We start from the raw sequence: 105905 nt of genomic DNA on the forward strand, positions 1-105905 counted from the left end.
TTTTGCGAAAGTAATCGCAGGAATATTTCTGTACAATCGATAGTTGTCTTTCCGCCCTGTATTTCTGTCTGTTCAGCTTTAGAAAAAACACCTTGATGTACTAATGAAGGTAATATTAAGGATACATCAAGTTCATTCAACAGAGTGGCTTTGTGCTTATTTATTAATCTTGAAGCAAAATTAGCTTCAGCCATATTGTACGTTTACGTACGAATGCGATACTACATACAGGGGGCGCCCTACATATTTTCCAAACCAACCCTCTCAAGTTTCGCCGTTTCAATAATACAAACTTGAAATTTTACCATTAGCCGTAAATAAACCAGAATCTCTTTCAATATGAATGAAAGAATCATAAAATATCACCAGTTCTCGATTTTAGGCGGAATGTGCACATTCTTTTTATTCTAGGCATATTAGACGGGGTCTAATGAATAGAGAATAATAAAAGAGTTTTATTTGAGACATTTTATTGTATACATCCATGATCTAAATTACAATTAATCTTATTTGTTATATCACAGTTCAACTAATTATTTACCCGAAAAAATTGAAGACAAAAATTACATCCGGAAAACGTAGGCCTACATACATACTAAATAATCTATTTCTATAATCTATTTTCTACTTTTTCGCAACGTCTATTTTTATTATCCGTTAGCCCTGTTATGGTCTTGCATGCCGGCAAACAATGAACCTGTAATAAGAACAGAATCAATGTATTCACTTGGCAGTCCAGTATGTTACAGATACATTTTTCTACAAGAAATTCAATCTATTATCACAAATCACCAACTCCATGCCACTCAGGTTGCTAAACAGGGCTATTTTATGCAGAACCTCTATTAAGGAGACTTCGGGACTAAAAAAAAAATGCTCCTTTAATGAGGAATGTCCCCTGAATTGTGGTTGGTCGTGTTAGTGTTTTGTGAAATAACAACCATAAAGTGTCCCTTTTCTCCTTAATAGAGGTGTTTAAAAGAGAGGTTCTTTATGATGGTTAAAATCAATGAAACAAAATTATTGAGTCCGTGATGATTGCCTAAATCTATATCTCAGTCATATGAACAACTTACTTCCATGTGACTCAATACAGATATAAAATCCATCTTCGGAAATACATGGGTGATGCCCACATGGGTCGCCCTCACATGGATCTCCTATGAAAAAAAAGTTGGCATCAATGAAGCTAGAACTATCGAAAAAATATCAACGTTATATAAGAATACGACAATTTGTGTTTCCTGTCATTGATAGGGGACTATTGATGGTGGCTATATTATTATATAGACCTATTCATTACCATTGTAACGACTTACTTCGCATAATCGATTTACATCCAATACTATTATATATGAACATACATTCTGTGCCACTAAATGCCAAACACTTGTCCCCTTCATCACATGGATTGACTAATAAGAATAAAAACATAGATACAAATCATAATAACAGAACTTTTATTATCAAGATAATAAAAGATATGATTAATGCTGGTCCATCCTTTATTAGGCCCCTACATGATTAGCGAAAAGCAAGGTTTGCTCCCATCAAGGTCGAAAAAGAAAAATTGACGTAGTGCGTCGACGGCCGTGGATGGGTTACACAATATGACAACACGATTAATCATTGTAAAAACTTACTACATTTAACTTTTCCGTCTTCCACATGTACCGTAATCACATGGATTGGCTAGCGATACAAAGGTAACATTTTAAATGTGAAATATTAATCGATCCAACTACAAATTAATATTATTATTATTATTAATATACTAAACAGTAGTTGGACCAGGTAGGCCAAATACTTATATAGGTATAATAATATCAGTAAAATCAGCTTTTGGTAGGTTTTGTCTAAATTGCCAGAATACGATTTAACTCTCACTAACCTGCACTAGACAAATCGACGGTTACATACAAAAACATGAATATAAGAATAATTGACAATCGAAACATCTTGCAGAAAGAAGTCTATATTAAGAGGAGTAAGTGAAGAAAACCAAATATTTTAAAAGTTAAGAATGATGACAATATGGATCACAAATACAACAATATTGAAAACATGGAATAATGTAAAAATGTAAACTGTTAATTAGATCTGAATAGAATGTTTACTCACCTTAATCGTTAATACAGGTAATTTGTATCGTTACGCAAGCTCTCCGTAGACTAAAAGGTGTGGACATGTAAACTGGTATTTTATTATCTCATCACGCATAAGTTTACATATATTAACACTAACGCTTATAATAGAAATATTAGCAATACAAAAATATAGGCCTACATACATCTGTTTTACAATTTGAATAATAAAACGCTAAATAAATTACAAACCAGTTCTTCTTTTTTTTTTATTTATTTTTTATTTAACCTTCTTAACTATAAACAGCATATGCTGACAATAAAAATAAAGTGGTTTAAAAGAATGCATGATGAGTAATAAATACAATATACGTCAAATACTTTATTTGTTTATAATAGTTAAAATTATTCCGAAGTAAGTACGTACTTACCTGAACAATCTACCACGAATTCCGTTAGGATGTGAGGATAATGTGTTTCGAGGGACGAACAATTAACATTTTTTTTTTTTAGAATACCTGTGATTTTTTGCGAAAGTAATCGCAGGAATATTTCTGTACAATTGATAGTTGTCTTTCCATCCTGTAATTTCAGTCTGTTCAGCTTTCGAAAAAACACCTTGATGTACTAATGAAGGTATTATTAGGATACATCAGGCTTTGTGCTTATTTATTAATCTCCCAGCAAACACATAACGTTATGACAACATTCGCGAACGTTATAGTTTGGTTTCCGATAATAACGTTACAAAAGTACATTGTCACAACGTCATTAAAACGTTACATAATGTGAATAAAATTACGTTAATACAAAAACGTTTTCACAACGTTTTATTTACGTAATTGAGAAGCGTTTGATTATTGTTGTATAGTAACGTAACATATTAACGTTTTAATAACGTTTACATGTGACAATTATATTACGTTCAGACCTAACGTTTGAAAAATACGTTAAAAAAACGTAAAATACAAACTATAAAATAACGTTAATTTAAGATGTAATAATAATGTTATAAAAACGTATTATAATAACGTAGTTTTTATGTTATTCATTTACGTAACATTCTGACGTCTTGACAACGTACCAATATAACATTTATACAACGTTCAAGACAAACGTTCAGAAATACGTTATACAAACGTAAAATACAAACTATAAACTAACGTTAATTTAAGATGTAATAATAATGTTATAAAAACGTATTATAATAACGTAGTTTTTATGTTATTCATTTACGTAACATTCTGACGTCTTGACAACGTACCAATATAACATTTATACAACGTTCAAGACAAACGTTCAGAAATACGTTATACAAACGTAAAATACAAATTATAAACTAACGTTAATTTAAGATGTAATAATAATGTTATAAAAACGTATTATAATAACGTAGTTTTTATGTTATTCAATAACGTAACATTTTGACGTCTTGACAACGTACCAATATAACATTTATACAACGTTCAAGACAAACGTTCAGAAATACGTTATACAAACGTAAAATACAAACTATAAACTAACGTTAATTTAACATGTAATAATAATGTTATAAAAACGTATTATAATAACGTAGTTTATATGTTATTCAATAACGTAACATTTTGACGTCTTGATAACGTACCAATATAACATTTATACAACGTTCAAGACAAACGTTCAGAAATACTTTATACAAACGTAAAATACAAACTATAAACTAACGTTAATTTAAGATGTAATAATAATGTTATAAAAACGTATTATAATAACGTAGTTTATATGTTATTCATTAACGTAATATTTTGACGTCTTGATAACGTACCAATATAACATTTATACAACGTTCAAGACAAACGTTCAGAAATACGTTATACAAACGCAAAATACAAACTATAAACTAACGTTAATTTAAGATGTAATAACAATGTTATAAAAACGTATTATAATAACGTAGTTTATGTGTTATTCAATAATGTAACATGTTGACGTCTTGATAACGTACCAATATAACATTTATACAACGTTCAAGACAAACTTTCAGAAATACGTTATACAAACGTAAAATACAAACTATAAACTAACGTTAATTTAAGATGTAATAATAATGTTATAAAAACGTATTATAATAACGTAGTTTAGATGTGATTTTTTAATGTAACATTTTGACGTCTTGATAACGTACCAATATAACATTTATACAACGTTCAAGACAAACGTTCAGAAATACGTTATACAAACGTAAAATACAAACTATAAACTAACGTTAATTTAAGATGTAATAATAATGTTATAGAAACGTTTTTTAATAACTTAGTTTTTATGTTATTTATTAATGTAACATTTTAACGTCTTGATAACGTACCAAAGTAACATTTATAAAACGTTCAAGACAAACGTTCAGATAATTTTAGATGTAGCCTAATGCAAATGTATAATATTATCATCACATAGTGTTTATGTTATTTAGTAACGTAACATATTATGTTTTGATGACGTACATAACATTTAAAAACGTTCAAAAATAATGAAAATATTTAAAGGCTGGTGTCGTTTTAAAATAATGGTTCATTAAATACAGTCACATTTATTTTATATTTTCAACGTACAGTACTGTAGATCAATGTTATCGCAGTTAAAAAAAGTGAATTATATTCATTATTTTGATCACTGATTATTAACATATAAACACAAATTATCATTCTGTCTAATTATAATGTATATATGACAATATTATTGTGGTCGTTGGCCGGAATGTAGTAGGGGCAACTGTCCATGGAAAATCCGATACGGTACACGGTAATTCCACCCGATTCTCTTGTACGGTTCATGTCTAACAACAAGAAACGGCTGTTCTGTATCTGGCAAGATATGTCCTTTTTCAGATAACACGCATATATTTATTGAAAGATCATGAAGTTGCTGCCCATATCTATGCTATCCATTTGAAATAATGTGATACTCATTTGAAAGAATGTGCTACCCGATAATCCGCATCATAATCCATATAGAATAATGTACAGTTACTATCCATTTGATTGTGCTACCCAATGTGCTATCCATTTCAAATAATGTGCTACCGGAAATAATGTGCTACCCAATGTGCTATCCATTTGATTGTGCTACCCAATCCATGCTATCCATTTGAAAGAATGTGCTACCCGATAATCCGCATCATAATCCATAGAATAATGTACATACTATATCCATTTGATAAATCATTTAATACAAATAAAAAAAGTAGAACCACCAGAACTTTTCCCGCTATAGTAGGCCTAAATGGACTGGTCTAACTTAACCTTCTACCTACTAGGGAACGTAGGTTGGCCGAGGCACTCTGCTTGACTTGCTAGGCCCCCACACTACAACTTCCTAGGCCTACCAGTTAGGCCAACTTCTCTCGCGGAGTGGTAATAAAGATACGCAGCTAAAGTGAATTTCCTCCGCTACACTGAACCACGAGCAAGCCTACATATTTACCGAGACTCGTCAATTTATTTTTTATGGCATCAATGCTACATATTTTGCCCATTGATAATACATTTTCTCGTACTAAAAGTACTTATTAATTTAATTCATGATGTCTATACTTTATTTATTTAGATATTTAATTTCCGTTTCTTGTTGAATAAACTGCAAATAAATAAAGCTATTGTATTTCTAAAGGTTCCTTTAGCAAAATGGATTCACCTTTCCTATAGTATAAGAATACAAAAATATTTAGGATCTCGCTATCTGGACGATGTAGTCTGTTGGGGTTAAAGAATATTCGAGCGGAAGAATAGAACACACAATAACCATATCTATTACCAGTAAAACAGCGTCCTCTCATATTATTTCGCGTAGGTTTCAAATAACGGGGAAAAAAGTCAAATAATATCTAATTTATGACTAATAATTACATTACATTTAATATTTAATATCGTAAGTGTGTTCCACTCATAAAATAGTATTTAATTCCAAAATTGTAATACAGTATATCGGAAAGTTAGATTTTTATTAGTAATAGAAATTTAGTATGATTTGGATAAAATAAAACTGTAAAAACATCATTCAAAAACCATCGCGGAAAAATACTTAACCAACTTCAATTTTGTTCAAATTTGGTACAATAATTGTATATGTATTTATTTATCTTTAGTATAAAAATTGGGTAATTTACTAGAATTTTAGATGATCTGGACATTTTTAATTTTTCAAAATATGATGCCTATGGTTCTAGAATACAATTACAACACTTTTTTACTAAAAGTGCGCCTAAGTTAATTTTAAAAAAACTTGACACTAGTATTTTTCTTTTACATTATAACATTTGTGTAGTAAATACAAATTTAAAAAAGTAGGCGCGCCTATGATATTTTCTTGGGTTTGACAGTAATTTTCATTGGTGAAACGTTGGCTGCTAATTAAATTCTCTTAATCAAGAGATCAATTATTGTTCATTTTGGTATATTAGGGGAGAGTGAGATCAAAGCAGATCAAAGATTAAAGGAATTAATTGTAATTCCCCCATGCCTTTGGCAATTCGCATTAATGAATACAACAACAGGAAACAACATATCATTGCATATTTACTTATATGTATCTAATGTCTAATGAAGGAAATAATATTGATCAAAGTATTTAAATCTACACTCAATAAACAATCGGATTCTATAAAGCAAAATTGTTTATCTAAATTAGGATTACATTACAATTACATAATTTGTCATCAGTGTAGCTCATTTCCTTTAACCAACGTTGGTTCTTACAGTGTATTTTTACTTTTTCATTAAATTGTGTATTCAAAATAAGTATAATTATAAAATAAAACATAGTCATAGTCATACACTCATTAAAGAGCGTTATTAAACACAAACGATTGTATTGTATTTAAAAATTTGAATGTTAACATTTAAAAAGTATACGGCCGAAGTACATTGTCATTATAATATTTAACCCGAGTTCTCTGAAACTTGTACTATATCCTATTACAAGAGGGTACGTCGTTAATTACCATGGTAACTTATATAAATCAACCTTGTTGTAGGATGGAATTTAAGATATAGGTCAACATTAACGCATTGGCGACCAGATCTTAAAATACCATTTAAAACAGTATTGACCGATATATATGTTTGTTTTTTTTCCTTCTGATTACATTTTTATTCACCAACTATCATACTTTTCTGCTTAACTGTGTTTTTATATTATATAGCTACATTTATTCATTCATATTTTGTATTTCACCTTATAATGTGACTTGTATGACACATATGTCACATATCAAATTTAATTCCGTTCTTTAAATAAAAAGTTTGCAAATGTAACGAGGTTGAAATGAATATCACTTTGTTTGAGTATGTCCAAACTACAAAGAAATTAGTCACTCCTTTTTGAAAAATGAAAAAAGTTTATATTTTTATTAATGAATAACAAAAATAAAAAAGTAATCAATAACCTGGTATAATTTGCCTTTTTCGCATATAAAAAGAGAACTAATTATTATGCTTTTACTGCTACTTAAATTTAATTTTATGTAGGCCTATTATTTTCTATTTTTGTACTTGGGCCATGAGTGCCCTTACATACTGTTGAATAATGTATAGTTAACATGTTGATTAGCTTATTGCTAATTTCTGTAACTTGATCATACATTACAAGAATGTAAGGTCGTTAATTTCCAGGGTAACTGGTCTAAAACCAACAATTACAGAATTACAGAATAAAGTATATGGTCAACATTATTAACTTGTATAAGTAAATCTAAAGGTAAAATCTCTTTATGTGATGTTCTATCCAATAAATAAATAAATTTAAATTTACGAATAAAAAGAAATTCAATTATTAGGCTCTAGGAATCTAAAAGCAGTATTATTATCTTATTGTATTTAAGTTCATATTTACTAGTAGCGTGTATATCCTCAATGATCATATCTTAGTTTGATTTTACACATTCCACACTCTGAATTAATTAAGACTGTACCTCCTTTATCTAGGTTTCCATAACAACTGGTCCATTTTGTGGGTTTTGTGGTGGGGAATAAGAAAGTTTTATAGCCTGTGTTATCATGGAGGAAAAATTCCTCCATGGTGTTATCTAGGAATATTGTGAAATTGGATAGATGAGTCAGATCTGTGTAGTTAGTATTGAGTTTTAAAAGTAAGCAGTTCTGTGTTATAATTAATAAAAGCATTTTCTATTGGAATTCTGTGTTTCATCGATTTTGTAGCTGAAATTGAGAACCTGGGTATAAGTTATTATTGTTATTATTTTGTGAAGAGCTACATATTCAGTATAGACTAAAGTTTCACATATAAAATCTACTAACAAAGGGTTGTATATGATAGTCATAAATGAAGCGCAATAATGCTAAATAGGGAATCATGCTAAATAGGGCTACAATAATAGTCTACAATAATACTGGGTTGATCAAACCATGGATGTTTATGATCAAACTATGAAATTTGTTTTAGAGCTGCAAACATTATTCGTTCAAAATAAATAATTGTATTCGTGGAGGTGAAACGGTCGCCATTTAAAAAGCTTGCTTGAGTCATCGGCAACCAATCACAGGCGGAGCTCAGAATAATAAATTCGACACGGCGCGGGATTTAAATACATAGTGTCACTTGCGTTCTGCTGCGGAAAAAGAGAAGCTCGTTCAAAAGTCAAGTAAAGTATCCTAATTATTATCAACAACTTCTATCAAGCCAATATATTTGCGGTGAGTTATTGTTTCATTAGGCCTAATCCTTATATATTGAGGTTTTTTAATTTTTTGTTAATCGATGCTTTGTATCTTTTCCTACAGAAAACAATGCAATGTAGGTTGCTTATGTAATTAGTACAGTAATTGTTACTAGATATTAAAAAAGCCGTGAATATTTATTTAACATAACATGGTTTATTTATTGTTTGGAATACATTATCAAGTTGAATTTAGTTTCATTTAATACAAATAAATGTATTAATATTATTGTACTGTACGTATTATAATTGTGTATAATAATAAAATGTTGCGATGTTACATTTATACTGTACTACCTTTTTACAAAACCAAATCTAATTAGGCTTAATATTTCGTGTTACATAATTAATCTATTATTATGTGATGTACTGAGACTTTTTTGTACTATGTTCTTTAGTATTCCTTTACAATGTGTGTTATATACATATTAATAATCATTATTTATTATTTATACTCCAAAAAGGTAAATTATTTAAGCACCTTGACGGGACACAGGGCAGGTGATACTGTTCGTCGTATTATGAGGAAGGTGGCCACCAACAAGGTGCTGTCACTTACAGTTATAGGGCCGAAAAGGCAAAGCTGCATTTTGCAAGACGCAGCTGTGCAGTGTAATAATAAGTAAGTCTAGCATTAGCCTAATAGGTTTAGTCATTGGCTACATGTTGATTACTAGTCTTGTTGAAATTTCATAGCAGTTTTTATGGTTGTACTAAATGTTACTAGAGGCTTAAAACCAAATGTGCTCATGCACAATTTAGTACTTATGTGTTTGGCGCGCGCATAATGTAAAGTACTGAACTTTCTAAATTATAGGCCTAAGTCGTTTATTTACTAAAAACAAAAAAAAACATAATGGCATTAATGTTTACTGCTAATACAGGATTTTGAAGTTTTAAATGTGTACATTGTGACTAAACACTCCCATTCAAATTGTTCATCTTTAGAATCGTGTATGCGAGCTCACCCACAAACGAAGCAATGTGTTGTGGAGATAGATATTGCTGAAACACTGAAGCACGCTCCCAACAGACTAGGTGGCTCAAGATACAAGGTAAGAATAAATTAAATTTGATTTATCATTTATTTTTTACCATGGCGAAATAACTTAATCATCCATGCTTTTACGTATCACTCATATTGTAATGATGAAGTTTACTATAGTCCGCATCAGTTTAAGACTAAATAGTTTACAAACTAAAAGATACTAGTCATTGTTGTACAGTTTCACCAAGTGGTAAATAAAGCAATACAACACATTCGTACAATCGCACTCAAACGAATAATTAATGTAAAGTTACGGGATACAAATGTTGGAATAAAGTAAATTACAACTAACGTCTGGTACTGATAGGGCTTAGTATTTAGACCCAACAACACTATCCAATACGAAATAAACATAACAACTGCATACTGTTATGTAAATTTAATAGGGAATGGGCAACCACATAAAAAACACCAAATAGTCAATAGCCAAAATCATTTAGAAAAAAAATCCGATTAGAATGACAATAATTTAATTTTGTAAACTAATAACACTTAAAAAAAATTATTTAAGATTTACTGCTAAGAGATCATTTTATTTACCTAGTTTTACATTTTTTTTCTCTTTTCAGGAACGGGATGTGCCAGACAGCAGAGATGAGGACGACTTATAGGCAAATTTGCTCATTCTCGTTTAAAAGAACAATGTTTCTCATTATCGATCTCCGTATTATCAAGAATGGGTAATTACTGCTGGTTCTCGTTCCTGATCAAAATAGCGAAAGCTCTCTAATAATAATCAAGTTCCTTCATCTTAAGCTAATTGCAATAGTGTATGTCTTTTTTTAATCAGATAATAGAATAAAACAAAAACAATATTTCATTTTAAATTGCTTGTTTTTATATGTCTTATACTAACTACATGTTTTAACGAATAATGAGCTATGTAACACGTATATCTGCAGAACACATATAATATGTGGTAACGTTACCCAAATCGTTGTATATAACTAAGTATTAACTTTTCAAGACGTCAAATATGGACGTTATAAATTCGTCAGTGGTAAAAAGTTTATGATGTAACATTATCAAACTACGATTTGAAAATGTATCTGGTACGTTATAATGAACGTTACTAATTCGTATGTGCGAAAGTCATAATTACGCTTTACATACGTTATTTAAAAACATCATTGAGAACGTTAAAAACACGTAGCAAATACGTCATTTACAAACGTTGCTGTTAACGTAGAAGGCACGTTCCTAACACGTTATTTGTGAACATTTTTTAGGACGTTATAAAAACGCGTTGCATACGTTATGTTTGAATGTTATTTTGGACGTTAAAAACATGTTGCGAATACGTCATTTACAAACATTACATAAAACGTTAAAAAAACGTCTCGGACACGTTTTTTATCAACGTTATTGCAAAAAGTTGTAAATACGTTTTGAATACGTTATTTATGAACATTATTTAGGACGTTCAAAAGACGTTATAAACACGTTATTTTGAATGTTATTTTGGACGTTATAAAGTCGTATAAAAAGGTCGACATTTTCTCGTTCGTGCAACGTTATTGTAGAAGTTATAAATACGTATTTAACACGTTATTTCTGAACATTATTGAGGACGTTCAAAAAACGTTATAAACACGTTATTTTGAACGTTATTTTGAACGTTAAAAAGTCGTATAAAAAGGTCGACATTTTTGCGTTCGTGCAACGTTATTAGAAAACGTTTTTATAACCAAAAAATAACGTAATTATAACGTTACCAAAACGTAAAATTGTTTGCTGGGCTTGAAGCAAAATTAGCCTCAGCCAGAATTATTGTATGTTTACGAATGCGATACTACATACAGGGGGCGCCATACATATTTTCTAGACCAACCCTCTTAAGGTTCGCCGTTTCAATAATACAAACTTGAAATTTTACCATTAGCAGTAAATAAACCAGAATCTCTTTCAATATGAATAAAAGAATCATAAAATATCACCAGTTCTCGATTTTAGGCGGCATGTGCACATTCTTTTTATTCTTGGCATATTAGACGGGGTCTAATAAATAGAAAATAATAAAAGAGTTTTATTTGAGACATTTTTATTGTATACATCCATGATTTAAATTACAATTAATCTTATTTGTTATATCACAGTTCAACTAATTATTTGCCCGAACAAAATTGAAGACAAAATTACATCCGGAAAACGTAGGCATACATACTAAATAATCTATTTTTATAATCTATTTTATACTTCTTCGCATCGTCTCTTTTTATTATCCATTAGCCCTGTTATGGTCTTGCATGCCGGCAAAGAATGTATCTGTAACTAAGAACAGAATCAATGTATTTACTTGGCAGTCCATTATGTACAGATAACTATTTCTACAAGAAATTCAATCTATCATCACCAATCACCAACTCCATGCCACTCAGGTTGCTGGATTTACCTTTAAAAGCTTATTAGGTTATTTCAGTAGAGCCACTGTTAAGGAGACTTATCTTAGGGACTAAAAAAAACTGCCCCTCTTAATGAGGAATGTCCCCTGAATTGTGGGGGTTGGTCGTGTTAGTGTTTTGTGACATAACAACCATAAAGTGTCCCCTTTCTCCTAAATAGGGGTGTTCAAAAGAGGGGTTCCACTTTATGATGGTTAAAATCACACTTACTTCCACGTGACTCAATACAGATATAAAATCCATCTTCGGAATCACAATGGTGATGCCTACATGGGTCGCCCTCACATGGATGTTCTATGAAAAAAAAAGGCGGCATCAATGAAGCTAGAACTATCGAAAAAATATCAACGTTATATAAGAGTGTGACAATTTGTGTCTCCTGTCATTGATAGGGGACTATTGATGGTGGCTATATTATTATATAGGCCTATTCATTAACATTATAGCGACTTACCACCATCACTTCGTCGCCTAATCGATTGACATCCAATGCTACTAATACTATCTATGAACAGATATTCTGTGTCACTAAATTCCAAACATTCTTCACATTGATTGACTAATAAGAATAAAAACATAGATAGATTAAAATCATAATAACAGAACTTTAATTATCAAGATAATCAAAGATATGATTAATGCTGGTCCATCCTTTTTATAGGCCCCTACATTATTAGCGAAAAGTAATGTTTGCTCCCATCAAGGTCGAAAAAGAAAATTTGACGTAGTGCGTCGACGGCCGCGGATGGATTACAAAATATGACAACACGATTAGTCATTGTAAAAACTTACTACATTTAACTTTTCCATCTTCGAACAGACACATGTCATCTCCGCATGCACTGTTATCACATGGATTGGCTAGCGATACAAAGGTAAAATTATTATTATTATTTTGATGAAATAAAATAAAAATAAAATAAATAAATAAATAAATAAATAAAGTAACATTTTAAATGTGAAATATTAATCGATCCAAATACAAATTATTATTATTGTTATTGCTATTGTTGTTGTTATTGTTGTTGTTATTTTTATTGTTGTTGTTATATTTATTGTTGTTGTTATATTTATTGTTGTTATTATATTTTTATTGTTATTATCATCATCATGATCATCATCATGATCATCATCATGATCATCATCATGATCATCATGGTCATCATCATCATCATCATCATCATCATCAACATCATCATCATCATCATCATCATCATCATCATCATCATCATCATCATCATCATCATCATCATCATCATCATCATCATCATCTTTAAAAGCTTATTAGGCTATTTTATGCGGTAGAGCCACTGTTAAGGAGACTTATCTTCGGGAATAAAACAATCTGCTCCCTTATTGAGGAATGTCCCCTGAATTATGGTTGATCGTTTTATTGTTTTGTGACATAACAACCATAAACTGTCCCCTTCTTCCTTATTAGGGGTGTTCAAAAGAGAGGTTCCACTTTAGGATAGTTAAAATCAATTAAACAAAAGTATCGAGTCCGTGATGATTGTATAAATCTATATCACAGTCATATGAACAACTTACTTCCAAGTGACTCAATACAGATATAAAATCCATCTTCGGAAAGACATCGGTGTTGCCCACATGGGTTGTTCTCACATGGATCTTCTATGAAAAAAAAAAGTCGGCATCAATGAAGCTAGAACTATCGAAAAAATATCTATATTATTATATTGTCTCCTGTCATTGATAGGGGACTATTGATGGTGGCTATATTATTATATAGGCCTATTCATTACCATTATAACGACTTACCACCATCACTTCGTCGCCTAATCGATTGACATCCAATGCTACTAATACTATATATGAAAATACATTCCGTGTCACTAAATTTCAAACATTTGTCCCCTTCATCACATGGATTGACTAATAGAATAAAAACATAGATAAAAATCATAATAACAGAACTTTTATCATCAAGATAATCAAAGATACGATTAATGCTGGTCCATCCTTTATTAGGCACCTACATGATTGCGAAAAGCAATGTTTGCTCCCATCAAGGTCGAAAAAGAAAAATTGACGTAGTGCGTCGACGGCCGCGGATGGGTTACAAAATATGACTGCACGATTAATCATTGTAAAGACTTACTACATTTAACATTTCCATCTTCCTCATCACTGTAATCACATGGATTGGCTAGCGATACAAAGGTAACATTTTAAATTTGAAATATTAATCGATTTAACTACAAATTAATATTATTATTATTATACCAAACCTTCGGTTTATACAGTAGTTGGAACAGGTAGGCCAAATACGCATATAGGTATAATAATATTAGTAAATCATCGTGATTAAAGCTCAGCTTTTGGTAGGTTATGTCTAAATTGCCAGATTTAAATGTAACTCTAACTAACCTGCGCTAGACAACTCGACGGTTACATACAAAAACATGAATAGAATAACTGACAATCGAAACATCTTGCAGAAAGAAGTCTATATTAAGAGGAGTAAGTAAGTAAGAAAAACAAATATGAGGACAATATGGATCACAAATACAACAATATTGAAAACATGGAATAATGTAAATATGTAAACTGTTAATTAGATCTGAATAGAATGTTTACTCACCTTAGTCGGTAATCTGTATCGTTACGCGAGCTCTCCGTAGACTAAAAGGTGTGGACCATGTAAACTGGTATTTTATTATCTCATCACGCATAAGTTTAAATATATTAATATTAACTGTTATAATAGAAATATTAGCAATAAAAATATACATACATCTGTTTTACAATGAGAATAATGAAACGCCAAATAAATTACATCCCGTTCTTTTTTTTCTTTTATTTTTTGTTTAATCTTCTTTATAGAGGTTGACTCTAAACAGGATATGCTGACAATCAATTTATCGATGATGTTTGCGCTTCCCACTTTAATTCGATTGAGGTAATTTAAAAAAAAATATTTTTAAAAACAAGAGTGACTCTGTAGTACACAGTTCAAACTACAATTAAGTTGACTCAAGTCGTATTTTGTAATAAGTTTATGAATTTCTAATAGAAATATAAGAAAAAAAGCCACATATAGTTGTGATCTTTATTTATTAGATTTATTATATACAATTTATATGTCAGAGATTAGAATCAGTGAGTTCTGCCTGAAATCCCAACTCAATTTGCTACGGTACGGTAATAGTTCCTACATCCGGGAAATGCGAATGATGTTCAAAACTGACTATGTAGGCTTTATAGAATCTTTAAATTTCTGTTAATGTTTGTAAATTTTGAATTGAAAAATATTGTTTGTATTAAAATGAAATGAAATAAAAAAAAGGTAGCCTATAAGCAGCTAATTAACCCCAAAAAATCACACTCATAGGTATATCACTCTTCCCTGGGTATAATGAACAACGACTTACATGTAACATACTTCTGACGTCTCACATGTATTGGAATGGGGAGGACATCGCACTGTATTTAGTAATACAAATATACCACGTTTGTAACTTGTCTTCTGTCAGTAATTGTGATTATTATACTAATTGATTAGTAATTAACAGAATATGAAAAGTTGAAAACTCTTTAATACCTGTAAACACAGCATTTTTAAAGAAATTACGATATTCTTACCTGCTGCGCCAGAAAATTCGACGTTTTCATACAAAAACATGAATATTAGAATAGTTGACAATCGAAACATCGCAGAGAGAAATCTAAGAAATGTAATTATAAGACATTATACAAACGGAATTGTCTGTAGGCCTACTGTATAAAAACAGTTTATCTCCAACCGTTAAAAATAAGTTACAGGCAATATATTTCATGACTCAATATCATCTTCGAAAATTACCTCTCTAATTGTGTAATCCTTGATCAAAGTAACAAAAATGTGAACGCGCAAAAAACCCTTAGAATTTCAACGAAAATGTGTATACCATTCTCCAGATTTGCAATAAAGTCATAGATCCATATTCATTTACGGACCAAATATTTGGAACGCGCTCTATAAAACCAATAAATTAAAATCCCAATACGCTGTTAAAAAAAGAAACTAAAGAAATGATATTTAGTACATACTTAAAAAAAGGGAGATAATATATATATATCTTCATTATATTTAGTTATTTTAAACAATTATAAATATATTGTTTTCAAAAGAACACCATTTTTGTATTACTTTTTGTGTACATTATTTTGAACTTTTACATTTTGTTTTTCTTCACTTAGTGACTACTCATTATTAGTGTTAGATTTCTTTCTGCAAGATGTTTCGATTGTCAATTATTCCATTCATGTTTTTGTATGTAACCGTTGAGTTTTCTAGCGCGAGTTAGTGAGAGACCGATACCTAATTTACTCTAACTTTTCTTTCAAAACCATATTGGAGTGACCATCCAAAGAGTACCGTAACATATTGAAACGTTAATGTAGTCGTATATCAATATTGTAGTCGTAACCCACGATTAGTCTGCATGAGTAACAGAGAAATAAAGACACACGGGTTTTGATATTTCGATATTATGCTTTATTAATGCTGATTTTATCTTTTTTTATTCGTAGCCGATCCATGTGGTGATTCAAATTCATGTTAAGAAATCGAAAAATGTTATCCCTATGGTAAAAAGTTGCCGTTGTCACCATTAACAGGGAACAAAGTTGTCACACATTTACATTTAATATTCGATGGATATTTTTAATGTAAGCTTCTACATCGATTGACAGTGGTTTTGTTTTGTTTATTATTTATTTTCCACACACAAAATATATAACATAATATTGGTAATAAACATCATTTAGGTAAAAGAAAAAACAGACAAACTAGTTAAATGTCTTATAATAAACCAAGTCAAGTATAGTGTGTGTGGATGGAGACCAAAATAAGTTTGAAAACAAACTTTAAGGCATGGTCACCATTTAAAAAATCAGAGTCACAAAGAACAATATGTGATACAAATGATAATAATAATAAGCACCAAATAAGAAAAATAGAGAAATGCAAAGCAAATGTAGTCTGGTTTAAGCAATATAGATATAAATAAGTTGAAGGTAGATAATAAATTATCATCCAGGTAATTGGCTATACATGATTAAATTAGAAGAAAAAAAAAAAAAAAAAAGAAGAAGAACGGGAGACTTACCTGCCATACATTGAAACCAGAGAGTTTTTAAGATTTGATTTAAAAATGTTAACATTTGGTAGAGATTTAAGTGATGTATCTAAGGAATTCCATAAATTAGGGCCATTAAAAAAAATAGATTTTTTCCTAAGAAAAGATATATATTTTTCAGATGAAACATTACTTTTTGCAAATCTAGTTCTGTGATCATGAATCTCAGATGGTTGCTTAGGAAATAGTGAGGAAATATGTGCAGGTAATATGTTATTCTTAAAACGGTACATAAAAGTAAAAGTTTGTAATTTATTTATGTCAAAGACGTTAAGAACATTAAATTTATAAAATAATGGTTTGGTGTGGGCTATACGGGTTGATCCTGCACAGATCCTGAGAGCACGTTTTTGAAGTTTAAATATATTATCAATATGTGTTGTTTCAGGACCTGTCCAGGGACACAAGTATACAAATTTGTCAATTGTAGTAGCCCATGCGATATTGCAATAATTAATATAAGGTAAGACTAAAGTATTATATAACGATAAAAGAATATGTTGGGGAAAATAAAATTTTAATTTGTTCATAACGCCAATGTTTCTAGAAATAATATTAGACATTTTGTTAAGGTGAGGTTGCCATGTCAATTTAGAGTCTATCGTAACTCCTAGAAATTTAGTATTATTTACTTGATTAATAATGTTGTTATCAATTTCAATAACAAAAGAATCAGTATTTTTAATTTTATAATTGAAAAGAATAAAGTTAGTTTTGGAAGTATTAAGAGACAGTTTATTTGATTTGAACCAATTAGAGACCTTGATTAATTCAGTGTTAATAATTTGAAATAGATTATTTACGTTTTTATTTGAATAAAAAATGTTGGTATCATCTGCAAAAAGAACAAATTTTAACAAAAAAGAAGAGTTGGGAAGATCATTAACGTAAATTAAAAATAATAGAGGGCCGAGTATAGACCCCTGGGGGACGCCGCATTTAATTTGGGAGAAATGTGAATTATAAGAGTTAAATGAAATAAATTGATGTCTATTGGCAAGGTAGCTACTAAATAAATTTAGAGCAAGACCTCTGATACCGTATCGTTCAAGTTTGCTTAAGAGAATATCATGGTCAATAGTATCAAAGGCCTTGCTCAAATCAAGAAAGATGCCAGCCGTAAAGTGATTAGTGCTTATAGCTTTGGTGATTTGATCATATATATCGATAAGTGCAAAATCAGTAGAATAAGATTTTCTGAAACCATACTGACGATTATAAAGAATATTGTGTTTAGATAGATAATTAAATAACTTGTTATAGATGAGACGCTCAAGAATCTTGGAAAAACAGGTTAATAAAGAAATAGGCCTATAATTAGTAAACAAATGAGGGTCACCCTTTTTAAAAATAGGATCTACCTTAGCAATTTTAAGAAGATCAGGAAATATCCCATGTGAAAAGCATAGGTTGAAAATGTGGGATAGTGGTTTCGAAATTAGATTACAAATAGATTTGACAACATTATTTGAGATGTCATCACAGCCTGGACTCTTGTTGTTTTTTAGACCTTTAATAATGTTAATAATTTCATTTTCTGAGGTCGGAGAGAGAAAAAAAGAATTTATTAGAGGTTGCATTAAGATAAGATGAAAATTGGTTTAAGGGTTCATTAATAGTCTTTGCTAGATTAGGTCCGATGTTCACAAAATAATCATTAAAGTTGTTAGCAATGTCAAGTGGACTAGTAATTTTGGTTCCTTTGTGAAGAAAAAATGATGGGGGACATTTTCGTTTGTTACGACCTAAAACAGTATTAATAGTTTGCCAGGTCTTATGTATATTATCTCTATACAAGTTAAATTTATCATTGAAATGTTGTTTACGAGAAACTTTTAATAAATTAGTTAATTTGTTTCTATATTTAATGTATTTATCTTTGTCTAATTGCTTTTTGGATTTAATATACTTTTTGTAAAGTTTGTTTCTTATATCTATAGATTTAATAATACCTGAAGTTATCCATGGTTTATTTTCCTTACGAATGTTTCGTTTAGATCTAACGTGTTTAATGTGAGTATCATATATTTTAGAAAATTTGTTTTAAAATAAATTATATGCATCATTGGGATTATTGATGTTGTAAACATCAGACCAATCAGTGGAAAGAAGATTATTAGAAAGAGATGAAATAGTACGGTCATTAATTTAAAAAAAAAAATGTTTCAAATTATTATTTGGTTGAAAAAGAACAGAGGAATGAATAATAGAATAAACAGAAAAATGATCTGAAATATCGGAATACAATATTCCAGGTGAAATTTTGTCTTGAATATTATTAGTAAAAATGTTATCGATAAGGGTAGCGGTTTTGGTTGTTATTCTAGTGGGTCTGTGCACTAAAGGATACAAATTAAATTTAAACATATTACTTAAAAACTCGGAGGATTGTTTATGAGTGTTACATTTCAGCAAATCAATATTAAAGTCTCCAGCAACATAAGTCATTTTGTCTTCGTTGTTTATTGTATCTAGAAGTAATGTAATGGAATGATTGAAAGAAACTAAAGATAATTCAGGTAAACGATAAATTACACCTAAAATAATATTCTTAGGTTCAGAATTAATTTCAATGAAGAGAGATTCAGAATTAGGAGAAATAATACTAGAAAGGTCATTACGTAGGGTATACTGAAAACTCTGGTTCAAATATATGGCAACACCACCTCCCGCTCTGCTGGTTCTTGAGGAATGCAAAAGAGTATATCCTGCAATATCATAAAACATAAAATCAGTTTTGTTATTGTTAAAAAAAGTTTCAGTAAAACAAATTTAAAACACTTAATAGATCAGTAATGTCATTAAAGTGATTGGCAAGACTACGTGAATTCATGCTAAAAATGCTAAATGAAGGGGTTATATTGGTAATTTTAGAATTAAAAGTGGTTGAAATGATAAGCCACAGGCAATCAATTGTCAGGCAGAAGAAATTGTTCTTCATTGCTTTTATCTAAGCATTAAAATAGACACTAATACATAATATGATTTTTTTTTCGTTTTACAGCTAAATTTTATGCGAACAGAGCAGATGCTTGTAGGCTGAACAATAAACAGCTTGAAAAAGACGTTATGGAATATAAATAATACACACTAAGTAGTGCACAAATCACTCGCAGTTCCCGGGTGTAAAATTCCTTTTAAATCAGAATATTTGTTCTAATAGGCCCTAATAGTCTTTTATTTAAAAACAAATCAGACCTATATAAAAGTACCATCACGTGGAATAGCTTCCAAATTACATGTCAACTTACAAAATCGGCAAAACAGGAGGAGGAGGGTGGAGCACTGTCGTAAATAATGTAGAAACATCGAAGAGCTCAATATCAAATGGCATGGAACTACCGCAGCAAATCACGTTGGGATGTCAAACAGAATAAAATTCTAAAATGACATAATGGACTACGGTATGTAAAGGATGCGTCGCGTTGTTAATTTTATTTGATTGGATACCGGCGGCGGGCAAATAAACTTACTAGTTAAAACAGTTGATCAATTATTTTTAATTTATTCAGATAAGACCTATGTTGCCGTTTTGTTTGTTTGTTTTGCAATTTATATTGTTTTTTTTGCTTTGAATCATCATTTGTCTTTTGTGGAGTTGTCCCACTTTTTTATTTCATCCAAATTAATGAACACGGTACAAGACAATAAATGCATAGCAGACAGACGATAATAATGTACCGTATTGTACTGAAGCTTACAATTAATTTGGTTTAATTACATGATAATATACAGTGATGTTTCCCTCTGACGATCCTTAACATTTGTAAACTATTGGGTTATTTGTTTTCCGTTTTTCATTTTTTTTATGTTTTCTTGCAAGTGACTAAATCAAATAAAATCATATTTTACCATACGACACTACAGTCTTTTTAGATTTACAATACAATCTGACAATTCATGGTGGCTATAAAAATAACATTTTGTTTTCAATTACAGAAACGAATTAATAGTAATCATAGTCTAATTAACATTAAAATATGTTGACGATGATGATGATGATGATAACGATGATGACGTAGATCTTTAATTTTCTGAACGAAGGCTGGCATCCTAGTGATAATACCATGGATAGGCTATAACCTGTAGGCCTATTATTAATAAAATCTTTATTTAAAATAGCCAATAAAAATCAATAATTCACAGTTTGCAATATAAGTTTACTGAAGTTCACTTTACTTCATTCAGAAAATCATCGCGATATCATTATTCGAAATAATTTTGGTAAACTTTGGCAGTGTTATGACGTCATACGTCCACTCGTAATGCATTGAACAAGTGCTCGATTGCCAGTCGACACTTATATTCTTAAAATGTAATATAAAACAAGTAATTACTGAAAATGACAATGCTGTGGGTATCAGTAGCTGGAACTCAATGGAGATACAAATAAAATATGCAAAACACTAAATTGTATGTTAAAACAGTCAGAATGTACTAAGCTTGTGGATTAATTTATTTATGGTATTTAATGTTTCTATGAGAAATCTTTCATCAGATCAAATTATGTTAAATATGGTATAACCAATTATTATGTTTTTGATTAGTTAATTTTGATTATGACAAATGAATGTACCAATAGGCCTACTTTCTATCTACATGGTGTTATAGCATAAGCTAAAATATTAAATTTCTCTTTAGAACTTCAGGTAACTAAACTTGCATGCTGTTGACTACGGCAATGTACAATCTTGCAGTGAAAAGAAAATGTGTGATCCTATGTGTGATCCTTTTAACTAATATTATCTGACTCCTCGTTTTATGTAAATGTGGAGTGAACATAATTATGGGAGGGACATGAATGTGTATATTTTGCATTGGATAACTTTTCGAGCAAGTTAAACAGCCCAATGTCTTGACATCTAAGAGCAGTCTTTTATAATAATATTATAGTCATGGTATTCATATTTTTAACCTCAAAAGTGTACTTCTAATCTATGTTGTAAATTACTTACGAAGCACATTTTAAAAGGTATTCGTTTGTTCTTTGTTATGTTTTAAAGTTTTGCTTAACTCTTGGTACGATATAAATAATTACCGTATTTATTCGGATTAACGTTTGCAGAACAATCAGTAATAAATCTAGGTGTGGTCTACCATGGTCTATTAATAGGCCTATAATCGTTTTATGTATAAATCTAAATTATTTAATTATTGTATGTGCTGAAATTTTATTGATACCGTAAGCAAAAATTACAATACAAACAAAAATTGATTTAATGAGAAAATAACCATATAGGCCTAAGCATTAACAAAACTGAACATTGTTTTTCAAATTCATATATAGATAATAAAAAAACATTTAAACAGTTCACCATATGTCTATTTTGTAAATAAAACAGATGGCCATATTATTAACATATAGTACACTATTCAATATTTATGATAATTATTATGCACCTTTGACAAACTGTTTTTGAGCGCCGTAACAAATAAAAATATGATTATGAAATAAAGTTTAAACTGAATAACTCTGAATAATTAATTGTTTTAGAGTGTTTCATGACAACACTGCAACGACGCATCACTCGCAGTTAAAGACACATTTATTAAGATACACCTGTCATACACCTGTCCTTTTATCAGGTATGTAAAACTTTATATTTACTCTTTCATATTCAAATCATTTTTGTTAATGTAGACAACATCATAGGCCATATCTTCTACCAATTTATATATAGATGCTTACGGCACTGGACAAATTACGGCATTATGTGGAGATACAGTCCAGAGAATCGAGTAACGCGATGGTGACGGAGAAACGAAAAACTGTATTATGATATGATGATGACGACGACAGTCAAGGCGACAACGATTTGGAACAACCATTAAGTTGACTCAGGTTTTCAAGTCGTACCTTGTAATAATCGTTTATAATGATAATGATATAGCTAATAGAAATTTAAGAAAGAAAACCCACATATAGTGTTGATCTTGTTATTTTATTAGATTTATTATATATTATTTATATGTCAGAAATTAGAATCATTGAGTTTTGCTTAAAATCCCAACACGATTTGCTATACGGTAATAGTCCCTACTATCCGGGAAATGATGTTCACAACTATCTATGTAGGCCTACTAAATATCTTAAACTTATAAATAATTCACATCGTCTGTTTTATTATTCCTTAGCCCTGTTAACGTCGTGTATGTTGCGATTCAATGAAGCTGTAATAAGAACAAAATCAGTGTAATTCTTAAGATCAGTGCGTTATCATCAAATCAATGACAATGATTTTAATTTTTAAAACTTACATTACTCACTAAATATTATGTAATTACACATAACATTTAGGTTTATAGAATCTTTACATTTCTGTTAATAATTGAAGCACATTGTTTGTATTAAAATGAAATGAAATATAAAAAATGTACTAGCCTAGAAACAGCTCATTAATCCCCGAACAAGTTATCACACTCATGTATATCAGGGAAGAGTGAAATTCACTCTTACCTGTAAGCAATGACAACTTCTTCTGTTTGACAATTAATTATGACCTATGGCTTGTCATAATCATTTGAACCACTGTCAGTCGATGTAGAGGCTTACATTAAAAATATCCATCGAACGAACATGTGTTTTACACTGTAAAAAAATTGTACAGTACAGTTTTTCGACCGTGTAAAACAATACATCCAGCAACCGTTTTACTAAATATGCGCGACAACTATTATCTGCAGGCTGACTGTATGACCTAAATTGATCATTATTATAATAATTAATTATGAACTGTCAATTCTCGGTGCTTCTTCCGCCTCATAATATGGCACAGGTTCTGGTTCTGTGGTTAAAAAAAAGATGAAATCAACATCAATGAATCTTAGAACTAGATATTATCAACGTATGGTAAGTGTGGGACAACTTTGACGACTTACCAATCGGATTACGAATACATTTAACACTTTTACCATAGGGAAAACATGTTTCGTTTTCTTTACATGAATTTGAATCATCACATGGATCGGCTACGGATAAAAAAAGATAAAATCAGCATTAATAAAACATAATATTGAAATATCAAAATGTTTGTCTATATTTCTCTGTTACTGCATACTAATCATGGGTTACAATTGTAATTACAATGCATCATTGTAAAACGTCGCATTATTTGAGATATACGACTATATTAAAGTTTCAATACTGTAGGCCTATGTTATTCCATAGATGGTCACTCCAACATGGTTTTAAAAGAAAAGTTAGAGTAAATGTGAAATAAAATTTCATCAATCCAAATGCAATTGACAAAATATGGGTATTTAGTATAATGAATGGCTACAGAGCCACAAATTGTGATACGTCGTCGACTGTGTATAACATCTTGAGAATGTCATGAAATTAGTTGACATTTAGGATAGTGCACATATTCAATTTAAAAAACATTAAAATAGACACTAATATTCATTGGACTATAAGTAGGTATCGGTCTCACTAACCTGCGCTAGACAACTCGACAGTTACAAACAAAAACATGAATATAAGAATAATTGACAATCGAAACATCTTGCAGAAAGAAGTCTATATTAAGAGGAGTACGGTAAGTGAAGAAAAACAAATATTTTAAAAGTTAAGAATGATGACAATATAGATCACAAATACAACAATATTGAAAACATGAAATAATGTAAATATGTAAACTGTTAATTAGATCTGAATAGAATGTTTACTCACCTTAATCGTTAATACAGGTAATTTGTATCGTTACGCAAGCTCTCCGTAGACTAAAAGGTGTGGACATGTAAACTGGTATTTTATTATCTCATCACGCATAAGTTTAAATATATTAACACTAACGCTTATAATAGAAATATTAGCAATACAAATATACATACGCATACATATACATCTGTTTTACAATTAGAATAATAAAACGCTAAATAAGTTACATACCAGTTCTTCTCGACCTTTTTTACCTTTATAGAGAGGATTGCTCTAATCAGCATATGCTGACAATCAATTTATCGATGATGTTTGCGCTTCCCCCACTTTAATTCGATTGTAGGCAATTTAAAAAAAAATATATTTTAAAAAACAAGAGTGACTATGTAGTACACAGTTCAAACAATTAAGTTGACTTAAGTCGTATTTTTTAATATTCGTTTACGATGATGATGATGATAGAACTAACAGACATTGAAGAAATAAAAACGAAATATAGTTTTGATATCGTTATTTTATTAGATTTATTATATATTATTTATATGTCAGTAATTAAATCCCGATTTGCTACGGTATATTAGTCCCTACTATACGGGAAATGTGAGTGATGTGCACAAAGTAGTCTATGTAGGCCTACTAAATATCTTAAACTTATGAACTGTTTCCTAACTTCTTATTCACACCGTTATCCGTTAGCTCTGTTAGATTCAATGAATCTGTAATAAAAACAAAACCAGTGTAATACTTTGCGATTGCATTATCATCAACTCAATGACACTGATTTTCCTTTAAAAAAATTAAATTACTCACTAAATGTTCTGTAATTACACATAACATTTAGGTTTATAGAGTCTTTAAATTTCTGTTAATGTTTGTAAATTTTGAATTGAAACATATTGTTTGTATTAAAATGAAATTAAATATAAAAAAAGTAGCCTATAAACAGCTCATTAACCCCCCCAAAAGTTATCACATTCATAGGTATATCACTCTTCCCTGGGTATATGAACGATTTTGAGAAGACATTCAAAAACACTAATATACAAAATCAAATGTAAATTTGGTCTAACATATTTACTATCACTCGTCACTGGCACAGATACCGCGGGGGAGGTGTACCTCCTACTTTTTTAGATCATTATTAGATGATCCCCCTTAACCCATTCGGCGACAAACGCACACACTTATAACAACCATAGGTTTTTCTTAAAATCCTGGTACAGATCCCCAATAATCAAAACGGATCCGCGCCCTTGTCATCAGTATTCCTTAAATAATAAATTGTCTATTTTCTGTCATTGTCGTCATCATCATTGTCACCGTTTCGTCACTGAACTGGTAGCAATTACCGTATCGTAAACAAATTGCAAAGGGACTTGAATATCAATGACGTTTTATTCAACTGTGTATTAGCATTACACTAGCGCCGAGTAAATCAGTAAGTGAATGATGTATAGACGTATTGTAATTACGGTTATATTACTTACTAATAATTAATAACCAAGGTAAGTGTTTATAGTTATAATGTAGTCATTGTTACACGAAATATATTAATCCCTGACAACAAATTTAAAAATGGACATGCAAAAATGTCTCGGGCCATTTATTGTGGTTTCGCAGGGTCGCGGCGATTTCGTCAACCTTAACAATAATCCTCGCCAAGGACTTACCAATATACGTACTGGTAACACATACGGCACTTCCATTCAATAACATGTAGCATACTTCCGACGTCTCACATGTATTGGAATGGGAAGGACATCGCACTGTATATAGTAATACAAATATATCAAGGTATCGTTTGTAACTTTGTCTTATATCAGCAATGGTAAATATCAATACCTTAGTATCACATTAATCAGAACGACGACTTGGGACAAGAAATTCGATTAATCTAAGATAGCCTAATCATTGTAAATATATTCTTAATTGTAGTCGTACATTCAAATTGTCCATCTTTGAACTAACACATGTCATCATTCCAACATGGGTCGTAACAAGATTAAATGTGAAATACACTAATTTACATCGATCCAAATACAAATTAACTAAATATTTGTATAATTGGTAAGATTTGACAAATTTAATTTTCAAGAAAACCTAAAACGACGTTATCAAACCACTTTTTATTTCTATTTTCGACAGACTAATATTAGGCCTAGGCTATATATGCGCTCTACGTTTACAAACAATCTCTGGATCCGCCTCTGACGCACTGGTGCACCTTCAGTCAGACCATGTAGGAAAAATAATCTGTAATTTTATTCTGTAACTTTTCTTGTAATTTTTGCAAATTATCCCAAAATATAAGAAGTTGACAACTCTTTAATACCTGTAGGCCTAAATACAGTCATTTTAAAAGAAATTACGATATGCTTACTTATATACATGCGCCAGATAATTCGATGTTTACATGCAAAAACATGAATATTAGAATAGTTGACAATCGAAACATCGCAGAGAGAAATCTAAGAAATGTGAATATAAGACATTATTTTTAAAGTACACAAATGAAATTGTCTGTAGTGTATACAAACAGTTTATCTCCAACCGTTAACAATAAGTTACATGCAATATGTTTCATGACTCAATATCATCTTCGACAATTACCCCCTCCTTAATTGTGTGAAATCCTTGATCAAAGTAAAAAAAAGTGAACGCGCAAAAAAAACCCCTCAGAATTTCAACGAAAATGTGCATACCATTCTCCAGACTTGTAATAAAGTCATAGATCCATATTCATTTACGGACCAAATATTTGGAACGCGCTCTATAAAACCAATGAATTAAAATCCCAATACTCTGTTAAAAAAAGAAACTAAAGAAATGATATTGAGTACATACTAAAAAAAAGGTGGAAAAATAAACATAAATATTATGCATATTATAGGCCTACTGAGTCGCTCATAATCGGTATAGTGCCTCCGGGGAACAAACAGTCTCGTGTCCTTTTATGCCTAACCTGTGGTGGTCACTTAGATTGTGGTCGCGCTTATGTGCGTCACTATTAAAGTAGATGTGAATTTCCCTCTTTTCCCCACAGGGAGGTGCTAAACGGTCGTGGGCGACCTATGTTGTTTTTGTTTTTTTGTACATCATTTTTTTTAATGTTGGCAATGGCATGAATGTACCGTACATTTAAATGGTTACCAAACTGATACTATAAATATTGTAAATGTAATTGTGAATTGTGAATAAATGTGTAGCTTTAAAAAAAATGGAATAAAGTTATCTAAATATAGATATGAATTTTTAAAAAATTACTTACCTTGTCGACAATATATAGATTTGTTGTACCGTTATGCAACTCCACTAAAATGTGGCCCAATGTAATCTGTGTTTTAATATATCTCATTAAGCATACATTTTAATATATTAATACTAACGGTTATATGTTAGAAAGGTTAGAAAATAAAATATGCATGCATTTGTGTTAACATTTGAATGAATAAAACCTATCGAAAGACAATGAATTTGCATAATTGAAAAACGTTACGGTATTGCACTAATAATAAATTACATTAACGTTTCAATATGTCCCATGGAAAAATAAGTTATTTCTCCATTCCAACATGATTTTGATCAGAAGAAAAGTTAGAGTAGGTCTAAATGATTATTAAGTTCAGTTTTTCGACCGTAAAAAATTACATCCAGCAACCATTTTACTAAATATGCGCAACAACTATTATCTGCAGGCTTGTTTGGTACTGACTGTATGGCCTAAATTGATCATTATTATAACAATTAATTATGAACTAACTGTCAGTTATCTTTTCTTCTTCCGCCTCACGTATTGGCTCAGGTTCTTGTTCTGCGATTAACTAAAACATGAAATCAACATCAATGAATTATCGTAAGTTTGGGACAACTTTGTCCTCTATTAATAGTGATAACGATAACTTATCGACCGGAATACGAATACGTTTAGCCTTTTTACCATAGGGATAACATGTTTCGTTTTCTTTACATGAATTTGAATCAGCACATGGATCAAAAAAGATAAAATCAGCATTAATAAAGCATAATTTCGAAATATCTAAACCCGTGTGTATTTCTCTGTTACTCATGCAGACTAATCGTGAGTTACGACAACATTATAGATATACGACTACATTAACGTTTCGTTATGTTACGGTACTCCTTGGATGGTAACTCCAACAGGGTTTTGAAAGAAAAGTTAGATTAACGTAGGTATCGGTCTCTCACTAACCTGCGCTAGACAACTAGACGGTTACACTAAAAAACATGAATAGAATAATTGACAATCGAAGCATCTTGCAGAAAGAAATCTAACACTAATAATGAGTAGTCACTAAGTGAAGAAAAACAAAATGTAAAAGTTCAAAATAATGTACACAAAAAGTAATACAAAAATAGTGTTCTTTTGAAAACAATATATTTATAATTGTTTAAAAATAACTAAATATAATGAAGATCTCAACCGATTCTCTGTACTGTGTCTAGATTTGCCTATTATAGGAAAATTTGGTAATATTATACTGCGTTTCACATGTTTCTCCTTCTTAGTAACCTTACAAGATACAGGCACAACATGCAATACAAATGAGATGAAGTATTATCAAATATTCCCAATAGGGCAAATATTGATAGATTTTAGAAATTATTAGAATGATTACCTGAGAGAAGTGTACTGTTACGTACATAATCTCAAAACATATGTTTTATTGTCTCATTAGGCTGAATTTTTATCGGTTATGAGTAGAAATAAATATACATGCATTTGACCTTTCGAAAAACAATTAAAACATATAACAAAAGACATTGATTGGATAACGGTGGGTAAATAAAATAAAAACAATTCTCACTACTTGTCTTTTGTGGGTTTGTCCCACAAAAAGAAACTTCAGGTAACTAAACGTATATGCTATAGACATGTCAATGATTATATTCAAGACCATTAACTTTAAAATCAAGTATTCAAACAATTTGTTTCCAGACAAAACGAAACTTCAGGTAACTAAACTGATATGCTGTTGACTACGACAACGTATAATCTTGCAGTGAAAAGAAAATGTGTGATCCAACATAAAAGCCCTTTAACTAATATTAGCTGTCTCCTCGTTTTATGTAAATGTGGAGTGAACATAATTATGGGAGGGACGTGAATGTGCATATTTTGCATTGGGTAACTTTTCGAACAGCCCAATGTATAAACAAAAATTGATTTATAATGAGATAATAATCATATAAGCATTAGCAAAATTGAACATTGTTTTTCAAATTCATATATAGATAATAAAAAGAACTTTTAAACAGTTCACCATATGCCTATTTTGTCAATAAAACAGATGGTCATATTAACATATAACAAACTATTCAATATTTATGATAATTATAGGCCTTACATGATAATTATTATGCACCTTTGACAAACATGTTTATTTTTTGACTGTTTTTGAACGCCGTAACAAATACAAATGTGATTATGAAATAAAGTTTAAACTGAATAATTTTGAATAATTAATTGTTTTAGAGTGTTTCATGACAACACTGCAACGACGCATCAATCGCAGTTAAAGACACATTTATTAACATACACCTGTCATACACCTGTCCTTTTATCAGGTATGTAAAACTTTATATTTACTCTTTCATATTCAAATCATTTTTGTTAATGAAGACACCATCATAGGCCATATCTTCTACCAATTTATATATAGATGCTTACGATACTGGACAAATTAAAGCATTATGTGGAGATACAGTCCAGAGAATCGAGTAACGCGATGGTGACGGAGAAACGAAAAACTGTATTATGATATGATGATGACGACGACAGTCAAGGCGACAACGATTTGGAGGGAGTATTATTTGGAATGAATTATAATAGATTAGGATTGCCAGGCAGCGTATTATCCTTTTGGAATTTTATAGAACTACCCTCTATGAGCAAATTCATAGTCAGTCTACCATCCGATTATTTGACCTCTTTTAAACCATACATGAGTCAAGTAGGGTAGACAGAATTGGACAGTCAGTGGAGGATCCATCATTATAGATTAGGGGGAGGGAGGAGAGTTAAATATTTTATAAATGATAAAAATGATCTGTCAGGTTGCAGGATAAAAAAGTCATTAATTTATTTTAAAAAGACATTGCTGTTAAATTTTAGTGGGTGCTAAAGCCTGTTTAGCCCCCGCCTGACAGTAGTTTCATGTCATCAGTTTGTATACACCTCAATCAAGTCTTGTACATCTGACGTAATATTTACGGCACACACTAAAGTACTTGAAAACTTCAAATTTATCATTTACCACCCTGAACCTACGATCCTGTAGTAAAATCCCGAGTGAAATGGACATGGATGGAGTAGTCTGTCCAAAAGTGGACCGAAACTTCCTGATCTGACCGGAGATCTGACGAGGCCAAAACTTTGACCCTTTAGATTTATTGGGGTTGGTTACATCTATTACACTCTCACCTACTACTAACTAATCTAGGTGTAAAGCCTCAGCAGCGCCTTCCACTCTAGACTCTATAATAATGATCTATCTATACATTTTTATGAATAAGAATTGTTAAATAACACAAACATAACAAGGTTCTCAAATTGCTTATTCATTTTTCTTCAGCTGCTTCAATTTAAGCTCTTCAATACATTCAATCGATAATTGAAGAACTGTTTCTTTATTTCTTTAGGCCGCCTACTTTTTAAATCATACGCCACCCTTTACCAAATACTGATGAGAGTCGGGACTCTGAGATCAAGCAACTATGTGCTAGCCTCCTCCATTTGTTGTCAAAATAATCGTTTCGGTCTCTTCATCGAAAAAAGTTAATATTGATTCAAATAGGTGAATACGAAAAAAAGTGGTTTAAAAGATATGATGAGTAATAAATCAAATATACGTCAAATACTTATGTTCATAATAGTGATTCCGAAGTAAGTACTTACTTACCTGAACAATCTACCACGAATTCTGTTGTGAGGGTAATGTGTTTCGAGGGACGAACAAAATGTTTTTAGAACACCTGTGCTTTTTTTGCGAAAGTAATCGCAGGAATATGTCTGTACAATCGATAGTTGTCTTTCCACCCTGTATTTCTGTCTGTTCAGCTTTAGAAAAAACACCTTGATGTACTAATGAAGGTATTAGGATACATCAAGTTCATTCAACAGAGTGGCTTTGTGCTTATTTATTAATCTTGAAGCAAAATTAGCTTCAGCCATATTGTACGTTTAAGATACGAATGCGATACTTTACATACAGGGGGCGCCCTATATATTGTCCAAACCAACCCTCTCAACCAATCTCTTTCAATATGAATGAAAGAATTATAAAGTATCACCAGTTCTCGATTTTAGGCGGCATGTACACATTCTTTTTATTCTAGGCATATTAGACGGGGTCTAGTGAAAATAATAAAAGAGTTTTATTTGAGACATTTTTATTGTAGACATCCATGTATCTAAATTACATTTAATCAATGTTATAAAGCAAATTATTTGGCCAAAAATTGAAGCCAAAAATTACATCCGGAAAACTTAAGCCAACATGCTAAATAATAATCTATTTTCTACTTCTTAGCATCGTCTATTGTTATGATCCATCAGCCCTGTTATGGTCCGGCAAACACTGTAATAAGAACCGAATCAATGTATTCACTTGGCAGTCCATATGCTACAGATAACTCTTTCTACAAGTTTCAATCTATCATCCACCAATAAACTCGATGCCACTCAGGTTGCTGAACTTACCTTTAAAAGCTTATTAGACTATTTTATGCAGTCGCCACGGGTAAATAGACTTATCTTTGGGACTAAAAAACTGCACCCTTAATGAGGAATGTCCCCTGAATTGTTGTTGGTGTTAGTGTTTTGTGACATGACAACCATAAAATGTTCCCTGTCCCTTAATGGAGATGTTCCACTTTATGATGGCTAAAATCAATGAAACAAAATTATCGAGTCCGTGATGGTTGCCTAAATCAATATCTCAATCATATGAACAACTTACTTCCAAGTGCCCGACAGATATAAGATCTAGTAACTTCGTAATAACAACAATAACACATTTGCCCACATGGGTCTTTCTTACATGGAACTCCTATGAAAAAAAAGTCGGCACAATTAAGCTAGAACTATCCAAAAAATATCAACGTTATAAGAGTGCGACAATCTGTGTCTCCTGTCATTGACGAGGGGACTATTGATGGTGGCTATATTATTAGATAGGCCTATTCATTACCATTATAACGACTTACCATCAGGCATAATCGATTGACATCGAGTTCTATCATTTATGAACAGACATACTCCTGAGCCCCCTCTTAATTCAATACAACCGTCCCCATCACATGGATTGTCGACTAATAAGAATAAAACATAGATAAAAATCATAATAACAGAACTTTTATTAACAAGATAATCAAAGATATGATTAATGCTGGTTCATCCTTTATTAGGCCCCTACATGATTAGCGAAAAGCAATGTTTGCTCCCATCAAGGTCGAAAAAGAAAAATTGACGTAGTGCGTTTACGGCCGGCCGCGGATGGGTTACAAGATATGACTACACGATTAATCATTGTAAAGACTTACTACATTTAGCTTTTCCATCTTCAGACAGACACATGGTACCTCCACATGCACTGTAATCACATGGATTGGCTAGAGATACAAAGGTATAATTTAAAATGTGAAATATTACTTGATCCAAATACAAATTAATATTATTATTATTATACCAAACCTTCGGTTTATACAGTAGTTGGACCAGGTAGGCCAAATATATAGGTATAATAATATCAGTAAATCATCTTGACTGAAGCTCAGCTTTTGGTAGATTATGTCTAAATTGCCAGAATACGATTTAAATGTAACTCTCACTAACCTGCGCTAGACAACTCGACGGTTACATACAAAAACATGAATAGAATAATTGACAATCGAAACATCTTGCATAAAGAAGTCTATATTAAGAGGAGTAAGTGAAGAAAAACAAATATGATGACAATATGGATCACAAATACAACAATATTGAAAACATTAAGTAATGGAAATATGTATAGTGTTAATTAGATCTGAAAAGAATGTTTACTCACCTTAATCGTTAATGCAGGTAATTTGTATCGTTGTGTAAGCTCTACGTAGACTAAAAGGTGTGGAACATAAACTGGTATTTTATTATCTCATCACGCATAAGTTTAAATATATTAACACTAACTGTTATAATAGAAAGATTAGCAATACATACATGCATCTGTTTTACAATGAGAATATTACAACGCTTTTCAAATTAATTACACTAGTTCTTCTTGACTTTTTAAAAATGTATTTAGTATTTTGGCCTAAATTAAGCATTATCATAATAGTTAATTACGAACTGTAGGACACAGTTTAAACTGTTAAGTTGACTCAGGTTTTCAAAATGTATTATTTTGTAATAATCGTTTATGATGAATAATAGAGCTAATAGAAATTTAAAAAAGAAAAACCACATAGTATTGATCTTGTTATTGTATTAGACCAGGTCAATATGTCAGAAATTAGAATCAGTGATTTCTGCTTAAAATCCCAATCCGATTGGCTACGGTACGGTAATACTGTAGTTCCTACATCCGGGAAATGCGAGTGATGTTCACAACTGTCTATGTAGGCCTACTAAATATCTTAAACTTATGACATATTTCATAACTTCTTATTCACAACGTCTGTTTTATTATCCGTTAGCCCTGTTAACGTCGTGTATGTTGCGATTAAATGAAGCTGTAATAAAAAAAAAATCAGTGTAACACTTGATATCAGTGCGTTATCATCAAATCAATGACAATGGCCTAAATTGATCATTATCATAATAATTAATTACATACTAACGGGCAGTTCTCGGTTCTTCTTCCGCCTCACGTATTGGCTCAGGTTCTGGTTCTGCGATTAACAAAAAGATGAAATCAACATCAATGAATTTAGAACTAGAATATTCCATTAGCAACATATCGTAAATGTGGAACAACTTTGACAACTTACCGACCGGAAAATAAATACATGTAATATATCCAGCGAATGCACATATTCCGTTTTCTTTACATGGATTGGGATGACATGGATCGTCTGCGAATAAAAAAGATAAAATCAGCATTAATAAAGCATAATATTGAAATATCAAAACTGTGTGTCTTTATATCCTTGTTACTGTAGACTAATCGTGGGTTACAATTGTAATTAAAATGCATCATAAAACATCGCATTATTCGAGATCTACGACTATAGTAAAGTTTCAATACTGTATGTTATTCCATGGTCACTCCAAAATGGTTTTAAAAGAAAAGTAAATGTGAAATACAATTTCATCAATCCAAATGCAATTGGCAAAACTTAGGTATTTAGTATAATGAATGGCTACAGAGCCACTAATTGTGATACGTCGTCAACTGTGTATAACATCCTGAGAATGTCATGGAATTAGTAGACATTTAGGATAGTGCACATATTAAATTTAAAAAAGATAATAATATTCATTGGACTAAAATTAGGTATCGGTCTCACTAACCTGCGCTAGACAACTCGACGGTTACATACAAAAACATGAATAGAATAATTGACAATCGAAACATCTTGCAGAAAAAAGTCTATATTAAGAGGAGTAAGTGAAGAAAAACAAATATTTTAAAAGTTATGAATAATTGACAATCGAAACATCTTGCAGAAAGAAGTCTATATTAAGAGGAGTAAGTGAAGAAAAACAAATATTTTAAAAGTTAAGAATAATTGACAATCGAAACATCTTGAAGAAAGAAGTCTATATTAAGAGGAGTAAGTGAAGAAAAAAAAATATTTTAAAAGTTATGAATAATTGACAATCGAAACATCTTGCTGAAAAAAGTCTATATTAAGAGGAGTAAGTGAAGAAAAACAAATATTTTAAAAGTTAAAAATAATTGACAATCGAAATATCTTGCAGAAAGAAGTCTATATTAATAGGAGTAAGTAAAGAAAAACAAATATTTTAAAAGTTAAGTATGATGACAATATGGATCACAAATACAACAATATTGAAAACATGGAATAATGTAAATATGTAAACTGTTAATTAGATCTGAATAGAATGTTTACTCACCTTAGTCGGTAATCTGTATCGTTACGCGAGCTCTCCGTAGACTAAAAGGTGTGGACCATGTAAACTGGTATTTATTATCTCATCACGCATAAGTTTAAATATATTAATATTAACTGTTATAATAGAAATATTAGCAATAAAAATATACATACATCTGTTTTACAATGAGAATAATGAAACGCCAAATAAATTACATCCCGTTCTTTTTTTTTCTTTTACTTTTAGTTTAATCTTCTTTATAGAGGGTGACTCTAAACAGGATATGCTGACAATCAATTTCTCGATGATGTTTGCGCTTCCCACTTTAATTCGATTGTAGGTAATTAAAAAAACATATTTTAAAAAACAAGAGTGCCTCTGTAGTACGCAGTTCAAACAATTAAGTTGACTCAGGTTTTCAAGTCGTATTTTGTAATAATCGTTTATGATGATGATGATGATGAGAGCTAATAGAAATTTAAGAAAGAAAAACCATGACATATAGTTTTGATATTGTTATTTTATTAGATTTATTATATATTATTTATATGTCAGTAATTAAAATCAGTGAGTTCTGCTTGAAATCCCGATTTGCTACGGTATTAGTCCCTACTATCCGGGAAATGTGAGGGATGTGCACAACTTAGGCTATGTAGGCCTACTAAATATCTTAAACTTATGACATATTTCATAACTTCTTATTCACAACGTCTGTTTTATTATCCGTTAGCCCTGTTAACGTCGTGTATGTTGCGATTAAATGAATCTGTAATAAAAACAAAACCAGTGAAATACTCTGCGAGTGCATTATCATCAACTCAATGACAATTTTCAATTTTCCTTTTTAAAAATTACATTACTCACTAATTGTTATGTAATTACACATAGCATTTAGGTTAATAGAATCTTTCAATTTCTGTTAATGTTTGTAAATTTGGAATTGAAACATATTGTTTGTATTAAAATGAAATTAAATATGAAAAAGGTAGCTTATAAACAGCTCATTAACCCAAAAAGTTATCAAACTCATAGGTATATCACTCCTCCCTGGGTATATGAACGACGACTTACCAATATACACACTGGTAACAGGTTCACATACGACAATTCCATTCGACATGTAACATACTTCCGACGTCTCACATGTATTGGAATGGGGAGGACATGGCTCTGTATTACAAAAATATCAATGTATCGTTTGTAACTTGTCTTCTGTCAGCAATGGTGAATATTAATGGGGTAAGAGGCCTTAGTATCACATTAATCAGAACGACGACTTGAGACAAGAAATGCATACCAAACTTTAGACGATTAATCTAAGATAGCCTAATCATTGTAAATAAATTCTTACTTATAGCCGTACATTCAACTTGTCCATCTTTGAACTAACACATGTCATCATTCCAACATGGGTCGTAACAAAGATAAGATTAAATGTGAAATACACTAATTTACATCGATCCAAATACAAATTAACTAAATATTTGTATAATTGGTAAGATTTGACAAATTTAATTTTCAAGGAAACCTAAAACGACGTTATCAAACCACTTTTTATTTGTATTTTCGACAGACTATTATTAGGCCTAGGCTATATATGCGCTCTCCGTTTACAAAAAATCTTTGGATCCGCCTCTGACGCACTGGTGCACCTTCAGTCAGACCATGGAGGAAAAATAATCTGTAATTGTAATCTGTAACTTATCTTGAAATGTTTGCAAATTGTCCCTGAATATAAGAAGTTGACAGCTCTTTAATACCTGTAAATCATTTGTAAAGAAATTACGATATGCTTACGTGCGCCAGATAATTCGACGTTTACATACAAAAATATGAATATTAGAATAGTTGACAATCGAAACATCGCAGAGAGAAATCTAAGAAATGTGAATATAAGACATTATTTTTAAAGTACACAAATGAAATTTTCTGTACTGTATACAAACAGTTTATCTCCAACCGTTAAAAATAAGTTACATGCAATATGTTTCATGACTCAATATCATCTTCGACAATTACCCCCTCCCTAATTGTGTGAATTCCTTGATCAAAGTAAAAAAAAGTGAACGCGCAAAAACCCCTCAGAATTTCAACGAAAATGTGCATACCATTCTCCAGACTAGATCCATTCACGGACCAAATATTTGGAACGCGCTCTATAAAACCAATGAATTAAAATTCCAATACTCTGTTAAAAAAAGAAACTAAGGAAATGATATTGAGTACATACTAAAAAAAAGTGGGAAAATAAACATAAATATTATGCATATTATAGGCCTACTGAGTCGCTCATAATCAGTATAGTTCCTCCGAGGGACAAACAGTCTCATGTCCTTTTATACCTAACCTGTGGTGGTCACTTAGATTGTTGGTCGCGCTTATGTGCGTCACTATTAAAGTAGATCGGAATTTCCCTCTTTTCCCCAAACGAGAGTGCCCCACCGGAGGTGCTAAACGGTCGTGGGCGACGTTTTTTTGTACATAAATTTTTGTTGAATGTTGTCTGGCATGTATGTACATTACATTTAAATGCATTTAAATGGTTACCAAACTGACAAGCACTCGCTTGTTGGTATACTATTAAATATTGTAAATGTAATTATGAATTGTGAATAAAATGTGTAACTTTAAAAAAAAATGTAAATATAGATATGAATTTAAAAAAAAATTACTTACCTTGTCGACAATATATAGATATGTTGTACCGTTATGCAATTCCACTAAAATGTGACCCAATGTAATCTGTGTTTTAATATATCTCATTAAGCATACCTTTTAATATATTAACACTAACGGTTATAGGTTAGAAAGGTTAGAAAATAAAATATGTATGCATTTGTGTTAAAATTCGAATAAATAAAACCTATCGAAAACAATGAATTTGTATAATTGATCAGCGTCACCAATTGTAATCTCAAGTCTATGAAAAACGTACCGGTATTGCACTAACAATAAATTAAACCATGAACAACGCGACGCATCCTTTACATACCGTAGTCCAATGTACCATTTTATATCATTCTAGAAATTTAGAATTTTATTTGAGTTATGTTTGACATCCCAACGCGATTTGCTGCGGTAGTTCCATGCCATTTGATGTTGAGCTCCTCGATGTTTCTACCTTATTTACAGTGCTCCATCCTCATCCTCCTGTTTTGCCGCTTTTGTAAGTCGACATGTAATTTGGCAGCTATTCCACGTGATGGTACTTTTATATAGGTCTGATTTGTTTTTTTTTAAATAAAACACTATTAGGGCCTATTATAACAAATATTCTGATTTAAAAGGAATTTTACACCCGGAAAGTGCGAGTGATTTGTACACAACTTAGTGTGTATTATTTCCATACCGTCTTTTTCAAGCTGTTTATTGTTTAACCCTATAAGCATCTGCTCTGTTCGCATAAAATTTAGCTGTAAAACGAAAAAAATCAGTGTATTAGAGTCTATTTTAATACTTAGATAAAAGCAATGAAGAACAATTTCTTCTGCCTGTCTGACAATTGATTATGGCCTGTGGTTATCATAATCATTTCAACCACTGTCAATCGATGTAGAGGCTTACATGTAAAATATCCATTAAATATTAGGTTTACAGTTTTACCGTAAATAATTACATTCACCAACCGTTTTACAAAATATTGCGCGACAACTAATTGTCTGGCACTGACTGTATGGCCTAAATTGATTATTATTATAATAATAATTAATTACGAACTAACGGTCAGTTCTCGGTTTTTCTTCCACCTCATAACATCGCACAGGTTCTGGTTCTGCGATTAACAAAAAGATGAAATCAACATCAATTAATTTAGAACTAGAATATTCCATTACCAACGTATCGTAAATGTGGGACAACTTTGCCCCCTGTTAATGGTGACAACGACAACTTACCGACCGGAGTACATGGATTTAAATGACATGGATCGTCTACGAATAAAAAAAGATAAAACCAGCATTAATAAAGCATAATATCGAAATATCAAAACTGTGTGTCTTTATATCCCTGTTACTGTAGACTAATCGTGGGTTACAATTGTAATTAAAATGCATCATAAAACATCGCATTATTCGAGGTCTACGACTATAGTAAAGTTTCAATACTGTATGTTATTCCATGGATGGTCACTCCAACATGGTTTTAAAAGAAAAGTTAGAGTAAATGTGAAATACTAATTCCATCGATTCAAATGCAATTGACAAAATATGGGTATAGTAATGAATGGCTACAGAGCCACTAATTGTGATACGTCGTCGACTGTGTATAACATCCTGAGAATGTCATGAAATTAGTTGACAGAATAGTGACACATTTAATTTACACCAATATTCATTGACTATAGGCCTAAGTAGGTATCGGTAACTCTCACTAACCTGCGCTAGACAACTCGACGGTTACATACAAAAACATGAATTGAATAATTGACAATCGAATCATCTTGCAGAAAGAAATCTAACACTAATAATGAGTAGTCACTAAGTGAAGAAAAACAAAATGTAAAAGTTTAAAATAATGTACACAAAAAGTAATACAAACATAGTGTTCTTTTGAAAACAATATATTTATAATTGTTTAAAAATTACTAAATATAATAAAGATCTCAAACAATCCTCTGTACTGTGTCTAGATTTGCCTATTATAGGAATATTTGGTAATACGTTTCACATGTTTCTCCTTCCTAGTATCATATAACCTTACATGATACAGGCACCACATGTAATACAAATGAGATGCAGTATTACCAAATATTCCTAGGGCAAATATTGATAGATTTTAGGAATTATAAAAATGATTACCTGAGAGAAGCTGTATCGGTACGTAATCTCAAAACAAATGTGTTATTGTCTCATTATAGGTTGAAGTTTTATCGGTTATCAGTTAAAAATAAATATACATGCATTTGACCTTTCAAAAAAAAAATTAAAACAAATAACAAAAGACATTGATTGGATACCGGCGGCGGGCAAATAAAAAAAAAACAATTTTTACTAGTTAAAAAAGTTGATTTTCAATTATTTTTGTTGCCGTTTTGTTTGTTTTGAAATTTGTATTGTTTTTTTTGTTTTCAATCATCATTTGTCTTTTGTGGGTTTGTCCCACTTGTTTATTTCTTCCAAATTAATGAACATTACAAGAAAATAAATACATAGCAGACAGACGGTAACAATTACTGTATTGCACTGAAGCTTACAATTAATGTTGTTTAATTAAATGATAATATACAGTGATGTTTCCCTCTGACAATCCTTAACATATGTGAACTATTCGGTTATTTTTTTCCGTTTTTGATTTTTTTTATGTTCTCTTGTAAGTGAATAAGTCAAATAAAATCATATTTTACCATACGATACTCCGTCTTTTTAGATTTACAATCTGACATTTCATGTGGTAGCTATAAAAATAAAATTTTGTTTTCAATTACAGAAACTAATTAATAGTAATCATAGTCTAATTAATAACGATGATGACTTAGATCTTTAATTTTCTGAACGAAGGCTGGTATCCTACTGATAATACCATGGATAGGCCATAACCTGTATTATTAATAAATTCTTTATTTAAAATAGCCAATAAAAAAAGTTTACTGAAGTTCACTTTACTTCATTCAGAAAATCATCGCGATATCATTCTTCTTTTGGTAAACTTTTGCAGTGTTATGACGTCATGCGTTCAATCGTAATGCACTGAACAAGTGCTCAATTGCCAGTCGACACTGACAGTCGCCTATCGCACGTAATAGGAATGACGTTATAGGGTAGCAGTCGATTGTCGACGTAAAAATCTAAAAGTCCCTACAAACTTCCGCTAGACAATTCGACGTCGATAGTTACATACGAGAACATGAATAGAATAATTGACAATCGAGGGATTGTGCAGAAAGTTTATAAAGATAAGAATATTGACGGCAATAAGGAACACAATAGGCATATATAAATTGTCTTCTTATGAAAGAAGTTTATTTTTCGTTGAATATGTGAAATAAACTCATCTAGGCCTAAATTTATTTTAAACCAGATCTGAAATAAAAATGTACAGTACTTCGTAAATTTTACAACGGATATAAGTTTTTTATCAATTCGAAATTATTATGATGGACTAATAATAATACTAATTTTTGTTCTTTTATCTATAATTATCTTATATTGATAATTATCTTAATTATCCCTTGACATAGGCCTATCAATGGTTATATTCAAGTCCATTAACATTACAATCATGTATTCAAACACAGAAATCAATTATAGGTCTACGAAGAAATAAAACAATTTAATTCTATACATATGTATCTATGTATATGATGGTCTTATATTTAAGTAATAAAAATGGCAATGCTGTGCGTATCAGTAGCTGGATCTCAATTGAGATACAAATAAAATAAGCAAAACCCTAAATTGTATGTTATAACAGTCAGAATGTACTAAGCTTGTTGGATTAATTTATTGTTGGTATTTAATGTTTCTATGAGAAATGAAATATCCTCTTTCATCAGATAAAATTATGTTAAATATGTTATAACCAATTATGTTTCTGATTAGTTAATTTTGATAATGACAAATGAATGTACCAATACTTTCTATCTACATGGTGTTATAGCATAAGCTAAAATATTAAATTTCACTTCAAAACTTCAGGTAACTAAACTTATATGCTGCTAACTACGGCAACGTACACTCTTGCAGTGAAATAAGATCCACCATAAAAGCCCTTTAACTAAAATTAGCTGTCTCCTCGTTTTATGTAAATGTGGAGTGAACATAATTATGGGAGGGACGTGAATGTGCATATTTTGCATTGGGTGACTTTTCGACTCAGTTAAACAGCCCAATGTCTTGACATCTAAGATTAATCTTTTATAATAATATTATAGTCATGGTATTCATATTTTCAACCCAAAAAGTATGTTTCTAATCGATGTTGTAAATTACTTCCGAAATACATTTAATCGTTTGTTCTTTGTTATGTCTTACAGTTTTGCCTCACTCATGGTATGACATATATAATTACCGTATTTATTCGGATTAACGTTTGCAGAACAATCAGTAATAAATCTATGCATGCTGCAGCAGACACTGGGTGTGGGCTACCATGGTCTATTAATAGGCATATAATCATTTTATGTATAAATCTAAATTTTTAATTATTGTATGTGTTGAAATTTTATTGATACCGTAAGCAACAATTACAATACAAACAAACATTGATTTAATGAGATAATAATCATATAGGTCTAAACATTAGCAAAATTGTACATTGTTTTCCAAATTCATATATAGATAATAAAAAAACATTTAAACAGTTCACCATATGTCTATTTTGTCAATAAAATAGATGGCCATATTAACATATAACACACTATTCAATATTTATGATAATTAGGCCTTACATAATAATTATTATGCACCTTTGACAAACATGTTTTTTTTTTATGTAAACGCTTATTTTTAATGACTGTTGAGCGCCGTAACAAAGTGATTATGAAATAAAGTTTAAACTGAATAACTCTGAATAATTAATTGTTTTAATTGGCGTGTTACATGACAACACTGCAACGACGCATCACTCGCAGTTAAAGACACATTTATTAACATACACCTGTCATACACCTATCCTTTTATCAGGTATGTACAACTTTATATTTACTCTTTCATATTCAAATCATTTTTGTTAATGAAGACAACATCATAGGCCATATCTTCTACCAATTTATATATAGATGCTTACGATACTGGACAAATTAAGGCATTATGTGGAGATACAGTCCAGAGAATCGAGTAACGCGATGGTGACGGAGAAACGAAAAACTGTATTATGATATGATGATGACGACGACAGTCAAGGCGACAACGATTTGGAGGGAGTATTATTTGGAATGAATTATAATAGATTAGGATTGCCAGGCAGCGTATTATCCTTTTGGAATTTTATAGAACTACCCTCTATGAGCAAATTCATAGTCAGTCTACCATCCGATTATTTGACCTCTTTTAAACCATACATGAGTCAAGTAGGGTAGACAGAATTAGACAGTCAGTGGAGGATCCATCATTATAGATTAGGGGGAGGGGGGAGAGTTAAATATTTTATAAATGATAAAAATGATCTGTCAGGTTGCAGGATAAAAAAGTCATTAATTTATTTTAAAAAGACATTGCTGTTAAATTTTAGTGGGTGCTAAAGCCTGTTTAGCCCCCGCCTGACAGTAGGTTCATGTCATCAGTTTGTATACACCTCAATCAAGTCTTGTACATCTGACGTAATATTTACGGCACACACTAAAGTACTTGAAAACTTCAAATTTATCGTTTACCACCCTGAACCTACGATCCTGTAGTAAAATCCCGAGTGAAATGGACATGGATGGAGTAGTCTGTCCAAAAGTGGACCGAAACTTCCTGATCTGACCGGGGATCTGACGAGACCAAAACTTTGACCCTTTAGATTTATTGGGGTTGGTTACATCTATTACACTCTCACCTACTACTAACTAATCTAGGTGTAAAGCCTCAGCAGCGCCTTCCACTCTAGACTCTATAATAATGATCTATCTATACATTTTTATGAATAAGAATTGTTAAATAACACAAACATAACAAGGTTCTCAAATTGCTTATTCATTAATTTTCTTCAGCTGCTTCAATTTAAGCTCTTCAATACATTCAATCGATAATTGAAGAACTGTTTCTTTATTTCTTTAGGCCGCCTACTTTTTAAATCATACGCCACCCTTTACCAAACACTGATGAGAGTCGGGACTCTGAGATCAAGCAACTATGTGCTAGCCTCCTCCATTTGTTGTCAAAATAATCGTTTCGGTCTCTTCATCGAAAAAAGTTAATATTGATTCAAATAGGTGAATACGAAAAAAAGTGGTTTAAAAGATATGATGAGTAATAAATCAAATATACGTCAAATACTTATGTTCATAATAGTGATTCCGAAGTAAGTACTTACTTACCTGAACAATCTACCACGAATTCTGTTGTGAGGGTAATGTGTTTCGAGGGACGAACAAAATGTTTTTAGAACACCTGTGCTTTTTTTGCGAAAGTAATCGCAGGAATATGTCTGTACAATCGATAGTTGTCTTTCCACCCTGTATTTCTGTCTGTTCAGCTTTAGAAAAAACACCTTGATGTACTAATGAAGGTAATATTAAGGATACATCAAGTTCATTCAACAGAGTGGCTTTGTGCTTATTTATTAATCTTGAAGCAAAATTAGCTTCAGCCATATTGTACGTTTAAGATACGAATGCGATACTTTACATACAGGGGGCGCCCTATATATTGTCCAAACCAACCCTCTCAACCAATCTCTTTCAATATGAATGAAAGAATTATAAAGTATCACCAGTTCTCGATTTTAGGCGGCATGTACACATTCTTTTTATTCTAGGCATATTAGACGGGGTCTAGTGAAATTAATAAAAGAGTTTTATTTGAGACATTTTTATTGTAGACATCCATGTATCTAAATTACATTTAATCAATGTTATAAAGCAAATTATTTGGCCAAAAATTGAAGCCAAAAATTACATCCGGAAAACTTAAGCCTACATGCTAAATAATAATCTATTTTCTACTTCTTAGCATCGTCTATTGTTATGATCCATCAGCCCTGTTATGGTCCGGCAAGCACTGTAATAAGAACCGAATCAATGTATTCACTTGGCAGTCCATATGCTACAGATAACTCTTTCTACAAGTTTCAATCTATCATCCACCAATAAACTCCATGCCACTCAGGTTGCTGAACTTACCTTTAAAAGCTTATTAGACTATTTTATGCAGTCACCACGGGTAAATAGACTTATCTTTGGGACTAAAAAACTGCATCCTTAATGAGGAATGTCCCCTGAATTGTTGTTGGTGTTAGTGTTTTGTGACATGACAACCATAACATGTTCCCTGTCCCTTAATGGAGATGTTCCACTTTATGATGGCTAAAATCAATGAAACAAAATTATCGAGTCCGTGATGGTTGCCTAAATCAATATCTCAATCATATGAACAACTTACTTCCAAGTGCCCGACAAATATAAGATCTAGTAACTTCGTAATAACAACAATAACACATTTGCCCACATGGGTCTTTCTTACATGGAGCTCCTATGAAAAAAAAGTCGGCACAATTAAGCTAGAACTATCCAAAAAATATCAACGTTATAAGAGTGCGACAATCTGTGTCTCCTGTCATTGACGAGGGGACTATTGATGGTGGCTATATTATTAGATAGGCATATTCATTACCATTATAACGACTTACCATCAGGCATAATCGATTGACATCGAGTTCTATCATTTATGAACAGACATACTCTACTGAGCCCCCTCTTAATTCAATACAACCGTCCCCATCACATGGATTGTCGACTAATAAGAATAAAACATAGATAAAAATCATAATAACAGAACTTTTATTAACAAGATAATCAAAGATATGATTAATGCTGGTTCATCCTTTATTAGGCCCCTACATGATTAGCGAAAAGCAATGTTTGCTCCCATCAAGGTCGAAAAAGAAAAATTGACGTAGTGCGTTTACGGCCGGCCGCGGATGGGTTACAAGATATGACTACACGATTAATCATTGTAAAGACTTACTACATTTAGCTTTTCCATCTTCAGACAGACACACGGTACCTCCACATGCACTGTAATCACATGGATTGGCTAGAGATACAAAGGTATAATTTAAAATGTGAAATATTACTTGATCCAAATACAAATTAATATTATTATTATTATACCAAACCTTCGGTTTATACAGTAGTTGGACCAGGTAGGCCAAATATATAGGTATAATAATATCAGTAAATCATCTTGACTGAAGCTCAGCTTTTGGTAGATTATGTCTAAATTGCCAGAATACGATTTAAATGTAACTCTCACTAACCTGCGCTAGACAACTCGACGGTTACATACAAAAACATGAATAGAATAATTGACAATCGAAACATCTTGCATAAAGAAGTCTATATTAAGAGGAGTAAGTGAAGAAAAACAAATATGATGACAATATGGATCACAAATACAACAATATTGAAAACATTAAGTAATGGAAATATGTATACTGTTAATTAGATCTGAAAAGAATGTTTACTCACCTTAATCGTTAATGCAGGTAATTTGTATCGTTGTGTAAGCTCTACGTAGACTAAAAGGTGTGGAACATAAACTGGTATTTTATTATCTCATCACGCATAAGTTTAAATATATTAATATTAACTGTTATAATAGAAAGATTAGCAATACATACATGCATCTGTTTTACAATGAGAATATTACAGGTTCTGGTTCTGCGATTAACAAAAAGATGAAATCAACATCAATGAATTTAGAACTAGAATATTCCATTATCAACATATCGTAAATGTGGGACAACTTTGTCCCCTGTTAATGGTGACAACGACAACTTACCGACCGGAAAATAAATACATGTAATATTTCCAGCGAATACACACATTCCGTTTTCTTTACATGGATTGGGATGACATGGATCGTCTGCGAATAAAAAAGATAAAATCAGCATTAATAAAGCATAATATTGAAATATCAAAACTGTGTGTCTGTATATCCTTGTTACTGTAGACTAATCGTGGGTTACAATTGTAATTAAAATGCATCATAAAACATCGCATTATTCGAGATCTACGACTATAGTAAAGTTTCAATACTGTATGTTATTCCATGGTCACTCCAAAATGGTTTTAAAAGAAAAGTAAATGTGAAATACAATTTCATCAATCCAAATGCAATTGGCAAAACTTAGGTATTTAGTATAATGAATGGCTACAGAGCCACTAATTGTGATACGTCGTCAACTGTGTATAACATCCTGAGAATGTCATGGAATTAGTAGACATTTAGGATAGTGCACATATTAAATTTAAAAAAGATAATAATATTCATTGGACTATAATTAGGTATCGGTCTCACTAACCTGCGCTAGACAACTCGACGGTTACATACAAAAACATGAATAGAATAATTGACAATCGAAACATCTTGCAGAAAAAAGTCTATATTAAGAGGAGTAAGTGAAGAAAAACAAATATTTTAAAAGTTATGAATAATTGACAATCGAAACATCTTGCAGAAAGAAGTCTATATTAAGAGGAGTAAGTGAAGAAAAACAAATATTTTAAAAGTTAAGAATAATTGACAATCGAAACATCTTGAAGAAAGAAGTCTATATTAAGAGGAGTAAGTGAAGAAAAAAAAAATATTTTAAAAGTTATGAATAATTGACAATCGAAACATCTTGCTGAAAAAAGTCTATATTAAGAGGAGTAAGTGAAGAAAACAAATATTTTAAAAGTTAAAAATAATTGACAACGAAATATCTTGCAGAAAGAAGTCTATATTAAGAGGAGTAAGTGAAGAAAAACAAATATTTTAAAAGTTAAGAACGATGACAATATGGATCACAAATACAACAATATTGAAAACATGGAATAATGTAAATATGTAAACTGTTAATTAGATCTGAATAGAATGTTTACTCACCTTAGTCGGTAATTTGTATCGTTACGCAAGCTCTCCGTAGACTAAAAGGTGTGGACCATGTAAACTGATATTTATTATCTCATCACGCATAAGTTTAAATATATTAATATTAACTGTTATAATAGAAATATTAGCAACACATACATGCATCTGTTTTACAATGAGAATAATGAAACGCCAAATAAATTACATCCCGTTCTTTTTATTTCTTTTATTTTTTGTTTAATCTTCTTTATAGAGGTTGACTCTAAACAGGATATGCTGACAATCAATTTCTCGATGATGTTTGCGCTTCCCACTTTAATTCGATTGTAGGTAATTTAAAAAACATATTTTTAAAAACAAGAGTGCCTCTGTAGTACGCAGTTCAAACAATTAAGTTGACTCAGGTTTTCAAGTCGTACCTTGTAATAATCGTTTATAATGATAATGATATAGCTAATAGAAATTTAAGAAAGAAAAACCATGACATATAGTTTTGATATTGTTATTTTATTAGATTTATTATATATTATTTATATGTCAGTAATTAAAATCAGTGAGTTCTGCTTGAAATCCCGATTTGCTACGGTATTAGTCCCTACTATCCGGGAAATGTGAGTGATGTGCACAACTTAGTCTATGTAGGCCTACTAAATATCTTAAACTTATGACATATTTCATAACTTCTTATTCACAACGTCTGTTTTATTATCCGTTAGCCCTGTTAACGTCGTGTATGTTGCGATTAAATGAATCTGTAATAAAAACAAAACCAGTGAAATACTCTGCGAGTGCATTATCATCAACTCAATGACAATTTTCAATTTTCCTTTTTAAAAATTACATTACTCACTAATTGTTCTGTAATTACACATAGCATTTAGGTTAATAGAATCTTTTAATTTCTGTTAATGTTTGTAAATTTGGAATTGAAACATATTGTTTGTATTAAAATGAAATTAAATATGAAAATCACTCCTCCCTGGGTATATGAACGACGACTTACCAATATACATACTGGTAACAGGTTCACATACGACAATTCCATTCGACATGTAACATACTTCCGACGTCTCACATGTATTGGAATGGGGAGGACATGGCTCTGTATATAGTAATACAAAAATATCAATGTATCGTTTGTAACTTGTCTTCTGTCAGCAATGGTGAATATTAATGGGGTAAGAGGCCTTAGTATCACATTAATCAGAACGACGACTTGGGACAAGAAATGCATACCAAACTTTAGACGATTAATCTAAGGAAATAAATTCTTACTTATAGCCGTACATTCAACTTGAACTAACACATGTCATCATTCCAACATGGGTCGTAACAAAGATAAGATTAAATGTGAAATACACTAATTTACATCGATCCAAATAAAAATTAACTAAATATTTGTATAATTGGTAAGATTTGACAAATTTAATTTTCAAGGAAACCTAAAACTACGTTATCAAACCACTTTTTATTTCTATTTTCGACAGACTATTATTGGCCTAGGTAATATATGCGCTCTCCGTTTACAAAAAATCTCTGGATCCGCCTCTGACGCACTGGTGCACCTTCAGTCAGACCATAGAGGAAAAAATAATCTGTAATATTTGTAATCTGTAACTTATCTTGAAATGTTTGCAAATTGTCCCTTATTGCCAGAATATAAAAAGTTGACAACTCTTTAATACCTGTAAATCATTTGTAAAGAAATTACGATATGCTTACGTGCGCCAGATAATTCGACGTTTACATACAAAAACATTAATATTATAGTTGACAATCGAAACATCGCAGAGAGAAATCTAAGAAATATGAATATAAGACATTATTTTTAAAGTACACAAATGAAATTGTCTGTACTGTATAAAACAGTTTATCTCCAACCGTTAACAATAAGTTACATGCAATATGTTTCATGACTCAATATCATCTTCGACAATTACCCCCTCCCTAATTGTGTGAACTCCTTGATCAAAGTAAAAAAAAGTGAACGCGCAAAAAACCCTCAGAATTTCAACGAAAATGTGCATACCATTCTCCAGATTTGCAATAAAGTCATAGATCCATATTCATTAACAGACCAAATATTTGGAACGCGCTCTATAAAACCAATGAATTAAAATCCTAATACTCTGTTAAAAAAGAAACTAAAGAAATGATATTGAGTACATACTAAAAAAAGGGGTGGAAAATAAATAAATAAAATATTATGCATATTATAGGCCTACTGAGTCGCTCATAATCGGTATAGTTCCTCCGAGGGACAAACAGTCTCATGTCCTTTTATACCTAACCTGTGGTGGTCACTTAATAATAATAATAATAACTGGTACTTGATATAGCGCATTATGCTGAAAGCCTCAATGCGCCTTACAAAGACAGAAAATTTAGAAAAATTACAAATTAAAAAGGTGGGTTTTGAGGAGAGATTTGAAGACACTGGTGGAAGCAGCCTGACGGATTCCAATAGGCAACGCATTCCATAGAGAAACGGATGCCGAAGAAAATGAACGATTTCCATAAAACTTAGTGGAAGGATGAAATATATGGGCAAGAAGAGACTCAGATCTAGATCTCAGAGACCGCTTAGGAACATAAGGTTGAATAAGTTCAGAAATGAACTTAGATGAAGAATTATGAAGAGCTTTGAAAACAAATAGCAGGATCTTGAAGGTAATTCTTTGTGTTACCGGAAGCCAATGAAGCTGTCTCAGCACAGGTGTGATATGTTGCCTTATGGGGCTTTGAACGACCAATCGGGCAGCTGTGTTCTGGAGTCGCTGAATTTTAGAGATATCTTTTGCTGGTAAGATATAAAGTAATGAGTTACAACAGTCTAGCATTGATGTAACAAAGCCGTGAACAAGAATCTCAGTTGATCTTGAATCCAGGTACTTCTGAATGCTTCCAATTTTACGAATAGCGTGGAGCCCAGCTTTGTAGATGTTATGTACCTGATAGGACATGCTAAGCGTTGAATCCATGACAACTCCAAGGTTTCTACAGGATGACGAAGGTTGAATGAAAGAATTACCAATCTTAACAGAGGCAGTCCAACACGCAGGCTTAAAACGAGAAGAAAAATGAATAAGTTCTGTTTTAGCATCATTCATAACCAGGTTGTTAGATTGACACCATGCTCTGACTTCGGCAATACAGGATTCAAGTTTACTGACAGCAGAATCACGCTGATTAGGGTTGAAAGTGACATAAAGCTGAGTGTCATCAGTATACGCCATACACTTCACATTGTGAGATTCAATGAGGTCAAGTAGTGGGGCGGTAAATAAAATAAACAGAAGAGGACCAACCACAGACCCTTGTGGAACACCAACTGTAAGCAGAGTCGGGTTCGACAAAACATCCTTGATGACAATGGACCGGGACCTATCATTTAGATATGATGCAAACCAATTAAAACCAATTCCAGAGATACCGATGTAATAACTGCTTATGGTTGATGGTATCAAAAACAGCACTGAAGTCCAAAAGGACCATAAGAACCTCATTATGGTTGTCAAGTGCAATGCTAATATCATTATGCACAAGAAGAAGTGCAGATTCTACACTATGGTTTGCGTTGATCACATCCTAATACCTCATCTTTGTGATACTCCGTCTTGGCCTTGAAAAGATGTTCATTGTAGTTAGTGCACTGATTATGGTACAGTTGTTTGTCTACCATGAGACCAGATTTCAGCCACTTGCGCTCCAGACGTCAACGCTCCTGCTTCATTGAATGATGTTCACCTGTATACCAGGGTGCATGAGGGCGAAGCACAAGAGTGCGATGCATAGGTGGAGAATGAGAATCTAATATTTTCTGTAACGACACATTATACCCCTTCACCATAGAATCAATGTCAGAGGCCAGGGAACATTGTGAGAGAGAATCATGAACATCTGACTGGAATTTGACGATGTCTATGTTTTTGACATTTCGTGAAACTACTTGTGTTATGCTGGGCCCAGGACGATTGATGTCAACCTGACACTTAATGGCATGATGGTCCGAAGGCATACCATGTTGGATGGGTATTTTGCTAAGCAGGCCAGATTCTTTGCGGGAGATAAGTAAATCTAATGTATGGTTGGCGATGTGAGTTGGGTCATGGATGTGCTGATATAAATCGAATGTCTCAAGAGTGTTGAGGAACAATACGGCAACGCTCTTGCATTGTAAATAAATAAAATCCACCATAAAAGCCCTTTAACTAATATTAGCTGACTCCTCGTTTTATGTAAATGTGGTGTGAACATAATTATGGGAGGGACGTGAATGTGCATATTTTGCATTGGGTGACTTTTCGAGCAAGTTAAACAGCCCAATGTCTTGACATTTAAGATTAATCTTTTATAATAATATTATAGTCATGGTATTTATATTTTTAACCCCAAAAGTGTGCTTCTAATCTATGTTGTAAATTACTTACGAAGCACATTTTAAAAGATATTCGTTTGTTCTTTGTTATGTCTTAAAGTTTTGCTTAACTCATGGTATGACATATATAATTACCGTATTTATTCGGATTAACGTTTGCAAAACAATCAGTAATAAATCTATACATGCTGCAGCAGACACTGGGTGTGGGCTACCATGGTCTATTAATAGGCCTATTTCATTTCATTTATCTTTTTATTTCGGAATATCATGGTGACATAATATTATATCCATAGCAAAAAAGAGAAAAAAAAAATCTTAATCTAACAGCTCATAGAACAAAAACAAAGATATGTAAATATATAAAGTCAATGCAACAAAGCATTCCATTGTATGTGCATTCTTGACACATTAAGAACGTGGCGATTAATGGCCATGATCAAGGAATTACTACTTGCGTTCACACTAAAACTAAAAACAGATTTTCTAATGAACTCATCAAAGGATGGGACGTCATTTAAGACAAACATCATGCTTGCACTACAATGTCTAGGCTGCTTCAGCAGAAAACGTAAGGCATTGTTATAACATGCTTTCAGTGATCTCAGAGTGCTCTTATTATATCTACACCATAAGGTTGAACAGTACATGCTGACACAGTAACTCTTAAATAGATAACATTTAGTGTTAGTAGAACATTTTCCAAACTTTCTATTTAGAGAGTTGGCCCTAATGCAAATAGATCGATATTGACGTTTGATGTCACTTTCATCACTCAGATTATTACTGATCACATGACCAAGATAGGTTATTGAATTATCAACGATTAGAGGTGCCCCATTTAAGGTAATATGTGGAACACCTTTGAGGTTGCGGACTTTCGGGCAAAATAGCAAGCATTTGGATTTGTTTTCATTAAAAGTAATATCATGGTCACTAGCAAACCCTTCACAGAGTCCAATTAGGCTTTGTAAGCCAGTCACTGACGGAGCCAAAAGGACCAAGTCATCGGCAAAGCTTAGGCAATTCAGTTTAAGACTGTTAATTTCACAACCTTCTTTTGACTTAGTCAGTTCAACAGTTAACGGATCAGTGTACACATTGTAAAGTAGAGGGGACATAACGCCTCCCTGGCGAACCCCATTACGAACAGTGAAAGAATCGGAAACGGAACTACCCCACCTGACAACAAATTCCTGATTCCTATACCATGACCTCAGTATCTTAACTATAGGTGAAGGGGTACCCTGTCAATTAGGGTCTTGAAAAGTGTCCAGTGGTTCACTTTATCAAAGGCTTTGCTAGCGTCCAAGAAACAGCAATAAACTGGGCTACCATGATTGTTGTAATGCTCGATAATCTGTTTAAGAGCAAATATAAACAATTCGGTTGAGTGACCAGATTTGAAGGCAAACTGGTTGTCATGGGAGTCCAGTGAATTACCACAATGTTGTATCATTACAGATTCTAGAAGTTTAGAAGCTACACATGCCAAAGCTATTGGCCGATAATTCCCTTTATCAGTGATATTCCCTGATTTAGATTTAATTACCGGCACAAGCGTGACTTTTGTGAGATTACTTGGAACAAACCCGTGAACAAACATAGCCTTAAAACATACACCTAAAATAATACTAAGTCGCTCAGAAGCGAATTTGAAATGCTCATTGCATAGACCATCATATCCCGCTGCTTTAGCATTGGGCAATTTGTCAATTAATAGCTTAATATTATGGGGTGAAACATCAATTTCACCGTCTGTACAGTTTTCAAGAGTTTCATTAACAAAAGTCTTATGCTCAGATGAGTCAATACTAGTAAATAAATCGGAGAAATGTTGACGCCATAGGTCACAAATTTCATTTTCCCCTTTAGCACTACCAATAATGTTAGACTGGGAATTGGCGTAGTTGGCTTTCTTAACCTTACCCCAGAAACTATTATTTGTTTGTTTGTTTGTTTTGACCATATTTAATGAGGGTGATCCATCCAGCATTTGCTGATCATTACGGACCCTCAGAAGTTCACAAGACAAACATATACACAAGATGCTCTACATAAACAAAGTCTTATTACAAGTCTTTGGGAGTGGAGTTGTAATTTTGTCCTTAGAAAAATTCCTGACATGTGACAGGATTTGAACCCAGGACTCTTGGAGTGGTAGCCAAACATCATAACCACCAAGCCACAACTCCATTATAGTCCTTATCGTCAAAAGACTTGGCCATCGAGTCCGCCCTTAGCATTTCTTCGTTGGATTTACACTTTCTGAGGGCATTTTTGAAATTAGACCTAGTGATTTTCATGTGTTCATAGATGTGGCCATATCTGGGTTTACCCAACCCACGCCACTTCAAAAATGCTTCCCGGGCATGTTTATGAAATCCAGCTACTCGGTTATTCCACCCAGGGACAACATTGACTTTTTGATTTTTAGTCGACTTAAAACACCATTTAGAACTGACTTTCAGACACTCAATAATATTGTCATATAAATCACTAATATCATTGTAATGGCATTCATCTTTACATGAGGAATCATTACAAAGTAAACCATCGCAATTGAGAGTAAGGTTACTAAGTAAGGATTCAGTTATCTCATTAAAATTGTTTATATCCTCCCTCTTAACATTATTCCAGTTAACTTTGATAAATTTTGAGGATTCATGCGTATTTTCACCCTTGTCATTACAATCATCACAAATATCAATGCCTAAATAGTCAAACGAAATAGGAAAGTGATCAAAACACATAAAATCATAATTAACTATAAAATTACACAACAGAGAATGGGAACTATGAGTGCTCACAACATGGTCTAACCAACTTGTGGTACTGTGAGCATCACTAAAATAAGTAAACGTATCTGAGTAATGACCTAAGTATTCCAAATCAGAGATATAACCAAGTTGTGTTCTTTACAGCAGACACGAATGTGTTCATTGGATTAACAGGAATACAAGCTGATGATGCAGTTTGAACATCGCCTTCTTTAGTATTGGGATTCCCCTTACGAGGATTCCCTTCTATACTCTTGGAAATTTCACCAGCAATTGCTTCAGCGGACGGAATTTGAGAATTCTTACAATCATGTGGTTTATAATACGGTTCGTCAAGAATAACGATTTGCTTTGTAGGATAATTCTCAGGTTTACGGGTAATCAGTGCAGGAGAATGCTGTGTCTGCATAGCTTCTCTCACTATAATCATTTTATGTATAAATCTAAATTTTTAATTATTGTAGGTGTTGAAATTTTATTGATACCGTAAGCAACAATTACAATACAAACAAAAATTGATTTAATGAGATAATAATCATATAGGCCTAAGCATTAACAAAACTGAACATTGTTTTTCAAATTCATATATAGATAATAACAACACTTTAACAGTTCACCATATGCCTATTTTGTCAATAAAACAGATGGTCATATTAACATATAACAAACTATTCAATATTTATGATAATTATAGGCCTTACATGATAATTATTATGCACCTTTGACAAACATGTTTATTTTTTGACTGTTTTTGAACGCTGTAACAAATACAAATGTGATTATGAAATAAAGTTTAAACTGAATAAGAAAATTAATTGTTTTAGAGTGTTTCATGACAACACTGCAACGACGCATCAATCGCAGTTAAAGACACATTTATTAACATACACCTGTCATACACCTGTCCTTATCAGGTATGTACAACTTTATATTTACTCTTTCATATTCAAATCATTTTTGTTAATGAAGACAACATCATAGGCCATATCTTCTACCAATTTATATATAGATGCTTACGATACTGGACAAATTAAGGCATTATGTGGAGATACAGTCCAGAGAATCGAGTAACGCGATGGTGACGGAGAAACGAAAAACTGTATTATGATATGATGATGACGACGACAGTCAAGGCGACAACGATTTGGAGGGAGTATTATTTGGAATGAATTATAATAGATTAGGATTGCCAGGCAGCGTATTATCCTTTTGGAAATTTATAGAACTACCTCTATGAGCAAATTCATAGTCAGTCTACCATCCGATTATTTGACCTCTTTTAAACCATACATGAGTCAAGTAGGGTAGACAGAATTGGACAGTCAGTGGAGGATCCATCATTATAGATTAGGGGGAGGGGGGAGAGTTAAATATTTTATAAATGATAAAAATGATCTGTCAGGTTGCAGGATAAAAAAGTCATTAATTTATTTTAAAAAGACATTGCTGTTAAATTTTAGTGGGTGCTAAAGCCTGTTTAGCCCCCGCCTGACAGTAGGTTCATGTCATCAGTTTGTATACACCTCAATCAAGTCTTGTACATCTGACGTAATATTTACGGCACACACTAAAGTACTTGAAAACTTCAAATTTATCGTTTACCACCCTGAACCTACGATCCTGTAGTAAAATCCCGAGTGAAATGGACATGGATGGAGTAGTCTGTCCAAAAGTGGACCGAAACTTCCTGATCTGACCGGGGATCTGACGAGGCCAAAACTTTGACCCTTTAGATTTCTTGGGGTTGGTTACAATTACAATACAAACAAAAATTGATTTAATGAGATAATAATCATATAGGCCTAAGCATTAACAAAACTGAACATTGTTTTTCAAATTCATATATAGATAATAACAACACTTTAACAGTTCACCATAGGCCTATTTTGTCAATAAAACAGATGGTCATATTAACATATAACAAACTATTCAATATTTATGATAATTATAGGCCTTACATGATAATTATTATGCACCTTTGACAAACATGTTTATTTTTTGACTGTTTTTGAACGCTGTAACAAATACAAATGTGATTATGAAATAAAGTTTAAACTGAATAATTTTGAATAATTAATTGTTTTAGAGTGTTTCATGACAACACTGCAACGACGCATCAATCGCAGTTAAAGACACATTTATTAACATACACCTGTCATACACCTGTCCTTATCAGGTATGTACAACTTTATATTTACTCTTTCATATTCAAATCATTTTTGTTAATGAAGACAACATCATAGGCCATATCTTCTACCAATTTATATATAGATGCTTACGATACTGGACAAATTAAGGCATTATGTGGAGATACAGTCCAGAGAATCGAGTAACGCGATGGTGACGGAGAAACGAAAAACTGTATTATGATATGATGATGACGACGACAGTCAAGGCGACAACGATTTGGAGGGAGTATTATTTGGAATGAATTATAATAGATTAGGATTGCCAGGCAGCGTATTATCCTTTTGGAAATTTATAGAACTACCCTCTATGAGCAAATTCATAGTCAGTCTACCATCCGATTATTTGACCTCTTTTAAACCATACATGAGTCAAGTAGGGTAGACAGAATTGGACAGTCAGTGGAGGATCCATCATTATAGATTAGGGGGAGGGGGGAGAGTTAAATATTTTATAAATGATAAAAATGATCTGTCAGGTTGCAGGATAAAAAAGTCATTAATTTATTTTAAAAAGACATTGCTGTTAAATTTTAGTGGGTGCTAAAGCCTGTTTAGCCCCCGCCTGACAGTAGGTTCATGTCATCAGTTTGTATACACCTCAATCAAGTCTTGTACATCTGACGTAATATTTACGGCACACACTAAAGTACTTGAAAACTTCAAATTTATCGTTTACCACCCTGAACCTACGATCCTGTAGTAAAATCCCGAGTGAAATGGACATGGATGGAGTAGTCTGTCCAAAAGTGGACCGAAACTTCCTGATCTGACCGGGGATCTGACGAGGCCAAAACTTTGTCCCTTTAGATTTCTTGGGGTTGGTTACATCTATTACACTCTCACCTACTACTAACTAATCTAGGTGTAAAGCCTCAGCAGCGCCTTCCACTCTAGACTCTATAATAATGATCTATCTATACATTTTTATGAATAAGAATTGTTAAATAACACAAACATAACAAGGTTCTCAAATTGCTTATTCATTTTTCTTCAGCTGCTTCAATTTAAGCTCTTCAATACATTCAATCGATAATTGAAGAACTGTTTCTTTATTTCTTTAGGCCGCCTACTTTTTAAATCATACGCCACCCTTTACCAAATACTGATGAGAGTCGGGACTCTGAGATCAAGCAACTATGTGCTAGCCTCCTCCATTTGTTGTCAAAATAATCGTTTCGGTCTCTTCATCGAAAAAAGTTAATATTGATTCAAATAGGTGAATACGAAAAAAAGTGGTTTAAAAGATATGATGAGTAATAAATCAAATATACGTCAAATACTTCTACAATCTACCACGAATTCTGTTGTGAGGGTAATGTGAGGGACGAACAAAATGTTTTTAGAACACCTGTGCTTTTTTTGCGAAAGTAATCGCAGGAATATGTCTGTACAATCGATAGTTGTCTTTCCACCCTGTATTTCTGTCTGTTCAGCTTTAGAAAAAACACCTTGATGTACTAATGAAGGTAATATTAAGGATACATCAAGTTCATTCAACAGAGTGGCTTTGTGCTTATTTATTAATCTTGAAGCAAAATTAGCTTCAGCCATATTGTACGTTTAAGATACGAATGCGATACTTTACATACAGGGGGCGCCCTATATATTGTCCAAACCAACCCTCTCAACCAATCTCTTTCAATATGAATGAAAGAATTATAAAGTATCACCAGTTCTCGATTTTAGGCGGCATGTACACATTCTTTTTATTCTAGGCATATTAGACGGGGTCTAGTGAAAATAATAAAAGAGTTTTATTTGAGACACTTTTATTGTAGACATCCATGTCTCTAAATTACATTTAATCAATGTTATAAAGCAAATTATTTGGCCTAAAATTGAAGCCAAAAATTACATCCGGAAAACTTAAGCCTACATGCTAAATAATAATCTATTTTCTACTTCTTAGCATCGTCTATTGTTATGATCCATCAGCCCTGTTATGGTCCGGCAAACACTGTAATAAGAACCGAATCAATGTATTCACTTGGCAGTCCATATGCTACAGATAACTCTTTCTACAAGTTTCAATCTATCATCCACCAATAAACTCCATGCCACTCAGGTTGCTGAACTTACCTTTAAAAGCTTATTAGACTATTTTATGCAGTCGCCACGGGTAAATAGACTTATCTTTGGGACTAAAAAACTGCACCCTTAATGAGGAATGTCCCCTGAATTGTTGTTGGTGTTAGTGTTTTGTGACATGACAACCATAAAATGTTCCCTGTCCCTTAATGGAGATGTTCAAAAGAGACGTTCCAGAAAGATTAGCAATACATACATGCATCTGTTTTACAATGAGAATATTACAACGCTTTTCAAATTAATTACACTAGTTCTTCTTGACTTTTTAAAAATGTATTTAGTATTTTGGCCTAAATTAATTATTATCATAATAGTTAATTACGAACTGTAGGACACAGTTTAAACTGTTAAGTTGACTCAGGTTTTCAAAATGTATTATTTTGTAATAATCGTTTATGATGAATAATAGAGCTAATAGAAATTTAAAAAAGAAAAACCACATAGTATTGATCTTGTTATTGTATTAGACCAGGTCAATATGTCCGAAATTATAATCAGTGATTTCTGCTTAAAATCCCAATCCGATTGGCTACGGTACGGTAATACTGTAGTTCCTACATCCGGGAAAAACTGTCTATGTAGGCCTACTAAATATCTTAAATTTATGAAATATTTCATAACTTCTTATTCACAACGTCTGTTTTATTATCCGTTAGCCCTGTTAACGTCGTGTATGTTGCGATTAAATGAAGCTGTAATAAAAAAAAAATCAGTGTAACACTTGATATCAGTGCGTTATCATCAAATCAATGACAATGGCCTAAATTGATCATTATCATAATAATTAATTACATACTAACGGGCAGTTCTTGGTTCTTCTTCCGCCTCACGTATTGGCTCAGGTTCTGGTTCTGCGATTAACAAAAAGATGAAATCAACATCAATGAATTTAGAACTAGAATATTCCATTATCAACATATCGTAAACGTGGGACAACTTTGTCCCCTGTTAATGGTGACAACGACAACTTACCGACCGGAAAATAAATACATGTAATATTTCCAGCGAATGCACACATTCCGTTTTCTTTACATGGATTGGGATGACATGGATCGTCTAAGAATAAAAAAAGATAAAATCAGCATTAATAAAGCATAATATCGAAATATCAAAACTGTGTGTCTTTATATCCCTGTTACTGTAGACTAATCGTGGGTTACAATTGTAATTAAAATGCATCATAAAACATCGCATTATTCGAGATCTACGACTATAGTAAAGTTTCAATACTGTATGTTATTCCATGGTCACTCTAAAATGGTTTTAAAAGTAAAGTTAGAGTAAATGTGAAATACAGTTTCATCAATCCAAATGCAATTGGCAAAACTTAGGTATTTAGTATAATGAATGGCTACAGAGCCACTAATTGTGATACGTCGTCAACTGTGTATAACATCCTGAGAATGTCATGGAATTAGTAGACATTTAGGATAGTGCACATATTCAATTTAAAAAAAACTAATAATATTCATTGGACTATAAGTAGGTATCGGTCTCACTAACCTGCGCTAGACAACTCGACGGTTACATACAAAAACATGAATAGAATAATTGACAATCGAAACATCTTGCAGAAAAAGTCTATATTAAGAGGAGTAAGTGAAGAAAAACAAATATTTTAAAAGTTAAGAATAATTGACAATCAAAACATTTTGCAGAATGAAGTCTATATTAAGAGGAGTAAGTGAAGAAAAACAAATATTTTAAAAGTTAAGAATAATTGACAATCGAAACATCTTGAAGAAGAAGTCTATATTAAGAGGAGTAAGTGAAGAAAAAAAAATATTTTAAAAGTTATGAATAATTGACAATCGAAACATCTTGCTGAAAGAAGTCTATATTAAGAGGAGTAAGTGAAGAAAAACAAATATTTTAAAAGTTAAAAATAATTGACAATCGAAACATCTTGAAGAAAGAAGTCTATATTAAGAGGAGTACGTGAAGAAAAGCAAATATTTTAAAAGTTAAGTATGATGACAATATGGATCACAAATACAACAATATTGAAAACATGGAATAATGTAAATATGTAAACTGTTAATTAGATCTGAATAGAATGTTTACTCACCTTAGTCGGTAATTTGTATCGTTACGCAAGCTCTCCGTAGACTAAAAGGTGTGGACCATGTAAACTGGTATTTATTATCTCATCACGCATAAGTTTAAATATATTAATATTAACGATTATAATATTAGAAAAATTAGCAATAGAAATATACATACATCTGTTTTACAATTAGAATAATAAAACGCTGATTAGGCCCTACATACCAGTTTTTCTCGACTTTTTCTAGACTAAAAGGTGTGAACATGTAAACTGGTATTTTATTATCTCATCACGCATAAGTTTACATATATTAACACTAACGCTTATAATAGAAATATTAGCAATACAAATATACATACGCATACATATACATCTGTTTTACAATTAGAATGATAAAACGCTAAATAAATTTTATACCAGTTCTTTTTTTTCATTTATTTTTTATTTGACCTTCTTTATAGAGGGTGACTCTAAACAGCATATATGCTGACAATAAAAAAAGTGGTTTAAAAGATATGATGAGTAATGAATCAAATATACGTCAAATAATCATGTTCATAATAGTTATTCCGAAGTAAGTACTTACTTACCTGAACAATCTACCACGAATCCGTTAGGATATGAGGGTAATGGTAACACCTGTGCTTTTTTGCGAAAGTAATCGCAGGAATATTTCTGTACAATCGATAGTTGTCTTTCCACCCTGTATTTCTGTCTGTTCAGCTTTAGAAAAAACACCTTGATGTACTAATGAAGGTAATATTAAGGATACATCAAGTTCATTCAACAGAGTGGCTTTGTGCTTATTTATTAATCTTGAAGCAAAATTAGCTTCAGCCATATTGTACGTTTAAGATACGAATGCGATACTTTACATACAGGGGGCGCCCTATATATTGTCCAAACCAACCCTCTCAACCAATCTCTTTCAATATGAATGAAAGAATTATAAAGTATCACCAGTTCTCGATTTTAGGCGGCATGTACACATTCTTTTTATTCTAGGCATATTAGACGGGGTCTAGTGAAATTAATAAAAGAGTTTTATTTGAGACATTTTTATTGTAGACATCCATGTATCTAAATTACATTTAATCAATGTTATAAAGCAAATTATTTGGCCAAAAATTGAAGCCAAAAATTACATCCGGAAAACTTAAGCCTACATGCTAAATAATAATCTATTTTCTACTTCTTAGCATCGTCTATTGTTATGATCCATCAGCCCTGTTATGGTCCGGCAAACACTGTAATAAGAACCGAATCAATGTATTCACTTGGCAGTCCATATGCTACAGATAACTCTTTCTACAAGTTTCAATCTATCATCCACCAATAAACTCCATGCCACTCAGGTTGCTGAACTTACCTTTAAAAGCTTATTAGACTATTTTATGCAGTCACCACGGGTAAATAGACTTATCTTTGGGACTAAAAAACTGCATCCTTAATGAGGAATGTCCCCTGAATTGTTGTTGGTGTTAGTGTTTTGTGACATGACAACCATAACATGTTCCCTGTCCCTTAATGGAGATGTTCCACTTTATGATGGCTAAAATCAATGAAACAAAATTATCGAGTCCGTGATGGTTGCCTAAATCAATATCTCAATCATATGAACAACTTACTTCCAAGTGCCCGACAGATATAAGATCTAGTAACTTCGTAATAACAACAATAACACATTTGCCCACATGGGTCTTTCTTACATGGAGCTCCTATGAAAAAAAAGTCGGCACAATTAAGCTAGAACTATCCAAAAAATATCAACGTTATAAGAGTGCGACAATCTGTGTCTCCTGTCATTGACGAGGGGACTATTGATGGTGGCTATATTATTAGATAGGCATATTCATTACCATTATAACGACTTACCATCAGGCATAATCGATTGACATCGAGTTCTATCATTTATGAACAGACATACTACTGAGCCCCCTCTTAATTCAATACAACCGTCCCCATCACATGGATTGTCGACTAATAAGAATAAAACATAGATAAAAATCATAATAACAGAACTTTTATTAACAAGATAATCAAAGATATGATTAATGCTGGTTCATCCTTTATTAGGCCCCTACATGATTAGCGAAAAGCAATGTTTGCTCCCATCAAGGTCGAAAAAGAAAAATTGACGTAGTGCGTTTACGGCCGGCCGCGGATGGGTTACAAGATATGACTACACGATTAATCATTGTAAAGACTTACTACATTTAGCTTTTCCATCTTCAGACAGACACACGGTACCTCCACATGCACTGTAATCACATGGATTGGCTAGAGATACAAAGGTATAATTTAAAATGTGAAATATTACTTGATCCAAATACAAATTAATATTATTATTATTATACCAAACCTTCGGTTTATACAGTAGTTGGACCAGGTAGGCCAAATATATAGGTATAATAATATCAGTAAATCATCTTGACTGAAGCTCAGCTTTTGGTAGATTATGTCTAAATTGCCAGAATACGATTTAAATGTAACTCTCACTAACCTGCGCTAGACAACTCGACGGTTACATACAAAAACATGAATAGAATAATTGACAATCGAAACATCTTGCATAAAGAAGTCTATATTAAGAGGAGTAAGTGAAGAAAAACAAATATGATGACAATATGGATCACAAATACAACAATATTGAAAACATTAAGTAATGGAAATATGTATACTGTTAATTAGATCTGAAAAGAATGTTTACTCACCTTAATCGTTAATGCAGGTAATTTGTATCGTTGTGTAAGCTCTACGTAGACTAAAAGGTGTGGAACATAAACTGGTATTTTATTATCTCATCACGCATAAGTTTAAATATATTAATATTAACTGTTATAATAGAAAGATTAGCAATACATACATGCATCTGTTTTACAATGAGAATATTACAGGTTCTGGTTCTGCGATTAACAAAAAGATGAAATCAACATCAATGAATTTAGAACTAGAATATTCCATTATCAACATATCGTAAATGTGGGACAACTTTGTCCCCTGTTAATGGTGACAACGACAACTTACCGACCGGAAAATAAATACATGTAATATTTCCAGCGAATACACACATTCCGTTTTCTTTACATGGATTGGGATGACATGGATCGTCTGCGAATAAAAAAGATAAAATCAGCATTAATAAAGCATAATATTGAAATATCAAAACTGTGTGTCTTTATATCCTTGTTACTGTAGACTAATCGTGGGTTACAATTGTAATTAAAATGCATCATAAAACATCGCATTATTCGAGATCTACGACTATAGTAAAGTTTCAATACTGTATGTTATTCCATGGTCACTCCAAAATGGTTTTAAAAGAAAAGTAAATGTGAAATACAATTTCATCAATCCAAATGCAATTGGCAAAACTTAGGTATTTAGTATAATGAATGGCTACAGAGCCACTAATTGTGATACGTCGTCAACTGTGTATAACATCCTGAGAATGTCATGGAATTAGTAGACATTTAGGATAGTGCACATATTAAATTTAAAAAAGATAATAATATTCATTGGACTATAATTAGGTATCGGTCTCACTAACCTGCGCTAGACAACTCGACGGTTACATACAAAAACATGAAGAGAATAATTGACAATCGAAACATCTTGCAGAAAAAAGTCTATATTAAGAGGAGTAAGTGAAGAAAAACAAATATTTTAAAAGTTATGAATAATTGACAATCGAAACATCTTGCAGAAAGAAGTCTATATTATGAGGAGTACGTGAAGAAAAACAAATATTTTAAAAGTTAAGAATAATTGACAATCGAAACATCTTGCTGAAAAAAGTCTATATTAAGAGGAGTAAGTGAAGAAAAACAAATATTTTAAAAGTTAAAAATAATTGACAATCGAAATATCTTGCAGAAAGAAGTCTATATTATGAGGAGTACGTGAAGAAAAACAAATATTTTAAAAGTTATGAATAATTGACAATCGAAACATCTTGCTGAAAAAAGTCTATATTAAGAGGAGTAAGTGAAGAAAAACAAATATTTTAAAAGTTAAAAATAATTGACAATCGAAATATCTTGCAGAAAGAAGTCTATATTATGAGGAGTACGTGAAGAAAAACAAATATTTTAAAAGTTATGAATAATTGACAATCGAAACATCTTGCTGAAAAAAATCTATATTAAGAGGAGTAAGTGAAGAAAAACAAATATTTTAAAAGTTAAAAATAATTGACAATCGAAATATCTTGCAGAAAGAAGTCTATATTAAGAGGAGTAAGTGAAGAAAAACAAATATTTTAAAAGTTAAGAACGATGACAATATGGATCACAAATACAACAATATTGAAAACATGGAATAATGTAAATATGTAAACTGTTAATTAGATCTGAATAGAATGTTTACTCACCTTAGTCGTTAATACAGGTAATTTGTATCGTTACGCAAGCTCTCCGTAGACTAAAAGGTGTGGACCATGTAAACTGGTATTTATTATCTCATCACGCATAAGTTTAAATATATTAATATTAACTGTTATAATAGAAATATTAGCAACACATACATGCATCTGTTTTACAATGAGAATAATGAAACGCCAAATAAATTACATCCCGTTCTTTTTATTTCTTTTATTTTTTGTTTAATCTTCTTTATAGAGGTTGACTCTAAACAGGATATGCTGACAATCAATTTCTCGATGATGTTTGCGCTTCCCACTTTAATTCGATTGTAGGTAATTAAAAAAACATATTTTTAAAAACAAGAGTGACTCTGTAGTACACAGTTCAAACAATTAAGTTGACTCAGGTTTTCAAGTCGTATTTTGTAATAATCGTTTATGATGATGAGAGCTAATAGAAATTTAAGAAAGAAAAACCATGACATATAGTTTTGATATTGTTATTTTATTAGATTTATTATATATTATTTATATGTCAGTAATTAAAATCAGTGAGTTCTGCTTGAAATCCCGATTTGCTACGGTATTAGTCCCTACTATCCGGGAAATGTGAGTGATGTGCACAACTTAGTCTATGTAGGCCTACTAAATATCTTAAACTTATGACATATTTCATAACTTCTTATTCACAACGTCTGTTTTATTATCCGTTAGCCCTGTTAACGTCGTGTATGTTGCGATTAAATGAATCTGTAATAAAAACAAAACCAGTGAAATACTCTGCGAGTGCATTATCATCAACTCAATGACAATTTTCAATTTAAAAATTACATTACTCACTAATTGTTATGTAATTACACATAGCATTTAGGTTAATAGAATCTTTTAATTTCTGTTAATGTTTGTAAATTTGGAATTGAAACATATTGTTTGTATTAAAATGAAATTAAATATGAAAATCACTCCTCCCTGGGTATATGAACGACGACTTACCAATATACATACTGGTAACAGGTTCACATACGACAATTCCATTCGACATGTAACATACTTCCGACGTCTCACATGTATTGGAATGGGGAGGACATGGCTCTGTATATAGTAATACAAAAATATCAATGTATCGTTTGTAACTTGTCTTCTGTCAGCAATGGTGAATATTAATGGGGTAAGAGGCCTTAGTATCACATTAATCAGAACGACGACTTGGGACAAGAAATGCATACCAAACTTTGGACGATTAATCTAAGGAAATAAATTCTTACTTATAGCCGTACATTCAACTTGAACTAACACATGTCATCATTCCAACATGGGTCGTAACAAAGATAAGATTAAATGTGAAATACACTAATTTACATCGATCCAAATACAAATTAACTAAATATTTGTATAATTGGTAAGATTTGACAAATTTAATTTTCAAGGAAACCTAAAACTACGTTATCAAACCACTTTTTATTTCTATTTTCGACAGACTATTATTGGCCTAGGTAATATATGCGCTCTCCGTTTACAAAAAATCTCTGGATCCGCCTCTGACGCACTGGTGCACCTTCAGTCAGACCATAGAGGAAAAAATAATCTGTAATATTTGTAATCTGTAACTTATCTTGAAATGTTTGCAAATTGTCCCTTATTGCCAGAATATAAAAAGTTGACAACTCTTTAATACCTGTAAATCATTTGTAAAGAAATTACGATATGCTTACGTGCGCCAGATAATTCGACGTTTACATACAAAAACATGAATATTATAATTGACAATCGAAACATCGCAGAGAGAAATCTAAGAAATATGAATATAAGACATTATTTTTAAAGTACACAAATGAAATTGTCTGTACTGTATAAAACAGTTTATCTCCAACCGTTAACAATAAGTTACATGCAATATGTTTCATGACTCAATATCATCTTCGACAATTACCCCCTCCCTAATTGTGTGAAATCCTTGATCAAAGTAAAAAAAAGTGAACGCGCAAAAAACCCTCAGAATTTCAACGAAAATGTGCATACCATTCTCCAGATTTGCAATAAAGTCATAGATCCATATTCATTAACAGACCAAATATTTGGAACGCGCTCTATAAAACCAATGAATTAAAATCCTAATACTCTGTTAAAAAAGAAACTAAAGAAATGATATTGAGTACATACTAAAAAAAGGGGTGGAAAATAAATAAATAAAATATTATGCATATTATAGGCCTACTGAGTCGCTCATAATCGGTATACTTCCTCCGAGGGACAAACAGTCTCATGTCCTTTTATACCTAACCTGTGGTGGTCACTTAATAATAATAATAATAACTGGTACTTGATATAGCGCATTATGCTGAAAGCCTCAATGCGCCTTACAAAGACAGAAAATTTAGAAAAATTACAAATTAAAAAGGTGGGTTTTGAGGAGAGATTTGAAGACACTGGTGGAAGCAGCCTGACGGATTCCAATAGGCAACGCATTCCATAGAGAAACGGATGCCGAAGAAAATGAACGATTTCCATAAAACTTAGTGGAAGGATGAAATATATGGGCAAGAAGAGACTCAGATCTAGATCTCAGAGACCGCTTAGGAACATAAGGTTGAATAAGTTCAGAAATGAACTTAGATGAAGAATTATGAAGAGCTTTGAAAACAAATAGCAGGATCTTGAAGGTAATTCTTTGTGTTACCGGAAGCCAATGAAGCTGTCTCAGCACAGGTGTGATATGTTGCCTTATGGGGCTTTGAACGACCAATCGGGCAGCTGTGTTCTGGAGTCGCTGAATTTTAGAGATATCTTTTGCTGGTAAGATATAAAGTAATGAGTTACAACAGTCTAGCATTGATGTAACAAAGCCGTGAACAAGAATCTCAGTTGATCTTGAATCCAGGTACTTCTGAATGCTTCCAATTTTACGAATAGCGTGGAGCCCAGCTTTGTAGATGTTATGTACCTGATAGGACATGCTAAGCGTTGAATCCATGACAACTCCAAGGTTTCTACAGGATGACGAAGGTTGAATGAAAGAATTACCAATCTTAACAGAGGCAGTCCAACACGCAGGCTTAAAACGAGAAGAAAAATGAATAAGTTCTGTTTTAGCATCATTCATAACCAGGTTGTTAGATTGACACCATGCTCTGACTTCGGCAATACAGGATTCAAGTTTACTGACAGCAGAATCACGCTGATTAGGGTTGAAAGTGACATAAAGCTGAGTGTCATCAGTATACGCCATACACTTCACATTGTGAGATTCAATGAGGTCAAGTAGTGGGGCGGTAAATAAAATAAACAGAAGAGGACCAACCACAGACCCTTGTGGAACACCAACTGTAAGCAGAGTCGGGTTCGACAAAACATCCTTGATGACAATGGACCGGGACCTATCATTTAGATATGATGCAAACCAATTAAAACCAATTCCAGAGATACCGATGTAATAACTGCTTATGGTTGATGGTATCAAAAACAGCACTGAAGTCCAAAAGGACCATAAGAACCTCATTATGGTTGTCAAGTGCAATGCTAATATCATTATGCACAAGAAGAAGTGCAGATTCTACACTATGGTTTGCGTTGATCACATCCTAATACCTCATCTTTGTGATACTCCGTCTTGGCCTTGAAAAGATGTTCATTGTAGTTAGTGCACTGATTATGGTACAGTTGTTTGTCTACCATGAGACCAGATTTCAGCCACTTGCGCTCCAGACGTCAACGCTCCTGCTTCATTGAATGATGTTCACCTGTATACCAGGGTGCATGAGGGCGAAGCACAAGAGTGCGATGCATAGGTGGAGAATGAGAATCTAATATTTTCTGTAACGACACATTATACCCCTTCACCATAGAATCAATGTCAGAGGCCAGGGAACATTGTGAGAGAGAATCATGAACATCTGACTGGAATTTGACGATGTCTATGTTTTTGACATTTCGTGAAACTACTTGTGTTATGCTGGGCCCAGGACGATTGATGTCAACCTGACACTTAATGGCATGATGGTCCGAAGGCATACCATGTTGGATGGGTATTTTGCTAAGCAGGTCAGATTCTTTGCGGGAGATAAGTAAATCTAATGTATGGTTGGCGATGTGAGTTGGGTCATGGATGTGCTGATATAAATCGAATGTCTCAAGAGTGTTGAGGAACAATACGGCAACGCTCTTGCATTGTAAATAAATAAAATCCACCATAAAAGCCCTTTAACTAATATTAGCTGACTCCTCGTTTTATGTAAATGTGGTGTGAACATAATTATGGGAGGGACGTGAATGTGCATATTTTGCATTGGGTGACTTTTCGAGCAAGTTAAACAGCCCAATGTCTTGACATTTAAGATTAATCTTTTATAATAATATTATAGTCATGGTATTTATATTTTTAACCCCAAAAGTGTGCTTCTAATCTATGTTGTAAATTACTTACGAAGCACATTTTAAAAGATATTCGTTTGTTCTTTGTTATGTCTTAAAGTTTTGCTTAACTAATGGTATGACATATATAATTACCGTATTTATTCGGATTAACGTTTGCAAAACAATCAGTAATAAATCTATACATGCTGCAGCAGACACTGGGTGTGGGCTACCATGGTCTATTAATAGGCCTATTTCATTTCATTTATCTTTTTATTTCGGAATATCATGGTGACATAATATTATATCCATAGCAAAAAAGAGAAAAAAAAAATCTTAATCTAACAGCTCATAGAACAAAAACAAAGATATGTAAATATATAAAGTCAATGCAACAAAGCATTCCATTGTATGTGCATTCTTGACACATTAAGAACGTGGCGATTAATGGCCATGATCAAGGAATTACTACTTGCGTTCACACTAAAACTAAAAACAGATTTTCTAATGAACTCATCAAAGGATGGGACGTCATTTAAGACAAACATCATGCTTGCACTACAATGTCTAGGCTGCTTCAGCAGAAAACGTAAGGCATTGTTATAACATGCTTTCAGTGATCTCAGAGTGCTCTTATTATATCTACACCATAAGGTTGAACAGTACATGCTGACACAGTAACTCTTAAATAGATAACATTTAGTGTTAGTAGAACATTTTCCAAACTTTCTATTTAGAGAGTTGGCCCTAATGCAAATAGATCGATATTGACGTTTGATGTCACTTTCATCACTCAGATTATTACTGATCACATGACCAAGATAGGTTATTGAATTATCAACGATTAGAGGTGCCCCATTTAAGGTAATATGTGGAACACCTTTGAGGTTGCGGACTTTCGGGCAAAATAGCAAGCATTTGGATTTGTTTTCATTAAAAGTAATATCATGGTCACTAGCAAACCCTTCACAGAGTCCAATTAGGCTTTGTAAGCCAGTCACTGACGGAGCCAAAAGGACCAAGTCATCGGCAAAGCTTAGGCAATTCAGTTTAAGACTGTTAATTTCACAACCTTCTTTTGACTTAGTCAGTTCAACAGTTAACGGATCAGTGTACACATTGTAAAGTAGAGGGGACATAACGCCTCCCTGGCGAACCCCATTACGAACAGTGAAAGAATCGGAAACGGAACTACCCCACCTGACAACAAATTCCTGATTCCTATACCATGACCTCAGTATCTTAACTATAGGTGAAGGGGTACCCTGTCAATTAGGGTCTTGAAAAGTGTCCAGTGGTTCACTTTATCAAAGGCTTTGCTAGCGTCCAAGAAACAGCAATAAACTGGGCTACCATGATTGTTGTAATGCTCGATAATCTGTTTAAGAGCAAATATAAACAATTCGGTTGAGTGACCAGATTTGAAGGCAAACTGGTTGTCATGGGAGTCCAGTGAATTACCACAATGTTGTATCATTACAGATTCTAGAAGTTTAGAAGCTACACATGCCAAAGCTATTGGCCGATAATTCCCTTTATCAGTGATATTCCCTGATTTAGATTTAATTACCGGCACAAGCGTGACTTTTGTGAGATTACTTGGAACAAACCCGTGAACAAACATAGCCTTAAAACATACACCTAAAATAATACTAAGTCGCTCAGCAGCGAATTTGAAATGCTCATTGCATAGACCATCATATCCCGCTGCTTTAGCATTGGGCAATTTGTCAATTAATAGCTTAATATTATGGGGTGAAACATCAATTTCACCGTCTGTACAGTTTTCAAGAGTTTCATTAACAAAAGTCTTATGCTCAGATGAGTCAATACTATTAAATAAATCGGAGAAATGTTGACGCCATAAGTCACAAATTTCATTTTTCCCTTTAGCACTACCAATAATGTTAGACTGGGAATTGGCGTAGTTGGCTTTCTTAACCTTACCCCAGAAACTATTATTTGTTTGTTTGTTTGTTTTGACCATATTTAATGAGGGTGATCCATCCAGCATTTGCTGATCATTACGGACCCTCAGAAGTTCACAAGACAAACATATACACAAGATGCTCTACATAAACAAAGTCTTATTACAAGTCTTTGGGAGTGGAGTTGTAATTTTGTCCTTAGAAAAATTCCTGACATGTGACAGGATTTGAACCCAGGACTCTTGGAGTGGTAGCCAAACATCATAACCACCAAGCCACAACTCCATTATAGTCCTTATCGTCAAAAGACTTGGCCATCGAGTCCGCCCTTAGCATTTCTTCGTTGGATTTACACTTTCTGAGGGCATTTTTGAAATTAGATCTAGTGATTTTCATAGATGTGGCCATATCTGGGTTTACCCAACCCACGCCACTTCAAAAATGCTTCCCGGGCATGTTTATGAAATCCAGCTACTCGGTTATTCCACCCAGGGACAACATTGACTTTTTGATTTTTAGTCGACTTAAAACACCATTTAGAACTGACTTTCAGACACTCAATAATATTGTCATATAAATCACTAATATCATTGTAATGGCATTCATCTTTACATGAGGAATCATTACAAAGTAAACCATCGCAATTGAGAGTAAGGTTACTAAGTAAGGATTCAGTTATCTCATTAAAATTGTTTATATCCTCCCTCTTAACATTATTCCAGTTAACTTTGATAAATTTTGAGGATTCATGCGTATTTTCACCCTTGTCATTACAATCATCACAAATATCAATGCCTAAATAGTCAAACGAAATAGGAAAGTGATCAAAACACATAACATCATAATTAACTATAAAATTACACAACAGAGAATGGGAACTATGAGTGCTCACAACATGGTCTAACCAACTTGTGGTACTGTGAGCATCACTAAAATAAGTAAACGTATCTGAGTAATGACCTAAGTATTCCAAATCAGAGATATAACCAAGTTGTGTTCTTTACAGCAGACACGAATGTGTTCATTGGATTAACAGGAATACAAGCTGATGATGCAGTTTGAACATCGCCTTCTTTAGTATTGGGATTCCCCTTACGAGGATTCCCTTCTATACTCTTGGAAATTTCACCAGCAATTGCTTCAGCGGACGGAATTTGAGAATTCTTACAATCATGTGGTTTATAATACGGTTCGTCAGGAATAACGATTTGCTTTGTAGGATAATTCTCAGGTTTACGGGTAGTCAGTGCAGGAGAATGCTGTGTCTGCATAGCTTCTCTCACTATAATCATTTTATGTATAAATCTAAATTTTTAATTATTGTAGGTGTTGAAATTTTATTGATACCGTAAGCAACAATTACAATACAAACAAAAATTGATTTAATGAGATAATAATCATATAGGCCTAAGCATTAACAAAACTGAACATTGTTTTTCAAATTCATATATAGATAATAACAACACTTTTAAACAGTTCACCATATGCCTATTTTGTCAATAAAACAGGTGGCCATATTAACATATAACACACTATTCAATATTTATGATAATTAGAACTTACATGATAATTATTATGCATCTTTGACAAACATGTTTTTTTAATGTAAACGCTTATTTTTAATGACTGTTGAGCGCCGTAACAAAGTGATTATGAAATAAAGTTTAAACTGAATAACTCTGAATAATTAATTGTTTTAATTGGCGTGTTACATGACAACACTGCAACGACGCATCAATCGCAGTTAAAGACACATTTATTAACATACACCTGTCATACACCTTTTCTTTTATCAGGTATGTAAAACTTTATATTTACTCTTTCATATTCAAATCATTTTTGTTAATGAAGACAACATCATAGGCCATATCTTCTACCAATTTATTATAGAATATGCTTACGACACTGGACAAATCAAGGCATTATGTGGAGATACAGTCCAGAGAATCGAGTAACGCGATGTAATGTAATACAACACTTATATAGCGCTTTTTCATAAAGATCAGAGATGTTACCTTTTCATTAACATTCTTCTCCCCTAAGGGTCACATCGTGTCATCGGCAGCCAACTACGGTGCCATTACGTCTGTCCACGACAGTGTGTGTGTGTGTGTACTAGTACACCAGGGTAACCCACTACTTATCTCGAAAGATGTACTAGGTTCTTTAAAGTGCACATGAGCTAGATGTGTACACTGGACCTACGGTTTATAGTCCTTATCCGAGAAGACTTGTTCTACCATCAGAACCATGGAGCGAGTGAACCTCGAACCCTTGCCGATGTTATGGCTATGGATTACGGTTCCACTGTCTTAACCGCTCGGTCACTCACGCGATGGTGACGAAGAAACGAAAAACTGTATTATGATATGATAGTGACGACTACAGTCAAGGCGACCACGATCTGGTGGTTGTGATAGCAATAAATTCTAAGAAAATAATTCCCTAATTTCTTTTATTTTATTGTTTATTTCGCACACGTCATTTGATGGGATGTTGCATAAAACGTTGCTTATTATTCGTTACTGTATTTTGTATCTGTAACAGGTTTTTAACATTTAAAAGATGGTTCGAATGTTGATTGTTTTGTACGTATTTCTGTTTTTAAACAACGTAATGTTAGAAGCTTCTGGGGGTTAGTAATTATGACATTTTATTGCATTTTGTAGGCCTACGTCAAATGTCATTTTCTTTTTTAGAGGGTAACCCTCATTTATAACATATACAAATACACATCCACTAAATATCACCTTTCCTCATATGTAAGTGTTGATACTCCAAACAACGTTCAATAATTTGTCAAGCTATGCCGTTTCATTTTTTTTGTAGTTTTAATTGTTTAATTTCCTTTATATAGATTCAAAACCATGCGACTCAAATCCATGTGAATTCACTTGTAATGAGCTTAAACATGGAGACTAGGGTTACACATGCACCGAAACTACAACACCTGAACCTCCCTCACGTACGATTTGTTCGAATTGATTAAACTTTAATTAGACCTACATCACATAAAACAAGTCGCACTGTAAATAATTTTAAATATATAAAATAAATAATCACGACGCATTTGGTCATCGTCGCTTGTGATTGGTCAACTCACTTGCGTTGCGTCTATGTGTCACTGCGTTGCGTACAAGAGATATTTTGAGAAATTAACAACTAAATGCAATTCATGGTTGGCAGTTATATTAACATAGCAATTATAACCACCAGTATTCTCCAGATATGCACACAGTAACCAGTATCATGATTACCACCATACCTTTTACTAAGTATAGTACTTACTTTCTTTGTTAGCACGATAGCGCCTATAATTTTCAAGTTATAATTCTGAAAATGTAGGTGTACAAAATCGCTTTATTAATAACTTCACAAATAAAAAAAAAAGAAGAAAATGTTGTATTCTTTTTTCATTTATTATTTCAATGATTCTTCTAGAGTTTGGTATGTTCATCAGTAGCGGTGATACTAAACGTGGTTAGAAGAAATTCTGATCCAGCTGTACTATACAAGCCATAGTACAAATACAGAAAAGAAGCACATGAGGAGAATGGCCGATAACGCCCGTGCAAATGTATTCTTTTTATTGATAGGCCTATTGTATTGAAGTATTTAAAAATAAATGCAACAAAATAATTCTTAAGTGTATTTTTTAAATTTTGCTGAGGAGTCCGCGCAATAAAAACAACAGTAACTAATGTAAATCATAATTAAAGTAAATTAAAATGCATGCCATTTACAAAAATTACGTAAGTAAAATGTATAAAAAGTCAGAAGGTCGAATTTTATGTTGACTCATTTTACGATGGAATTTATTTTGTTCACAAAAACTATATAATAATTGTATGTACATTTTCACAAACATGCTTATTTTTTTGTTTGTTAATTGATTGTTTTATTAATAAGCACACACAACAGCATTATAATAATAATAAAACTGTTGTAAGCGATAGCAACAATTGCAGCACACAGGGAATGCGGTTCTTTTGAGATTTGCAATACAAACGTAATTCTTTAATTTCATCAGGTAGGTAGTTTTATATACATTTAGATTTATTAAATCATATTGAAAACACAATCACAGGTTAAAATCATATTTGATCCAATCAATTATGTTTATTCACGAGAAACAATTAAATATTGAGAGAGAAAAGTCGAAATGACATTAACTTTAAAAGTTACGGTAAACATATCTTAATCACAAAGGACAATGATGAAAGATAAACGTGATGATGAATATGATAACGTTAGAAGAAGAAAAAGACGACGAAATAGGATGGAATGGTGACATTGAATGACAGTGTTACCTTTTCTTGTTTCATATTAGAATATATTCATATATTATTATTTGTATTTTTTTTTATTGGCTCTCTTTTTAAAATCGCCAAACTATGAACGAAATTTCTCTTTTTTAGTCATCATGGAAAAATAAAGTGAAATTGATAATTGTTGTAGTAGATTTTAGCGATGGAATTTGGCTCATTTCCTCATCATCTTTATCGTTTCAAATTAACTAATTAAATGTCAGTATATCACCGGGCGGTTTAGAATTCATATTCTGTGCATCACGTACGTAATCAATGGTGAATGTATCGTTATTTTGTATCAACAGTTTTTTTTACACAATGGCTCGAATTTGGATATTCATAGTTAGTAGTTTTGTGTGCAACCAACGTAAGGTTTGCAGTTTCTACGCGCCACGGTTTGTACAATATTATCCACTTCTTGTTCTCAATTCACACTTAAAATTTCCACCAAACCGAGTATTTTAGTTTGTATTCCGTATTGTAATCAGTATTCCAAATGCCTTTACATTTTTAGAATTACATTTTTTTCATGGAAGATTTAGGATGAAAAGGAGAAGGAGGTTAATTATTCACACAACTATCTATACAATTAATTTTATATTATTTCGATCAATAATGTATTCAATTTCTGAATAGTAAATGTTTATGTTTTAGTAAGTAAGTATATTATATATTATCCAATGGCGCTTTACTTGCCATTGCGTCATCACATTATCGTTATTCTTTTTGTAGGCCTAATTTATGTTTATATTACAGAAAGAAGTCCGAATCTATGTTCATCAAATCCATGTGAATCAACTGCAACTTGTGAGCGTACGATTTGATTTTTGTTTTTATAAATTGTAATCGACAGTTATTTTCATTGTTTGGTAGATGGTTAATATTTCTCTCATTGCCACTGACCTAAAAACATTATCATTATTAATTATTCTAACAGAAAGTGGGACTGCTGAAACTGTATATTACAATCGTAGTCGAATACAAAATATATTTTCTTTTACAGGTGGCATGTTCCTCACTAAAGGCGATCGTATTGGATAACTTCTACTATTACTATTACTGTTCCATTATGAATAGGAAAGATGACAATAATCATCGAATGTGCACGATAATGTTTGTTTGAAATATGTGCTATATTTTTATTTAATGTTATTGAATAATATATTATTGTTATATTATATTAATTAAACAAAGTCCATCATTCATATTTCCTGATTGTAAATGTTCTTGTTTCCATGTGTTTGATCCCCCAAAAAAAATGACTGGGGTAATAATGTACAGCGCTTACAGGTTTCACACCAATAAGCGCTATATAATTTTGGAGTTTTTTTTAATCAACGAAATTAGCATTTCTTATCAAACCGTGACATATTATCACAATATATAATACAATTCGATGTATAATAACATTATTTAATCAATTTATTTATTTAGATAACGGCTTTACCACGTTGAAACACCGGTTCTCGTCAGATCACCGAACGTTGGGCCTGGTTAGAGCTTGGATGGGAGACCATCTGGGAATATCGGGTGCTGTATATGGAGCCGGGGTCCCGTTAGGCATGTGAAATCAGCACTGCTGACTCTAATGGCAGCCCCTGCATCTAGCATGCCTTTCCTCTGGTCAAGGTGGGCACTGGACGAGAGAAGCCTTTGATCAATGTTAGGACCGATCAAGGTGCTTTAAACAGTCCTGGCTTTGTTTGTATCAAACCTGTTAGCGGTAATTATCGCTGTTGGTTTCGATTGAATAAAATTTAAAAAAATAAAAAAGTGCAATAATTCGAGATTATAATACAACAGCATCACTTTTCAATACTGGCAAACAGATTGCATTATGTACTACATTATTAAGTAGAATAAATTAAACGAAAATAAAATGTTACTGTTATTTCACATAATATAAACTTGACACGAACATAAAATGAATATGTTAATCAAGCTATTATTGTACACCAATAATCATTTAATTGGGTCAATAAAAATAAATAAATATATAATGTACATATAGAATATTTTATTAATATTACCAAATTAAAATATTAGAGTAGTATAAAATCTGTATTGTTTTGATATATTATTAAATGACAATATTCGCTTTGAGCAACGACAACAGAACGGTCTTCTTGTAGTATTTAAATATATTCAAAAGTTTACTTAATGAGAACAAACACAATTCTCTTTTTCAAAAGACATTTATTTTCCTCCATAGCAATACAATACAAAATAGTATACAGAAATGATAAGGTAAAATAATTAAGATTATGATCAGTCAGTTTGTAGTATCAGTAAATAAAACTCAAAACCACAGAGGATCAATGTACAGCAGTAAAAATCAAATTCGACATTCCATTGTTATCTTTTAATAGTTTAGCATTAGGTGTCGTTTTAATTTTCTGGAAGAAAATGAAGTAATTGAAACAACATTTGTAATTGGGGGTGGTAGACTGTTCATCATTGATGAACCAGGGTATCTAATACTGTTTTGAAAATAATTGGTATTGTGGATAGGTATGTGAATATCAGTTCTAGAACGTGTAGGGTAATTGTGAATAGAAAAATTGGAAATAAACATATTGCTTAAATGATTTGGAAAAGTGTCATGCAGGGCAAAGAATACAAATTTGCCTTGTTGCATTAAGTTTATATCAGTGAGTTTGAGGAGATTAAGGTTGGAAAATAAATGGGAAGAATGGGACTGCGGTGGAGTGCCAGATATAATCCTGATAGCCTTCTTTTGTATTATTTGCAATTTACTGAGGTTGGATACGTAAGTGTTGGCCCAAACAATGTTACAGTAGCTCAAATAGGGAAGAATGAGGGAGCAGTAAAGGGTTCGAAGAATATTAAGGGGTACAAATGAGGATAACCTAGAAATGATACCAACGCTTTTGGAAGTTTTATTCTCTACTTCTTTAATATGTTTTTTCCACGTTAGATTGCTGTCAATAACTACACCTAAAAACTTAGCTGATTGTACACAAGGTATATCATGGTTGTCTATGGTAATTTTGTTGGCTTTCACTTTATAAAGGAGATTAAATTAAAGATTTGATATCCTTCATACTACTGTTTTTTTTGTTTGGCAAGTGACGTTTTGTTGAAACAAAATAATTCTAAAAAGTAAGCATAATCACATTCGACTAATAAGCAGACGAAACGTTAATTTTCATGTGAAGTAAGTTATAAGTTGTTGGCTACGAAGTAATCAAGTAGGCCTATACACATAATAATATTCCCGGTGACCTACAGTACGTAGTACAATGATATTATTGTACACCAATAATCATTTAATTGGGTCAATAAAAATAAATAAATATATAATGTACATATAGAATGTTTTATTAATATTACCAAATTAAAATATTAGAATAATTATAAGTATAAAAACTGTATTGTTTTGATATATTATTAAATGACAATATTCGCTTTGAGCAACGACAACAGAACGGTCGGATATTGAAATAGCAAAGTTTCTTTGATTTCATCAGGTATGTTAAATTTACTTCTTGTAGTATTTAAAATATATTCAAAAGTTTACTTAATGAGAACAAACACAATTCTCTTTTTCAAAAGACATTTATTTTCCCCCATAGCAATACAATACAAAATAGTATACAGAAATGATAAGGTAAAATAATTAAGATTATGATGATTGTTGGGTGGACAAAAAAAATAGAATTAAACAAAAAAAAATAGGCTATGGAGGAAGGCATAATCGTTAATTTTCATGTGAAGTAAGTTATAAGTTGTTGGATACGAAGTTATCAAGTAGGCCTATACACATATATTCCCGGTGACCTACGGTACGTAGTAAAATGATATCCTGAAACAGGAAACTTTACAAATAAATGTTCGATAAATATTTCATAAAAATGAAATTAATTGTACGACCAATAAAAGTGAAAGAAGGTAGTGGAGACTAGAACAATTAAGAGTGAAACGATGTTAAAGATGAGGACAACATATACCATGAAGAAGATAAAGAAATTGATCACAATAATGCTTAATTATTATTTAAACAATTTTCTTGTATGATAATGTTTATTTACGTAAATCACACAGGTGATTAGTGCACTTCTTTTTTTTTTTTAAGAAAATGGTTCGAGTTTGTATTGCTTTAGTAGTTCTGTTCGTAACGTTCACCGCCGCAACACGATACGGTTTGTAAATCATTTTGTACATTAATTTTACAAGTGTATTTTTCAAAAAAATAATACAATACCAACTGTATAAAGTAAGTATTGTTTTTTCATCCTCCAATATATAAATAATTCAATTTTCAACATCTTGTTATCAATCCTCAATCAAATTACCTGAACAGCCTATACCTACTTTTCCAGAATTTAGAATGTGATTAACACTTACTTGTTTAATTCTAAAATGAGGGCTAGATATATATATAGGCCTATTTGTTTCAATATATTTCTTTAGGATCTTTATTTAACTGTTTTTTTTAAAAACCAACTCTGACGTAAATATACCAAAATTCGCTATTTATATAGGAATTAGACCACCATATATAAAAACCATACAAGAGTCCCATGATAGTCTAGGACCTGGGTCAGATTTGTATGCATTTAATTTAGGAGAGAATATCTCAACTGTTATAGGATAATTTGACCCCCACGAACAACATGGAATGTGTGCCAAATTCGCTATCCGGGGCGAACATGCCCAAAATCGGGGTCAAAGGTTAAAAATGTATGGTTATTATATCTTGACAACCACGTGTCATACAGATTTACTTTTGGTGTCAAATTGTTCAGAATATACATATTTATATTCGATCTAACACAACTTTAAGCGAAAAAATGACCGGAAATGCTTTTACTGACCTTTGACCCAAAAATGACCAAAAAACACATTTTCGGGTTAAATTATTCTTTAAAATGCCAATGGACAAACTGTATGGTATCAAATGAAAGCATACACAATATGCTACCCATTGCTACCCAACTTGTATTGAAAATGTTTAATTATGAAGCTAATTTTATGGAAAATGTGCATATTTTGATTATTTTTATACAAAAAATGAATATTTGGTAGCGTAATTGTTATATTATATTAAATAATTTAAGTGTTTGGAAAAACTATTTGGTATCAAATGAAAGTCCATAAAATATTCTATCCATTGCTATCCAACTTGTATTAAAAATCTTTAATTATGATGCTAATTTTGTTAAAAATGTACATATTTTATTATTTTTTTAAAAAAATGAGAATACTAGATAGTGTAAATTTATTTTGGTTTATTTATGATATTAAATAATTCAAATGCTTGGAAGACATATTTGGTATCAAAGGAAAGCACATAAAATATGCTATCCATAGCTACCCAACTTGTATTGAAAATCTTTAATTATGTGATGCTATTTTTGGAAAATGTGCATATTTTAATAACTTTAGACAAAAATGAGTATAAATTAGTGTAAATTTATTTTGGTTTAAATAATTCTAGCGTTATATTTGGTATAAAAAATAAAACCCCATACAATATACTATCCATTGGTACACAACTTGTATTGAAAATCTTTAATTACGACTTTTTTGAAAATATTCTTTTTTTTTTTTGACAAAAATGAGTATACAGTAATAAGTAGTGTAAATTTATTTTGGTTTATTTATAATATTATATAACTCTATATTTTCCAAAAAAAATGATTCATTTTCAATACATATTGGATAATCTGTATGTACTAGGTAGCATGTATACCAAATATTTATTTAAAACACTAGAATTATATGTATAACTAGAGGGTACTCCGAGAGTACAAACCTCCGCCTACTATAAAATTCCCCTACATATAATGTCCCCGGAAAATATATATATATTTTTTAAATATTTTTTTGTATTAGTTCTAAATGTAAATAGGCTAACTGCACACTACAAAGTTGTGGATGAGATCGTTGGTTCAAGTCCCGCTGAGGTTTTTTTTTTTTATTATTTTTTTATTTCTTTTTTTTTTGTGGACCTTGATCTTTGACCCTGACCCTTCAAAATTTAACCACAATTATATGATGAGTCATTGATCATTGTGGCTAAGTTTGGTGAGAATCGGATAAAAACTGTGGTCTCTAGGCAGTAAAATAGTTTTTTGTTAGTTGTGACCTTGACCTATGACCTTTTCCCCTCAAATTCTAACTCGTCCGAGCTTTTGAGGCATAGATCATTGTGTCCAAATTTGGTGAGAATCGGATAAAAACTGTGGCCTCCAGGCTGTTCACAGACACACACACAAACACACAGCACACAAACATACAGGGGTGAAAATATAACCTCCTTGGCGGAGGTAATAAACCAAAATATATTTACACTAACTGTATAACACATTTTCTAAAAAACCTTTATAATTTTAACTTATACAGTACTCATTTTTGTCAAAAATTAATAAAATATGCACATTTTTTTTAAAAACTATCATAATTAGATTTTCAATACAAGTTGGGTAGCAATGGATAGACTATTTTATGGGCTTTTATTTAATACCAATATAGATCTCCTAAACACTTTAATAATTTAATCATTATAAATAAACCAAAATAAATTTACACTATTTAATATACTCATTTTTGTCAAAAATTTATAAAATATGCAAATTTTTCAAAAAAATCTACATCATTATTCATAATTACAGATTTTCAATGCAATTTCAAAATGGCACCCAAATCTCCGTAACCTGTTGGTCTATCAAAATGATATGGTATCAAAATGCTTGGTAAACTTACCAAGATCTTCCAAACACTTGAATTATTTAATATAAATAAACCAAAATAAATTTACACTTTTTAATATACTCATTTTTGCACAAAAAAAATAAAATATGCAAATTTTAAACAAAATTAGCATTATAATTACAGATTTTTAATACAAGTTGGATAGCAATGGATAGAATATTTTATGGGCTTTCATTTGATACCAAATAGTTTTTTCAAACACTTACATTATTTAATATTATATAAATAAATATAAAAATTACGCTACCAAATATTCATTTTTTGTATAAAAGTAATCAAAATATGCACATTTTCCATACAATTAGCTTCATAATTAAAATTTTCAATACAAGTTGGGTAGCAATGGGTAGCATATTGTGTATGCTTTCATTTGATACCATACAGTGTATTCATTGGCATTTTAAAGAATAATTTAACCCGAAAATGTGCTTTTTGTCATTTTTGGGTCAAAGGTCAGTAAAGCATTTCCGGTAATTTTTTCGCTAAAAAAAGTTGTGTTAGACCAAATATAAATATGTATATTCTGCACGATTTGACACCAAAAGAACATTTGAATTATTTAATATCATAAATAAACCAAAATAAATTTACACTATTTAATATACTCATTTAAAAAAAAAATAATAATAAAATATGTACATTTTTAACAAAATTAGCATTATAATTACAGATTTTTAATACATGTTGGGTAGCAATGGATAGAATATTTTATGGACTTTCATTTGATACCAAATAGTTTTTCCAAACACTTAAATTATTTAATATTATATAAATAAACTTAACAATTACGCTACCAAATATTCATATTTTGTATAAAAGTAATCAAAATATGCACATTTTCCATACAATTAGCTTCATAATTAAAAATTTTCAATACAAGTTGGGTAGCAATGGGTAGCATATTGTGTATGCTTTCATTTGATACCATACAGTTTGTCCATTGGCATTTTAAAAAATAATTTAACCCGAAAATGTGTTTTTTGGTCATTTTTGGGTCAAAGGTCAGTAAAAGCATTTCCGGTCATTTTTTCGCTAAAAGTTGTGTTAAATTGAATATAAATATGTATATTCTGAACAATTTGACACCAAAAGCAAATCTGTACGACAAGTGGTTGTCGAGATATAAGAACCACACATTGTTAACCTTTGACCCCGATTTTGGGCATGTTCGCCCCGGATAGCGAATTTGGCACACATTCCATGTTGTTCGTGGGGGTCAAATTATCCTATAACAGTTGAGATATTCTCTCCTAAATTAAATGCATACAAATCTGACCCAGGTCCTAGACTTAATAATGATTACGTCATTGGGGGAAACATATCTATATGCAAACCCAGTTGGTAGTAACATTTTCTTTTTCAATTATGATTTTGATCTAGTTGAAGGAAGAGATCCATGTCAATCTGACCCATGTGATCCAATGTGTATCCAAACAAATGACGATTACCCATGTCAGGCCGGTAGGTTATAGGGTATTGTTTGTTTTTTAAACATTCGATTTAGTTATTTCTGTGTTCTGATTTCAAGAATTACATAGTTCTGGTTAATTGAAAATTACTAATTACTTTATTCTACTACTCGAATATCCGATACTTTCTTTTCTAGAAACTATTGACCAAGAACTAGCGGTAGCTGCTGCTATGTTCATCAGTGCAGGAGATTTTGAAGAAGAGTTATTGGGAAGGCTAGCATGAGAAAAGTGTGCTTCGAATGCGCACGATATATGTGAAATGTATTCCTCTTTTCATGTTAATTGAAGTTATTATGGCAAGAAAATAAATACAATATGATATTGATTGCACAACTGCTTATTTTGTCTACTTCAATCGAACATTTCTAACCACATTGATAGTAATAAGGTTGCGCCCGAACGCGTTAACGTCATTTCCCAACATGCAACGCGCAAACTAAGGCCCCTTTATAATGTTCTGGGCATGTTTAATTTTTACGAAAAGCCTATTGATTTGAGCATAATTATTTTACATATTCTTTTGTTCACTTTATTCAATCTGAAGTTCTCATATTCTAAATTAAATTGAATTTAAATGTTTCTACTTAGTTACAATTTCATTTTCAATAAGCTCACCCGGTTTTTTTAATACTTTGGGACGTGATACTTTATCCGTATATTGTAGTACTGTATACGGATATCACGATTATGATTACTTCAGATTAATGATGGCCCTAACAAAGGAAACAAAGAAAACAAACATTCAGCAGAAAGTTAATATAACCAATGTTAACAACAGGACACTGAGGTTGCCAAGAGGAACACGTAGCAGTCTTTCGATCTTAGGCCTATGTCTGGCTGCGACAAATACCAACAGTACTGTGATATGTACATATTCTCCGCGGTGCGAGGACTGATCGTGTCGCAGCCACAGATAAACCCTTTGATCTCCGGAGCTCAACATTCTGACAACTTATTCTCTTTCTCAATTAATATAACCAAATATAGGCCTACAACAAGCATAAAATAAATACCATTTCCTAAATTTTAATATTGGTCAAATACGTTACATAATTGAAATTTATCATCATAACAAAAAGGAGATAATATATAGGCCTACAGTTGAACATCCGTAAGCGGCCACCTCCCTTAACGGGCGGACTTTCAAAAGCCCATTTGTTCCTCCTAATTAGTGCATTTGGTACCTCCCGTAACGGCCACTTCTGATAAACGGCCACGGCCACTTTTTTTTTAAACTACAAATTACATTTTTTGTATAGTAAATTACCTCCCGCAAGCGGCCACCCGAAAAATTCGGAAACAGAAATACAATTTTGATACTTATTGTGCTTGATATATTAGCTTTATTTCGAAGCGGTTTTTAAAATATTTCTGTGAAGAACATTCCTGTGTTTTTAAAAACATAAAAAACATTGTGCATAGCCACGTGATTTTGGCCCTCTATCGGCAGAACCTTCCGTAAGCGGTCACGTTCCGTAAGCGGTCACGTCCCGTAAGCGGTTACCTCCCGTAATCGGTCACTTTTTCCGGTTCAAATGGTGGCCGCTTACGGGAGGTTCAACTGAGTTGATCGTGTCGCAGCCACAGATAAACCCTTTGATCTCCGGAGCTCAACATTCTGACAACTTATTCTCTTTCTCAATTAATGTAACCAAATATACAACAAGCATAAAATACATACCACTTCCTAAATTTTAATAATTTATTGGTGAAATACGGTACATAATTGAAATTTATCATAAAAAAAAAGAGATAATCCGGGAATGTACAGTACATAAACGGATATGTAAATAAAATATTTATAACTTGGTATATCATACAAAGTATAATTCATATTAATCGGAAACATTGATAAGAAATGAAGAGTACCAGAATAATTATTATTTTAAAAATTGTTTGACATTAGACCTTGTCGATCGTATTGAACACGAAAATAGTTGGTTGTAAAATTACAAGAATAATAATCAAACAATTAAAATAATGACAAGGACACATAAAAAATAGAATAGAAACAAAATAGAAAATAATAGAATAATTGAAATGTAAAACTCTTATATTTAATTGGATCAATAAGCATAAATAAATATGTACATTTAATTAAAATCCAAAATAAATATTACAAAATTAGAATAATAAATAAAATATATTGACAATATTCATTTTAAGCATAGCAGAACAGACGGATAATTGTAATCACACATTTACATTTATTACATAAGGTATGTTAAATTTACTTATAATTGTACTTTATTGAAAGACTAAACAGAATGGTTCATTGAAAAACAATTTTTTAAATATATAATCTTATTGTTCTTGGTTCTTCCTACTTGGATGCAACGCAAGTAAGTTGACCACTCACAAGAGACAATTCAACTGATCAACGCGTCATGATTGGTCAATTTTTTTTTCGTTGCACTTAGGCCTACTCCCTTGCGTTGCGTCATGAAATTCTAAAAAAGTTAGCAATAGGCCTAAATGACGCCGACAATAAACTAAATCTAATCTGAGAAAGACAATAATGTGACGAAGAAGGAGACAAGAAAGTGGGCAACGCATACCGTGACGGTGAACGCCGATAGTGAGTAGATGATTATTACGAGACTAAATACACTGTCAATATTGTTTATTTAAGTAAACCACGCAAGTGACCAATGTACACATAACAGTTAATATAATATATATTTATTTGTTTTTCTTTTTCTTTATTTCAAGGAAATGGCTCGACGTGTCTTTATTGTTACTGTAGTATTGTTGTTCGTAACCGGAAACGGTTTGAATAATCTTCAGCATTACATGCTGTTTATATTTTATTTCTTATTTATTTATATTTTAACTTTCAAGCAAGATACAAACCAAATTAGGCTACACAATTAAGAAAGGACTTAAAACTAAATGCACAATTAAAAAAACAAAACGCACAATCAAAGAGATCAAATAATTTAACTACAAATTCACAAAAGTACATCGCGGCACGCGACTCTACAGCTCTCTATTGCTCACCGATTTCTACTTTATATTATTGTGCAATACTTGCTTGGCAGTTACGGAACACCGTAATTTCTATAATAATTGTTCTCACAAGTTGCGTTATTTATAGTACCAGTAATTGAATTTTAAATTTTTTGTTGACGTTTTTACCAACATTTCTCCGCACATGTATGTACGTGCAAATTGCGTTAGTGCGTTTTTTAATTAAATTGTAGGAAAATTAACTTCAATCACAAAGATCAAAGTGACGAATGAATACTAGTTTCTATAGGCCTATTAGACCACCGAGCTTGCGCTGATGGCATTTTCTATATATAAAAACCATACAAGAGTCCAATGAGTACATGATGATTACGTCATTGGGGGAAACATATCTATATGCAAACTCAGTTGCTAGTAACATTTTCTTATTTCAATTATGATTTTGATCTAGAAGAAGGAAGTGATCCATGTCAACCTGACCAAAATGGCGATCACCTATGTCAGCAGACGGCCGGTAGGTTTTATTGTTTGTTTTTTAAACATTCGATCTAGTTATTTCCATTGTTGGATTATTCTTTGTATATTGTGTTCTGAGTTCAAGAATTATATAGTTCTGGTTAATTGAAAATTACTTTATTCTACTACTCGAATATCCGATAGTTTCTTTTCTAAAAAACTATTGACCAAGAACAAGAACTACTAACAGAACCTGCTATGTTCATGAGTGCGGGAGATACGCGAATAGGCTAACTTCAGCTATGTTGATACATGTCATTGGGAAGACTAACATGAGAAAAGTGTGCTTCGAATGCGCACGATATATGTGAAATGTATTCCTTTTTTCATATTAATTGAAGTTATTATGGCAAGAAAATAAATACAGTATGATATTGATTGCACAATTGCTTATTTTGTCTACTTCAATCAAATATTTCTATACCACATTGATAGTAATAAGGTTTCGCCCGAACGCGTTAACGTTATTTCCCAACATGCAATGCGCAAACTAAGCCCCCTTTATAATTGTTATGAGCATGTTTAATTTTTACGAAAAACCTATTGATTTGAGCATAATTATTTTACATATTCTTATGTTCACTTTATTCAATCTGAAGTTCTCATATTCTAAATTAAATTAAATTAATATATTTCTACTTACTTAGCTACAATTTCATTTTCAATAAGCTCACTCGGTTTTTAAAATACTTTGGGACGTGACACGTCACCTTTTCCGTATATTGTAGTATACAGATATCACGATTATGACTACTTCAGATTAATGATGGCCCTAACAAAACAGGAATGAAAACAAACACTCAGCAGAAAGTTAAGCTAACAACAGGACACTGAGGTTGCCTTCGATATTAGGCCTATGCCTGGCTGCGACAAATACCAACAGTACTGTGCTATGTATAATAATAATACGAATGTGTAATGTAGCAGTGAGTGATCAAAGGCGCGGTGTATGAGAGAGAGCTCAATTTGAATGAAAAAGATGAGTTTCAAGGCATATTTAAAGGCGATAGTAGAAGAACATGATCTAATAAAGGCGGGTAGGTAATTTCATAAGCGAGAGGCAGCAGAAGTAAAGGTACTTAGGCCATACGTTTTAGTGTTGAAAGTCGGAATGGAAAGGAGATTTTTTGACGACGAGCGAAGGCGACGGGAAGGTATGTGAACAGGAAGAAGGTCAGAGAGATATGAAGGGGATTTGAACGAGAGAGCTTTATAGGTTAGGAGAAGTATTTTAAAAATTATGCGCTTTTCGACTGGTAGCCAATGAAGACTATGGAGAGCAGGAGTGACGTGATTGTATCTTGGGGTGAGCGTGCACACACGGGCGGCATTATTTTGGATGAGTTGCAGGCGTTTAATTGAGGAAGAAGGATGATTTAACAATAAGGAATTACAGGACTGACCGTGTCGCTGCCACAGATAAACCCTTTGATCTCTGGAGCTCAACATTCTGACAACTTATTCTCTTTCTCAATTAATGTAACCAAATATACAACAAGCATAAAATACATACAATTTCCTAAATTTTAATATTGGTGAAATATGGTACATAATTGAAATTTATCATTAAAAAAAGAGATAATCCGGGAATGTACAGTACATAAACGGATATGTAAATAAAATATTTATAACTTGGGATATCATACAAAGTATAATCCATATTAATCGAAAACATTGATAAGAAATTAAGAGTACCAGAATAATTATTATTTAAAAAAGTAAAATAATACGTGACTTTGGCCCTCTTATGGCAGAACCTTCCGTAGCGGTCACGTCCCGTAAGCGGTCACCTCCCGTTATCGGTCACTTTTTCCGGTCCCAAGGGTGGCCGCTACGGGAGGTTCAACTGAGAAGTCTTGCAATCAAGCTGATAGACCGGGAATGTACAGTACATAAACAGATATGTAAATAAAATATTTATAACTTGGGATATCATACAATTATAATAAGTATAATCCATATTAATCGAAAACATTGATAAGAAATTAAGAGTACCAGAATAATTATTAAAAATTGTTTGACATTAGATCTTGTCGATTTTAATGAACAGGAAAATGGTTGGTTGTAAAATTACAAGAATAATAATCAAACAATTAAAATAATGACAAGGACACATCAAAAATAAAATAAAAACAAAATAGAAAATAATAGAATAATTGAAATGTAAAACTCTTATATGCCTAACCATTTAATTGGATCAATAAGCATAAATAAATATGTACACTTATTTAAAATCCGAAATAAATATTACAAAATTAAAATAATAAATAAAATATATCGACAATATTCATTTTAATCATAGCAGAACAGACGGATAATTACAATCACGCATTTACATTTATTACATAAGGTATGTTAAATTTACTTAAAATTATACTTTATTGAAAGACTATACAGAATGGTTCATTGAAAATGTCAAAAACAATTTTTTAAATATACAATCTTATTGAAGCCTTGGTTCTTCCTACTTGGATGCAACGCAAGTAAGTTGACCACTCACAAGAGACAATTCAGCTGATCAACGCGTCATGATTGGTTTTTTTTTTTGCATTTACTCCCTTGCGTTGCGTCATGAAATTCTAAAAAAGTTAGAAATAGGCCTAAATGACGACGACAATAAACCAATAGGGTTGGTGAAATTCAGTCCAAAATACGCAGAATTTTTTCCAAAATACGTCAAGTTGAGGGTGCTATACTAATCCAAAATCAGCGAGTCTTTCCAAAATACGTCGACTTGAGGGCGCTATTAATTTTCCAAAATACGCGAATTGCCAAAATACGTCAACTTGAGGGCGCTATTCATTTTCCAAAATACGCGATTTGTTCAAAATACGTCAATTTGGAACCGCTTGTAATTTTCCAAAATACGTCAACTTGAGGGCGCTATAAATTACCAAAATACGTGAATTGTCCAAAATACGTCAAATTGAGGGGGCTATTCATTTTCCAAAATACGCGATTTGTCCAAAATACATCAATTTGGGACCGCTAGTAATTTTCCAAAATACGTCAACTTGAGGGCGCTAATTATTTGCCTAAATACGCAATTTCTCCAATATAATTTTTGTGGCACTTCCAAAATACTTCAACTTGAGGCTACTATTAATTTTCTAAAATTAGGAAAATTATCCAACTTAAAACAAGTTTTGTAGCGCTAATTGTGTTAGAATTCAGATTAGGTAACTTGTATTAGACCATAAGTACATTAAATTGAAAGCGATGTTGGTCTGTCGAACCCAGGAAAAATATCAATTTTGTAGATAACCAAATATATAACACACACCTATGACTATAATACTTGTACATGCTGTTTTGATAGCCGGTTTATGCCTCATTTAAACTAGCTACGTCTGGCAATAATGCAATCGTACATCGTTCAGACATTATTATATTATTATGACATTTTATTTACAAAAAATTCTACCTTCCAATAATTTCATTCATAACTAAAATGTACTTGTTTGTTTTACTCTAAGAAATACATTAAATTGTAATTTTACCTTACACTATTGGAAAGGCTCTCGTATTTTGGAAAAAAGTTTGCCGCTTTAAAGTTGACGTATTTTGGAAAATTACTAGTAGTCCCAAATTGACGTATTTTGGAAAAATCGCGTATTTTTGGAAATTGAATAGCGCCCTCAATTTGACGTATTTTGGACAATTCACGTATTTTGGATAATTTATAGCGCCCTCAAGTTGACGTAAAAAACATACAATCACTAGAACCTCTCTGAGTGTATATTTTTAAGTGTGTTGGGGTAGGTTTCTTTACCAAATAACCAGTTTGTCTATTATTATTAATCATCATCCTTATGTTTGCAATTATTATTATCTAGAAAAAGGTAGCGGTCCATGTGGAAACAAATGTTTTACCAATTGTGTAGAAAACCAAAATGGCGGTTAAGAATGCAAGCCTTCTCGCCGTACGGTTTGATGTTTTTTTACATTTTTATGCGATATGTTCTGATATGTTTTTTACATGTAATTTGGCCATTATTAGTATTATTTTGAATATCATACTATTGTACGGTAGTTACTTTCATTGTTTGCTTGCTTTATTTATTTATATCTTTCCTAGGTATTTTTAAATTAAAAATTATTGTATTAACTGCTAAGAATATTGTATATTTCTTTTTAGTGAAATTATCTCATGTGTTCATCAGTTGGGGAGATTCCAACGGAAGGGCGTAGCTTCTAGCCATATCATTTGAAGACCAGTCACGGTACACGATGAGAATTGAATGCGCATGTGTGAAGTGTATTCCTCTTATATTGAATTGTATCATCATGGTTTGGCAAGAAAAATAAATGCAACAAAAATGATGTTTAATGTCTGTAAATTCTTCATTGATATGAGTTAAAATTATTTTTTGAGAGATACGTTATGTAATTTGATGTTTTAACGTATGATAATAAAAAAACAAACTCCCTAAAACCCCCTTACTTTTCGGAGTTTGTTTTATACTATCAGAATTGTATTAAACTTATTAGTGAACCCTCTGGTTACATGTAATTGTATACTTTTGTTTAGTTTTAGTCTGTCTGCAGCTGTTAGATCTACTCTTGAAATAAAGTTGAATAAATAAAATAATATTGTAAATCTAAGTTGAATTTTAAAAAATGAAACAAAGTATTTGACATTTAATGTCAATTTTGACAGGAACATAAAATAGTGAGTGTCAATCAAGTTGTTATTAATAACCATTTAGTGGGTCAATAAAATAAATAAATATATAATGTACATATAAATGTTTTATTAATATCAGAAAATTAAAAATAATAGAATAATTATAAGTATAATCTAAATATAACAGTATCGTTTAAACATTAAATGACAATATTCGCTTTGAGAATTTTAATGACTGTCGATATTACAAAGTTTCATCAGGTATGGTAAATTGACCTTTGTACACCTACCGTATTTTATTGAATGATTAAACTTGCATTTGACAAAAAGTAGATGAATTGTTAATTTTCTTTCATGTGAATACGTGGATTTAAAGCGTTTTAAGTTAGCAGAAAACGAAGTTATCGAGTCGAAAATAATTATTCTGTGTACACTCACCGCGTAGTAAAATATATAGGATACCAATTCAATAATATTTGCTATAACATAAAATTATCGATTTATATTCAAGTCTATCTTTGCCTATTAGAAATAACACATTTTGACTGATTTCCAAGAATTATAAATAATTTTATTTCTTATATTGTTTTCTTTTTATTTGGAAAAATATAATTTTTGTTTGTTTGTTAGCACGAGAGCGCCTACGATTTTCGAGTTATTATTCTGAAAATGTCGGTGTACATTAGGTAGTTACAGAACATGTCTATCGGCCAATTAATAATTTCACACAAAAATGGGAAATTTGTATTCTCTTTAAAATAGGCCGAAATATCAACGTGGGCCGTCTGTGTACTTATTTTTCCAAGTACTTCACTCAGTTTCTGTGCATTCATTTCTATTTTTATCTACTTGTATGAGTAAAACAACTCTGTATTTAAATTAGATATAGGCATAGGTTAGGTAAATGATATTACAGGTCAACTAAGTGATGTAAAATAATAGAACGGAAAGAAGCGATGCCATTATAAAAATATCAATATTGGTGTTATTACTTAGGGAATTACATTGTGAAGAAAGTCTTGAAATAAAACTACGTTTACATTAACACCGAAGACAATGTTGACGATTGTGTCACTGTTTTTTTATGATTTAATTGACGCCGCCTTCCGCGATTTTGTCCCCATCAAAACATTCAGACGTCAAATGCCGCCATGGTTTGACCATGAAATTAGAGCTATCTTGAAACGTGTCTTTTTAGAATGTGGAAAAAACATAAACTATCACACAAATGATTTCATTACGGCCAGGTAATTGTAGCGTAAGTAAGTTGTATTCAAACCAGCAACCTCTAGGTTACTGCCATCTGATTAATGATAGAGATCACTGAGCTTAGGGCTTAGAGATTTAAATAAAAGCAACACGAGAGTCTCACGCGAGAACAATTAATTCATAGTTTGGGGAAAATGTCAGTTCGTATGTGTAGTTGTAGTGTAACAATCAATCTAACAATTTCCTTTGTAATTATGATTTTGGTTTAGGAGAAGGCGATACATGTAACCCTTCATGTGAACCAAATAAAACTTGTGTGTACACGGTGACAGGTGATGGTAATGGTGATTATCAATGTATTATGACAGTAAATACCAGTACGTGTTTGTTAAAGATTAACATACTATTCCATTGTTTGTTTGAGTTATTGCTTTTCTGAGCAAAGATATAATGATCCTATTAAGAATTTTTATTTTTAGATTACGTATATTGTATTTTCTAGAGACTGTTGTTGCACAAGCACATGAACGTGTCTTACCTGTGCTTTTCATCAGTAGAGGAGATCATACGGGCAAACATTTCTAGCGGTTTTGCAAGCACCAATAATGCCAATAATTAAAGACTAGTCAGCATGCTGAGAAGAAATGCATTTGTGAAATGTATTGAAATGTAACATGGCAATAAATAAATGCAACAAACATGATATTGATTGTCAATCAACTGATTGTTTTTCCTATGTTGTTATTGTCATAAAATATGAAAGTACAATAATGTGTCTAATTCTACATAGTGGTATGAACGTAATTATTTTACTCATTCTATATTTTTTTTAAACTTTATTTAATCTGCATTTCTATATTTCTAAATTATAGGATTACCAATTGAATCACAATGCATTTCCATAACTTAGTTAAAATTATAGCCTATGAATAATACATTCTTGACTAAGGATTCTAAATGATTTAAATTGGAACCGTTTCCTTTTTGACATATATTGAGCAAACAACAACCATACATTTAAAACAGATCGAACTATTAACGACATATAAAATATACTAATGCCCATGTCTCAAGGTCAAAGTGTAATTTCAATAAACTCACTCGGTTTGAAATTCGTTGGGACACTTTTTTAAATCACACATAATAGTACGCTATCTCGAATATGATTTATACAAATCGTTTTGAAATTGCCAGAATTAAAATAACAAACAGAATAATTAAAATGTATTATAAAAAGCTGTTATAATAACCATTTAATTGAGTCAATAAAAATAAATAAATATATAATGTAAATTTACCTTGAAAATGTTTATATTTATCACCAAATTAAAAATTCTGGAATTATAATCGTTTTATTAAAATGACAATATTATTATTAGCTTTGAACATTTTAACTATAACAGACCGGTCGGATATTGGAACCGCAATTCTATCAGGTAGGCCATGTAAAAATTATTTCTTGTACTTTTTAGACTACAGAATGGTTAGCAGGCTACACTACAAGGAAAATAACTATTCCAAAAAATTAAAATCTATATTATGTTTACTGCATTCGACTAAAACGAAAGCGAAATTTAATGTTCATGTGAATAGGTCGGGGTTAAGGAGATAATAGGAAATTTCGGATTTTATATTTTTTTTAGAAAATGGCTCGGCGAGTTTGTATTGCTTTAGTATTGTTGTTCGTAATGTTTACCTTTGCAAATAGTGACGGTTTGTAAAATTCTTTATTATTCTTTATTTGTATACTATAACATATTATGGTACTGTATATAGTAAGGTCAAGTAGGCATAAATGTTATTTATCAAGCAACATTGTGCGAGGAAAAACAAATATATTAAATGTCCCAATCCACTGAATTCCCTGCAATTAGTCTCTGCTTACTAACTATACTTTTCCGGTATTCAGAATGTCTTCAACATTACTTGCTTTTTGTTTTTTATTATATTAATTGTTCTCACACTGCCGCGTTATCTTACATTGCATTTTATGGTTGTGTTGCTTTTTTGATGATATTGATTAAACTCTGAAGAATTGTACCGAAATTAGCAAGTTGTCCTAAATCCCACACCCTTTAGATTACCTTGCTGGTTCATACTTCAAGACGACCGAGCTTGTGATGATGGCTAACTAATCTAACTAAGGTAAAAAAAAAGACTAACATGAGAGTCCCACGCGAGGACCATTACGTCCTCGCATTAGTATATAAATGTTGTTACGCCTAAAACAAAACAAAAACAATGCGTATTAGCAAATCATTCGTTAATTTCAATTATGTTTTGGTTTAGAAGGAAGACAAAATCCATGTGATGACGAACCATGTAAATCCATTTCAAATTCAATTTGTGATGAGAAAGGAAAAGGCGATTACAAATGTCTGATTGTCGGTATGGTTTGATAGTTGATTTTTAAAATTCGATTTAGATAGTTATTTGCATTATTTATTGTTTGTTTAAAAGCTCAAGTATAATGCGATCTAGCATTTTAAATTCATTCATCAGAGTAGGACGAACTTTTTTTTTCAGCGTCTGAAAAACCACGACCCAATCCTATGCAAGCCGTATTTCTCAGTAGGGGAGATAGTCTTCGTGGCTAACTTCTAGTCATTTTAATACTACAACAAGCACAAGTAATGGTGCCATTATTAAGGAAAGACTGGTCAACATAAGAATGTGCTTTGAATGATAATGCTTGTGTGAAATATGTTCCTTCTATAATGTTAATTAAATTGTGACAAGAAAATAAAATGATATAAATTGTCAATCACTGTGTATTTTTCTAATTATATATATTAAAATAATAATATTGATAAGAAATTCAGAGTAACAGAATAATTATGGCTTCAATACGTTCGTCTATATTTGTATTACAAACGAAACCATTTTTTTCAGTAAAACTTCTATTTGAATTTGAAGCTAATGTAAAGTGAAAGTCTTTCGTCACAGTGCCTCGTGCATTAATGAAGCAAACTTGCTGAGAGGAAAGTGGCTTCCACACGACGCGATCATCAGTAGGAAATTTTGAGTTCCATGTCGACTATGTCGACTGCTACCTTATTACGACTGGCACGTCGACTGGCGAATCTGAGCACCTGTTCAGTGGCATTTTGACGTTTCCGTAAGACTAAGGACTGAACAGCATTAGTACAGGCATTATTATCAATAGACTTACGAATACGATATAACTTTCTTAAATAGAAATTAGCGACTTGTTTAACCTTAGATACATGCTAATTCATTTTCAGGTGTTCATCAAGGAATACACCAACATTTTTATCAACCTTTGACGGACGCACAATTGCTTCGCCAATTTGGAGCTCAATGTTGGGTGCATTACAGTTAAATCGTAGGGGTGAAAACATAATCATCTCCGTTTGGGAGTCATTTAATTTTAGTTTGTTGTTTACGCATCCATCTTTTAATCTATTAATTCCCGTCTTAAAACAAGACATTGCTCTATCAACATCAGTAGCTGATTTGGGATTGCATTGATAAAACTCCACTCCAGATCTCTAAGAATACTGGATAACGGTTGTGTGTATGCGCAGAATAGACTGGGGCTAATTACGAACCCTTGGGGGACTCCAAACTCCAGGGGAAGCTATCAGAATTAGAGCCAAGTACAGAAACTGTACATTCCCGTCCACACACATAGGTTTCAAACCAACTAAGGGCTTCATCTGTAAAGCAGTTGAGGTCTATAGTTCACTATGTCGGTCGGTCGGTCGGTCTGTCGGTCTGTCTGTCGGTCCGGTATCACTATGCATTGTAGCACGCGACTTAATGGCTGTTGGCTTTGTTATAACATATCGCGGTAACAATTCTTTTCTCTCTTCGGGATTTTGTAGTATCAAAACAACATTCTATGATGTAGTGGTCGGATCCGTATGTAATAGGAGTGACCTCACATTTCGTAACTAGTTTATCCACCGATCTACTTAGGACATGGTCCAGAATGTGACCTGCAATATGTGTAGGACGATCCACTAATTGAATAAAGTCATGTTCTTGTAACACTTTGTAACTTTGTAACTTATAACTTCGCGTTTACTTGACTCATCGTAATGCACATTGATGTCTCCTAAAATAGCTGTTTCACCTGAAAACCCTGAAACCCTAAATAACAAAGAATCGAGGTCGTTTATAAATTGTTCGTGTGTCAGTTTCTTTATGTGAGATGGTGGAGGTCTATATACCGCAATTATATGAAAGGAGTCATATTCGATGGTTTGGTATTCATCATTGTAATCGATAAGTGAGCAGATACAAAGCTTAAAGTATATATTTGTATATGAAAACAATGCCACCATGCTTATCGTTTTTTCGGGGAAAATTCAAAAATGAGTATCCAGGTGGTCGGCATTCCTAAAAAATAACCATATCATCTGGTGCTGTCCAGGACTCAGTTAATACATAAGTGATTATTATTGCACATTAAGTGAGCATTCCAAATATGAGCATCTAGCTCCTTATTTCCACAAAGGGGTATAAATATAAGGTTAGACGGGTTGATGGTGGTTAACTTACGAAGGTTTTGCTGCTGTGGTTTAGCTGGTCTTTCAACATAACAGACACGAACTACGAGACTACGATATTTACCACCACGAGAACCACGATTCCTCCATCGTTTGCGAAATGTCACGGAATTGAGTGGAACTTTTTCAGGAAAACACGACAAATGTAACCGATAGAGCTACCAGGTAGGCGAGGAGCGTCGGCTAAGACGGTTTGATAAAGTTATTTGCTTAAGCACTTCTTAAATATTTCAGCTTAAGCAAAAATATAAGCAAATATTGATAAATGCCGACACAGATCCCAAGGTCATTAACGTCATACGTTCACTGGCAGCACGTCAACGTAAATGTCCACTCAACACGCCTACGAGAAGTGTGTCGAAGAGATTCCGTGTAATGAGATTTTAATTGCAAAAAAGGCTACTTGGCTGAATCCTAAAATTTTGTGGGTTCCCGGTTGCTGTTGGCGTGTTAGAAGTGTCCTCTCGTTAAATATAAGTATGTGCTGTGAAAATGTTGACCAAATCTAGTAGATAATTGTGCTTTTTTTGCATATTTTAACTGATTTAGCACTTAACATTAACGCTAATTAATGTTGGCATAATTTGGCAAAATGTAGCATAGTTTTATCCTAATTCTAAAACATTTTAGCAAAAGCAGATTTAAAAAATCAATAACTGAATAAACTAAATTTTAAACGAAATCATCCGTTTTATTAAAATTCTTAATAAACTAATATTAATTCATAATGCATGCGAGTATATATAGAACTGCAAGGTTTTTGTGAGGTTGACCTCGGCCCGTGCAACACGCTAAAAATTAAAGACGTGTTCAAATTTAGGGTGTTGTATAAACACAGCCATACAACACACTTCTCGTAGGCGTGTTGAATATGCGTGTAATAGCGTGTTGCATAAACGTGCCCTTAATCTAAACGTTCTTATATCTGTCGACGAGAACAGTCGACTACGACCCATGTGGACGTTACGTGACCGTTGTGTGCACGTTCACTCAATCTAAAAGTCCCTATATTACCCCGAGCCGTCGACGCTGTATTACCATAATTATTTCATACTGTACACATTTATCTGACAATCATGTTTTTAAATAAAAAATCACGGCATATTCAACAAAAAAATGTTTAAACGAATTATATTATACATTAATATATATTATTTAATTGTAACATAGCACAGAAAAGTATTTAGGCTAGATACTTCCAGTGTGCGAATAATAAATAATATTTCATAAATGTATGTTTATGTATTCCGATTATTATGAGACCCGAAATAGACTAGGCCTAATAGTACATAGCCTCTAGAGCTAGGGTGGGTGTGGTAGTGTAGTAGCTAATTAGTTGGGTGGTGTAGTCTGCATGCGCACGCGATGTGGTATGATGAAGGAGGAAATGACCTGAGCCAGACTAGGCCACTGAGTTCTCAGTTGGCCTGCTCTGGTGTCATGAGAATGCCTAAAGCCTTCTTTCTAGGCCCAATGGTTCAAATCAACAACTTTATTTAATAATAATAATAATAATATTTATTTCCACAAATAATAAAGCGAAATACAGAGTAGCATAATACTGTAAATATACAACTGATAATGAACATAAATAATATAATGCAAGAAAAGATTGTGTTTGTAAAAAGTAATATTCTTGAAAGGTCAAGACTGTAAGGAAAATTAGGAGGTTTCCTTTTTAATGAAAACCATTTTGATGTGTTTTCCATAATCTGCTTCTTAATAATAACAATATCTGAATTATTATGCTGTACCACCGACTGTATCATCCTCATGTAAATTGTAAATCATGTGAAAGATTAAGAGAGCAGATTAGCATGCTTTTGCATATGCATGAGACTCTGTGACGTCATTTAACTTTAGCTGTATGCAAAGAATTGAAGTAGTCATAATATTAAAACCAAAGATAGTATAGTAGGAAACTTACGCCGTAAATACATAGGCCTGGTTTCATTAGGCATTATTGTTTTACTTGCATAAAACTGTACTGTACAACTATATGCACGTTCAAAAACACCAGGTCAGTGCAATTTGTGAATTGGCCTAGTGGACACTATCTTTGAACATGTATCAGCACTACTTCTGCTGCATGCTATGAATTGTCAGTTTTGTTTTTTTGTTGCCTGTTTGTTTACGACACATACATCAATTCTCGTTAGGGATATCGCATGAAAGACCAGGATATTTTATTTATTCATCTAATTTTTTAATATATTTTTTTTTTCGAGGATTGTAAATTTTACTTTATAGAATAGTCAGAATTTTCTATCATAGCATGGGTTCGCGGATGCGCTGGAATGAGTCACATGGGTGCTCTTTATTGTTTTACTATATTCATGCACTGGAGTGCAAAAATGCGCAGCATAAAAGTATAAAACAAAATACCGATTGCGCTAGTTGCTGTATGATTTACGAGTAAGGAACTAGTAGTCTAAAAACATAACAAAACAAACAAACACACACCACTTGTATAATTTCAATTCAGGCACACGATTGTTTTGCTAGGCTAGGCGGTGATTTGGTCGCCGAGCAGAGTGGAGCTTACGGCAGACCAATGTTATAAAACAAATAACAATGTCGTGCAACATGCACTCGGCTGCATTGTAAACATTTTCGAGTGCGCAGCATCTCCACTATAACGGACTCTGACCTGTGCGTTATTTGTATATTAAAGATGTATTGTCCCTTGAAACACAAAAAAATGAAGGTCAAAATATTCTAAATTTAAATTGGCCATATCAAAGTAATATTAAAGTTATTCACTTTAAGTCGAAAATTCCAGCAAAAAGCAACAAGTTTACGTAATTAACAGGTAAATTAGTTTGATTACATTTCGTCTGGAAAATCGTCGCGAGCGAAAGTAAACAAAGATTTCAAACCACGAGTACGCATTATGCATATGCTAATTAGGATTGTTTACAACTCGTCACGGTAGAGAAGGTATTTTCACACAGATCATGAGGAAGTTTTATGATTATGCATACAGAGTAGCCAAACAAGCGCGTTTCATTATGGGGTATGTTTTGATCGAAAACTTTGACTGGAAGTCAGAGTTATTTTTTTAACAAAAAAACGTCTGTATTTCAGTTAAATGATTATTTTTTTCGACAAATTTTTGGTGATAGTTAATAACTATTATGATACTTCAAAATGACCCACCTTTTTTCGAAATCTGTTATTTTTTTATTTTTTTGGAATTAGTCAAAGGGACAATACATCTTTAACATAAAAGAACAACTAGATTTGAACTCGTCACTACAGACGAGTTAGGTTATCCGCAGCGCAGACCCCACGTGCACGTCATACGTTAGAATATTGCACACAGAAAAACGATTATGCCATTGAAAAAATGTTAGTGCGCTCTCTATTTTGTGTCACGTCTAAGCATATACGGTATACACCATATACTGTATACGTACTACATACAGTGCAGAATAGGTGAAAATAAGTGACCCAAGTTATTGACGCTTTTGAACATGATGACGTCATCACAATTTTAAAAGTGATAAATCATGCGAAAGGTAATTGATTGACCTAGACAATATAAAAATGGAATACGGATAAGTGGAGAAATAAATGTGATGAGCTATGACGAAAGAGACAAAAATTCTATATTTTATATTCGAGTGGCCATACGATGACGTCACAATGTCCGGTTAGCCATATTTATTCATGATTCGATATCTACAACTTATTAACTTCCAGAATCTGTAATTTTAAAAAAGTTCACCACGTAGTTTAGAATCTATGACTTTTTAAAAAAGGCATAATTTTAACGAATTTTTTAACTTTTTCATCAAAAACGCGTGCAAATTGTCCAATTCGACGTGCTCGTATGACGTAATTTTAAGTCGAAATTGTTTAAAAGTTAGTAAAATTACTAGAAAAAGCTGGAAAAACAAAAATCACGCAAAAAAAGATGTTTTTAGCGCTACGTGCGCGCGCAGGAATTTTTGACATGCTCAAAATGACATGAAACGCGTAGAAAGTTGATTAGAAATTGATTTTTCGCATTTTTAATTTTTAAACGCGCGTGCGCGCGTAATTTTGTGTAATACATACCATTTTTAATCCATAGAAAGTTGGCCCTTGATATAACCTAAATTTTCACTAAGTGTCAATACAAAATGACTTTTGGTTTATAATCTGACCAATCATTGAAATTCATCATATGTTGGCCAGAATTAGAGATATGCGTGCAACAAAATTCGTGGAAAGAAAGAAGAAAATAGAAAAAAAAGAGAGAAAAAAAAAGAGAACCTGACAATAACAAGGGGTTATCCGCCAAATGCGGATAACCAATTAATAATAAGATAACCATTGTTTGCAGACAATTTTAATTGAACAGATCAGATACAGTATACTAGTGAAAGCTACGAAAGCTATGAGTACAGGCCCTAAATATTATCCAATTACAATTCGACATTCTAAGTTGAAATTTCGATATCATTTTATTTTAACTTTTTATTCGAACTTTTATAGGCCATCACCATAAATAGTCCAGGAGTATTAGACAAAAAAAGGGCCAAAGGTAGAAATAAATATGCTAAAGCTGAATTTTTCAGGATAGGTCCCCAATGTTGTCTGGAACAACATACTAAAAGTCCCCGGGTTTCCCCGTTGTGCTTCAACCTGATTGGGCCATTTTTCAAAATGGCGGCCATCTTAACAATTATTTACCATATTTTGACAACCAGTAGGTGTAAGTAAACAATTTTGGTGTCAAAATACTCAGAAGACCAATATTTATATTCACTGTAATGGAGAAGTTTTTAAAAAAATGACCGGAAATGCCTGTTTTGACCTTTGACCATCAATTTGGATTTTCTCAATATCTTATCAACGACTGGCCGTAGAGAGTTCAAAATTGTCCCAAATTATTCAGAATGCCCAACTTTCTATTCACTCTAATGAAAGAAAAACACTAAATTCCTTTAGAAACCTTCTATTCTGACCTTTGAACTATTGACCTAAGCATATTTTAATTTTATAGACATCTTGGTGATCGATAGGAGTGCATAAGCGAAATTGGTGTCAAAATACTCAGAAGACCCATATTTATATTCACTATAATGGAAAAGTTTTTAAAAAAATGACCGGAAATGCATGTTTTGAACTTTGACCCTAAATTTGGATTATCTCAATATCTCATCAACGACTGGCCGTAGAGACTTCAAAGTTGTCCCAAATTATTCAGAATGCCCAACTTTCTATTTACTTTAATGAAAGAAAAATACTAAAAACCTTTAGAAACCTTCTATTTTGACCTTTGAACTATTGACGTAGGCATATTTATTTTTATAGACATCTTGGTGATCGATAGGATACGAAATTGGTTTAAAAATTTATAACTTTGACCCTAAATTTGGGTTATCTCAATACCGCATCAACTGCTGGCCGTAGAGACTTCAAAATTGTCCTAAATTAAGAAGAGTGCCCAACTCTCTATTCACTGTAGTTAAAGAAAAATACTAAAAGCCTTTAGAAACCACCTATTTTGCCATTTGAACTATTGATCTGGCCAATACAGTATTTTATATCATAAACATATAGAAATCTTGGTGATCGATAGGAATACATAAGCGAATTTGTTGTCAAAATATTCCTAAACACCCATGTTTTTTTACCTTTGACTTTAATCACTACATTATAATTTAATAATTTAAGTCCCAAATAGCATGATGGACATATCACACCATTCATCATGCCATGAGATGTCAAATTTATCCGAAACAGCCCAGAAAAAAATGTCCGATGGACGAATAATACTATTCATCAATATAGATATGAGGCCATAATTTCAGGTATCAAAGGGTCACAATGTGTCATTTGACAAATCACCTAAATAATAAAATACAATATGAAACTCTTACAAATCTATCAAGATGAATTATAAAGAAATTGTCACTGTAAAGTTGTTATGGTCTTCAACAGATTTTCATGCCCTTATTTTATTAACCATCATAATTATAGTCCTGAAGTATTTTCGATTTTTAGAGAATTTTGATTGGAAAAAAACAGAGAAAAATGTTCACATCTTAAAGATAAATGCAATAATTCTTTTAAAATTAAATTGCATCATATCAGATAAGAATCGGAGGTATGACTAGAGCCTAAAATGAGACTTAGACTGAGACCTTGATAAATGGTTGGGTGGGTGACTATGTACAGTGTGCAGTTTTAGACAATTTAAAAAATGTTATAAGATGAATTATGTACTCCAGACCTATATACACAAAGAAATGTAATAGTGCAGCTCAATTGAAAAAAAAAACCAATTTTACCAATAAGTGTGTGTCAAATCAACCAGTAGTGGTCTCTGCTATATATTAAATGACACTGCCGAAGAGGAAACATTTCAGAATTGGTGTAGCTCCAAAGTTTAAACATGGACATTAGCCATATAGAGAAGGCGTGGCATTTTTTGGAGGACTAATTTCTAACCTTAAATAATAAATAAATAATAAAATTTGTTTGGTTACTAATGAATAAAAGAAGTGAAAACAGGCTAAAGCCCAAACAGACAGTAAAATGTATCATATATATATAGTTTAAAATTGGGGCTTGGTTTGTCTGTTTAGCATCTGAGCAATTTGGAATGAATTTTACCTCTCATGGCAATGGCCATACTGATGAATTGTTAGATTCTGTCTATCTTTATGTCAACTTAAATTTAACTTTTTACATCTAAGCCCTCCCTCTGGAGAGCACGGGCTATTGTCGGTTTATACAGTTAAGCTAGGCACGAAATAGACTAATTCTCATTAAAATGTAATTATTAGGGTCAAATGTCAAAACACTTTCAATC

At 32.1% G+C, this 105905-nt stretch overlaps 4 protein-coding genes and 6 long non-coding RNA genes across 10 annotated transcripts; 2 read left to right on the forward strand and 8 right to left on the reverse strand.

The window, feature by feature from the left end:
* Positions 1–1113: 1113 nt before the first annotated feature.
* Positions 1114–62904, reverse strand: LOC144842220 (uncharacterized). The gene is made up of 3 exons (XR_013612100.1): positions 62670–62904; positions 1316–1415; positions 1114–1157 (listed from the first exon to the last, which is right to left on the reverse strand). It is a non-coding gene; the product is annotated as an uncharacterized LOC144842220 (long non-coding RNA).
* On the reverse strand, positions 11766–66468 carry LOC144842112 (uncharacterized). The gene is made up of 9 exons (XM_078698491.1): positions 66452–66468; positions 14635–14713; positions 14366–14413; positions 14026–14139; positions 13795–13878; positions 13036–13104; positions 12698–12802; positions 12454–12537; positions 11766–12112 (listed from the first exon to the last, which is right to left on the reverse strand). The coding sequence occupies exons 2-9, from the start codon at positions 14696–14698 to the stop codon at positions 12060–12062; spliced, it is 621 nt and encodes a 206-aa protein (XP_078554617.1). The 5' UTR covers positions 14699–14713; positions 66452–66468; the 3' UTR covers positions 11766–12059.
* Positions 32615–33965, reverse strand: LOC144851965 (uncharacterized). The gene is made up of 5 exons (XM_078709643.1): positions 33902–33965; positions 33610–33678; positions 33274–33378; positions 33027–33116; positions 32615–32645 (listed from the first exon to the last, which is right to left on the reverse strand). Exons 1-5 carry the CDS (start codon positions 33963–33965, stop codon positions 32629–32631), a joined length of 345 nt encoding a protein of 114 aa, XP_078565769.1. The 3' UTR covers positions 32615–32628.
* On the reverse strand, positions 34213–35627 carry LOC144835947 (uncharacterized). The gene is made up of 4 exons (XR_013611131.1): positions 35558–35627; positions 35035–35118; positions 34885–34935; positions 34213–34776 (listed from the first exon to the last, which is right to left on the reverse strand). It is a non-coding gene; the product is annotated as an uncharacterized LOC144835947 (long non-coding RNA).
* LOC144858981 (uncharacterized) lies at positions 46336–47254 on the reverse strand. Its single transcript, XR_013616687.1, has 4 exons — positions 47211–47254; positions 47000–47078; positions 46708–46776; positions 46336–46476 (listed from the first exon to the last, which is right to left on the reverse strand). It is a non-coding gene; the product is annotated as an uncharacterized LOC144858981 (long non-coding RNA).
* Positions 53467–56185, reverse strand: LOC144851985 (uncharacterized). Its single transcript, XM_078709666.1, has 3 exons — positions 55936–56185; positions 55178–55742; positions 53467–54921 (listed from the first exon to the last, which is right to left on the reverse strand). Exons 1-3 carry the CDS (start codon positions 56183–56185, stop codon positions 54204–54206), a joined length of 1533 nt encoding a protein of 510 aa, XP_078565792.1. The 3' UTR covers positions 53467–54203.
* On the reverse strand, positions 60269–62136 carry LOC144836027 (uncharacterized). Its single transcript, XR_013611143.1, has 5 exons — positions 62101–62136; positions 61536–61613; positions 61005–61088; positions 60833–60883; positions 60269–60724 (listed from the first exon to the last, which is right to left on the reverse strand). It is a non-coding gene; the product is annotated as an uncharacterized LOC144836027 (long non-coding RNA).
* On the reverse strand, positions 63128–64837 carry LOC144836116 (uncharacterized). Its single transcript, XM_078691349.1, has 6 exons — positions 64794–64837; positions 64583–64661; positions 64291–64359; positions 63955–64059; positions 63708–63797; positions 63128–63326 (listed from the first exon to the last, which is right to left on the reverse strand). The coding sequence occupies exons 2-6, from the start codon at positions 64644–64646 to the stop codon at positions 63310–63312; spliced, it is 345 nt and encodes a 114-aa protein (XP_078547475.1). The 5' UTR covers positions 64647–64661; positions 64794–64837; the 3' UTR covers positions 63128–63309.
* Positions 66469–74478: 8010 nt separating the features above from the next.
* Positions 74479–75667, forward strand: LOC144842214 (uncharacterized). Its single transcript, XR_013612099.1, has 3 exons — positions 74479–74516; positions 75268–75355; positions 75578–75667. It is a non-coding gene; the product is annotated as an uncharacterized LOC144842214 (long non-coding RNA).
* Positions 75668–95932: 20265 nt separating this feature from the next.
* On the forward strand, positions 95933–97335 carry LOC144842559 (uncharacterized). Its single transcript, XR_013612129.1, has 4 exons — positions 95933–95998; positions 96206–96275; positions 96852–96950; positions 97089–97335. It is a non-coding gene; the product is annotated as an uncharacterized LOC144842559 (long non-coding RNA).
* Positions 97336–105905: the final 8570 nt, after the last annotated feature.

Source organism: Antedon bifida, chromosome 1 (genome assembly GCF_963402885.1).
Source record: "Antedon bifida chromosome 1, ecAntBifi1.1, whole genome shotgun sequence".
Lineage (NCBI taxonomy): Eukaryota > Metazoa > Echinodermata > Crinoidea > Comatulida > Antedonidae > Antedon > Antedon bifida.

Bases quoted from the DNA above. Each gene is read 5' to 3' on its own strand.
- LOC144851965 (XM_078709643.1), bottom strand. From the start codon at position 33,965: ATGTTTCGATTGTCAATTATTCTATTCATGTTTTTGTATGTAACCGTC. The intron at 33,679-33,901 runs GTTAGTGAGAGT...TTGTATCTCTAG, and splicing joins CGTCGAGTTGTCTAGCGCAG to CCAATCCATGTGATTACAGT. The intron at 33,379-33,609 runs GTAAGTCTTTAC...TATTCTTATTAG, and splicing joins AGATGGAAAAGCTAAATGTA to TCGACAATCCATGTGATGGG.
- LOC144836116 (XM_078691349.1), bottom strand. From the start codon at position 64,646: ATGTTTCGATTGTCAATTATTCTATTCATGTTTTTGTATGTAACCGTC. The intron at 64,360-64,582 runs GTTAGTGAGAGT...TTGTATCTCTAG, and splicing joins CGTCGAGTTGTCTAGCGCAG to CCAATCCATGTGATTACAGT. The intron at 63,798-63,954 runs GTAAGTCGTTAT...TTTTTTTCATAG, and splicing joins TCAATCGATTATGCCTGATG to GAGCTCCATGTAAGAAAGAC.
- LOC144851985 (XM_078709666.1), bottom strand. From the start codon at position 56,185: ATGATTATAGTGAGAGAAGCTATGCAGACACAGCATTCTCCTGCACTG. The intron at 55,743-55,935 runs GTATTCCTGTTA...GTAATTTTATAG, and splicing joins TCAAACTGCATCATCAGCTT to TTAATTATGATTTTATGTGT. The intron at 54,922-55,177 runs CTATAATGGAGT...AAACAAACAAAC, and splicing joins AAGTCTTTTGACGATAAGGA to AAATAATAGTTTCTGGGGTA.
- LOC144842112 (XM_078698491.1), bottom strand. From the start codon at position 14,698: ATGTTTCGATTGTCAGTTATTCTATTCATGTTTTTGTATGTAACCGTC. The intron at 13,879-14,025 runs GTAAGTCGTTAT...TTTTTTTCATAG, and splicing joins TAGGCGACGAAGTGATGGTG to AAGATCCATGTGAGAACAAC. The intron at 13,105-13,794 runs GTAAGTTGTTCA...TTGTATCGCTAG, and splicing joins CTGTATTGAGTCACTTGGAA to CCAATCCATGTGATAACAGT.